The sequence below is a fragment of the Scyliorhinus canicula genome, chromosome 23, assembly GCF_902713615.1.
Source record: "Scyliorhinus canicula chromosome 23, sScyCan1.1, whole genome shotgun sequence".
NCBI classification, from domain to species: domain Eukaryota; kingdom Metazoa; phylum Chordata; class Chondrichthyes; order Carcharhiniformes; family Scyliorhinidae; genus Scyliorhinus; species Scyliorhinus canicula.
The window spans coordinates 7,735,621-7,879,799 of record NC_052168.1 but is presented as its reverse complement, the minus strand read 5'-3'; the positions used below and the strand labels follow the sequence as shown (position 1 = coordinate 7,879,799).

Genomic DNA, 144,179 nt, shown 5'->3' with positions numbered 1-144,179 from the left:
CCGGACCCCGAGCTGAGTGGTGAACTGATAGAGGTATCATCGATTTCATAGAATTTACAGTGCAGAAGGAGGCCATTCGGCTCATCGAGTCCGCACCGGCCCTTGGAAAGAGCATCCTAACTAAGCCCATACCTCTACCCAATCCCCACGCCTCCACCCGATCCCCCTAACCCCGTAACCCCACCTAACCTTTTTTTTTGGACACAAAGGGCAATTTAGCACGGCCAATCCACCTACCCTGTACGTCTTTGGACCGTGGGAGGAGACCGGAGCGCCCGGAGGAAACCCACGCGCACACGGGGAGTACGTGCAGACTCCGCACAGACAGTGACCCAAGCCGGGAATCGAACCTGGGGCCCTGGAGCTGTGAAGAAACTGTACTAACCACTGTGCTGCCGTGCTGCCCTAAAAGGTCTTTAAAACGATGCAAGGTTGCGATACAAGGGGGGTGGGGGTGAAGCTAACCAGAGGCCGTCATCGTAAGGCAGCCAACAAGAAATTCAATCGGGAATTCAGAGGGAACGTCTTTTCCCGGAGGGAGGGAAGAATGTGGAACTCCCTCCCACAGGGATTGGTTGAAGTGAATGGTAGAGGTGCATTGAAGAGAAGGTTAGTTATGCAGATGAGGAAGAAATAAATAGGGGTTAGACTAATTGAGTTAGATGAAAAAGTATGGGAGGGGAACATAAACCCCAGCAGGGGCAGGTTGGGCTGAATGGCCTGTTTCGCTGTCCTATATCCAGTGTAAACCACCATAATCAGGCAATTCGACTGTGGAGGACTCCCCTCCCTTCACCTGATGTCCCCATCTATCCTTCGGCAGCACAGGAAAAGCATAATAATAATAAAAATCTTTATTATTGTCACAAGTAGGCTTCCATTAACACTGCGATGAAGTTCTTGTGAAAAGCCCCGAGTCGCCACATTCCGGCGCCTGTTCGGGTACACGGAGGGAGAACTCAGAATGTCTAATTCACCCAACAAGGACGTCTTTCGGGACTTGTGGGAGGAAACCGGAGCACCCGGAGGAATCCCACGCAGACACGGGGAGAACGTGCAGACTCCGCACAGACAGTGACCCAAGCCGGGAATCGAACCCGGGACCCTGGAGATGTGAAGCAACAATGCCAACCACTGTGCTACCGAGCCGCCCTGGCTGATCTTTCCCTTCCTCAGGTTCTTACCCAGGGCCGGTGCAGACCCGATGGGCCGAATGGTCTCCTTCTGCACTGTAAATTCTCTGATCTATGATCAGGTATGTCATTAGCTTAGCTACGTTCCCTCAAATCATAAAATTGCTGGGCACTTTATCCAGTCCCTAACAACAGCCACTAGGGTGGAGGCTCGTGTCTGGCCAGAGTGTGAGTTGGCTCAGGGTTTTAGTCCCACCCTTGAGTCGGGAGGCTTCATTTTGGACTCCAGTCCATCGAACCCCAGAGCGTAGAGGCCAAACCACCAGGTCTGACAAAAGAGTTGACATTATCCAGGGGTATTACATAGAATTTACAGTGCAGAAGGAGGCCATTTGGCCCATCGAGTCTGCACTAGCTCCCGGAAAGAACACCGCACCCAAGGTTAACACCTCTACCCTATCCCCATAACCCAGTAACCCCACCCAACACTAAGGGCAATTTATCATGTCCAATCCACCTAACTTGCACATCTTTGGACTGTGGGAGGAAACCGGAACACCCGGAGGAAACCCACACACACACACGGGGAGGATGTGCAGACTCCGCACAGACAGTGACCCAAGCTGGAATCGAACCTGGGACCCTGGAGCTGTGAAGCGATTGTGCTATCCACAATGCTACCGTGCTGCCCGCATTGCTCGTGTCCAAATGAGATAAGTGGACACCTCCACTCCCATTTTCTCTACCTCCACACATGGTGGTCAACATTCAGTAGTGTACCATTTTGTCAACCGTTTCACATTGACGTTTCTCATGTCAACTGTCACATTGTCATTCCAGGCTCTGAGGAGAGGATTTCTCAAAGTGCCTCTCCAAATGTCTTGTGTGTAAATAAGTTACATTCATCACCCAAAAATGCTGAGTAAAATACAATAGGCCTGCTTTTCGAGCACATTTCAATGTTGCATTTGCTTCCTGTACCACTTACCCTGTTCCACTTTCCCTGTGATTTTATTAATATTCCTGTGGTTACGCAGCCACCATTTCATCCAAACTAAATGAGTAACGCCCCTGGAGACGGACTGCTGTTAATTAATAATTCACGGCCAGCCATAAATGGCTCCCAGTGACGTAACTGAAACTAATTTCGCCAAGGGTAACCTTTAACCGAATATGTCCTATCTCGATGTCCCATGGTGTTGTTCCTGGGTGGTCAGTGATAATGAGAAACAGAGTGTGTCAGCGACACTGGGCTGGTGTCGTTGAGTGACTTTGTTGCTGTGGCCTGTCACTTTAAGACTCTCATTCACTCAGCGGGGTCAGAGATAGACTATTTTCTAAATGGGGAAATGCTTCGGAAATCAGAAGCACAAAGGGACTTGGGAGTCCTTGTTCATGATTTTCTTAAGGATAATGTGCAGGTTCAGTCAGCAGTTAGGAAGGCAAATGCAATGTTAGCATTCATGTCGAGAGGGTTGGAATACAAGACCAGGGATGTACGTCTGAGGCTGTATAAAGCTCTGGTCAGACCCCATTTGGAGTATTGTGAGCAGTTTTGGGCCCCGTATCTAAGGAAGGATGTGCTGGCCTTGGAAAGGGTCCAGAGGAGGTTCACACGCATGATCCCTGGAATGAAGAGCTTGTCTTATGAGGAACGGTTGAGGACTCTGGGTCTGTACCCGTTGGAGTTTAGAAGGATGAGGGGAGATCTTATTGAAACGTACGGCATACTGCGGGGCCTGGATAGAGTGGATGTGGAGAGGATGTTTCCACTTGGAGGAAAAACTAGAACCAGAGGACACAATCTCAGACTAAAAGGACGATCCTTTAAACAGAGATGAGGAGGAATTTCTTCAGCCAGAGGGTGGTGAATCTGTGGAACTCTTTGCCGCAGAAGGCAGCAAACATCCACCTTGTCAAGTCCCCTCAAGGTTTTACATGTTTCAATAAGATCACTCTTTAGTCTTCCAAACTCCAAGAGGAATGGGTCCAAACCGTTCGCCATTTCCTCATTGGAAAACCCCTTCATCCCAGGAATAAGTTGTGTGAACTTTATTTGTGCTATTCTTTAAATTCATTCCTGGGATGTGGGCTTTGCTGGCCAGGTCGGCCTTTGATGCTCATCGCTAATTGCCCTCGAGCGGTTGCCTTCTTGAACCACTGCACTCTGTCATAATATTCACTCATGTATATAATGAGATGCAGCCAGGCAGTGATTGACACACAGGATGACCAGTAAGCATACAACATAGTGCAGCCAATCACCAGACAGGACATTACCACTATAAAGCCAGAGGGCTCCAGGTTTCCCGCTCTCTCGGGACCCAGCTACTGAGACAGTCAGGGTCCACGAGTTAGCAAGTGCAAACACCATGCGAAAGCTAGTAAGTCTGGTCAGGCTACTACTATGTCTCCAGTCAGATCAGTATAGTGTCGACCCACAGCTGAATATGTTTATCAGTTCTATCGTTGAATAAAACTGTGTTGGATCTTCTCCAGTGTTCTTCTCCATCTTCAAGCAAAAGTTCCTCTTGTACACCGAGGCCTCCGACCTCGAAGCAGCATCAGATTCCAGGGAGATCGCGCTATTTCCCTCCCCAGCGGGAGACCACGCTATCCACATCTACAACACCCTTACGTTCGCTGAAGGCAAAGACAAGCCAAAATTCTAAACAGTCCTGCTGTAGTTTCGACAGCCACTGCGATATTGAGGTGAATGAGAGCTTTGAACGGTACGTTTTCCAGCAGAGGCTTCAGGGTAAGGATGAACCTTTTCAGTCCTTCTTGACCCATCTGCGCATCCTCGCGCAGTCATGTAACTATGACTCGACAGCTGATTCCATAATCCGGGATCAGATCGTTTTCGGGGTCCACTCCGACTCCCTTCGGCAGCAGCTCCTGAAAGTCAAACAGTTGACCCTCCCTGTCGCTATGGAGACGTGCGTTGTCCATGAGCATGCCAAGAATCGTTCCTCCCACATCAGGGCGGCAGAGGCTGCAAAGCTGGCCTCCCACGAGGCGGAACGGGTGCAGGCCATCGAGGACAGTGGCCATTTCGCCCGCGCTTTTCCCGGATCCCTGCGCATGCGCGCCACGACCGAGTGGACGACGAGACCGACAACCCGGCTGCGCAGGTGCATACGTCGAACGACCGCACTGCGCATGCGCGATGGCGCACGGAGGCACTGACGCCGCGTCATGACGTGTCCGAATTGTGGCTCTGCCCACTTAAAGCGGCAATGCCCGGCAAAAGGACGCCGGTGTCTACAGTGGGGCAAGCTTGGCCACTACGCAGCCCTTTGCAGATCTGCTCCACCGCTCAGCAGCCAGCGATCCCAGCTGCGACGCAGAAGTGTCCGCTCAATTCAACGAGGCATGCAAGATTCTGATCTCGACAGCCCAACAGACCCTGATGCTGAGTGCCTCAAGTCCCCATATCGGGTGGGCATCATAACTACACATGCACTGCCTTCCACCACAATGGCGAAACGCCTCTCGATCCTCAGTGTGGATCCCGACGTTGAGTGGTGTGCTGTCCTCACAGTTAACAAGGCTCGCATCCGGTTTAAACTGGACACTGGCGCATCATCAAACCTCATCTCAAAATCCGACTCGACACCATCAGCGCCAGGCCAAGTATTCTTCCACCGGCCTGCCAGCTCCTTGACTACAATGGCAATGCCATAGCTGCCAGTGGCTCGTGTCACCTAGGGGTATCCAATAAGGCGATCAAGGCAACGCTGCGGTTTGAAATCGTCGGGCCTGACCCTGCTCGGTGCTCGAGCCTGCAAGCCCCTGAACCTGGTTCAGCGAGTCCACACCATGTCATCATCACCGGCGACGGCCTCGCCTGATGGAAACTTGCAAGCCGACATAGATGGCATTATCACGCAGTACCACAGCGTGTTCGACGGAATGGGCACGCTCCCATACCGATATAAAATCCTGCTCAAGCCGAATGCCACCCCTGTAATTCATGCACCACGCCGGGTGCCAGCACCCCTCAAGGATCGTCTGAACAAGCAATTACAGGACCTTCAAGACCAGGGCATCATATCGAAGGTCACAGAGCCAACAGACTGGGTCAGCTCCATGGTCTGCGTAAAGAAGCCATCAGGGGAGCTTCGCATTTGCATTGACCCTAAGGATCTAAACCGCAACATTATGCGGGAGCATTACCCGATACCAAAACGTGAAGAGTTGCCCAGTGAGACAGGACACTACCACTATAAAGCCAGAGGGCACCAGGTTTCCCGCTCTCTCGGGACCCAGCAACTGAGACAGTCAGAGTCCATGAGCTAGTAAGTGCAAACACCACGCGGTAGCTAGTAAGTCTGGTCAGGCTACTACTAGGTCTCCAGTCAGATCAGTATAGTGTCGACCCACAGCTGAATATGTTTATCAGTTCTATAGTTGAATAAAACTGTGTTGGATCTTCTCCAGTGTTAGACGTCTGTTTCTATCTTCCCTGCATCGAGTGCAGTCCACATCGAACCAACCTGCCGAATACATCATGGTACCAGAGTCATACTGATCTTGACGGACCTACCTCGAGTGAATCAGCATTGACCAGCAAGCAGCCGTCCGGTGAAATGGAAAACATCCAGCCTCCGCAGCTCCGCATCTCCGGCAACCTCGGCGCCAATTGGAAGATCTTCGAGCAAAAGTTCCTCTTATACATCGAGGCCTCCGACCTCTTTACTAAGCTGGACGCCTCCAAGGGTTTTTGGCAAATACAGCTGGACACGTTCAGTCGCAAGCTGTGCATGTTCAACGCCCTGTACGGTCGCTATTGCTACAACCGGATGCCTTTTGGTATCATATCTGCCTCTGAAATGTTTCACCGCATCATGGAGCAGATGATGGAGGGCATCGAGGGGGTGACGACGTAATTATCTGGTCCACAACGCCCCAGAAACACATCGCTCGCCTCAAGCAGGTACTCCAGAGAATTCATGAGCATGGTCTCCAGCTCAACAGGGCCAAGTGCTCATTTGGTCAATGGGATATTAAGTTTCTAGGTGACCACATCTCGCAGCAGGGCGTTCGGCCAGATGCCGACAAGGTCTAAGCGATCAACACCATGAAGACCCCGGAGGACAAGAAAGCGGTCCTCCGCTTCCTCGGGATGGTCAACTTCCTCGGGAAATTCATTCCCAATATGGCTTCCCACACCACGGCCCTCCGCCATCTCATCAAGAAGTCAACGGAATTCCAGCGGCTGCCCACGCATGAAGAGGAATGGCGTGAGCTGAGGGCAAAGCTTACCACAGCCCCGATTCTGGCGTTCTTCGACCCAACCAAGAAAACCAAGCTATCAACTGACGCAAGCCAGGACGGCATTGGGGCGGTGCTCCTCCAGCGATATGACTCCTCGTCCTGGGCTCCAGTGGCGTATGCCTCCAGGGCCATGACGCCCACTGAGCAACGGTATGCCCAGATCGAAAAGGAGTGTCTGGGTCTCCCGACAGGAATAGTCAAGTTTCATGACTACGTTTACGGCCTGCCGAAATTCACGGTGGAAACGGACCATAGGCCTCTAGTCCACATAATCCAGAAGGATTTAAATGACATGACACCTCAGTTACAGCGAATTCTTCTTAAGTTACACCGCTACGACTTCGAACTTGTCTACACGCCAGGCAAAGAGCTGATCGTTGCAGATGCCCTATCCAGGTCCATTACCACACCGTGTGAACAAAGTGACTCCATCTGCCACATAGAAACACAAGTGCAGTTGTGTGCCACCAACCTTCCGGCCTCTGACAAACTGGTGGTCCAAATTCATGAGGAGACGGCCAAGGATCCTTTGCTGCAGTACCTTACCAATGGCTGGCAGAAGGGACAACGTCCCCAGTTCTATAACGTAAAAGACGACCTGTCGGTGGTGGAGGGAATTCTTCTGAAACTCGACAGGATCGTAATTCCTCAGAGCATGCGGGCTATGGTGCTGAGCCAACTTCATGAGAGTCACCTTGGGGTCGAGAAATGCCGACGCAGAGCTCGGGAGGCGGTCTATTGGCCGGGCATCAGCCAGGACATTGCCGACACGGTCCTCAACTGCCCCACCTGTCAGAAGTTTCAACCAGCTCAACCCAAGGAAACGCTGCAACAGCACGAGATCGTGACCACTCCGTGGTCCAAAGTCAGTGTAGACCTTTTCCACGTCAAGGGGCGTGACTACGTACTCCTGGTCGACTACTTCGCCAGTTACCCAGAAGTGGTGAAACTGTCCGACCTCACGTCGAAGGCGGTAATCAAAGCCTGCAAAGAAACCTTCGCCAGGCATGGGATAGCGCTCATGGTAATGAGCGACAACGGTCCTCGCTTTTATAGCCAGGAATGGTCTGATTTTGGACAGTCCTACAACTTCTGTCACGTAACCTCCAGTCCCCACTACCCGCAGTCAAACGGGAAGGCCGGGAAAGGGGTCCATGTTGTCAAGCGGTTGCTGTGCAAAGCTGCAGACTCAGGCTCCGACTCCAACCTGGCAATGCTGGCATCCAGGGCAACCCCACTGTCCACTGGGTTGTCTCCAGCGCAGATGCCCATGAATCACAGTCTGAGGGCCACAGTTCCAGCCATCCATGTTCTAGACCTTGACCACCTCACAGTCTTACAGAAAATACAGCAGTTACGGGCCCAACAGAAAGCCACATACGATGCTCATGCCACGGATCTACCCGAGCTGGCTCCAGCCGATCATGTTCGTGTCCAGTTGCCTGAGGACGGCTGGTCAGCCACAGCTGTGGTGATCAAACAAGTGGCCCCAAGGTCGTTCCTTCTCCGCATGGCCGATGGCTCCCTGCTACGGCGCAACAGACGGGCACTGCGAAGAGTTCCACGCCCGCTACCTGAACGAAGTGCCCCGCCGCCTACGATGCTTCCTCCGGACGTGCCCTACCACGAGGCCACCGATCTACCAGCAATCCTGCCGGCCCCCGCGACCACCCCGATCCCACCTATCCACCTGCAGGCGGCTCCTGATCCACCTCTGCAGCGATCGACAAGAATTTGTCGCCCACCACAAAGACTGAATCTGTAGACTGAACTTTTGTACATTTTGTGACTTCATCCATTTAACCTCAGTAAATATTGTTTCGTTTGCCATGTATCTGCACTATCGACACCTTCCTATGTATATACGTTCATTTAGACACCTTTTGTTTATAATCAGGCATATGTATATATATACGCATGAACACCTTAGTATTTATTTATCTAAAAAAAAAGGGGGGAGATGTCATAATATCCACTCATGTATATAATAAGGTGCAGACAGGCAGTGATTGACACACAGGATGACCAGTAAGCACACAGCACAGAGCAGCCAATCACCAGACAGGACACTACCACTATAAAGCCAGAGGGCACTAGGTTTCCCGCTCTCTCTGGACCCAGCCACTGAGACAGTCAGAGTCCACGAGCTAGCAAGTGCAAACACCACGCGGTAGCTAGTAAGTCTGGTCAGGCTAGTACTAGGTCTCTAGTCAGTTCAGTATAGTGTCGACCCACAGCTGAATATGTTTATCAGTTCTATCGTTTAATAAATCAGTGTTGGATCTTCTCCAGTGTTCGACGTCTGTTTCTAGCTTCACTGCATCGAGTGCAGTCCACATCGAACCATCCTGCCTCACACATCACACTCCAGGCTCACGTCGGAGGAGCCTTGGTGAGTCGCTGCAGTGCGGCTTGTAGATGGTACACACGGCTGCCACTGTGCTTCGAGGGTGGAGGGAGAGGGTGTTTAAGGTGGTGGATGAGGTGGTGATCAAGCGGGGCTGCTTTGTCCTGGACGGCGTCGAGCTTCTTGAGTGTCGTTGGAAGCTGCACTCATCCAGGGGAATGGGGCGTGTTCATCACACTCCTAACCTGTACCTTGCAGGTGGACTGGCTTCGGGGATACAGGAGGGTGAGTTCCTCTCCGCAAGATTCCTAGCCTCTGACCTTCTCTTATAGCCACAATGCTTCCAAATGCAACCACTTCCTTTCTTAAACAGATACCAAAACTGCACACAGCACTCCAGGTGTGCCCCCCCCCCCCCCCCACCCCCCTCCCCCCTCTCCCCTCCCCTCCCTCCCTCAGGCTGGTTTAGCTCACTGGGCTAAATCGCTGGCTTTTAAAGCAGACCAAGCAAGCCAGCAGCACGGTTCGATTCCCGTACCAGCCTCCCCGGACAGGCGCCGGAATGTGGCGACTAGGGGCTTTTCACAGTAACTTCATTGAAGCCTACTCGTGACAATAAGCGATTTTCATTTTTTATTTTTTTTTCAACTGGACCAAAACCTCCCAACTTTTGTGTTCCATTTTCCCTTCAATAAATGCCAACGTCCTGCTGGCCTCCCTAATTGCTCGCTCTGCCTGCTGAATAACTGTCCATGGACCGGACAGGAAGTTAGTTTTGTACCAGGACTGCTGCCAGCTCAGCAGTGCCACCTGTAGGCTCCCCGCTGTACTGGCAGCCAGAACCACATTCCTGCTTTCCACGTGGTCTTTCCAGTGGGCGGGGTTAGGGGGCCGTAAGGCGAAGGAGCAGAAGTAGGCCATTCGGCCCATCGAGTCTGCTCCATCGTTCAATGAGATCATCACGGATCTGATAATGATAATCCTCAACTCCACTTTCCCGCCTTATCCTCATAACCCTTGATTCCTTTACAGATTCAATCTCAGCCTTGACATACTTAACGACCCGGCCTCTACAGCTCTCAGCAGTAAAGAATTCCACAGATTCACTCCCCTCCGAGAGAAGAAATTCCTCCCCATCTCTGTCTGAAATGGACGACCCCTTACTCTGAGATTCTGCCCTCTGGTCCTAGACTCTCCCACAAGGGGAAACAACCTCTCAGCATCGACCCTGTCAAACCCCTTGAGAATCCGGTACATCTCAATAAAGTCGCCTCTCATTCTTCAAAACTCCAGTGAGCACAGGCCCAACCTACTCAACCTCTACTCATCAGAAAATCCATCCATGTGTGTGTGAGAGATGAGATGAGAGTGTGTGTGAGAGAGTATGTATGTGTGTGTGAGAGTATGTGTGTGTGTGTGAGAGTATGTGTGTGTGTGTGAGAGTATGTGTGTGTGAAAGTATGTGTTTGTGTGAGATTGAGTGTGTGCGTGAGAGATGAGAGTGTGTGTGTGAGTATGTGTGTGTGTGAGAGTATGTGTGTGTGAGTATAATAATCACTTATTGTCACAAGTAGGCTTCAATGAAGTTACTGTGTGTATGTGTATGTGTGAAATTGAATGTGTGTGAGAGTATGGGTGTGTGTGAAATTGAGTGTGTGTGAGAAATGAGTGTGTGTGTGTGAGAGAGAGTATGTATGTGTGTGTGTAAAACTGAGTGTGTGTGTGAGATGAGAGTGTGTCTATGTGCGTGTGTGTGAGTATGTGTGTGTGTGAGGGTATGTATGTGTGTGTGAAATGGAGTGTTTGAGAGAGATGAGAGTGTGTGTATCTGCCTGTGAAATGGAGTGCGTGTCTGAGAGATGAGAGTGTGTGTGTGAGTATGTGTGTGTGAGTATGTGTGTGTGTGTCAGAGTATGTATGTGTGTGTGTGAAATGGAGTGTTTGAGAGAGATGAGAGTGTGTGTATGTGCGTGTGAAATGGAGTGCGTGTCTGAGAGATGAGTGTATGTGTGTGCGTGGGCGTGTGTGAGAGTGTGTGTGTGTGTGTGTGTGAAATTGAGTGCGTGTGTGACAGATGAGATTATGTGTGTGTGTGTGAAATTGAGTGCATGTGTGACAGATGAGAGTGTGTGTGTGTGAAATTGAGTGCGTGTGTGTGAGAGTATGTGTGTGTGAGTATGTGTGTGTGTGAGAGTATGTGTGTGTGTGTGTGAGAGTATGTGTGTGTGTGAGAGTATGTGTGTGTGTGTGTGTGAGAGAGTATGTGTGTGTGTGAGAGTATGTGTGTGTGTGAGAGTATGTGTGTGTGTGTGTGAGAGTATGAGTGTGTGAGAGTATGTGTGTGTGTGTGTGCGTGTGTGAGAGTATGTGTGTGTGAAATTGAGTGCGTGTGTGACAGATGAGAGTGTGTGTGTGTGTGAAATTGAGTGTGTGTGTGTGAGAGTATGTGTGTGTGTGAGAGTATGTGTGTGTGTGAGTGTGTGTGTGTGAGAGTATGTGTGTGTGTGAGAGTATGTGTGTGTGTGAGTGTGTGTGTGTGTGAGAGTATGAGTGTGTGAGAATATGTGTATGTGTGTGCGTGTGTGCGTGAGTATGTGAGTGCGTGTGTGTGTGTGTGCGTGTGTGTGAGAGTATGTGTGTGTGTGAGAGTATGTGTGTGTGTGTGTGAGAGAGTATGTGTGTGTGTGAGAGTATGTGTGTGTGTGCGTGTGTGTGAGAGTATGTGTGTGTGTGAGAGTATGTGTGTGTGTGCGTGTGTGTGAGAGTATGTGTGTGTGTGAGAGTATGTGTGTGTGTGAGAGTATGTGTGTGTGTGAGTGTGTGTGTGTGTGAGAGTATGAGTGTGTGAGAGTATGTGTGTGTGTGCGTGTGTGTGAGAGTATGTGTGTGTGTGTGTGTGTGCGAGAGTGTGTATGTCCCTAAAGGTCATAAATTGGTAGAATTCCGGAGAACCGGATAAAGAACCCCCAGAAAACAATAGTTGCAAATTCATTGATGGGATGTGGGTGTGGCTGGGCAAGGTTGGTATTTATTGCCCATTCCTATCGTCCTTGAATTGAGTGGTTTGTTCGGCCATTTCAGAGTCAACCACATCGCTGTGGTTCTGGAGTCATATGTAGGCCAGACCGGGTAAGGACGGCAGATTTCCCTCCCTGAAGGATCAGATGGGTTTTTATAACAATCTGGGGTTTTTTCATGATCACCATTATCGATGCTAACTTTTCATTCCGGATTTATTACTTATTTGAATTTGAATCCCTGGTGGGATTAGAAATCCGGTGGGAACTTGGAATATTTTATAATAAAAGCCGACAGAGCCTGGACAACGGCCATGAGGGGCAGTCACGTGGAGATTGCCGAGGTGGAACAATAATACAACAGTTACACTTTTGCTCCTGTCCCGCGTGTGTCAAACTTTAGATTGAATAAAATGTAATGACTGTCACCAATAAGGAACTCACATCGAATCATGAGGGTGAAAGGGTCAACTAGCCAAGAGCCCAAACCTCAAGGATGTGATTGCGCTGGAGGGGGTGCAGAGGAGATTCACCAAGATGTTGCCTGGGGTGGAACATTTAAATGATGAAGAGAGGTTGGATAGGCTGGGCTGTTTTCTCTGGAGCTAAGAAGACTGAGGGGTGACCTGATTGAGGTGGACAAGATTACGAGCGACATAGGCAGGGTGGATAGCGAGCAGCTGTTCCCCTTAGTTGAAGGGTCGGTTACGAGGGGACACAAGTTCAGGGTGAGGGAGCAGGAGGTTTAGGGTGAATTTGAAGGCAAACCTTTTGACCTAGAGGGTGGTGACGGTCTGGAACGCACTGCCTGGGAGGGTGGTAGAGGGGGTTGCCTCACATCCTTTAAAAAGTACCCGGATGAGCACTTGGCACATCAGAACAATCAAGGCAATGGGCCAAGTGCTGGCAAATGGGATTAGGTCGGTAGGTCAGGTGTTTTTCATGTGTTGGTGCAGAGTCGATGGGCCGAAGGGCTTCTTCTGCCCGTCTGGGATTCTGTAATTCTGTAAATTTGTCCTCAAATAAATATCCCATTGCTTTTCTAATGGCCCCGTGTCACAAGAGAAATGAGAGCAGGCGGACGTTCAAAAGGAGTGAGGCAATCACCTCAGGACTCGGGAACACCCTTGTGACACTTGACAACGTGTTCGCCTTGACTTAGAGCGCACTCACCTCTGGCTCATGAAGGTTATGGGTTCAAATCCATCCCAGATATCTGAGCACAATAGTTGGGCCGACACTTCAGGGCTGAAGTGCTGCTGCACCGTTGGAGGTGCTTGCTCCTCGAACGTCATTTTGAATCGAAACCCTGGCCTATCATTTCAGAGGGCCGAGTTCTCTCTGATTTTCTCACAAATGTCTAACCCTCAGCCAACCCTAGATAATCGCGACGCGATGGGTAAAGCTGTGAGGATCTGCCAGCGGCAGGCACGATGAGGACACCCAGATTCAAGGTAATTAGCAGAAGACCCCGAGTTGGAGAGAATGTTTCACACGGCGAGTCCTTGTGATTGGGAAGACGCAGCTTGGAAGGCCGATGGAAGCAGATTCAACGGGAACTTTCCAAAGGGGAGTTGGATAAATGTTTGGAGGAGACGGAATTGCGGGGATATGGGATAGAGGCAGAGGAAGGGGCTCCGACTAAAGGGCTGGCACAGGCAGAATGGCCAGAATGGCCTCTTGCCATGCTGTAAGATTCTATGATTCCAAGCTAATTGTGAAGGAAAGGTGTGTTGAAGGTTAACGACAATGTGCAGTTCCTATTAAAGCTGAGCCGGCTTTAGTGCGTTCTGCTTTCAGCACAGACAGCTTCAGCTACTGAGCTGCTGACTAACCAGAGTTAACAGAATGAAGATGTTAGAAATTGAGGTATGAGAGGCTCCCCACCTCGACACACACACGCACACATGAACGTACACATAGACACACACACATACACACACGCACACATAGACATACACACACACACACATACACACACACATAGACACACACACACACACGCGCGCACACACATGCACACATAGACACATACACACACACACGCAAACACACATGCGCACACATAGATACACACACACGCGCGCACACACGCGCGCACACATAGACACACACAAATACACACACACATGCAAACACACACATATAGACATACACACACAAACACACACATGCACATATAGACACACACAAACACACGCACACACACACATAGACACACACACATACACACACACATATAGATGCACACAAACACACAGACAGACATGTATATTACACACACACACAGACACACACATGCGCACACATAGACGCACCCAAACACACACACAGACAGACACACATGCACACACACACGCACATGTAGACACAGACAAACCCACACATTGACACACACACACATGCGCACACACAGACAAACATATACACTCAAACATATAGACGCACCCAAACACACACACATACACTCACACATACGCATGCACACACACAGACGGACACACACATATACACACACATATACACACACACATAAACGCATACACAGATACACATACACACACACACACAAATACACATACACACACATAGGCACACACACTGACATATAGACACACTCACACATAGGCGCACACAAACACACAGACACATGCATACTTGCATACACAAATACACACACAGACATACAGACACACATACTCACAGACAGACTCACACGCACGGACACACAGACTCACACATGCACAAATACACGTGCATTTACACACACACACATAAGCACACATACTTGCACACGTGCACACACTCGCTCGCACAACACACACAGACACACACATACACATACACTCACACACATACACATGCACACACACGCACTCACACACCCAGACACACAGACACAGACACATACGTGCATGCTACCATTTAACCTTTGAGCTGCCTTTCGTTATTGAAATGTTGGCTGGTGTAGACTTGAGAGATGAACAGACACTTCCAACACTGATGAAGGTTCAACTCAATTTTATTAACTACTCCTAACTAACTAACACACGATGACTGTGGGTCTAAACAATGCTAACTTAAACTAGAGACCTAAGCCTTGTCCGAACCCGTTGATTCTCTCAGCACGTGGTGTGAGTCCATGCTGGGCTGGATGAGTTCTTGTTACACTCAGAGGCAGCACCCAGAATGAACGGGAACCGTGGTGCCCTCTGCCTTTATAGTGTGTGTATTCTAACTAGTGATTGGCTGCGGTGTTTGTACATGTTGATTGGTCCCTGTGTGTGTCCATCGGTGTGTGTCTGCACCATGATATACTGGTTTATATTATGACAGTTATGACAGCTGTAGGCTGGTGGGCAACAGTCGCATCTATTGAGTCAGGAGACTGTGTGTTCAAATCCCACTTCAGAGACTCGGTACAAAATTCTCGGCTGGAGTTGTAGCTCCGTACTGGGTAGGAGCTGCTCTGCTGGAAGTTTCTCTCTACTGGGCAGGAGCTGCCCTGCTGGGGAGGTGTCTACTGCACAGTAGCACAAGCGGCTATCACTGTGGCTTCACAGCTCCAGAGTCCCAGGTTCGAATCCCCGCTGGGTCACTGTCTGTGCGGAGTCTGCACGTCCCCCCCCCCGTGTCTGCGTGGGTTTCCCCCGGGTGCTCCGGTTTCCTCCCACAGTCCAAAGACGTGCAGGTTAGATGGATTGGCCATGATAAATTGCCCTTAGTGACCAAAAGGTTAGGAAGTGTTATTGGGATAGGATGGAAGTGAGGGCTTAAGTGGGTCAGAGCAGACTCGATGGGCCAAATGGCCTCCTTCTGCACTGTATGTTTTATGTCCTATGAAATATTAAGTCGACCTTGCTTGTCCTATGAGCTGATTGCGAAAGATTTCATGGTGCTATTTTGGGGAAGAGCTGGGGGAGTTCCTCCCTGGTATCCTGGCCAATATTCCCTTCCCCCCCCCCCCCAATACCCCAAATCAACATCTCTGCAGCAGACCATTTGCACATGTGGGATCTTGCTGGGCACAAAACAACTGCTGTTATTTTTAATATTTCAACAACGACTGGCCCTGAGGAGCTCTTGCGGCGCAGTGGGTTTGAGTCCCTGCTTCCAGGTCAGAAGCCATGGGTTCGAGGCTTACCCCAAGGCCGTAACACGGTCGAAGCGGCTGGATGGCCGGTGTGCACCAGACTGGTGCCAATGGCATGGGGGTTCCATCCCCATTCCTGATTGGGTGGATTTGGGATCCACCTCCTTGACCGACCCATGGTTGTTGGCGCTGTGGGGTCGCATCGACAAAGGTCCTGTGGGGGTCTTGCCAGGGTGGGCGTGGAGAGGATGTTTCCTCTTGTGGGAGAATCTAGAACTGGGGGGGGGGGGGGGGGGGGGGGGGGGGGGGGGGGCGGCGGGGGTGTGGGGGGGGGGGGCATCACTGTTTAAAAATAAGAGGCCGCCCGTCAGGATGGAGATGGGTTGGAGTTTTTTCACTCAGAGGGTGAAGAATGTCCGGAACTCACTTTCTCAAAAGGCAGTGGAATCAGAGTCTTTGAATATTTTGGAGGCAGATGTGAAACGAAATGAAATGAAAATCGCTTATTGTCACAAGTCGGCTTCAAATGAAGTCACAGTGAAAAGCCCCTAGTTGCCACATTCCGGCGCCTGTTCGGGGAGGCTGGTACGGGAATTGAACCGTGCTGCTGGTCTGCCTTGGTCTGCTTTCAAAGCCAGTGATTTAGCCCAGTGTGCTAAACCAGCCCCAGGTGGATACATTCTTGATAAGCAAGGGGGGGTGAAAGGTTATCGGGGGTGAAAGGTTATCGGGGGTGAAAGGTTATCGGGGGTAAAAGGCTATCGGGGTGAAAGGTTATTGCTGGTGAGGCAGGATGCAAGTTGGAGGTTCGCTATATCAGAACAGCCATGATCTCATTCAATGTCGGACAGGCTCAAGGGGCTGAATGGCCTCCTCCTGCCACCTTTTTCATCAAGACTATAATTTAAAAGTACTTGATTGGCTGGAAAGCACTTTGAGTGCTGTACGAATGCAAATCTTTCTTTCTCATCCTTTAACCTCGGACCTTTGACCTTCCCGCTGACGGGTTTTTACGCCTGTCGAACCCTTTGAAAGAATTAATTTTCGTCTTTTGAGGAGCCAGCGTTTTTTGAGTCACCGAAGGGCAGGATCAGAAACCCAGGAATCGAGTGGCTACAGCGCTCTCCGTGATGGGTTTAGCTCAGCGGGCTGGATGGCTGGTTCGTGACGCAGAGCAAAGCCAGCAGCGAGGGTTCAATTCCTGCACCGGCTGAGGTTATTCATGATAATCTCAGCCTTGCCCCTCGCCTGAGGTGTGCTCAGTAAGGCACGGAGAGTCAACAGCGACTACGAGGCATTTTGGCTCCGGGGGGGGGGGGGGGCGCTGTTGAGCGGGTGAACAGCATCGGCCTGAGTATGTCGCGCTGGTGAACGGCGTTTATGTCAGGAATGCCTGGGCGGACGATTGGCCGAAAGTGGTGGTCAGAACCATGATGTCAGCGTCGGAGACCCCAGACATTTGTGTCTCCGTTTCGGAGGTCCGGCATCATGGGAAACTGGAGGAGCCGCAGCAGCCCCGGTTTAACCGTCTGCACGGCCGTCTCCACTGGACCATTCAACGGCGGGTAGCAGGGGGCAGTGCGAACACGGCGAATCACGTTGCGTTTTGTAAAAGTGGCAAACTCCTCGCTCGTAAACGAGGTTCCATTATCAGTGACGAGCACCTCAGGGAGTCCATAAACAGAAAAAGAAGCGCGCAGGCGTTCTATGGTCACCTGATGGGCGACATCTTGTGGACCTCCAGCCACTTCAAGTGGGCATCCACCAGGATCAGAAATATCGACCCCTAAAAGGACTGGCGAAGTCTGCCTGGATGTGAGCCCAGGGGCGCCCTGGCCACTCCCAGGGATGCACCGCCGCAGGGAACTTTTGGCACTCCTATCAGACGGGACAGCACTGGACCAACATCACGATATCTGCCTCCAACCCTGGCCTCCAAACGTGCCTTTGGCCAACATCTCCACCTCGGGCAGTCCAGGATGCCCCGTGTGACGGTCCTTCAAAACCAAGGCGTGCCTGATGCGACCATCAATTCACTCAGAGACAGGGCAGCACGGTGGCCTAGTGGTTAGCACAGCTGCCTCACGGCGCTGAGGTCCCAGGTTCGATCCCGGCTCTGGGTCACTGTCCGTGTGGAGTTTGCACATTCTCCCCGTGTCTGCGTGGGTTTCGCCCCCACAACCCAAAAATGTGCAGAGTAGGTGGATTGGCCACGCTAAATTGCCCCTTAATAGAAAAAATAATTGGGTAATCTAAATTTAAAAAAAAAATTCACTCAGAGACACGAGTTGAAGTAAACTGTGGCTTTAATCGGCTTACAACTGAGCCTGCCTGCGACTATGCTGAAGTGGAGGCGGACTCACAGGACCGCAGCACTTATACTTCCTGCTGGGGGCGGAGCCGAGGGCGGAGCCCTGTACATGCTCCTCATCTCCCCCTGTGGGCAGAGCCGCGCAACGGCTCACAGATGGAGCCCCCAGGGACACAGTGATGTACAGTGTGAATTATAGCGATTACACATCCATCACAGTGCCCATTGTCAGGCCCTTGTGCCCCACAGGAGGAATACCAACCTCCACGGTCAGTTCTGACAACTTGGAGGGGAACGCGTAAACTCCACTGGAAACAACACCAGATCCCACCTTCGTTGCCAGCTGAGTAAGGCACTGGGAGTCCACAGCAAGTGAAAGACATTCATCTTAATCAAACATTATTTACTTGAACCCTGGTTGAACCTCAGTGGGTATTCTCTCTCCCTGACGGTCGGTTCCATACAGGCCGACCTTTTACACAAGTGCGGGTGGAGAGTTGGTACTCAAGGAGCACGGGGAAATCAATCGCCCCCACACCGCATATCGCGCTCTGGCTATTGCAGTGTGAGTGACCCTCAGGTTAAATCACCACCAGTCAGCTCTCCCCCCCCCCTCAGAGGGCAAAGCAGCCGATGGAGCTCTGGGACTGTGCTTTATGAGTAGAGGAGTTGGCAGGAAGAATGCCCCCTGGCGGAGGGGGGATCTGGCAGCAGATGGGTGGGAGAATGGGTGGCATGCGACAGCTCATTCCCGGAATCCAGGTTGCTATGGCGACACGTATTTACCCGCATGTTGTCGTGACGCAGATGGTAAAGGCTGCTTCCCATCTCCCAGACATCTCTCCCGCTCTGACCGGCAGCCACTGGCGCGTCTGGAAGGATTTTGCAGGTTGACACTCAACTTGTCTTGGCCGCGTTATGAACGCACCTTCCTCGGCCACCAAGTCCTGGGGCGGGACTTGAACCGGGAGCTTCCCGCTCAAAGGCAGGGCCAATAACACGGCCACCGCAAGACCTCTTATAATAAGAGGGAGTCCACTCTTACTTAACCCCAGCTGTGCGATTGACACTGCCAACCACAACACCTTGTCCGAACACCGATCATCAGAAACATAGGACAGCACAGTTGCACCAGTAGACATTTGGGCAGCACGGTAGCATGGTGGTTAGCTTAAATGCTTCACAGCTCCAGGGTCCCAGGTTCGATTCCCGGCTTGGGTCACTGTCTGTGCGGAGTCTGCACGTTCTCCCCGTGTCTGCGTGGGTTTCCTCCGGGTGCTCCGGTTTCCTCCCACAGTCCAAAGATGTGCGGGTTAGGTGGATTGGCCATGCTAAATTGCCCGTAGTGTCCTAAAAAGTAAGGTTAAGGGGGGTGTTGTTGGGTTAAGGGTATAGGGTGGATACGTGGGTTTGAGTAGGGTGATCATTGCTCGGCACAACATCGAGGGCCGAAGGGCCTGTTCTGTGCTGTACTGTTCTATGTAACCCATCGATCTGACTGTGACAAATACCTTCGGTTCCTGGTCCAGTTGCACTTTCATTCCACGTCTTGCGAAGCGAGATTCTCTAATGAGCCCATTTCACATTGCAGAGGATCAGAGGCCCAATTTCAAACTTTTATATGGACAAGTGGAGGGTGTTCATAATTGCAGTGTTATTGCAAACAGCCAACTGACAAGCTGTAAGCCGCGATCAAATGACGGCCTTCTGGGAACATCCAGAAAGCAATCCGGCCTCCTTCTGAAAAATAAATTAAAAAATAATTGAGTTAAGTCTTGTTCACGGATCATTAGTTGTTTAATCTACAGGCATTGATCCACTGGGTACACACACAAGAATTACGTAGGTTCCACAACACAGGTTTGCATCTGTATAGCGCCCTTCACGTTGTTAAGTGCCCCAAGACGCTTCACGGAATCAAATAATTCCTACAGTGCAGAAGGAGGCCATCCTGCCCACCGAGTCTCCACCAACCCTCTGAAGGAGCAACCTCGGCCCAGCCCACCATCCTTTCCCCGTGAGCCCACCTTAACCCGCACATCTTTGGACTGTGGGAGGAAACCGGAGCTCCCGGAGGAACCCCACGCAGACACGGGGGAGAACGTGCAGCCTCCGCACAGACAGTGACCCAGCGGGGAATCGAACCTGGGAGCCTGTGAAGCAACGGCGCTAACCACTGTGCTACCGTGTTGCGCTTAAAGCGATATAGAGGACGGGAGAAGAATGGGTTGCAGCCATTCGAGGGGAATACATTGCGAGAGATCCAGGCCGTCTCCAGTTCCACTGTTCTGAATTACAACGCACAAAGAAAATTAAATACGTTTAAACCAAGATGAATTCCCAAGGATCGATGGCCTTTCTGCCAACCCTGACTGATCCAGGAGGGGAAATCATTTCTCAATGGCCTGCTGTTAAAGCAGAAAATCTCCATAAATTATTGACCCACTGTTGAGGGGCACCTGGATCAATTAGACAGCCAACCGTTTGACATCCATCTCGGACTATGGCGGCTCGTATTGATTCGCCGTTGTATCCCACACAAGAAAGAATAGCATTTGTATATCATCGAATTGAGCAGCGACGGAGGAGGACATCTGGCCCGTCATAGAGGCGCTGCCCAATCAGGTGAAACTCTCCTGAACTTTCCCCGTTGTCTTGCCGCTCTCTACCCTTCACACATTCATCCCATTCCCTTTTAAAGCACTTTCCGTGACCTCGCCCCCCCCCCCCCCCCCCCCCCCCCCACCCCCCACCCAAATGCATTAAACCCAATGAGGTCCTTTCATTTCAAAATGTTAGGAAAATAAGGGTCGCTTTAATTGGTAAGCTTTAGAAACAAGAGGGCAGCACGGCGGCGCAGTGGTTAGCACTGCTGCCTCACGGCGCCGAGGTCCCAGGTTCGATCCCGGCTCTGGGCCACTGTCCATGTGGAGTTTGCACATTCTCCCCGTGTCTGCGTGGGTTTTGCCCCCACAACTCAAAGATGTGCAGGGTGGGTGGATTGGCCATGCTAAATTGCCCCTTAATTGGGAAAAATGAATTGGGTGCGCTAAATTTATTTAAAAAAAGAAACAAGGAATAGTTTTAAGTGGGTTTAATCTAACGTTTCTGTGCCTGGAAGGTAAAACATACTGGAATGATATGTAGAATATCATTTGTTCATATAATATCATAGGGACTGGTTTAGCACAGGGCTCAATAGCTGGCTTATAAAGCAGGCCAAGGCAGGCCAGCAGCGCGGGTTCAATTCCCGTACCAGCCTCCCCGAACAGGAGCCGGAATGTGGCGACGAGGGGCTTTTCACAGTAACTTCATTTGAAGCCTATGTCACGTGAGAGTACCTTTAAGAAATGGGCGCTTAAGAAATGTACCTTTCAGAAATTGGGAGTTTATCAGTGATGTCAGAGTATGGGTGGAGCTGTGTGTGGGTGAATGTCAGCTTTTTACTTTCGTTTAATGCTGTTTGCTGCAGGATGTGTTTTCGTTTTGTTTTCAGTATTGGAGCTGAAGCCAGACAGAGCAGGTGTACTGTTGATCTCTCTGCCATGAAAAGACTATCTCTTGATCATTTGGCGAATTCAGAATTATAAATGTTCTCAGTAGTAAATGTAAACCTGATGTGCTTCTGTTAAAAGGTGTTTCTTTGGTCTTCTGGATGTTGTTTGGGAAGTTATTAAGGATTACTTAGTATTGTATTCTTTGGGGGTTGTATTTGAATTAATGGTTGCTAAGATGTTCACTGTATGTTTTAAAATGGTTAACTTGAGTTCATAGAATAAACATTGTTTTGCATTATAAAATGCTTTTCCATTTCTGCTCTACCACACCTGTAGAGTGGGCCGTGTGCTCCCCATACCACAATCTGTTAAAAGTTGTGGGTCAGGTGAACTCCATGATACACTTTGGGGTTCTCTAAACCCTGGCCCATAACACCTACTTGCGACAATAAGCGATTTTTATTTCATTTCATTTCATAACCAAACTGTACATAAGCATTAGGGGCTGCATGCATAGATTACAATTCCAGCATCCGACCACAGGTGGCGTGGCAACAAGTAGGTCACTGGAAGACACGCGCATGGGAGACAGGACGCATTCTAGCATCCGACCACAGGTGGCGTGGCGACAGAAGTAGGTCATTGGAAGATACGCTGCATGGGAGACAGGACGTATCCTGCTGGACAGCACACAGTGAGACACAAGCTGGACAGCAATACGATTGCACTCACTGATCGAACTGCACCTGAGTCAACAGAAATTTATAATAGTTAATCATCGTTTGTATTTAGCCGCCTTTATCCAAATGTAATCTTAGTAGACATCATAGGGACCCTTTATCATAGATTATCATAGAATTTACAGTGCAGAAGGAGGCCATTCGGCCCATCAAGTCTGCACTGGCTCTTGGAAAGAGCACCCTACCCAAGGTCAATACCTCCACCCTATCCCCATAACCCAGTAACCCCACCCAGCACTAAGGGCAATTTTGGACACTAAGGGCAATTTTGGACACTAAGGGCAATTTTGGACACTAAGGGCAATTTATCACGGCCAATACATCTAACCTGCACATCTTTGGACTGTGGGAGGGACCCGGAGGAAACCCATGCAGACACGGGGAGGACGTGCAGACTCCGCACAGACAGTGACCCAAGCCGGAATCGAACCTGGGACCCTGGAGCTGTGAAGCAATTGTGCTATCCACAATGCTACCGTGCTGCCCCCACTAGTGTTTTAGTTAATTAATAAACAGCTTTGATCATTTACAAACCCGTATGTTCTCTGATCACTTCAACTACAAAGACCTCACCATCCTTGCATACAGAAGACATTATACCCACCGTTCAAATCATGCTGGACAATGATGTTTGTATGTGTGGGGGGTGGTTTCAATTCGAACTGTGATTGCATTGTGCTCAGAGAGGGCTACTGCATGACAAGTAAATAAACCAGCTGTGGTTGCTTAGCTACCGAGGCCTTAATAATGATAATCTTTAATATTGTCACAAGTAGGCTTACGCAGCATGGTAGCACAGTTGTTAGCACTATGTTTTCACAGCTCCAGGGTCACAGGTTCGATTCCCGGCTTGGGTCACTGTCTGTGCGGAGTCTATACGCTCTCGCCGTGTCTGCGTGGGTTTCCTCCGGGTGCTCCGGTTTCCTCCCACAAGCCCCGAAAGACGTGCTTGTTGGGTGAATTGGACATTCTGAATTCTCCCTCTGTGAACCCGAACAGGCGCCGGAATGTGGCGACGAGGGGATTTTCGCAGTAACTTCATTGCCGTGTGGGAGGAAACCAGAAACACTCGGAGAGAACCCTCGTAGACAGGGGGAGAACGTGCAGACTCCGCAGACTGTGAAGCAACAGCGCTAACCACTATGCTACTGTGTAATCCCCTGGTAGTTCCTGCCCTTCAACATTGAAAAAACGTCACCTGCTGGCTTGACAGGGACTACAGGTAATGGCGAAATATGTACCACTTGAAAAGTCAGTTTTCCCACCCAGGTGACCTATGCCTTGACAAAGCATTTTCAAAAAGAGTTCAGTGACTCACCTGGTGCTTAATACGTAAATTTGGGTGTGGATTTCAGGCTGGAATCTATTTAAGGAATTTGGATTCTTTTTGTTTGTTCGTAGAAACTACAGACTCTTGGAACTAGATATTGAAGATTAAAGGAAATACCAGCCTTTGCATATTTTATAGGGGGTGTGGTATAGGGTGTCTAAAACCTCCAGAAGTGGATCCTACGTTTGTTGCCGTCTGCAGATAAGCCGCTGTGGATGGTTGCGGAGGGATCGGAATATTCAGCGTTGACAATTCAGCGGCAAATGCGCCAGATGTGATGATAGGCAGACTATCGCCTGTGTATAATATGATTGGTTCATCATCATCTGCATGTGTTTACAAGTTATATGTTTTACTGTTGTAGTTATAGCATCCGACCAGCAGGTGGGGCAAGTGCACAGTCCCAGGACCCGGATACACCGTGTGTTCCTTCCGATAGGGGTTAGGGGTTGATAGCAGTCGCATATAAGGATTTAACAACCTTATTGTCACGAGTAGGCTTATATTAACACTGCAATGAAGTTACTGTGAAAATCCCCTAGTCGCCACACTCCGGCGCCTGTTCGGGTACACAGAGGGAGAATTCAGAATGTCCAATTGACCTAACAGGCACGTCTTTCGGGACTTGTGGGAGGAAACCGGAGCACCCGGAGGAAACCCACGCAGACACGGGGAGATCGCGCAGACTCCGCACAGACAGTGACCCGAGCCGGGAATCGAACCTGGGAGCCTGGAGCTGTGAAGCAACTGTGCTAACCACTGTGCTACCATGCTGCCCATATTACAGCAGCTCGATCGTATCTTAGTGTAAGCTAATGTTAGACAATTATTTCCAACCGTATTCATCTCAGACATTTTTGTCATTCATTAGTGTAGTGTTAGTAATAAATAACTTTGTTTCTGAAACAAAATCTAATGTTCTTTGTCCACATGGAGATATTGAGATTCCACATCAGCCCAGTCAAAGAATATTACACCAGAGGGTTCCAAATACCAGGATGAAAATGTTTTAATCGAGGCGTCGCTGGAGCGGGACCCAACATTGGTCAGTGAGAACAAAGGGAGCGATGAGTGAACGGGAGTTGGAGTGAGTTAGGACACTCCAGGCAACAGGGTTTGGCATGAACCCAGTTTTATAGAAGTGGGGATTGGGAGGCTAGGAGATGCCTAACTCTCTGTGACTGGCTAATACATAACATCAACAGACTGAGACAGACCATTCAGCCCAGCTGTCTCCGCTGATGTTTCCGTTCTGTACAAGCCCTCTCACACCCTTTCCGCATCTAACTTCATCGGTACACCCCAGAATTCCTTCTTCTCTGACATGCTTATCAAGTTCCGAACTCTCCTCACTCTCGGAGTACAGGCATTTCTCCTCAATCCCTTCCTCGATTTATAATAATAGTCTTTATTAGTGTCACAAGTCGGCTTACATTAACACTGCAACGAAGCCACTGTGAAAATCCCCCAGTTGCCACACTCCGGCGCCTGTCCAATTCACTGAACGAGCACGTCTTTTGGGACTGTGGGAGGAAACCGGAGCGCCCGGAGGAAACCCACGCAGACACGGGAAGAACGTGCAGACTCCACACAGACAGTGACCCAAGCCAGGAATCGAACCTGGGACCCTGGCGCTGTGAAGCAACAGTGCTAACCACTGTGCTACCGTGCCGCCCCGTTTTAATGTATATTTATTACCCCGGGTTTTGCACTCCCCAGCAGGTGGAAACATTTCTAGATCTACTGTGTCAAACACTTTCGTCACCTTCAGGAAACATAGAAAAACATAGAAGCAGGCGGAGGCCATTCAGCCCTTCAAGCTCGTTCTGCCATTCATTATGATCATGGCTGATCATCCAACTCAATAGCCTAATGCAGGGGAGGGTGTCTCCCCTCCAGTCAACCCTTTTCAGCCTGTTCAATCTCTCTCTGGGGTTGTAATCTCCGTTCCGGCTGGAGGTTTGTGAATATTTTTTGCCTCAGTCTCTCCTCCATCTCCCTCCCTCTCTTTATCTCCACCTACCTCTCTATCTCAGATGGACTCTGTCCAGAATCTCTCCCCCCACCCCCCCGCTTTCTCGCAAGCCGACTTGTCGATCGGTTTTGGCACACAGCGTCTCGCATTCCTCAGCTTCCCGCCCTGCAGGTATGAACAGTAATTCCTCACATCCACTCTGTCTGACACATCAAGAATTTCACAGCCGGTTCCCTGACCAACACCCTTTGTAAACCTGCACAAACTCAAGTCTGTGTGGTCCGTAAACACTCGCCACATGCATCAATGTTAAATTGTTTTACGTCTGCAATTAGTGCGCAGGCTCTTTGTTCCCGCCCATTGCCACCTCATTGCCAAGTCCCTGGGCAGGTATCTCCATTGCCAGACGTCGATATCGTAATCGGCAATCGGGCAGAGAATCCCTTCCGACGGCCAAATCGGGGAGGGCGGTGCTGGTTTGACGCTGGTTCTGTATTTTCTGCCCCCTCCGAAATGGCGTCATCGCGTCGCGCGCAGTGGTGCGTCATCGGAAGGCCCTCCCCCCTGATGGGCCAAATACCCAACCACGCGGGAGATGTGTGGTTTCTGTCTTGTTATGCTCTTGGCATAGCATAAGCGGCTTCCTTGATGTGCACTCTGACAAAGGAAGGTTCAGACGTGGAGATAACTTCAACATGTTTATTAAACTATTTACAATTCTCCTACTCGGATTCGCCACGACTGTTAATCCTTCTATAGCTACTCAGGCTGACGAACCAGTCTGCTACAATCCACGTGGTGGGTGTGATGTTTAATCAATCCTGTGTCTACTCACTGAGTGTCTCCGCTGGAAAGAGGGAGACCATGTGTGCTGTGCCCTTTATATATGGGTTGGTGTAATGCCCTCCTGTGGTAGTGTCACCTCTGTGTGTATCGTGAATGCCCATTGGTCGTGTCCTATCTTGCTGACCTATTGGTTGAGTGTCTGTGTGTCATGTCTCTGGTGCTCCCTCTAGTGTCTAGCTAGTCTACGTGTACTTACATTAACCCCTTGTGTATCTATAATGATGCTTATCACCACAGTCTCCCCTTCCGGGAACCCGATGTGGCTGCTGCGGACTGTGCCCAGCGTCGCCACAGTCGCCAAGGAGCCATGCTGCTGCCTGGGGGTCTTCCGCGAAGGCTGAGGAGGGGGGGGGTGTCCAGTGGGGGGTGGCCATAGGGTCAGTATTTGGCAGGTCGGGACCATGCACGGCCTCGCCATGTTGTACAGCGCTACCGCTTAGGTCACGCATGTTTGCCAGTCCAGAGGAGCCACCTTGCGGGGTTTCCTGTGTAGTTTCTTGGATACTCAGAGGCTTTTTCCCAGGGTAGAAGGGTCAATTGCTAGGGGGCATAGGTTTAAGGTGCGAGGGGCCAGGTTTAGAGGAGATGTACGAGGCAAGTTTTTTACACAGAGGGTAAAGGGTGCCTGGAACTCGCTGCCGGAGGAGGGGGTGGAAGCAAGGATGATAGTGACATTTAAGGGGCATCTTGACAAATACATGACTAGGATGGGAATAGAGGGATACGGACCCCGGAAGTGTAGAAGATATTAGTTTAGACGGGTGATGCGACCATCAATTCACGCAAGACGATTAGTAGAAGTGAACAGTGGTTTTAATCAGCTAGATCTGTGCCTGCCTGCGACTGCTCTGTACTGAGTGCCGCCTACAGGCTGCAGGTTTATATACCACCCCTGAGGGGGCGGGGCCACAGGCGGAGCCCACAGGGGCATCAACATAATACTGTACAATACAATACAGTGGTGAATTGCAGTAGCAATACGGTCACCACAAGGGGCAGCATGGTCGGCACAGGCTCGGAAGGCAGAAGGGCCTGTTCCTGTGCTGTACTTTTTTTTGTTCTTTGTTCTTTGTGGAGAACCTTTCTACAGTGCATCACCTGGCCCAGCCTCTCCCCCCGCCCCCCCCCCCTCCTTTCAAACTAGCCCTCAACCAACATGTGAAACCTCCACGGTCTTCCCAATGTAGTGTGCAGGAGGGGGAACCCTGACTGATATTGCACCCCCCCCCCTCCCCCCACACACCGAACCCCCAAGAATTCTGAGGTCAATGGTCGCAGTTTTGAAGAGGAGACAGGTGGAAGTTGCCAGAATGGTACCTGGGGATTAAGGATGGGATGGGTTTAGAGGGATACGGCACTTGGAAGTGCTGACTGTTTTGGCCACGGTTGGTATCATGGCCAGTACAGGCTTGGAGGGCCGAAGGGCCTGTTCCTGTGCTGTATCATTCTTTATTCTTTGACTTCAGTTACTTGGAGACACTAGTCCGAGGAGGGTGGGGTTGGGGGTGGGGTTGGGGATGGGGTGGGTGGTGTCGGTGGAGCGGTGGGGCGGGGTGGGGGGGAAGGTTCGACGAACAGTCCCTTTAAAGAAAAGAAAATCACAAGGTCTAGTGCTTGCTGATGCCAGGGGAGATTTGAGACTGATGATTGGGGGGGGGGGGGTCACAGCTTGAGGCCAGGTTGGTTGGGGAGGGGGCTAATGAATCTGGAAAGTAGGGAGTGTGTGAGGTGGTGTTTAAACGTCAGCCAAGGATTACCCATGCCAACTTTTATGTTGGCTCAGGAATCTGTGAAAAAGGCGCGGTTACATTCCCCAGAAATTGCAAGATTGCCAGCATTGAGCTGAGGGCTGTGTTTATGAGTTTCTATGCGTGTTTATATATGTATGTGCGTGTTTCTATTCGTGTTTATATGTGTGTGTGTTTCTATGCGTGTTTCTATGCGTGTTTATATGTGTGTGTGCGTGTTTCTATGCGTATTTATATGTGTGTGTGCGTGTTTCTATGCGTGTTTGTATGTGTGTGTGCATGTTTCTGTGCGTGTTTATATGTGTGTGTGCATGTTTCTATGCGTGTTTATATATGTGTGTGCATGTTTCTATGTGTGTTTATATGTGTGTGTGCATGTTTCTATGCGTGTTTATATGTGTGTGTGCATGTTTCTATGCGTGTTTATATGTGTGTGTGAATGTTTCTATGCGTGTTTATATATGTGTGTGCATGTTTCTATGCGTGTTTATATGTGTGTGCTTGTTTCTATGCGTGTTTATATGTGTGTGTGCATGTTTCTATGCGTGTTTATATGTGTGTGCGTGTGCCAACAGCGCCGCGTTCAGTTCTTGAACCAGCTGAGGTTATCCGTGAAGGTCCCGCCTTCACAAGTCGGCCCCTCGCCTGAGGTGCGTTGACCCTCAGGTTAAATCACCACCAGTCAGCTCTCCCCCCCCCCACCCCCCCCCCCCCCCCCCCCCCACCCCCCCCCCCCCCCCCCCACCCCCCCCGCCCCTCAAAGGGGAAAGCAGCCTGTGGTCAACTGGGACTGTGGCAGTGGTTAGCACTGTTGCATCACAGCTCCAGGGTCCCAGGTTCGATTCCCAGATTGGGGGGATCACTGTCTGGGCGGAGTCTCCCCATGTCTGCGTGGGTTCCCTCTGGGTGCTCCGGTTTCCTCCCACCTTCCAAAGATGTGCAGGTTAGGCGGATTGGCCATGCTAAATGGACGATAAGGGAATAGAGTAGATGGGCTTTAGAGGGGTTTCACAGGTCGGCGCAACATCGAGGGCCGAAGGGCCTGTACTGCGCTGTAATGTTCTCTGTTCTATGTAAATTGCACTTAGAGTCCAAAAAGGTCAGGTGGGGTTACTGGGTTACGGAGAAAGGGTGGAAGTGTGGGCCTAGGTTGGATGCTCTTTCCGAGGGCCGGTGCAGACTCGATGGGCCGAATGGCCTCCTTCTGCACTGTAAATTCCATGATTCTATGGCAACTTTAATGTGTGCGTGCGTGCGTGGCTGTTTGAAGGCCAGGGACGCATACATACATTTGCCCAGCGCCCCTGGTTACTATAATTACATGCGAAGTGTTCAAGATAACTGAAGCTTTAACCCTTGTGCTGCCAGGCTGGATCATGATCAAATAAGATAACTCAGTCGATGGAACAGATCTTGCTGGCAGTGGTAAATATTGAAATCAGAACTCGGAAGACCGAAGTGGAGAAAGGGTTTTGTGTGAAAATGGGCCAAATGGTCCTGAGGGAGAGGCGAATACCTCTGGGCAGTTTGTGCCCAGCACACAGGAAGGGAGACAGGGAGATAGGATTGAGAACTGTGCTCGCTGGCCCATTGAAGGGGTGATCTTCTGAAGGGTCGTGTGACCTGCTCATCCAATCGGTCGCGCAGGAATCGTAGAGGGCGGGCTTTTGTTCAGTTCAATCCAGGGGGCAGACTGGTAGAATCATGGCTTCTCTACTTTGTACACATAAACGGCCATGGTGTGCACCTAACCAGTGGAGCCATGGAAGAATAGGATAGAGTAGAATTCCTACAGTGCAGAAGGAGGCCATTCAGCCCATCAAGTATGCACCGACCCTCTGAAAGAGCACCCTACCGAGGCCCACTCCCCCACCCCTATCCTCATAACCCCAGCGAACCGGCACATCTTTGGACTGTGGGAGGGAAACCCACCCACGCAGACACGGGGAGAGCGTGCAGACTCCACATGGACAGTCTCGCAAGGCTTGAATTGAACCCTGGCGCTGTGGGGCAATGGTGCTAACCATCGTGCCACCAAGTTACTACATTCGCCGACAAGATCAAAGAAAGCAGCAAGCGGAAGATCATCAGCTCCTAACCTGGTCCAGGCGAAGTCAAACGTGTGAGGTTGAAGGGGTGAAAATGAAAATCGCTTATTGTCACGAGTAGGCTTCAATGAAGTTACTGTGAAAAGCCCCTAGTCGCCACATTCCGGCACCTGTCCGGGAAGGCTGGTACGGGAATCGAACCGTGCTGTTGGTCTGCTTGGTCTGCTTTAAAAGCCAGCGATTTATCCCAGTGAGCTAAACCAGCCCATACAGTGGTTGGCACTGTTGTCTCACAGTGCCAGGGACCCGGGTTTGATTCCTGCCTTGATCACTGTCTGTACGGAGTCTGCACGTTCTCCCCGTGTCTGCGTGGGTTTCCTCCGGGTGCTCCGGTTTCCTCCCACAAGTCCAAAGATGTGCTGGTCAGGTGGATTGGCCGCGCTAAATGGCCCCTTCGTGTCCAGGGATGGGCAGCTTGGGTTATGGGATCGGACGGGATAGATGGGTGAGTGGACATGAGTGGAGTGCTCTTTCGAAGGGTTGATACTGACTCGATGGACCAAATAACCTCCTTCAGCACTGTGGGGATTCTATGATAGCTGCACCCATGCCAGCTCTCGGTAGAGTGGACCCGCGGCTGAAGATTGGTTGCGTTATGTTGAGTGGTTCGAGTTTTTCTTCATGGTAAATGGAGTTGAGGAGGAGTGGAAAATGAAGGCGATATTGTTCAGCACGTGCGGGAAGCAAACTTATCATTTGATTCATAGCCTTACATCCCAAAACACATCCGTGCGAGCTTATTTTTAGAGATGATTAATTTATTAAAAGAACACCACCACCCTAAGCCCGCGGCGATTTGGCAACAATTCAAATTAAATTCCCTGGGGAGAGCCCCGGGGGGGAGAACTGTTCAACCTACATCGCAAAGCTTAGGAAAACTGCAGCACGCTGTGACTTCAGGACAGCACTCAATGATATGCTGAGGGATCGATTGGTTTGTGGAGTTAATGAAGAGGCCACGCAGAGGACATTGCAGTCAGACACTGAGATTGATTTGAAAAGGTTTGGAAATAACGTTAGCGATGGAGGGCGCTGCGAATGATGGCCAGGAACATCAGAGAGCGCAGAATGGCGCAGTCCATCAGTAAGGGCAGGCGGAAGTGCTGGCAAGAACAAAGAGACCAGTTTAAACAGGGAAGCAAGTACAGAAGCTGGTAGAATTAGAAGATTCAGGAGAATGGATCAACATTCCAGGTTGTGGGGAAATCATTCCCCAGAGATTTGCAGATTCAAGGAAGGGGAGTACTTCACGTACCACTGGAAGAGCCATTTCAGTCACAGATGCAAGAGTAAGCAGAACCAGCCTAGTAACAATAGAATGAATAGTTCAGCATCAGTCCATAGTGATGAAGATTTCTCTGCGAGCGATCGGAACGTTCTTCAGATAAATAATGTGAAGACGGTCGAGACAGCCCCCATTACAGTGGTCAATGGCGGCCCATTTAGAATGGATGTAGACATGGGAGTGGCTGTTATCATGGCAGGGGAGCAGACCCACACGTATCTTTGAGAAACAGTTCAGCCTCTGAGGCTGTGGAACGCAGCAGTCAGATTGGCTACCTACATGGGTGGAGGGGCCAATAAGTTATTGAGCATCACCCAAACGCCTATGAGCATTCCCTCCAACTTCCATCAATTGCGATGTCTAGCCAAGGACCTAGTCTAATGGGCCATGACTGGCTCCAAGCTCCAAGGGGCTTGTATGATGCAACCCGGAAGTTTCAGGACGTTTTGCGGGGTGAACTCAGAAAAATCAAAAGTTTAAAGACAGAACATTTACGCAGACCCAGAAGCCACCCCAAAATGTTTCAGCTGTGTCTTAAGCATTGCTGGAGAAAATCGAGTCCAAGCTAGAAAGGCTTGAAGAACTGGGTATCATCCGACTAGTCCAGTTGGCCAAATGGGCAGCCCCCGTAGTGCCTGTTGTTAAACCAGATAAAACAGTCTGCACCTGCGGGGACTATCAAATAACAGTAAACCAACCAGCAAAGCAGGACAGATACCTTACCCCGAAGATAGAGAATATATTTGCAAGGTTGGAGGACATTAATATACAAAATTAGATATGAGGCATACATATCAACAGTTGGAGTTGAATGAGGCTATGTGACCATTAACCCTCGTAAAGGATTATGTCAGTATACACACTTGCCCTTCGCCGTTTCATCAACTTGCGCCATATTTCAAAGAACCATGGAAAGTTTATTACACAGCTTGCTGTGTTTTGTTGTGTATTTGGATGACGTGTTAATTACTGGTGCAATCCAAGAAGAACTTGGCTAATCTGGAAGAAGGACTGAGAGGATTTCAGGAAGCGGGTGTTCGTCGAAAAAGAGAAAAATGCAATTTCCAGGCAGCCAACAAGGTAACATCTCTCGACCACCGTGTGGATGCTCGAGGAATTAATACTACAAAGGATGAAGTTTCATAGAATCATAGAATCCCTACAGTGCAGAAGGTGTCCGTTTGGCCCATCAAGTCTACACCAGCTCTTGGTCTGATAGAGCCCCCTACCTAGGCCCAATCCGCCGCTCCTATCCCTGTAACCCCACCGAACGTTTTGGGCCATATTAGTGTGGCCAATTCACCTAACCTGCACGTCTTTGGACTGTGGGAGGAAACTCCGGAGCACCCGGAGAAAACGCACGCAGAGACGTAGGGAGAACGTGCAAACTCCACACAGTCACCCGAGGTGGGAATCTGGGCCCCTGGCTCTGTGAGGCAGCGCTGTTGCCACCGTGAGGGCAATAGATAGAGTCAGAGATGTTTACAGCATGGAAACAGGCCCTTCGGCCCAGCTCGTCCATGTTGTTCAGTTTCTATCATAGAACATAGAACATAGAACATAGAACAGTACAGCACAGAACAGGCCCTTCGGCCCTCGATGTTGTGCCGAGCAATGATCACCCTACTTAAACCCACGTAACCCGTATACCCGGTAACCCAACAATCCCCCCATTAACCTTACACTACGGGCAATTTAGCATGGCCAATCCACCTACCCCGCACATCTTTGGACTGTGGGAGGAAACCGGAGCACCCGGAGGAAACCCACGCACAAACGGGGAGGACGTGCAGACTCCACACAGACAGTGACCCAGCCGGGAATTGAACCTGGGACCACTGGAGCTGTGAAGCATTGATGCTAACCACCATGCTACCGTGAGGCCCCACTATGAATCACTATGAATAAAAGTGGCACCGGCCCCTCGAAACGTCTCGGAGTTTAAATCATTCCCGGGGGGTAGTTAATTAGGGCGTCCCCTATTAGTTTCTTTATACAGTGAGCTAAACAGCTGGCTTGTAATGCAGGACAAGGCCAGCAGCGCAGGTTCAAGTCCCGTACCAGCTTGCGCCATATTTCAAAGAACCATGGAAAGTTTATTTACAGTGCGGAAGGAGGCCACTTGGCCCATCGAGTCTGCACCGGCTCTTGGAAAGAGCACCCTACCTAAGGTCAACACCCCCACCCTATCCCCATAACCCAGTAACCCCACCCAACACTGAGGGCAATTTTGGACACCAAGGGCAATTTATCATGGCCCATCCACCTAACATGCACATCTTTGGATTGTGGGAGGAAACCGGAGCACCCGGAGGAAACCCACGCAGACACGGGGAGAACGTGCAGACTCCGCACAGACAGTGACCCAGCAGGGAATCAATCCTGGGACCCTGGAGCTGTGAAGCAATTGTGCTATCCACAATGCTACCGTGCTACCCAAATGGGGCGACTAGGGGCTTTTCACAGTAACTTCATTGAAGCCTACTTGTGACAATGCTTCAAGAAGACCACCATCATACCGGTACCAAAGAAGAACCAGGCAACGTGCTTCAATGACTACCGCCCGGTGGCCCTGATGTCAGTTGTAATGAAGTGCTTCGAGAGGCTGATCATGAAGCGCATCACCTCCATACTCCCGGAACGCCTTGACCCACTTCAATTCGCACACCGTTGCAACCGGTCCACATCAGACGCCATTTCCCTGGCCCTACACTCATCCCTAGAGCATCTCTAAAACAAGGACTCCTACATCAGACTCCTATTTATTGACTACAGCTCCCCCTTCAACACCATAATCCCAGCCAAGCTCATATCAAAGCTCCAAAACCTAGGACTTGGCTCTCCACTCTGCAACTGGATCCTTGACTTTCTAACCAACAGACCACAATCAGTAAGAATGAACACCAACACCCCCTCCACAATAGTCCTCAATACCGGTGCCCCGCAAGGCTGCGTACTTAGCCCCCTACTCTACTCCCTGTACATACACGACTGCGTGGCAAAACTTGGTTCCAACTCCATCTACAAGTTTGCTGACGATACGACCATAGTGGGCCGGATCTCGAATAACGACGAGTCAGAATACAGAAGGGAGATAGAGAACCTAGCGGAGTGGTGTAACGACAACAATCTCTCCCTCAATGCCAGCAAAACTAAAGAGCTGGTCATTGACTTCAGGAAGCAAAGTACTGTACACACCCCTGTCAGCATCAATGGGGCCGAGGTGGAGATGGTTAGCAGTTTCAAATCACTAGGGGTGCACATCACCAAAAATCTGTCCTGGTCCACCCACGTCGACGCTATCACCAAGATACTTCCGCCTATACTTCCTCAGGAAACTAAGGAAATTCGGCATGTCCACATTAACCCTTCCCAACTTTTACAGATGCACCATAGAAAGCATCCTATCGGGCTGCATCACAGCCTGGTATGGTAACTGAAAAATGAAATTTGCTTATTGTCACGAGTAGGCTTCAATGAAGTTACTGTGAAAAGCCCCTAGTTGCCACATTCCGGCGCCTGTCCGGGGAGGCTGATACGGGAATCAAACCGTCGCCGCTGGCCTACTTGGTCTGCTTTAAAAGCCAGCGATTTAGCCCAGTGAGCTAAATCAGCCCCTGCTCGGCCCAGGACCGCAAGGAACTTCAGAGAGTCGTGAATACTGCCCAGTCCATCACACGAACCTGCCTCCCATCCATTGACTCCATCTACACCTCCTGCTGCATGGGGAAAGCGGGCAGCATAATCAAAGACTCCTCCCACCCGGCTTACTCACTCTTCCAACTTCTTCCATCGGGCAGGAGATACAGAAGTCTGAGAACACGCACGAACAGACTCAAAAACAGCTTCTTCCCCACTGTCACCAGACTCCTAAATGACCCTCTTATTGACTGACCTCATTAACACTGCACCCTGTATGCTTCACCCGATGCCAATGCTTATGTAGTTCCATTGTATATCTTGTATTTTCTTGCATTTTCTTGAATTTTGTTTAATTCCCTTTTCTTCCCATGTACTGAATGATCTGTTGAGCTGCTCGTAGAAAAATACTTTTCACTGCACCTCGGTACACGTGACAATAAACAAATCCAATCCAATCCAATAAGCGATTATTATTATTATACCTGTTCTGAAGAAACATCAGAGATGGTTCTGGAAAGCATCACAGAGAGAGAAGCATTTAATGGGACCAAGAGACGATTGCATTTATCTTGTCTCCTTTTGACCCGACCAAGAAGTTAGTGCTCACGTGTGACGCCTCCTCATAATGAATTGAATTTGTTTATTGTCACGTGTACTGAGATACCAGTGAAAAGTATTTTTCTGAGAGCAGCTCAAATACATCATATAGTACATGAAAAGAAAATACATAATAGGGCAACACAAGGTACACAATGTAAATGCATAGACACCGGCATCGGGTGAAGCATACAGGGTGTAGTGTTAATCAGGTCAGTCCATAAGAGGGTCGTTTAGGAGACTGGGCCGGGATTCTCCCCTACCCGGCGGGGCGGGGGGTCCCGGCGGGATGGAGTGGCGTGAACCACTCCGGCGTCGGGCCGCCCCAAAGGTGCGGACGTCTCCACACCTTTAGGGGCCAGGCCCTCACATTGAGGGGCTAAGCCCGCGCCATGGTTGGCGCTCCGCCGGCTGGCGTGGACGGCCTTTGGCGCCATGCCAGCCGGGGCCGAAGGGACTTCTCCGGCCGGCGTAAGTCCGCGCATGCGCTGGAGCATCAGCGGCTGGGAAGGGAATCCCTTCCGCCTCCGCCATGGTGAAAACCATGGCGAAGGCGGAAGGAAAAGAGTGCCCCCACGGCACAGGCCCGCCCGCCGATCGGTGGGCCCCTATCCCGGGCCAGGCCACCGTGGGGGCACCCCCCGGGGTCAGATCGCCTCGCGCCCCCCCCCCCCCCCCCCCCAGGCCCACCCGCACCGCCAATCCCGCCGGTCAGGTAGCTGGTTTGATTCCCGCCGGCGGAAGTGGCTTGACAGTGGCGGGACTTCGGCCCATCGCGGGGCGGAGAATCGCCAGGGTCGGGGGGGGCCCGCCGACCGGCGCGGCCCGATTCCCCGCCCCCGCCGAACCTCTGGTGGCGGAGAATTCGGGACACGACGGGGGCGGGATTGACGCCGGCCCCCGGCGATTCTCCGACCAGGCTGGAGGTCAGAGAATCCCATCCCTGGTAACAGCGGGAAGAAGCTGCGTTTGAGTCTGTTCGTGCGTCTTCTCAGGCTTTTGTATCTTCTGGAATTGGCGCAGTATTATCTCATTGAATGGACCATGGTTCTGAGAGGCCTACCTACTGCGCACGTGTCAAGATCCCTTTCAGAAGCTGAGAAAGGTTATTTGTAGACGGAAGAAGAAGGACTATCTGTTGCGCGTAGAGTGAGAAAACTCCAGCAATGGAAGGTATGTTACTGCTGTAATGGACCACAACCCATTGTTGGCTCTTTTCACAGAGGACAAGTCTAGACCGCCGATTGTACCGGCCAGTATTCAGCGCTGGGCGCTGACCTTATCCATTTGTGAATACACATTTGAGCAACTCGGGGCAGCCACCGCTCCCCTGTCCCTTCCCCGGGCTCCTGCCAATTCATTCCTCTTCAGAAAATCCCTCTCGCAAACCACAATTTTCAGGATGGCAGCCAGTGACTGGCGTTGTGCCTCAGGGGTCCGTACTGGGACCACAATTTTCACATTAATGATCTGGAAGAAGGAACTGACGGCACTATTGCAAAGTTTGCAGATTTTACAAAGACCTGTACAGGGACAGGTAGTATTGAGGAAGCGTGGGGTGGGGGTGTTGGGGGGGGGGGGGGGGGGGGGGGGGGGGGGTCTGCAGAAGGATTTGGACAGGCTAAGAGAGCGGGCAAAGAAGTGACAGATGGAATACAATGTGGAAAAGCGTGAGGTTATGCACTTTGGAAGCAGGAAGGAGGCATAGACTGTTTTCTAAATGGGGAAATGCTTCGGAAATCAGAAGCACAAAGGGACTTGGGAGTCCTTGTTCAGGATTCTCTTAAGGATAATGTGCAGGTGAAAAAAAATGAAAATCACTTATTGTCACAAGTAGGCTTCAAATGAAGTTACTGTGAAAAGCCCCTAGTCGCCACATTCCGGCGCCTGTTCGGGGAGGCTGGTACGGTTCAGTCAGCAGTTAGGAAGGCGAATGCAATGTTAGCGTTCATGCCGAGAGGGTTAGAATACAAGACCAGGGATGTACTTCTGAGGCTGTATTAGACTCTGGTTAGACCCCCATTTGGAGTATTGTGAGCAGTTTTGGGCCCCGTATCTAAGGGAGGATGTGCTGGGCCTTGGAAAGGGTCCAGAGGAGGTTCACACGCATGATCCCTGGAATGAAGAGCTTGTTGTATGAGGAACGGCTGAGGACTCTGGGTATGTACTCGTTGGAGTTTAGAAGGATGAGGGGGGATCTTATTGAAACTTACAGGATACTGCGAGGCCTGGATGGAGTGGATGTGGAGAGGATGTTTCCACTTGTAGGAAAAACTAGAACCAGAGGACACCATCTCAGACTAATGGGACGATCCTTTAAAACAGAGATGAGGAGGAATTTCTTCAGCCAGAGGGTGGTGAATCTGTGGAACTCTTTGCCGCAGAAGGCTGCGGAGGCCAAATCACTGAGTGTCTTTAAGACAGAGATAGATAGGTTCTTGATTAATTTTTTGTTTATTTTTTTAATAATCTTTATTGTCACAAGTAGACTTACATTAACACTGCAATTAAGTTACTGTGAAAATCCCTCGTCGCCACATTCCGACGCCTGTTCGGGTACACGGAGGGAGAATTCAGAATGTCCAATTCACCTCACAGCACATCTTTCGGGAGGAAACCGGAGCACCCGGAGGAAACCCACGCAGACACAGGGAGAACGTGCAGACTCCGCACAGACAGTGACCCAAGCCGGGAATCGAACCTGGGACCCCCGGAGCTGTGAAGCCATTAGTGCCAATCACTGTGCTGCCCTGCTGCCCGTGATTAATAAGCGGATCAGAGGTTTGGGGAGAAGGCCGGCAAATGGGGATGAGAAACATATCAGCCATGATCGAGTGGTGGAGCAGACTCGATGGGCCGAGTGGCCTAATTCTGCTCCTATGTCTTATAATTGAAAGGGCCTCCACCGACCACGCTCTGGGGCACCGCATTCCAGACGCAGCCGCAGAGGAAGGGACGAGCAAACGCAGAACACAAACGTCAGGGGAGGAGGCACCCGATTCAAACTGGAATGTCTGGCGCGGCTGCATTATTTCCCCCCCCCCCCCCCCCCCCTCCCCCCACCACCCAGTGTCCCGGTACTTAGTGTTGCCCTGGAGTGTTGCGAGTTCAGATTCTACTGCTGGGCGTGGGCGCTGTGTGACAACGCACCTCGGCAAACAGGCGAATAGTTTGCAGCGACAGTGACGGAGTGGAATTCACATTTTAGACTGCCCAGAACGGGAGTCTCGCCAGAAGGCTGCCGCTGCATGTTTCGGCAGGAGGCCGGTTCCAGTGACTGTTTGCAGCTGAATAAGAAAAAGCCAAGGAGCACAAACGTGGTTAGCCCCTGAGCCCGCCGGTTAATATTAAACCTGTTCCTGAGCCGGGTCGCATTTACAACATTGGTTCCAGGGGACTGACAGCTATAAAGTGCCTTTTGTTCCCAAGAATTGCATCATTGGAATGTGGTGCTGTTAGATCTTTAAGGAGGAAGGAATGACAGGTATAATAACCCTGCAAGATTAGGGCGTGTACCTCTGCGTTGAGTCAAGAGGTCAGCACCGAGCACACACCCTCCTGCCCGAACAAAAAAAAAAGTGTACACACACACACCACTCAGTCACAACCACACACAGGACGAAACAGTCCCGACCTGCGAGCGGAGCGCTCAGGACCTTTTTTCTCTCTCTGAAGTTGCTGCTAACTGCGTTTGTGGATCTTATCGAAGTGGTGAAGGGGGGGCGGCCGGTGCGTTTACTGTAAGTTGATAGCTTCAGAAAGATTTCTCACCAATGTTAACTCCCCGAGCCGATCGCGTTTGTTCTTCGTACTAGCTCATATGTCTGGCAAGCAAATGTGTTCACCTCTCCAATGTGGGGTGGAGGGGGGGGGAGAAGGAGGGGGAGATGCGGGAGGGGGGGGGGGGGGGGAGATGCGGGGGGGGGTGCAATTTACCTCCGATATGCTGCTAAGGAGGGCCATTTGGTTCGAATCAACACACAAGGTGGCCATTTGGCCCGTTGTCTCAGTCCAGCCTCTCTCCAAGAGCAATTTGATTGAGTAAAGCTCCTCAACCCTTGCCCCGTAGCCTTGCAAATAGATATTTGTTTTTCTCCTTGCTTATCCAATTCCTCTTGGGCAACCTCGATCGTATCAGCCTCCTTGGCCGGCAGCGAGCTGTCCCCGATCCTCACCGCCCGCGGCGGATAAACAATTCGCCTTCGCGCCGCAGTCTCACCTTTCGCCAAATCGGTACGTAGCCCGCTTGACTTCGCCAGCAACGGGAATGATTTCTCCCCGGGATGCTCGTGCTTTTGAACAGCTCCCTCAAAAAAACCCTCGCGGCCCCCTCCTCTCCAAGGACGCTTCTCCAGACTGCCCACCTCATCGCCGGCACTGTCCTTGAGGATCGTTTCTGGGTGGTGAGATAGTCTGGTCCGTTTCCTGCCTGTGTGATGCCAGTGATGTGACCCCACCACCGTTCCCGAACGGTGCGTCCAGCGATTGAAAGGGCCCGTCATCCCCAGCCGAGCCGATCCCAACTCAACTTTGCCCATCGATGCGCGTGGATTTGGGCATTGCCGCCTCAGCCAGCGTTTACTGTCCATCACGGGCTGTCCCTCAAGAAGGTGGTGACGAGCTGCATTCAGTCCATGTGGTGTAGGGACACCCACCGTGCTGTTAGGAGTTACAGGATTTTCACCCAGCGACCATTCAGAAATGGTCGATATGCATCCAAAGGTGAGATGGTGTGTACGTGGGCGGCACGGTAGCACAGTGGTTAGCACTGTGGCTTCACAGCGCCAGGGTCCCGGGTTCGATTCCCGGCTTGGGTCACTGTCTGTGCGGAGTCTGCACGTTCTCCCCGTGTCTGCGTGGGCTTCCTCTGGGTGCTCCGGTTTCCTCCCACAGTCCAAAGATGTGCTGGTTAGGTGGACTGGCCGTGCTAAATTGCCCTTACTGACCAAAAAGATTAGGTGGGGTTACTGGGTTGTGGGGAGGGGGTGTGGGGCTTAGGTAGGGTGCTCGTTGCAAGGGGCGGTGCAAACTCAATGGGCCGAATGGTCTCCTTCTGCACTGTCTGTTCTATGATTCTATGTGTGTGCATGAGCGTGAGTGTGTGCGTGTGCTTGTGTGTGTGTGTGCATAGAATCATAGAATCATAGAATTTACAGTGCAGGAGGCCATTCGGCCCATCGAGTCTGCACCGGATCTTGGAAAGAGCACCCTACCCAAGGTCAACACCTCCACCCTATCCCCATAACCCAGTAACCCCACCCTGTATGTGTGTGTGTGTGTTCATGTGTGAGTATGCCTCTGTAAGTGAGTGTGTGTGTGTGTGAGCATTTGTGTATGTGTGCAAAGTGTGTATTAGTGTGTTTGTGTATGCTTGAGAGTGTGAGTATCTGAGTGAGTGTGTATTTGTGTGTGCACGAGTGTGTGTTTCAGTGTGCCAATGCATGTGGGTGCTAGTGTGTGAGTGAGTATGAATATGAGTGCTTATCTGAGTGTGTGTGGGTCTGTGTGTGAATGAGTGTGAGTGTGTGTGTGACAGTGTGTGCGAGTATGTATGTGTGAGTGTGTGCATGTATGTGAATGGATGTGTGTGAGTGTGTGTACATGTGTGTGTTGTGTTTGTGTTGTGTTTGTGTGTGCATGCGTGCGTGTGTGATTCAGTGTGTTGATGCATGTGGGTATTAGTGTGAGAAGATGAGTGTCTGTGAGTGTGTGTTTGTGTGAGTGTGTTAGTGTGTGAGTGAGAGTGTGTGTGTGTATGTTAGTATGTGAGTGTGAGTATATATGCATGTGAGTGTTTGTGTGAGTGTGTTTGTGTGTGAGTGTATGTGAGTGTGTATTTGTCTGAGTGATTGTGTATTTCTGTGAGTGTATGTGAGTGAATGTATTTGTGTGTGTGTGTATTTGTGTGAGTGAGTGTGTGTATGTATTTGTGTGAGTATGTGTGAGTGTCACTGTGTGAGTGTCTGTGAGTGTGTGAATGTGTGTGTATATATGTGAGTGTGGCTGAGTGTGAGTGCGTGAGTTTGTGTGTGAGTGTCAGCGAGAGTGTGTGTGAGTGTCAGTGTGTGTGTATATGTGAGTGTGTGTGAGTGTGTGAGTGTGTGTGTGAGTGTGCGTGTGAGTGTGTGTGTGTGAGTGTGTGTGTGAGTGTGTGTGTGTGAGTGTGTGTGAGTGTGTGTGTGTCAGTGTGTGAGAGTGTGTGTGAGTGTGTGTGTGTGTGTGAGAGTGTGTGTGTGAGTGTGTGTGTGTGTGTGAGTGTGTGTGTGAGTGTGTGTGTGTGTGTGAGAGTGTGTGTGTGTCAGTGTGTGAGTGTGTGTCAGTGTGTGTGTGAGAGTGTGTGTGTGAGTGTGTGTGAGTGTGTGTGTGTGTGAGAGAGTGTGTGTGTCAGTGTGTGAGTGTGTGTCAGTGTGTGTGTGAGTGTGTGTGTGTGAGTGTGTGTGAGTGTGTGTGTGTGTGAGAGAGTGTGTGTGTCAGTGTGTGAGTGTGTGTCAGTGTGTGTGTGAGTGTGTGTGAGTGTGTGACTTGCACGGGAACTTGGTAGTGATGTTGCTGGGCAGCAGTTGCCTTTTGTGAGATTCACAAAGAATCCAGCATGAATTTGTAGAGTCAAACGGAAAATAACTAACTTTATCTCGAACAATATGTGCACAGGGGCAGTAGTTCACTACAGGTTCATTCTCTGCCGGTACCACACTGGCCACACTATGTATGCAGCTGCACTGCCAATGATTGCCCCGCGCCCCCCACTGATTGGGGGAGCTCATATTCCCCAAAAGACCACATGGGGGTAACCAATTGCCCCCAGCCAATATGATCCGGCCAGTGCCCTTGTCTAACCAGTGTCGCTGGTTACGTCAGCATTTATTGTCCATCCCTATTTGACCTTCAGATGGTGCTGGAGGGCTGCCTTCTTGAACCGCTGCAGTCCCTGTGGCGTAGGCACACCCACTATGCTGTTAGGGAGGGAGTTCCCAGCGACAGTGTAGGTACTGTCAATATATTTCCAAGTCAGGGCAGTGAGTGAGTTGGAGGGGAACCTCCAGGTGGTGGGGCTCCCAGGTATCTGCTGCCCTTGTCCTTCTAGATGGTAGTGGCCATGGGTTTGGAAGGTGCTGTCGAAGGAACCTTGGTGAGTTGCTGCAGTGCATCTTGTAGATGGTACACACACGGCTGCCACTGTGTCTCAGTGGTGAACATGGCTTCCACTGCCTTTTGAGTACGAGAAATGAAATGAAAATGAAAATCGCTTATTGTCACGAGTAGGCTTCAATGAAGTTACTGTGAAAAGCCCCTAGTCGCCACATTCCGGCGCCTGTTCCGGGGAGGCTGGTACGGGAATCGAACCGTGCTGCTGGCCTGCTTGGTCTGCTTTAAAAGCCAGCGATTTAGCCCAGTGAGCTAAAGAGAAAACAATTCTCCTCATCTCCATTTTAAAGGGGCGACCCCTTATTATTAAACCGTGCCTCCCCCCCTCCCCGAGTTTTAGATTCTCCCACAAGAGGAAACATCCTCTCCCACCCTGTCAACACCCCTCAGGATCTTATACGATTGAATCAAGTTGGCCTCTTTGTCTCCTGAATTCCAGTGGGTACAAGCCTCGCCTGGCCAACCTTTCCTCATTGTGACATTATGATAAATGTACAGAACTGTAAGGGTCAATGTTACGTTCAAATCAACCACTAGAGGGACCTAGAACAAAGAACAAAGAACAACGAAAAGTACAGCACAGGAACAGGCCCTTCGGCCCTCAAAGCCTGTGCCGACCATGCTGCCCGTCCAAACTAAAATCTTCTACACTCCCTGGGTCCGTATCCCTCTATTCCCATCCTATTCATGTATTTGTCAAGATTCCCCTTAAATGCCACTATCGTCCCTGCTTCCACCACCTCCTCCGGCAGCGAGTTCCAGGCACCCACTACCCTCCGTGTAAAAGTACATCTCCTCTGAACCTTGCCCCTCGCACCTTAAACCTATGCCCCCTAGTAATTGACATCTCTACCCTGGGAAAAAGCCTCTGACTATCCACTCTGTCTATGCCCCTCATAATTTTGTCGACCTCTATCAGGTCGCCCCTCAACCTCCGTTGTTCCAGTGAGAACAAACCTAGATGCAGAACTATTTAAGGCATTGATGCTAAGCCTTGTGGTTGAAAAGGTTGAAGAGAAAGCTGGAAGTGACTGTAGGAAAGATAGTGTGAGTGAGAGCAGATCATTGTTATGGTATTAGTGTATAAATTAGTAGTAGATGAGTGTTGATTGTATGTTTATTATCAATTGTTTATTATCTAGGAGTAAGTGTCGAATCCAATTAAGTAGTGTTGATAAATTTATAGCTTTGTTCAACATAAAAGCTAATTGTGGTCTTTGTGAACACTACGCCAACTATCCTGGGATTAGAACCGCAAAGAACTCCACTCGTATAAAACAGTGCGTTGCCTGAAAGGGACGGGTGGAAGCAGTTCCAATCGTAACTTCCAAATGGGGAATTGGATAGACACTTGATGAGAACACATTTTCAGGGCAATCAGGGAGCAGGAACAAGAGAGCGGGATTAATTGGATCGCTCTTTAAAAGGGCTGGCAGAGGTGCAAGGGGCAGAATGGCCTCCTCCTGTGCCATGCCGTTCGATGATTTCTGTTGGAATATCTACATGCGGTTATCAGCTGAGGACGAGAGAGAGCTTTAACTTACGTGATAACCGCACCAAGTCCTGAGATTGCCCCAGGGGTGCTCGGAGCCAGTGATGTAGGTTAAAAAATGCAGTCACTGCTATTGTTTAGTCAACATTGCAAGCCAGCAACATTATACATGGCCGGCTGATCCAATCGCTTTTCCTGGTGCTGTAGGTTCTGGAAGGAATACCGCATTGAAACGTAGAGATTCTCAAGGGGCTTACCACAATTCTTACCCAAATTGCTCAATCTCAAATGAATGAATAAATAAAGAATCCTTATTAGTGCCACAAGACGGCTTACATTAGCACTGCAATGAAGTTACTGTGAAAATCCCTTCGCCACCACCCTCCGGCGCCAGTTCTCATAGAATTTACAGTGCAGAAGGAGGCCATTCGGCCCATCGAGTCTGCACTGGCTCTTGGAAAGAGCACCCTACCCAGGGTCAACACCTCCACCCTATCCCCATAACCTAGTAACACCACCCAACACGAAGGGCAATTTTGGACACTAAGGGCAATTTTTCATGGCCAATACACCTAACCTAATGAAAAATGAAATGAAAATCGCTTATTGTCACGAGTAGGCTTCAATTAAGTTACTGTGAAAAGCCCCTAGTCGCCACATTCCGGCGCCTGTCCGGGGAGGCTGGTACGGGAATCGAACCGTGCTGCTGGCCTGCTTGGTCTGCTTTAAAAGCCAGCAATTTAGCCCAGTGAGCTAAACCAGCTCCTGCCAAGTATTTGAATATCTCCACGCCAATAGCTTCATCTATTTCGTTGCCAGATCGGTTCGTTAATTAATGAATCTGACAAACTTTCACAAACTAATAACCCAATTTCACTTTCCACTCTGCAGTTTAGTTTAAAAACCCTCCCATCTTATCGCAGCGAATCTGGAACATGGAAGCCACAGTCTCAGCATAAAGGGGTCAAACATTAGGGACCGAGATGAGGAAAACTTTCTTCACTCGAAGGATTCCGAATCTCTGGGATTCACATCCCCCCTGAGTGTTGTGGATCCTGTTATGGACGAGGGAGACAGGTGGGACATTTGGAGGAGCATTTTAACACCTTGAGTAATGTGGCTTTAAAACAAAAAAACACACAAGATGTGAATGCGTTGGAGGCAGTTTAGAGGAGGTTTACTGGATTGATAACTGGAATGTGCAGGTTCTGAGGAAATGTTGGACAGACTGGGGTCGTTTTCATTGGAGTTTAGGAGAGTGAGGCGGTGACTTGATTGAAGTTTGCAAATTCCTGAAGATCTCGTCTAGGTGGACGTGGAAAGGATGTTCCCTCTGTGGTGATATGCATCACTGTAAATACACAAGGGGTTAATGTAAATACACTACAACTAAGTAAACACTAGGGGGAGCACCAGAGACATCATGACATGCAGACATACAGCTACTGAACACATAGAATAGGACACGACCAATGGGCAGCCAAGACACCCAGAGGTGACGCTACCACAAGGGGGCATTACACAACCCATATAAAAGGACAGGGCACACATGCTCTGTCTCTTCCCACAGGCGACACTCAGAGAGGACAGGGGCAGAGCAGAAGCATCACACCCACCACGTGGCTTAGAGCAGGCTGGTTAGTTAGACTGAGTTACTATAGCAAGATTAGCAGGAGAGTCGAACTCGTAGGGAACTGTGCTAATGGTTCAATAAATCACATTGAACTGACTTCAAAGTCTGCAGTATCTTTTGGTCAAAGCTGCATCGAGTTGCAGCCTGTTTTGTCCCAGAGTACATAACACAACTTGTGGGTGAATCCAGAACCGGGGGAACTGTTTTAAAAATTAGGGGTCGCCCTTTTGAAATGAAAGTTGCTTATTGTCACAAGTAGGCTTCAAATGAAGTTACTGTGAACAGCCCCTAGTCGCCACATTCTGGCGCCTGTTCAGGGAGGCCGGTACTGGAATTGAACCCGCGCTGCTGGCCTGTCTTGGTCTGCTTTAAAAGCCAGCTATTTAGCCCTGTGCTAAACCAAACTGTTTTCTGCCCTGTGGCCATTGGCCACATAATCAGTCAGCATCATAAGCCATCTTTTCGGGGCTTTTCACAGTAACTTCATTTGAAGCCTACTCGTGACAATAAGCGATTTTCATTTTCATTTTTCATCGTCATGCATCAACATTCCAGTTATGAATATAACAATAATGCTCCATCGTTGAATGTATCTTAGGCTTGTGCTCGACAGAAAATCAAGGCATATGGGGGATGGACAGGTAAGTGGAGTTGACGGAGGTGGCTAAACAAAATCGTACTGATTGGCGGGTCAGGCTTGAGGCCTACTGCTACTCCTAATCTGCATAACCTCTCTCCGTAACTCACCCCCTGTAATCCAGGTATCATTTTTGTAAACCTATCTCCCTTCAAGCCCAAAGGTGCGGTGCCCAGAACTGCTCACGGTGAATCCAAGTGAGGTCTAACCAGGGTTTTGTTTTTAGAAAATATTTTGTTGAAGCGTTTGTAATTTTCTCAGTTTAACGCGTTACCATTTCTTAAACAACCGCGTGGGCCGACGCACACAAAAAACCTAATAAACATTGTCCCCTACTCCCCACGCCCTATTCCCTAATTACCCGTATACTGAGTTCCTGGTCCTTATCTAACTCTGCCATGCCTCCTATTTTCTCCCCCCCCCTCCCCCCCGCCTTTCCCCACCGTTTACCGCTGACGTTCAATTTTCTTCGAAGGAGTCGATGAACGGTTGCCATCTCTGGGCGAAGCCCTGATTTAATCCTCTCAAGGCGAACTTGATTTTTTTCCAGGCTGAGAACCCCGCCATTTTGCTGACCCACACACCTGAATTCCGGGGCTCCGAGTCCCTCCACCCCAGCACAATCCGTCTCCGGGCCACCAGGGAGACTCCCTCCCCGCCTTCGCTCCTGGATCATCCGATACCCCAAATGTTGCCAGTACTGGGCTCGGGAGTTAACCTCCCTTCCAGTACCTCTGACATAACGTCCTCAAATCCCCGCCAGAATCCCCTCAGCTTCGGACATGCCCAGAACATATGTACATGGTTAGACGGGCTACCCCCACACCGCCCACATCTGTCCTCCACCTCATCAAAGAGCCTACTCATGCAGGCTACCATCATGTGGGCCCTGTGGACCACTTTGATCTGGATCAGGCTAATTCTGGCACAGGACGAGGATGAATCGACTCAGGGTTTTGTATAGCTGCAGCTTAACTCGTAAAATGGGTTAAATTTGTGTCAGCAATTCGGTTGGACGTAGTGGCCAGGATTCCCTGGAATTGCCAATTCTGTCGATCCAGGTGTCCCAGTAAACAGCTCAAAAGTATCCCGAGAATGGGAAGGGCGCCTTTCTCATTTTTAATCGGGCTCCAACAGGGCCGGAATGTCAGGGCCCGGACGTGAGAGGCAACTGGTCGCCATGGAAACGCAGTGGGCATTTGGAAACGGGCAACATAGGGGGATGACTCACTTCCCAAAATTAATCAGCATTATTTCGTAAGGCTGACCTTTGAGTGGAGTTGTGAGGACAAATAGAATCACAGGAACTGTTGCCCGGCCTGATGTACGTCACATCAGCAGCAACTGTTTGAATTTCATTAGTCAAAGAGGTTGATTCACATTTTTACAGAACACGATTGCAAAATTTTAGCCTTCATAGCTGTCATGAAACTGGAAAGTTTCATCCAATTTAATGTTCAGCACTGCACCTTCCAGTTCATCACTTATCACCTGTTAGACTGCACTGCCAGACACACCCTGGGCCCTGCGTTACCGCGATTTGGAAAATGACTGGAAATAATTCACTTGTATGTAGATCAGTGTCAGCTCCCTGAATGTGTACATGTAAACATCGGGTAACCGGTCACGCCCACCTGCTATTCTCTCGGAGCCACTGTTTGCATTTGTCCATTTATACCACAGGGTTGTATTGTGGAGAAGGGACAGATTGAGTTGGAGATCAGGCTGGAATGAGTTGGACCAGCCACATTTCACGGCTCCTGCAGTCGTGACAGACAACAACCTTTTCATCAGAATCTTTTGATTTGTGAACTTGGCCAACTTGGTCTATACAGTGACTTAAAACAATGGTGACCCCATTGTCTCTGTGTCCCTGTTACCCCATGTCATTGTCTCTGTGTCCCTGTTACCCCATGTCACTGTCTCTGTGTCCCTGTTACCCCATTATCTCTGTGTCCCTGTTACCCCATTGTCTCTGTGTCCCTGTTACCAAATGTCACTGTCTCTGTGTCCCTGTTACCCCATTGTCTCTGTGTCCCTGTTACCCCATTGTCTCTGTGTCCCTGTTACCCCATTGTCTCTGTGTCCCTGTTACCCCATTGTCTCTGTGTCCCTGTTACCCCATTGTCTCTGTATCCCTGTTACCCCATTGTCTCTGTGTCCCTGTTACCCCATTGTCTCTGTGTCCCTGTTACCCCATGTCATTGTCTCTGTGTCCCTGTTACCCCATGTCATTGTCTCTGTGTCCCTGTTACCCCATGTCATTGTCTCTGTGTCCCTGTTACCCCATGTCATTGTCTCTGTGTCCCTGTTACCCCATGTCATTGTCTCTGTGTCCCTGTTACCCCATGTCATTGTCTCTGTGTCCCTGTTACCCCATGTCAATGTCTCTGTGTCCCTGTTACCCCACGTCATTGTCTCTGTGTCCCTGTTACCCCATGTCATTGTCACTCTGTTCCCCCAGTTACCCCATGTCAATGTCACTCTGTGTCCCTGTTACCCCATGTCAATGTCTCTGTGTCCCTGTTACCCCATGTCAATGTCACTCTGTTCCCCCAGTTACCCCATGTCAATGTCACTCTGTGTCCCTGTTACCCCATGTCAATGTCACTGTGTCCTTGTTACCCCATGTCATTGTCACTGTGTGTCTGTTACCCCATGTCAATGTCACTCTGTCCCCCAGTTACCCCATGTCAATGTCACTCTGTGTCCCTGTTACCCCATGTCAATGTCACTGTGTCCTTGTTACCCCATGTCATTGTCACTGTGTGTCTGTTAACCCATGTCATTGTCACTCTGTGTCCCTGTTACCCCATGTCAATGTCACTCTGTCCCCCAGTTACCTCATGTCACTGTCACTCTGTGTCCCTGTTACCCCATGTCATTGTCACTGTCCCCCTGTTACCCCATGTCATTGTCACTCTGTGTCCCTGTTACCCCATGTCAATGTCACTCTGTCCCCCAGTTACCCCATGTCACTGTCACTCTGTGTCCCTGTTACCCCATGTCAATGTCACTGTGTGTCCCTGTTACCCCATGTCAATGTCACTCTGTGTCCCTGTTACCCCATGCCAATGTCACTCTGTGTCCCTGTTACCCCATGTCATTGTCTCTGTGTCCCTGTTACCCCATGTCAATGTCACTCTGTCCCCCAGTTACCCCATGTCAATGTCACTGTGTGTCTGTTACCCCATGTCAATGTCACTCTGTCCCCCAGTTACCCCATGTCATTGTCACTCTGTCCCCCAGTTACCCCATGTCAATGTCACTCTGTTCCCCCAGTTACCCCATGTCAATGCCTCTGTGTCCCTGTTACACCATGTCATTGTCACTCTGTGTCCCTGTTACCCCATGTCAATGTCTCTGTGTCCCTGTTGCCCCATGTCAATGTCACTGTGTCCCTGTTACCCCATGTCAATGTCTCTGTGTCCCTGTTACCCCATGTCAATGTCACTCTGTCCCCCAGTTACCCCATGTCATTGTCTCTGTGTCCCTGTTACCCCATGTCATTGTCACTCTGTGTGTCTGTTACCCCATGTAATTGTCACTCTGTGTCTCTGTTACCCCATGTCAATGTCACTCTGTTCCCCCAGTTACCCCATGTCATTGTCACTGTGTGTCTGTTACCCCATGTCAATGTCACTCTGTTCCCCCAGTTACCCCATGTCATTGTCACTGTGTGTCTGTTACCCCATGTCAATGTCACTCTGTCCCCCAGTTACCCCATGTCATTGTCACTGTGTGTCTGTTACTCCATGTCATTGTCACTCTGTCCCCCAGTTACCCCATGTCATTGTCACTCTGTCCCTCAGTTACCCCATGTCACTGTCACTCTGTGTCCCTGTTACCCCATGTCATTGTCACTCTGTGTCCCTGTTACCCCACGTCATTGTCACTCTGTCCCCCAGTTACCCCATGTCATTGTCACTCTGTTCCCCTGTTACCCCATGTCATTGTCACTCTGTGTCTCTGTTACCCCATGTCATTGTCACTGTGTGTCCCTGTTACCCATGTCACTGTCACTCTGTGTCTCTGTTACCCCATGTCATTGTCACTCTGTGTCCCTGTTACCCCATGTCATTGCCACTCTGTGTCTCTGTTACCCCATGTCATTGTCACTCTGTGTCTCTGTTACCCCATGTCATTGTCACTCTTCCCCCTGTTACCCCATGTCATTGTCACTCTTCCCTGTTACCCCATGTCATTGTCACTCTGTGTCTCTGTTACCCCATGTCATTGTCACACTGTGTCCTTGTTACCCCATGTCATTGTCACTGTGTGTCTGTTACCCCATGTCAATGTCACTCTGTCCCCCAGTTACCCCATGTCAATGTCACTCTGTTCCCCCAGTTACCCCATGTCACTGTCACTGTGTCCCTGTTACCCCATGTCAATGTCACTCTGTCCCTGTTACCCCATGTCATTGTCACTCTGTGTCCCTGTTACCCCATGTCAATGTCTCTGTGTCCCTGTTACCCCATGTCATTGTCTCTGTGTCCCTGTTACCCCATGTCATTGTCACTGTGTGTCCCTGTTACCCATGTCAATGTCACTCTGTGTCCCTGTTACCCCATGTCAATGTCACTGTGTCCCTGTTACCCCATGTCAATGTCACTCTGTGTCCCTGTTACCCCATGTCAATGTCACTCTGTGTCCCTGTTACCCCATGTCATTGTCTCTGTGTCCCTGTTACCCCATGTCAATGTCACTCTGTCCCCCAGTTACCCCATGTCAATGTCACTCTGTCCCCCAGTTACCCCATGTCAATGTCACTCTGTTCCCCCAGTTACCCAATGTCAATGCCTCTGTGTCCCTGTTACCCCATGTCATTGTCACTCTGTGTCCCTGTTACCCCATGTCAATGTCTCTGTGTCCCTGTTGCCCCATGTCAATGTCACTGTGTCCCTGTTACCCCATGTCATTGTCACTCTGTGTCCCTGTTACCCCATGTCAATGTCTCTGTGTCCCTGTTGCCCCATGTCAATGTCTCTGTGTCCCTGTTACCCCATGTCAATGTCACTCTGTCCCCCAGTTACCCCATGTCATTGTCTCTGTGTCATTGTTACCCCATGTCATTGTCACTCTGTGTGTCTGTTACCCCATGTAATTGTCACTCTGTGTCTCTGTTACCCCATGTCATTGTCACTCTGTGTCCCTGTTACCCCATGTCATTGTCACTGTGTGTCTGTTACCCCATGTCAATGTCACTCTGTTCCCCCAGTTACCCCATGTCATTGTCACTGTGTGTCTGTTACCCCATGTCAATGTCACTCTGTCCCCCAGTTACCCCATGTCATTGTCACTGTGTGTCTGTTACTCCATGTCATTGTCACTCTGTCCCCCAGTTACCCCATGTCATTGTCACTCTGTCCCCCAGTTACCCCATGTCACTGTCACTCTGTGTCCCTGTTACCCCATGTCATTGTCACTCTGTGTCCCTGTTACCCCACGTCATTGTCACTCTGTCCCCCAGTAACCCCATGTCAATGTCACTCTGTCCCCCTGTTACCCCATGTCATTGTCACTCTGTGTCTCTGTTACCCCATGTCATTGTCACTGTGTGTCCATGTTACCCATGTCACTGTCACTCTGTGTCTCTGTTACCCCATGTCATTGTCACTCTGTGTCCCTGTTACCCCATGTCATTGCCACTCTGTGTCTCTGTTACCCCATGTCATTGTCACTCTGTGTCTCTGTTACCCCATGTCATTGTCACTCTTCCCCCTGTTACCCCATGTCATTGTCACTCTGTGTCTCTGTTACCCCATGTCATTGTCACTGTGTGTCCCTGTTACCCATGTCACTGTCACTCTGTGTCTCTGTTACCCCATGTCATTGTCACTCTGTGTCCCTGTTACCCCATGTCATTGCCACTCTGTGTCTCTGTTACCCCATGTCATTGTCACTCTGTGTCTCTGTTACCCCATGTCATTGTCACTCTTCCCCCTGTTACCCCATGTCATTGTCACTCTGTGTGTCTGTTACCCCATGTCATTGTCACTCTGTGTCCCTGTTACCCCATGTCATTGTCACTCTGTCCCCCAGTTACCCCATGTCATTGTCACTCTTCCCCCTGTTACCCCATGTCATTGTCACTCTGTGTCTCTGTTACCACATGTCATTGTCACTCTGTGTCCCTGTTGCCCCATGTCATTGTCACTCTGTGTCCATGTTACCCCATGTCATTGTCACTCTGTCCCCCAGTTACCCCATGTCATTGTCACTCTGTCCCCCAGTTACCCCATGTCATTGTCACTCTGTCCCCCAGTTACCCCATGTCACTGTCACTCTGTCCCCTTGTTACCCCATGTCATTGTCACTCTGTCCCCCAGTTACCCCATGTCATTGTCACTCTTCCCCCTGTTACCCCATGTCATTGTCACTCTGTGTCTCTGTTACCACATGTCATTGTCACTCTGTGTCCCTGTTGCCCCATGTCATTGTCACTCTGTGTCCATGTTACCCCATGTCATTGTCACTCTGTCCCCCAGTTACCCCATGTCATTGTCACTCTGTCCCCCAGTTACCCCATGTCATTGTCACTCTGTCCCCCAGTTACCCCATGTCACTGTCACTCTGTCCCCTTGTTACCCCATGTCATTGTCACTCTGTGTCCCTGTTACCCTATGTCATTGTCACTCTGTCCCCCAGTTACCCCATGTCATTGTCACTCTGTGTCTCTGTTACCCCATGTCATTGTCACTCTGTGTCTCTGTTGCCCCATGTCATTGTCCCTCTGTGTCTGTTACCCCATGTCATTGTCACTCTGTGTCCCTGTTACCCCATGTCACTGTCACTCTGCCCCCCTGTTACCCCATGTCATTGTCACTCTGTGTCTCTGTTACCCCATGTCATTGTCACTCTGTGTCTCTGTTACCCCATGTCATTGTCACTCTGTGTCAATGTTACCCCATGTAATTGTCACTCTCTGTGTCTGTTACCCCATGTCATTGTCACTCTGTGTCCCTGTTACCCCACGTCATTGTCACTCTGTGTCCCTGTTACCCCATGTCATTGTCACTCTGTGTCCCTGTTACCCCATGTCATTGTCACTCTGTGTGTCTGTAACCCCATGTCATTGTCACTCTGTGTCCCTGTTACCCCATGTCATTGTCACTCTGTCCCCCAGTTACCCCATGTCACTGTCACTCTTCCCCCTGTTACCCCATGTAATTGTCTCTGTGTCCCTGTTACCCCATGTCATTGTCACTCTGTGTCCCTGTTACCCCATGTCATTGTCACTCTGTGTCCCTGTTACCCCATGTCATTGTCACTCTGTCCCCCAGTTACCCCATGTCATTGTCACTCTGTGTCTCTGTTACCCCATGTCACTGTCACTCTGTGTCCCTGTTACCCCATGTCATTGTCACTCTGTCCCCCAGTTACCCCATGTCATTGTCACTCTGTGTCTCTGTTACCACATGTCATTGTCACTCTGTGTCCCTGTTGCCCCATGTCATTGTCACTCTGTGTCTCTGTTACCCCATGTCATTGTCACTCTGTCCCCCAGTTACCCCATGTCATTGTCACTCTGTCCCCCAGTTACCCCATGTCATTGTCACTCTGTGTCTCTGTTACCCCATGTCATTGTCACTCTGTGTCTCTGTTACCACATGTCATTGTCACTCTGTGTCTCTGTTGCCCCATGTCATTGTCACTCTGTGTCTCTGTTACCCCATGTCATTGTCACTCTGTGTCTCTGTTACCCCATGTCATTGTCACTCTGTGTCCCTGTTACCCCATGTCATTGTCACTCTGTGTCTCTGTTACCCCATGTCATTGTCACTCTGTGTCTCTGTTACCCCATGTCATTGTCCCTCTGTGTCTCTGTTACCCCATGTCATTGTCACTCTGTGTCTCTGTTACCCCACGTCATTGTCACTCTGTGTCCCTGTTACCCCATGTCACTGTCACTCTGCCCCCCTGTTATCCCATGTCATTGTCACTCTGTGTCTCTGTTACCCCATGTCACTGTCACTCTGCCCCCCTGTTACCCCATGTCATTGTCACTCTGTCCCCCAGTTACCCCATGTCATTGTCACTCTGTCCCCCTGTTACCCCATGTCATTGTCACTCTGTGTCTCTGTTACCCCATGTCATTGTCACTCTGTGTCTCTGTTACCCCATGTCATTGTCACTCTGTGTCTCTGTTACCCCATGTCATTGTCACTCTGTGTCTCTGTTACCCCATGTCATTGTCACTCTGTGTCTCTGTTACCCCATGTCACTGTCACTCTGTGTCTCTGTTACCCCATGTCATTGTCACTCTGTGTCTCTGTTACCCCATGTCACTGTCACTCTGTGTCTCTGTTACCCCATGTCATTGTCACTCTGTCCCCCTGTTACCCCATGTCATTGTCACTCTGTGTCTCTGTTACCCCATGTCATTGTCACTCTGTGTCTCTGTTACCCCATGTCATTGTCACTCTGTGTCTCTGTTACCCCATGTCATTGTCACTCTGTCCCCCTGTTACCCCATGTCAATGTCACTCTGTCCCCCTGTTACCCCATGTCATTGTCACTCTGTGTCTCTGTTACCCCACGTCATTGTCACTCTGTCCCCCTCTTACCCCATGTCATTGTCACTCTGTGTCTCTGTTACCCCATGTCATTGTCACTGTGTCTCTGTTACCCCATGCACAGTATAATAGAATCTCTGCAGTGCAGAAAGAGGCTCTTCGGCCCATCGAGTCTGCACCGAAACTCCGAAAGATCACCCTAGCTAGGCCCACATTTCTGCCCGAACCCTGGAACCCCAGCTCAACGTTGGACACTAAGGGACAATTTAGTGTGGCCATTCCAGCTAACCTGCACGGCTTTGGACTGTGGGAGTGAACCAGAGCACCCGGAGGAAACCCACACAGACAGGGAGAACTTGCAAACTCCACACAGACAGTCACCCGAGATCGGAATTGAACCCGGACCCTTGGCGCTGGCATATTGTGCCCTGTTACCCCATGCCAGTGTCACTCCGCGTCTCTCTCACACAGAAACATGGTGGATATTTACGTCAAATTCTAGTTTGATGTTGTTTGTTAGGGTGTCGTTAGGGATTATAATGCACCAAGTTCGTTTTCTCGAAAATGCCTCCATCTGCTCCCCACCAAATAGTTGGAATCAATGCCCTCCCCTGTGGCCAGTTTGGTGGCATTCAATTAATCGGCCAGGGAGGGTGGGGGGGGGGGGGGGGGGCGCAAATCGGGATCCCATCACCTTCCAGTCCCTTCCTGATGAAGCTTGTGGCCAGAAGGTCCATGAACTGCCTTTCAGGGTCTTAAGTGGGTAACTAGTGGCCACAGAATGGGTGCATCCTGCCACCTGTGGTGTTGACCCAGGAGCTGGCCATACCATTGCTATTGGGATCTCCGAGTGGGATTGTTTGTGGGCTCCCCGGGGAGGGGGGGTTTCAGGGGCATCCGTTCAAGGTACTCAAAGACTGATTGAGGGACCCAACGTTGGGTAGTGAGGGAGTGGGGGCTTGGCCTCTGAGGGCTGGAAACCTCTACCAAGAAACACACCCCGTGGCACCCTCCCGCCATCACCCGTCCAGGGCCTGGATTCAGCGGCTTTCCTAGGTTTTGAGAGTGTCATACCGACAGTGGCCACCATTCCCTGGTGGCGCTGCCATTCAGTAGAGTCGCCAGCCTTTGGGTGGCCAACAGATCTCAATGGATGGGGCTTGGTCCTGGGAAAAGGCTACTTGCTGCTGTCCAGCTAAGTGCCTGAGTGGCATAGTCAGCATTCCCTAAAAGGGGCGACGAGGATTTTACGCCGGCTTTTGAGTTCCATTAGATACTGCCAGTGAGTAACGTTGAAGAGGCATAAAGCCGATTATTACACCGCCAGATAAGAATGGGGTGTAGGGCGGCTCGGCGGCGCAGCAGTTAGTGCTGCTGCTTCATGGCGCCGAGGACCCGGGTTCGATCCCGGCCCCACGTCACCGTCTGTGTGGCGTTTACACATTCTCCCAATGAAGTGTTGGCTAGTGTAGACTTGAGAGATGAACAGACACTTTCAACACTGATGAAGGTTCAACTCAATTTTATTAACTACTTCTAACTAACTAACACACGACGACTGTGGGTCTAAATGATGCTAACTTAAACTAGAGACCTAAGGCTTGTCCGAACCCGTTGAATCTCTCAGCACGTGGTGTGAGTCTGTGCTGGGCTGGATGAGTTCTTGTTACACTCAGAGGCAGCAGCCAGAATGAGCGGGAACCGTGGTGCCCTCTGCCTTTATAGTGTGTGTATTCTAACTGGTGATTGGCTGCGGTGTTTGTACATGTTGATTGGTCCCTGTGTGTGTCCATCAGTGTGTGTCTGCACCATGATATATTGGTATATATTATGACACCCAATATCTGCATGGGTCTCACCCCCACAACCCAAGGATGTGCAGGGTAGGTGGATTGGCCACGCTAAATTGCCCCTTAATTGGAAAAAAAAAGAATTGGGTGCTTTAAATTTAAAAAAACAAATCTGGTGACTCGAGTGTGAAATCTCGGCTGACATTGAGCAGACGTGTAGATCATTATATTCAGGCTAAAAACTGGTGGTCAGATCTATTTACAGTTAGGATAATTAGACAGAAGTAGAAAAACCTTAAAATACTAATACTGCAAATATTCACAAAATAATGAGGATAAAATCATACCGCAAGCCGACAGAATATCTGTAGGGGCTGGTTTAGCACAGGGGCTAAAGAGCTGGCTTTGAAAGCAGCCCAAGGCAGGCAGGCCAGCAGCACGGTTCAATTCCCGTACCAGCCTCCCCGAACAGGCGCCGGAATGTGGCGACTAGGGGCTTTTCACAGTAACTTCATATGAAGCCTACTCGTGACAATAAGCCATTTTCATTTCATCTTTAAAACATATTCCTTGGCCTGTTTGATAATCATAATACTTACATCTGGCCGACATCCTAGGACGTTCTGAGTTAATAGCTACATGTGGATAATGTGATATTTGCAGATTCAACTACAAATTAAGATGGATCAAATATTGTGATAAATAATTCAATCCTTCCCCAATTTGTTCAGTCTGAAAAACGGTTGCAATCCCCAAGGAATAAAAATATTATGCAAAACACTTGCACAGTACTCCAGCGAATAAGTTAACACTCATTTTCAGTCAAGTTTCTACCAAGCCTTGAACAGTGCACACTTGAACTGTGTGCACACTGATAGCTTAATCTATTTAATTACCAGATCTGTTAATTAATTAATTAATTCATCGGGTCAGCTTTCCTATAAATAGCTTGATTCCATTTTCCACTTCGAAATACAGTTTTAAAAAAACCCTTCCATCGTTGCTCTAATGGTTCTGCACCGCACACTGACAAGTCTTGTAACAAAATCAAAATGCTTCGGTGTCAATGTAAATTGAAAGTTTCTGCATTTGTCATGATTACGAAGCTGGGCCTTGCTGGCATTAATCTCTGCTGTGAAGCAGGCAATGCAACATGATGACAGTTTAATCAGCTCGTTCATCGAAATGAAGCTCGCATGCCGTTCTCGAATAACGGGACGTGACTCATTTTCTAGAATGTTCCGCAGTCTGCGGGAATGATGCGATGCTGGGGTTAGCCAGGTTCAGTATGATGTCTTCCTGGGCGATTACTCGCGAACAAGTTTGATTGTCCGCCTGCATGTCACTGGTCAGGGGTTCTGTGGGTCCTCTGTGGGTCCTCTCTAACCAACCCCCTCCCCCCTCCTCCACCCCCTTCATGCCCTCCATTAGTACCTCCATCAGGCCCCTCTTCACGGACCCCCCCCCAATTCCGTCCGCCGTCCGCCCGCCCCCCCCCCCTTCCCCAACCCCTATAGGGGCTGGTTTAGCACTGGGCTAAATCGCTGGCTTTGAAAGTAGACCAAGGCAGGCCAGCAGCGCGGGTCAATTCCCGCACCAGCCTCCCCGAACAGGCGCCGGAATGTGGCGACTAGGGGCTTTTCACAGTACCTTCATTTGAAGCCTACTTGTGACAATAAGCGATTTTCATTTCATTTTTCATTTCATTCTGACATCTGTGAATGAATTGGCTGCGTGCAAAAACATTGAGCAAAAAAAGTTAAGCCGCTACAGTCCCAGATGACCACAGTCCGCTTTCCCCTTTGAGGGAGGAGAGCTGACTGGCGCTGGTTTAACCTGAGGGTCACCACACCTCAGGCGAGGGGCAAGGTTGAGAAGGTTATTCATGAATAAGCTCAGCCGGTACAGGGATTGAACCCACGTTGTTGGCCTCGCTCCGCATCACAAACCAGCCATACAGCCCAGTGAGCTACAGAAACGTGAAGACCGACCGTCATTCTGCAGACACAAGGGCCGCGATTCTCCGCCCCCCACGCCGGGTGGGAGAATCGTGGGAACTCACGACACGCCGTCCTGACACCCCACACGATTCTCCCACCCCCCGCTCGGATGAATCGCCGCTAGCCGTTTTTCACGGCGACCGCCGATTCACCGGCCCGAACGGGCCGAACGGCCTGACGTTCCCGACCGGTTCACGACGGCGGCAACCACACCTGGGTCGGAATTCTCCGCTCCCGCGCGGCATCGGGAAGGCCGTCGTGAACTCGGCCGAGTTTCACGACGGCCTCGGAGGCCGCTCCTTGCACCCTAGTCACCCCCCCCCCCCCCCAGGGGGCTAGGATCGGCGCTCCATAAATCTCGGCAGCTGGGCCTTGACGCGAGCGGTGCTCCGTAAATCTCGGCGCGCCGAGAATGACGCGACGGCGGCGCCTAAGTGACGTCAGCCGCACATGCGCAGGGTGGCCGGCTCCAACCCGCGGCTGACGTCACCGATCGTGGGCCAGACCCCTTTCGAGCGCCCCCTCGGTGCTCAATCCTCCCCCCCCCCCCACAGGCTGCCCCCGCAGCGTTCGTGCGATGTTCACGCCGGCAGCGACCAGGTGTGGTTGGCGCCGACGTGAACACGTTGTATTGGGCAGGCCACTCGGCCCATCAGGGCCGGAGAATCGCCGCTCGCCTGTTACAAACGGCGAGCGGCAATTCTCCGAGCGGTCTGCCGTAAATCTCGGCGCGCCGTTTTGTTGGGGGGGGGTGGGAGAATCGCGTGCGGGTGCCGGGGCGGCGTGGCGGGACTCACCCGGCGTCCCAGCGATTCTCCCACCCGGTGTGGGGGGTGGGGGGGGGGGGGGGGGAGAATTGCGCCCAAGGTGCTGAATGTCTGATACCGAACTAACTCATTAAACTGCAAACTAAAATCGAGTAAGAATGCAGTTGATGCGCCAAATTGTAGTTTCCGCCAATGCCTCAAGTTGGAGTTCATTAAAAGTGGAATCAAAGTTTCTCCCGTACGTCAAGTTGCACAGTCATTGCTGATAAACAACCTTTGGCCTTGTGGCAGCAATTGTGAAATTGGAAAAATGATTTGGGCTGGATGAACCAGAATTGAAAGTGCGCACCAACTGGCACCAGCCACAAAACAGAGCACTGCCCACAACAAAACATCAAAGTTGAATTCAGGGATGGTTAAGCTGTGTTGAAATCATCGCCCTGCCTCCGTCTTTCACTTCTTCTTACTTCCAAACTCTTCCACACCTTTGACCATTTCCCCTTCTCCCAACCCCCCCCACCACCCCCCGTTCCGGCTGTTGAAACGCCCGTTCCGTGCCATTGTTACTTCTCCATTTGACTATTCCAAGTCAGCCCAGGCTGCCCTCCCTCAGTCCGCCCATCGTAACTTGGAGACCATTCAGAGCTTTGCCCGCGCCTGTGCCCTCGTTCGCCCCGAGTACACCTCGATTTTAAATTCTCGCCCGTGTTTACGAACCCCTCCGCGGCCTCACCCCCTCCATCCCTCCGTGATCTCCTGCGGCCCACAATTCTCCGAGGCCCTCTGCGTTCCTCCCATTCTGCCTTCTGGATTGTCCCTGATTGTAATCGCTCCACCACTGGCAGACTGGAAACTAAGTCCGGAGTTCTCTAAACCTCTCCGCCTCTCCATCGCTGTGTACCCACCCCACCCCCCGGGACTAGATTGCAAAAGAAGGTGTGCCAAGATTTTTTGAAGAATAAAGGGATTAAGGGTTATGGTGTTCGGGCCGGAAAGTGGAGCTGAGTCCATAAAAGATCAGCCATGATCGCATTGAATGGCGGAGCAGGCTCGAGGGGCCAGTTGGCCGACTCCTGCTCCAAGTTCTTACGTTCTTATGTTGCGATCAAACAGGTTGGGTAGCAACCTGTAAATGCTTCCAATACTATCCAATGGTGCCTCTGCCATCACTTAGCTCCAGACTACAACTCAGACTGCCTTGAGTGAACCATAACACACTATCCGAGGTGCTATATAAATGCAAGCCTTTTTTTTTTAAAGCCTCTCTCATTTCTCCATTTTTCTTTTTGATATTCCCAATATCTCGCGCTGGATTCTCCGCAGCCCGACGCCGGAATCACGGCTGGCGCCGGGGCGGAGAATCCCATTTGACGCCGTAATCGGGCCCGCCGCCAGTTCGAAAATCGGTGTCACCGCGGAGTACGCCGGGCCGCCGAGGGGCCGTTGCCAGAGGCCCGCTCGGCAATGCTCCGCTCCCGACCGGCCGAGTTCCCGACGGCGTGGAACTAACCACGTATTGCCGGTTGGGATGCTCGGGTGGCGGCTGCGGGCTCGGAGAGAAGCCTCTGATATGGTTCGAGAGGATTGAGGTCGGTTGTGTCGTGAATCTGGGCATGGTGTGGGTATCGTTGGTTCTCTGTGCGGTGATATGCATCACTGGAAATACACAAGGGGTTAATGTAAATACACTACAACTAAGTAAACACTAGAGGGAGCACCAGAGACATCATGACATGCAGACATACAACCAATAGGTCAGTAAGATAGGACACGACCAATGGGCAGTCAAGACACACCCAGAGGTGACACTACCATAAGGGGGCAACCCATATAAAAGGACAGGACACACATGCTCTGTCTCTTTCCACAGGTGACACTCAGAGAGACAGGGGCAGATCAGGAAGCATCACACCCACCACGTGGCTTAGAGCAGACTGGTTAGTTAGATTGAGTTACTATGGTAAGATTAGCAGGAGAGTCGAACTCAAGTCGGAGAATTGTTAACTGTTCAATAAATGTGTTAAAGCTATCTCCAAGTCTGAACCTTCCTTTGTCAGAGCATACATCAAGGGAGCAGCTTATGCGACATGAAGAAGCAGAACACAACACTCTGGCTCCTGTATGCAAGAATGCCAGGCCATGACTCGTACTGTGCTCGGTATCCTCTTGCTCCCCTTATGTTGGGGGGTTCCCATCTTTAACCGGGATGTCCTGGGAGTCTGAGTGAGGTTTTGAATGAGCAGCTTTTGTCTTGTGGTTGGGGGGGGGGGGGGGGGGGGGGGTGCGTGTGGCAGGGCATCAAGTCCTTATGGCTGGATCCTGGTCCCTGTTATACTGAAATCCTCAGCTCTTGGTGGAAAATGAAAATCGTTTATTGTCACAAGTAGGCTTGAAATGAAGTTAATGTGAAAGACCCCCTAGTCGCCACATTCCGGCGCCTGTTCGGGGAGGCTGCTACGGGAATCGAACCCGCGCTGCTGACCTTGGCCCGCTTTACAAGCCAGCGATTTTAGCCCACTGTGCTAAACCAGCCCCTCTTTTATTCCTGTTATTGTCAGGTTTGGTGGGAGACGTCAGCCGCAATGATTATATCCTGAACCAACAGGGGGCATACGGTGGCCCAGTGGTTAGCACTGCTGCCTCGCGGCGCCGGGGACCCGGGTTCAATCCCGGCTCTGGGTCACTGGAATTTGCACATTCTCCCCGTGTCCGCGTGGGCCTCCCCCCCCACAACCCAAAGATGCGCAGGGTCGGTGGATAGGCGGCGCTAAATTGCCCCTTAATTGGGAAAAGTTTGACTAAATAAATAAATAAAATAATCTGAACCATGAATATTTGCCGGCCTTTTCTATATAAATGTGCGGAATGATGATCGCTCTGTATTGTGCCGGAATTTGGGAATTTCTTGCCTGGCTATCTGTAAAATATCCTCTCGTGGACCCTTTCTGTAGTTTTTGTCTTTGTTATTTCGGGATTAAAGAATCATTGACTGGTTCCTGTAAGGGTCTTGCATCCGACATAGGGACGCCACAGTGTGCTATTGGTACGACTGGAGCTGGGGGGCAAAGGGGGGGGGGGAATGTGTTCTGCTGCGCGTTCGAACATAGCGCTAAGATCTAATCCGCGATTCTCCAGTTTATCCGTTGGTGCATGCCGAGGTACCAAGTTCAGTGATTCAGCTCAACCAACTGAAAATGAAAATTGCTTATTGTCACGAGTAGGCTTCAAATGAAGTTACTGTGAAAAGCCCCTAGTCACCACATTCCGGCGCCTGTTCGGGGAGGCCGGTGCGGGAATTGAACCGTGCTGCTGGCCTGCCTTCAAAACCAGCTCTTTAGCCCAGTGTGCTGAACCAGCCCCTTGTGTTGTTGCCCTCCTATCCTGCCCTGTATTCATGTGCGTTGAGGCATTTAAACTGTGCGGTACCACTCCTGAGGATTTATTGCTGTGGTGAATGTGATTCACACCGGATTATAATCTGTATATACTTGTGTCTATATTGTAAGTGCAGTTGAACTACCTGACCTCCAGGGGAGTAGCTCTGGGAATGCTCGAGAGTTGTACGGGACTTCCACCTTGGCTCCGCCCAGGACTCCTCCCCTGGGAGCTGCTGTATAAAGATCAGTGCCACAGGGTCAGCCGGCCAGTTCACCGAAAGTTCAACGGCTAACAGGCTGGCTCTGTTGTAATTGTATTAAAACCGCTATTCTAATCCTACAAGCACGTGTCAATAGAATTGTTGGTTTCAACAATTGCGTAATTTGTTAAAATGAAAGAAACTTTAATTAACAAAATATAAAATAGAACGACTGGGAGTCGAAGGGCAAAGGGAGGGGGAGATTTTGCAGATTGGAGTTGGGCGACATAGAGTTATGGTTTGGACAAGGTGGAGACTCCACAGGGAGAGAGAGACACACACACAGAGGGAGATGGTTCTGATGCTATCAATAGACTCGTTAGACACCTCCCACCAGTCCCAAAAGACGTGCTGTTAGGTGGATTGGACATTCTGAATTCTCCCTCTGTGCATCCGAACAGGTGCCGGAATGTGGCGACTAGGAGCTTTCACAGTAACTTCATTGCAGTGTTAATGCAAGCCTACTTGTGACAATAATAAAGATTATTATTATTATTATGAACTCACAATCTTCCTGATGAACACCATATTGATTCTAATTCATCCATTCCACCGCCAATTTTGACGATACTCCCCTTTTTGCCCGCTCTGCCATCGCTTCTGCAGTTTGACAGCATTGCAGGCGTTTTTCTTATAAACAGCTTGTGAATCTATCGCATCTTCCTCACTCTATCAATACATATTGAATGGTTCAACCATATAAAATCTCGACAGTTCCCACCATAAGTTAGATCCAGATATAATCTGCCTGAACACAGCCATACTAAGCGCAGGTTAACCATAATTTAAAGCTCTTTGACAATCAATAATAGAGTAAAGCTCCCTCCATACTGTCCTCATCAAACACTCCCAGGACAGGTACCGCACAGGGTTAGATACAGAGTAAAGCTCCCTCTACACTGTCCCCATCAAACACTCCCAGGGCTGTACAGCACGGGGTTAGATACAGAGTAAAGCTCCCTCTACACTGTCCCCATCAAACACTCCCAGGACAGGTACAGCACAGGGTTAGATACAGAGTAAAGCTCCCTCTACACTGTCTCCATCAAACACTCCCAGGACAGGTACAGCACAGGGTTAGATACAGAGTAAAGCTCCCTCTACACTGTCCCCATCAAACACTCCCAGGGCTGTACAGCACGGGGTTAGATACAGAGTAAAGCTCCCTCTACACTGTCCCCATCAAACACTCCCAGGACAGGTACAGCATGGGGTTAGATACAGAGTAAAGCTCCCTCTGCACTGTCCCCATCAAACACTCCAAGGCCACTTCTCCCTATATCCGGGTGTTTTCCCACCAACAATTTCTGAATATGATCACATTAGACCCATCACATTAAGGTCAAGAAATCCCAGAATAAACCAATGGTCGGTGGGTGTGTCTGTGTGTGAGGGAAGAAATGGAAAGGTGAGCGAGAGGCTGTTATTGGACTTCACATTCTTGTCTTTCCAATTGAATAAACCCTGTCCTTATTTTCCTTCAGAATTTTGCCAATCAACATATCAACGATGAGTTACGGGTCCAAAGATCTACCAGCAGGAATTCTCCAGCATGGGTAGGTGACTGGATCTTTTCCTTAGTGCAGCATCTGGTGTGTTAGTCATCAAGCCCCTTCCCGATGTACGAGAGAGGTGAAGAAAGAGTTTGTGACTGAGCATCAGAGTGTGTATTCAACCAAGGGCCGCCTGTCGTTTGCTGTGTGTGCGTTGATGTGGAATTGGGCAGATTTTGACGGTATATATGTGTTAGTGTGTGTGTGTGTGTGTAGGTGTGTGTATGTATGGGTGTATGTCGGGGTGTGTTTTTGTAGGTTTGTTTGTGTGTGTGGGGAGAGGCCTGTGTGTATCGGTATATTTGTGTGTTTGTGTGTAGGGGTGCTTGTTGGCATGTTTGTGCATGTAGAGCCATGTGTGTGGGCTGGTGTATGTGCAGGAGCCGTGTATGTAGGTGTGTGTTTGGTGACTGTGTGTAGCTGTGCAGATGTGAGTGTGTGTCGGTGTCAGTGTGTAAGTGTGTAGGTGTGAGTGTGTAAGTGTGTAGGTGTGAGTGTATAGGTGTGAGTGTGTAGTTGTGAGTGTGTAGGTGTGAGTGTGTAGGTATGAGTGTGTGCAGATGTGAGTGTGTAGGTGTGTGTATGTAGGTGTGAGTGTGTAAGTGTGTAGGTGGGAGTGTGTAGTTTTGACTGTGTGTAGATGTGAGTGTGTATGTGTGTAGGTGTGAGTGTGCGCGAGTGAGTGTGTAGATGTGAGTGTGTAGTTATGAGGGTGCGTAAATGTGTGTAGGTGTGAGTGAGTGTCGATGTGAGTGTGTGTGAGTGTATAGGTGTGAGTGTGTGTCGATGTGAGTGCGTAGGTGTAAGTGTGTGTAGATGTGAGTGTGTGCATGTGTGAGTTATGTGTAGGTGTGAGTGTGCAGGAGCGAGTGTGTAGGTATGAGTGTGTGTAGGTGTGAGTGTGTGTATGTGTGTGTGTTAGTAGGTGTGAGTGAGTAGGTATGAATGTACAGGTGCGAGCACGTGTAGGTGTGTGTGTGTAGGTGTGAGTGTGCTAGTGTGTCGGTGTGAGTGTGCAGGTGTGAGTGTGTAGGTATGAGTGTGTGCAGATATGAGTGAGTAGGTATGAGTGTGTGTAGGTGTGAATGTGTGTAGGTGTGAGTGCGTAGGTATGAGTATGTGAGTGTGTCAGTGTGTGTGTAGATGTGAGTGTGTGTAGGTGTGCGTGTGTAGGTATGAGTATTTGAGTGAGTAGATGTGAGTGTGTGTAGGTGTGAGTGTGTGTAGATGTGAGTGTGTATGTATGAGTGTGTAGGTGTGAGTGTGTGTAGGTGTGAGTGTGTAAGTGTGAGTGTGTGGGTTTGGGTGTGTGAGCGTGTAGGTATGAATATGTGAGTATGTCGGTGTGAGTGTGTGTAGGTGTGAGTTAAGGTATGAGTATGTGAGTGTGTAGATGTGAGTGTGTGTAGGTGTGAGTGTGTGTAGATGTGAGTGTGTACGTATGAGTATGTGAGTGTTTAGATGTGAGTGTGTGTAGGTGTGAGTGTGTAGGTGTGAGTGTGTGTGTCAGTGTGTCAGTGTGAATGTGCAGGTGTGAGTGTGTGTAGGTGTGAGTGTGTGTAGGTGTAAGTGTGTGTAGGTGTGAGTGTGTACGTATGAGTGTGTGTGTGTGTAGGTGTAGGTGAGTGTATAGGTGTGAGTGTCTGTGAGTGTGTGGAGGTGTGATTGTGTGGGTGTGAATGTGTGTAGGTGTGAGTGTGTAGGTGTAAGTGTGTGCAGGTGTGAGTGTGTATGTATGAGTGTGTGTGTAGATATGAGTGTGTAGGTGTGAGTGTGTGTAGGTGTGAGTGTGTGTAGGTGTGAGTGTGTATGTATGATGTGTGTGTGTAGGTGTGAGTGTGTAGGTGAGTGTGTGAGTGTGTAGGTGTGAGTGTGTACGCGTGAGTGTGTACGTATGAGTGTGTGGGTGTGAGTGTGTACGTGTGAGTGTGTACGTGTGAGTGTGTGAGTGTGTGTGTGTAGGTGTGAGTGTGTAGGTGTGAGTGTGTACGTATGAGTGTGTAGGTGTGAGTGTGTGTGTGTAGGTGTGAGTGTGTAGGTGTGAATGTGTACGTATGAGTGTGTGAGTGTGTAGGTGTGAGTGTGTGTAGGTGTGAGTGTGTATGTATGATGTGTGTGTGTAGGTGTGAGTGTGTAGGTGAGTGTGTGAGTGTGTAGGTGTGAGTGTGTACGTGTGAGTGTGTACGTGTGAGTGTGTGAGTGTGTGTGTAGGTGTGAGTGTGTAGGTGTGAGTGTGTGTGTGTAGGTGTGAGTGTGTAGGTGTGAATGTGTATGTATGAGTGTGTACGTATGAGTGTGTGAGTGTGTAGGTGTGAGTGTGTGTGTGTAGGTGTGAGTGTGTAGGTGTGAGTGTGTAGGTGTGAGTGTGTACGTATGAGTGTGTAGGTGTGTGTGTGTAGGTGTGTGTGTAGGTGTGAGTGTGTAGGTGTGAGTGTGTAGGTGTGAGTGTGTAGGTGTGAGTGTGTGTGTAGGTGTGAGTGTGTAGGTGTGAGTGTGTAGGTGTGAGTGTGTACGTATGAGTGTGTAGGTGTGAGTGTGTAGGTGTGAGTGTGTAGGTGTGAGTGTGTACGTATGAGTGTGTAGGTGTGAGTGTGTAGGTGTGAGTGTGTAGGTGTGAGTGTGTACGTATGAGTGTGTAGGTGTGAGTGTGTAGGTGTGAGTGTGTACGTATGAGTGTGTAGGTGTGTGTGTGTAGGTGTGTGTGTAGGTGTGAGTGTGTAGGTGTGAGTGTGTAGGTGTGAGTGTGTACGTATGAGTGTGTAGGTGTGAGTGTGTAGGTGTGAGTGTGTACGTATGAGTGTGTAGGTGTGAGTGTGTAGGTGTGAGTGTGTAGGTGTGAGTGTGTACGTATGAGTGTGTAGGTGTGAGTGTGTAGGTGTGAGTGTGTAGGTGTGAGTGTGTACGTATGAGTGTGTAGGTGTGAGTGTGTGTGTGTAGGTGTGAGTGTGTAGGTGTGAATGTGTACGTATGAGTGTGTGAGTGTGTAGGTGTGAGTGTGTGTAGGTGTGAGTGTGTATGTATGATGTGTGTGTGTAGGTGTGAGTGTGTAGGTGAGTGTGTGAGTGTGTAGGTGTGAGTGTGTAGGTGTGAGTGTGTACGTATGAGTGTGTAGGTGTGAGTGTGTAGGTGTGAGTGTGTAGGTGTGAGTGTGTACGTATGAGTGTGTACGTGTGAGTGTGTAGGTGTGTGTGTAGGTGTGAGTGTGTAGGTGTGAGTGTGTAGGTGTGAGTGTGTAGGTGTGAGTGTGTAGGTGTGAGTGTGTGTAGTTATGTGTATCTCCGTGAATTGAAGGTGGTTAATCAATGAGAACATTGTGGCTTTGCCTAGATGATCAAATAGAGTAAAATAGTTTCTGAAATGTCTATTTCTGCCTGAGCTGAAAGTTATATTTTTGGGGTCTGTTTAACGGGTCACTTTAGGACATTTCCTGCAGCCTGTAATTCAGATGGTCCCATAGCTGGACCCCCAGCTCCTGGTACAGAATCTCACAGCACGGAAAGAGACCATTCGGCCCATTGTGTCTGCTAGCTCTCTGAAGCAGCTATCCAATCAGTCTCCCTCCTCCCTGCTCTGCCCCCTATATTCCACTTTAAGCAAATATCCAATTCCCTTTTGAAAGTTCCCGTTGCATCTCCCCCTGCCTCCCAGATCAGAGCGACTCGCTGTGCACACCAAACATTCTCCTCTCTCCGTCCTCCACTGCCTCTTTCGCTAATTATCTTAAATCAGCTCACGGAAGCTCTCTGATTTACTCCATCGAAACGCCTCGTGAATTTGAACTGCTGTTAAATCTCCTCACGGCCTTCCCTCGTCGAAGGAGAACAATCCCAACCCCTCCATCTGCCCCATGCGCCCACCACTGGGATCATTCAAGCTCCACCTCCACCGCCGCCATTCATCTAACCATTTGCGGGATCATTCTATGCACAATGTCCCCGTCAAATTTACAGCTCTCTCCAAGAGCACCTTCCAAGCCTGGGACCCCCTCCCACTCTGAAGGGCAAGAGGGCAACAGACACAGGGGGAACACCACCACCTGGAGGTTCCCCTCCAAGGCACTCACTGTCCCGACTGGGAAATATGTCGGTCGTTCCTTCACTGTCGAAATAGAACATAGAACAGTACAGCACAGAACAGGCCCTTCAGCCCTCGATGCTGTGCCGAGCATTGTCCGAAATCAAGATCAAGCTATCCCACTCACTGTCATTCTGGTGTGCTCCACGTGCCTATCCAATAACCGCTTGAAATTTCCTAAAGTGTCCGACTCCACTATCACAGCAGGCAGTCCATTCCACACCCTAACCACTCTCTGAGTAAAGAACCTACCTCGGACATCCCTCCAAATCTCCCACTCCGAATCTTATAGTTATGCCCCCTTGTAACAGCTACATCAACCCGAGGAAATAGTCTCTGAACGTCCACTCTATCCAACCCCCTCATCATCTTATAAACCTCTATTAAGTCACCTCTCATCCTCCTCCGCTCCAAAGAGAAAAGCCCTAGCTCCCTCAACCTTTCCTCATAAGGCCTATCCTGCAATCCAGGCAGCATCCTGGTAAATCTCCTTTGCACCCTTTCCAATGCGTCCACATCCTTCCTATAGTGAGGTGACCAGAACTGCACACAATACTCCAAATGTGGTCTCACCAGGGTCCTGTACAGTTGCAGCATAACCCCGCGGCTCTTAAACTCAAGCCCCCGGTTCATAAACGCTAACACACTATAGGCCTTCTTCATGGCTCTATCCACTTGAGTGGCAACCTTCAGAGTTCTGTGGACATGAACCCCAAGATCTCTCTGTTCCTCTACATTCCTCAGAACCCTGCCGTTGACCCTGTAATCCGCATTCAAATTTGTCCTCCCAAAATGAAGTGCTGGAACCCCCTCCCTAACAGCACTGTGGGTGCGCCTACACCACAGGGACTCCAGCGGCTGAACACCGCCTTCTCAGAATGAACAATAAATGATGGCCTTGCGATGTCCACACCCTGAGCATTAAATTGAGATAAAAGGCACTGCGCCGTGAGGCGATTCGTGGAGAATGAAGTCCTTCTAGATGTTTCTGACAAAACGTGATAACAAGTCGTGGGAGTGAGCCTTTCTGTCATTTGATTTGATATATTTTATTTGATTTGATTTGTTGTCGCACGTACAGTGAATAGTATTTTTCTGTGGCCGAGGGAACGTACACAGTACGTACATAGTAGACAAAAAGAATAACCGACAGAGTACATTGACAAATGGTACATTACCAATAGTGATTGGTTACAGTGCGGAACAAGGGGCCAAACAAAGCAAATACATGAGCAAGAGCAGCATAGGGTGTCGTGGATAGTGTCTTACAGGGAACAGATCAGTCCGAGGGGGAGTCGTTGAGGAGTTTGGTAGCTGTGGGGAAGAAGCTGTTCATGTCTGGATGTGCGGGTCTTCAGACTTCTGTACCTTCTGCCTGATGGAAGGGTCTGGAAGAAGGCAAAGCCTGGGTGGGAGGGGTCTCTGATAATGCTGTCTGCCTTCCTGAGGCAGCGGGAGGTGTAGACAGAATCAATGTGGGGGTGGCGGGCTTGTGTGATGCGTTGGGCTGAGTTCACCACACTCTGCAGTTTCTTGCGATCTTGGGCCGAGCAGTTGCCATACCAGGCTGTGATGCAGCTGGATAGGATGCTCTCTATCGCTTATCTGTAGAAGTTTGTGAAAGTCGATGCAGACGTGCTGAATTTTTTTAGCTTCCGTAGGAAGTAGAGACGTTGTTGGGCTTTCTTGACTGTTGCATCAATGTGAGTGGACCAGGACAGACTGCTGGTGATGGTGACACCCCCAGGAACTTAAAGCTATCTACCATCTCCCCTTCGGGGCATTTAAGTCGCTTGAGGTGTGTTTCTGCACAGCTCCACCACGCTGCAAACATTGCGTCAAAGAGATCAGTCAGGAACGACACGACCAAACACCCATCCCGCCTTCTTATTATTCCTGAGAACCTGTCAATCCACATAACCGGGCCTTATCCTCCACTCCCAACCGCTGCTGAATCAAATGCCTGAACTGTGCCGTCAGCTGTGTTTGGCATGCGGCCTGGTTTCAAGCCTGGAGGCACCTTGCAGGATGAAAACTGTTTCGATCTGAGTGGCCCATTGTCATTGTCAGATAACAGTCTGCGCACAATGGCGCAGATGTTTGCAAAGTTCTCCTCAATCCGCGCGCTGTGAAGCGCCGGCTTTAAATGGAGAAGGTGGAGGGGGGAGGGGGGGGGGGAGCGGGTTGGCACCTGTCTTGAGAATAAACATTAGGGTTGCCGATTCTTCTGAGGTCTGCAGCTACACAGCCCCCCCCCCCCCCCCCCCCCCCGCCGATCAGCACAGCCGTCCTCGCAGCCCACCCACCCTCTCGGTGCAGCCAATTGCATAACAAGGTTTTTTTTTTATTGGGACGTGGGCGTCGCTGGTTGGGCAAGGCCACCATTTGTTGCCCGTCCCTAATCACCCCGCCACCTGAGAGACTCTCTCGGCCTTCTCAGAGAGGGGGGCACTTAAGGGTCGAGCACATTTGCTGTGGGTCTGGAGTCACATGTCGGTCAGACCGGGTAAGGGCGGCGGATTTCCTTCCCTGAAGGGGGCGCCATTGTCCTGGAGCTGTCAATTTCACTGGCTGCGGTGTCGCAATTTAAACCCCCCCCCCCCCCAGACCATTAGTCAGGTCCCCATGTACTCAAGACCACTGATGTTCCGACTACATCACCTTCACTTCCATGGGAACAGGTGTATGCCATTCAGCCCCTCAAGGCCTGCACACCTTCCATTCAGTAGGATCGTGGCTGATGGGTTAACACTGTTGCTTCAGGGGCAGCACGGTGGCACAGTGGGTTAGCATTGCTGCCTCACGGCGCTGAGGACCCGGGTTCGAATCCCGGCCTCGGGTCGCTGTCCGTGTGGAGTTTGCACGTTCTTCCCGTGCCTGCGTGGGTTTCGCCCCCACAACCCAAAGATGTGCAGGGTAGGTGGATTGGCCGCGCTAAATTGCCCCTTAATTGAAAAAAAAAAATAATTGGGCACTCTAAATTAAAAAAAACACTGTTGCTTCACAGCTCCAGGGACCCGGTTTCGATTCCCGGCTTGGGTCACTGTCTGTGCGGAGTCTGCACGTTCTCCCCCGTGTCTGCGTGGGTTTCCTCCGGGTGCTCCGGTTTCCTCCCACAAGCCCCGAAAGACGTGCTTGTTAGGTGAATTGGACATTCTGAATTCTCCCTCGGTGTACCTGAACAGGTGCCGGAGTGTGGCGACTAGGGGCTTTTGACAGTAACTTCATTGCAGTGTTAATGTAATGTGACAATAATAAAGATCATTATTATGATTCCTGAATGTCAATCAAACCTCCATTTTGCTCCCACTTCCAGAATTTTTACGACTCTCCAAACGTCTCCAATAATTAAAAAAAAATAAAACTTTGGGCGCAATCTAATGGAATGTTTTCCACGTGTCTGCTGGAAGTTTCTCCCTGACTCTGTCAGCGATTTCCCCGCCACTATCTCACCCCCACTCAGGGCACCACTAACCAACCCCGCCGTCGTCGTCAACGGGATCTCCCGCAAAGCAACAGTGCTAACCACTGCGCTTCCCTGCCGCCCAAAATTGGTGACACTGTTAATAATTGACCACTTTCGGGCCTCAGTTGGGATGAGGGCTGACTGAGGCCTGGCGCACTCCTTCCTAAAATTGGTCAGGGTGGGCAGGAATCCAGCGGGAAGTCTGTCTGAGGAATTGTGCTCTCAGCCGACAACCCCCCCCCCCCCCCCCCCCCCCGCACACACCTGCCTGCGGGGGAGTGTTAAATTCTGCCAACGGACGTAATAAAATGGCGTTCAGGAAACGTCCCAGTGGGCCCTGTCAATGAGTCTTCTCCCCCCCCCCCCCCCCCCCCCCCCCCCCAGCGTTCCCTTCAAACGAGCGGGTCTCAAAATGTCGTCTGTACAAGACAAAGTTCCAAAACCCTCACCCCCCACCACCCGCGGGGCATCACACAGCCAGACCGGCTCCCGCGCGTGCGGCGCGGGTTGACATGAGCGTCAGCAACAGCCGTGTCGTTGAGACTGATGTCCCAGTCGGTTTTGTCCGATTAATCAGAACGTAAGATAAATATTAGTTTCTTCGGAAGGTTATTGTGGGCTATTTATTTCAGGGGGAGAGGCCGGAGTAGTTACGTCACTGGACTGGTAATCCGGAGGCCCCAGGTTAATTATCCGGGGGCGTGGGTTCAAATCCCATCACGGCAGCTGGTGGAATTCAATAAAATCTGATCATTGAGAATCCAACCTCCTTATTGGTGACCATGAAACCATTGTCGATTGTGGTAAAACCCCATCTGGTTCACTCATGGCCCTTTAGGGAGGGAAATCTGCCGTCCTTTCCCTGGTCTGGCCTACACGTGACTCCAGACCCACAGCCACGTGGTTGACTTATAACTGCCCCTCTCTGAAATGGCCGAGCGAGACACTCAGTTCAAGGGGCAATTAGGGCTGGGCAACTAATGCCGACCTTGCCCAGCGACGCCCAGGAAATAATTAATTTTAAAAATGTATCCCACATGTTAGACTGTTTCAGATACACATGTGTTATTACTGTTTATAAAATGAAACGTCCTTTGGGTCATAATGTGCTTATGAAATATAAAGTGAATGCATTTAAGTCTAGCAGCGTAAAGCGGCTAAAATATTTATCGCCTCCGCATTCGTTAAGTGAAGCTCCCGTTTAATTCGGATGAGTTTTTTAATTTTTCGGCGGGTGAGCACAGGTGGGGTAGGAAGGGTAGGTGGTCCATGGGGGTCCTGGGCCCCACATGTGAGGGCCCAGGGATGAAGTACTGGAGGGCCACCGTCCAAGGTGGGGCATGGGCCTGACCGCGCGGCATTCCGGAACATCCCGGGTTTCCTCCGGGTACTCCGGTTTCCTCCCACAGTCCAAAGATGTGCGGGTTGGGTGGATTGGCCGTGATAAATTGCCCTTAGAATTGAGAACAGTACAGCACAGAACAGGCCCTTCGGCCCTCGATGTTGTGCCGAGCAATGATCACCCTACTCAAACCCACGTATCCACCCTATACCCGTAACCCAACAACCCCCCCCTTAACCTTACTTTTTTGGACACTACGGGCAATTTAGCATGGCCAATCCACCTAACCCGCACATCTTTGGACTGTGGGAGGAAACCGGAGCACCCAGAGGAAACCCACGCAGACACGGGGAGGACGTGCAGACTCCGCACAGACAGTGACCCAGCCGGGAACCGAACCTGGGACCCTGGAGCTGTGAAGCATTGATGCTAACCACCATGCTACCGTGCTGTCCAAAATTCTATGATTAACCTAGGATAATAGTTCGGCACAACATCGTGGGCCGAAGGGCCTGTTCTGTGGTGTATTTCTCTATTCTACACTGAGCATCGAATAGGCTGCCCGCGAGCAAGAGAAGCGAAAGAGAATCATGCTCGCGGTGGGTGAGGGAGGGGTGAAGGGGGGGGGGGGGGGGGGGGGGGGGGGTGGGAGTTGGGTTGGGGGGGGGTTAAGGATTTCCTCTTCTCCTTATTGAGTTTATTCGCACCATAGAGCCACACTCAGGACTGTTTGAGCCACACAGATTGGATGCTCCCCTGGGAGTACTTGGTGTTCTGTTAGTTTGACAATGGGTCAAATTGTCAGACAGCAGGGGAGGGAAAAAACACTATGAGGTTATCGTCAAATTTTTAAACTTGACCCGAGGTCACGGAGTGAAAAAAAAAACAACTAGTCAAGCTGTGTTCACGTATGTGTGTGCACATGTGTTGGTGTGTGTGTGTGTGCACACATATGTTGGGGTGAGTCCACATGTGGTGGTGTGTGTATCCCCACTATAGGAGAGACCATCCCACAAGAACCCCCCACCACAGAGCCCCCCCACCAGAGACCACCCCCATTACAGAGCCCCCCCCACCAGAGACCACCCCATCACAGAGACCCTGCCCCGACTGAGCACTCCAAACGGAGACAGTGACAAAAACTTACCTGTACCCTAAACCTGCTGCCTCAGACAGAGGAAGCAGCACCTGAAAATTCCTAGAAATGGGAAACCCCGTCAGCTGGATTCAAACCCCCTCAGATCTTTAATTCACGTCAAGGAGGAGAAACTGAGATGAGGAGTGACTACTTCACTGTTGAATCTTTGGGATTTTCCACCCCAGAGTGTAATGGGCGCTCCACCCATCAACATATTTAAGTCTTGGGGAGAGGCAGCTTTCTGGCCGCCCGGGGAATCATGGGAAACGGGGAAGCAGGCGGGAGAGTGGGGTTGAAGCCCAACGCCGTCCATGATCGAACTGAACGGCGGGGCCGGCTCGATGGGCCGAATGACCCACTCCGGCTGGTTCTCTTGTGGTCTCCAGACGGAAATTCCCGTTGGAAAAACCCTTAGCAGCGCAGCGAGCGCCGAGTACGGCAGGAAAATAGGTGACCAGATCGGAGGTAATTTTTAAAAAATATTTTTCTTTTATGTTGCAGTGAGAAGTCATCCAAGACCAGCGGCAAGTCCTTATACGGTAAGTTGCATCAGGAGCCTACCTCGCTCGGCTGCGATGGGAATCGTTTGAGGATGAGGTGGTTGGGGCCTATAGTCCAGGCTTCCAGTAAGCCTGAGGGAGTGAGAAAGGGGACCATGCGAATCCATGGCCAGAGGAAGCAGGCTAAACTCAACAACATTGAGGGGCTGTGTTATGGGCCCAGGGTTTAGAGAACCCCAAAGTGTATCATGGAGTTCACCTAACCCACAAATTTCACTAGATTGTGGTATGGGGAGCACACGGCCCACTCTACAGATGTGGTACAGCAGAAATGGAAAAGTATTTTTTTAAAAGCAAAACAATGTTTATTCTATGAACGCAATTTAACCTTTTTAAAACATACAGTGAACATCTTAGCAACCAATAATTAAAATACAACCCCCAAAGACTACAACACTAAGTAATCCTTTAAGCTTTCATTTTAACATCCATATGACTTAAAACACCTTTCAGCCCTGACCATATCCACACCTGAGGGCTTTCTCGACCCCCCCCCCCTTCTATAGACACAGTGCAGAAATGGCCCTTCAGCCCATCGAGTCTGCATCGCCATGTGAAGAAAAACACCTGACCTGCCTCCCTAATCCCATTTGCCAGCACTTGGCCCATCGCCTTGAATGTTACGATGTGCAAAGTGCTCCCTCGCTCAATGCTGTCCACTCCCCCCTCGATCATATTGACTCTGATTTATTCCCCCCCCCCCCTTCCCAACCCGACCACTAGAGGTTGTTCTTCATGTGTGAACCCGGCCAACCCAACAACAGCCTCTCGTTCACAAGGCTGCCCACCTCTGTGAGGGTAGCCTCCGGGGGGGACACCCTCCCTCCACAGCCCAAGACTTCAGAGATCACGCTTCATTCAATCTGCTGATGCATCAGCGATGTCTGCCCCAAGGACACAAGAATTGGGAGCAGGAGTAGGAAATCCGGCCCCTCGAGCCTGTTCCGCCCGCCATTCACGAAGATCATGCCCACTCTGACTGCGCTCTCAACTCCTGAGGCACTCCCAATTACGACGCGAGAGCGAGGCCGGTAATCAAAGGCTTCACTATACAGAGAACAGGACAGCATTCGAGAGAAGTGTGCTCGCCACATGGAGCCTTATCCTATATACTGTTTCCTGGGGGCGTAGCCAGAGGCGGAGTCCCCCAGGGTTCCAAGCCTCTTAAAGGGGCAAGGTATTAAAGGTCAGGTACCGTTTACGGCAGTTATTAATACCGTTCATCACAACTCCACTCTCCCGCCTGAACCACCCCCCCCACCCCACTCCCCCCCGCCCATGACCCTTGACTCCCTCCCATTCATCGAAAATCTGTCCAATTCAACATTGAATATTCATTTATTGTCACAAGTCGGCTCACATTAACACTGCAATGAAGTTACTGTGAAAAGCCCCTCGTCGCCACACTCCGGCGCCTGTTTGGGTACACAGAGGGAGAATTCAGAATGTCCAATTCACCCAACGAGCACGTCTTTCGGGACTTGTGGGAGGAATCCGGAGCACCCGGAGGAAACCCACGCAGACACGGGGAGAACGCGCAGTCTCCGCACAGACAGTGACCCAAGCCGGGAATCGAACCCGGGTCCCTGGTGCTGTTGATTCCCAGTTTAGCAAAGCCTCAGCCTTAACATTCCCGTCCATTTTTTTTCACCAAACCTCTCACTGCACTCAAAACCCTCCAGTGCAATTATATATTCAGCCAGAGACATTTCGAATGCATGAGCCGTCAGACATGAATGCTTTATCTTCTCTCCCAAGCAAACTCCCTCTGCTGGTGTATACATGTATGGTAGCCTCAAGTGGACAAAATGCAGAATGCATTTCTGATACACTGCCCCTTACCATACCCTCTGTAACCTCCTCCGATCCTTAACCCCACCCATCTACCTTCGATCCATACCCTTTTATACTTTGGGTTCACGAGAATCGGCCCGTCTCAAATTTAGCAGAATTACCTGAGCCAGTGACTACTGTTTTTTTTTAATAAATTTAGATTACCCAATTATTTTTTCCAATTAAGGGGCAATTTAGCACGGCCAATCCACCTACTCTGCACATTTTTGGGTTGTGGGGGCGAAACCCACGCAGACACGGGGAGAATGTGCAAACTCCACACGGACAGTGACCCAGAGCCAGGATCGAACCTGGGACCTCAGCACCGTGAGGCGGTTGTGCTAACCACTAGGCCACCATGCTGCCCTGTGACTATTGTTTTTTGTGTGCGAGGCATCAACACATCGACCACTCTTTCCTAATTCCTGGAGCCATAGAGTTTTACAGCACTGAAAGAGGCCCTTCGGCCCATCGTTTCCGTGACGACCATCGGGCTCCCTATCTATTCTAATCCCACTTTCCAGCACTTGCTCCATCGCCGTGTATGCAATGGTGTATCAAATGCTCATCTAAATGCTCCTTAAAAGCTGTGAGGGTCCCCCCCCCCCCCCCCCCCCCCCCCCCCCCCCACCCGTTCAGGCAGCGAGTTCCAGCTTCCCACCACGCTCTGGGCGAAAAGGATTTTCCTCGGGCACCCCCACCCCCTCACATTTCCCCGTCCACCGTGGTAGAGGGGTCAATCGGGCTAACCACTAGGCCACCGTGCTGCCCGATTGACCCCTCTTCTAAGGGGAAAAATTTCTTCCTATGCACCTCTTCTCTCATGAATGATCTCATACAATCTACAGTGCAGAAGGAGGCCATTCAGCCCATCGAGTCTACACCGGCTCTTGGAAAGAGCACCCGACCCAAGGTCAACACCTCCACCCTATCCCCATAACCCAGTAACCCCACCCAACACTAAGGGCAATTTTGGACACTAAGGGCAATTTATCATGTCCAATCCACCTAACCTGCACATCTTTGGACTGTGGGAGGAAACCGGAGCACCTGGAGGAAACCCACGCAGACATGGGGAGGATGTGACCCAGATAGTGACCCAAGCCGGAATTGAACCTGGGACCCTGGAGCTGTGAAGCAATTGTGCTATTCACAATGCTACCGTGCTGCCCATCGAAATGAAAATCGCTTATTGTCACGAGTAGCCTTCAATGAAGTTACTGTGAAAAGCCCCTAGTCGCCACAGTCCGGCGCCTGTCCGGGGAGGCTGGTACAGGAATCGAACCGTGCTGCTGGCCTGCTTGGTCTGCTTTAAAAGCCAGCGATTTAGCCCAGTGAGCTAAACCAGCCCCTGGTCTTACGGTTATGTCCCATTGTCCAAGATTATAAGCCCCCACCCCCTCACATTTCCCCGTCCACCGTGGTAGAGAATAAACTGACAGAGCCGGTTGGGGGAAAAGGGGGGGTTTGCTGGAGGGTTGTGGAACCTGGGTCTTGTCAGTAATAGCTCTGCAGCTCCCTACATACACATGCCAGGCGCAAGAACGGCGCTGGCAGAGTTAATTCCTGCCTCGCCTTTTTTTCTTCCCCCCCGAATGAAAATTATTGTGTGTGCAATAAAAAGAAAAACCCAGAGAGGTGACGAAACCGTTCGCCTGCTATCTCCTGAGGAACCTCCTATCTGAGGGAGCACGGAGCCTCCCTGTGAGGAGACCGGTTTGACCGGTTCCTCCCGGGGCCACACCAGAGCAAACAGCTCCAAAAGAAAAAAGTCTTTGAGCGTGGTGACGAACTCTGCCGAGCCTGGGAGCAGGTAAAGAATGGAACTTTGTCACACGCTCCGTGTTTGAATTTCAGATGAGAGGGGGGAGAGGGGGGAGTGGGGGGTGGGGGGGGGGGGGGGGGGGGGGGGGGGGGCAATTTGGAAGTTTCTGGAAGTGTGAGAAAACCGCACACAGTCAGGGGGACTGCAATCCTTGGCCAATGTTGCGTTACTTACCCTCCCGGACGTTTTTATTTTGGGCGGGGTAGAGGGCGCTTGAGGGCGACTGCTCCGAGATTTATTTTTGTTTGCCTTTTTTTAAATTCCTTTCCAACCCCGAACGCGGGCTTCAATCAAAGGGGGCTCTGCCCACCCGGCGGGTTGAGGAACAGGAAATGAAATGAAAATCACTTATTGTCACGAGTAGGCTTCAGTGAAGTTACTGTGAAAAGCCCCTAGTCGCCACATTCCGGTACCTGTCCCCGCGGGGGAGGCTGGTACGGGAATCGAACCGTGCTGCTGGCCTGCTTGGTCTGCTTTAAAAGCCGGCGATTTAGCCCAGTGAGCTAAACCAGCCCCTGAGAGAGAGGGAGAGAGAGGGAGAGAGAGAGGGAGAGAGTTAAATTAGCTACACCCTGGGTTTCCTGATGGGAAAGGCGAATGTGCAGAGCCAGGGTTTATGTTCTGTTGTGTGCCCCCTCTTCGACCCACCCCACCCCACCAAACCTCCTCCTCCACTGCCCAAATGGTCTCCACCCACTCTCCCCCGACGCAAACCTATGCGTGAAGAATGAAGTGAGGTGCCCAAGGGGGCAGTTAGGCGCTGGCAAAGTTAGCTTCGCTTCATTGGCGATCAATGCTTTTGGAGATGGAGGTGGTGGTGGGGGGCGGGGGGGGGGGGGGGGGGGGGGGGGGCGGCGGAGGGTGGGGGGGGGGCGGGCGCTCGGAGGGGGGGGGGGAGATGATTTGAGCGGGACAGCATAAAAACAGAGCACCCCCCCACAGACCATTGATCAACTCCAAGGCGGCAGAATAACGTGGGCACAAACACTTCAGCCTAAATCTACATGCCGCACAGATTGAAAAAGTCAGGATCTCCCGTGGAAGACGGAAATGAGGAGGAATTTCTTCTCCCAGAGGGTCATCAGTCTGTGGGAATCTCTCCCCCCCCCAGCGAGCAGTGGAGGCTGCGGATCATTGAAGATACTCCAGGCCGGGTTAGACAGGTTATTCATTGACGATGGAGTCATGGGTTGTTTGCTGGCTGGAAAGTGGTGTTCAGGCCTCAGCCACATCAGCCCCACGATCTTCTTGGAAAAAGCGGGAGCAGGGGCCTCATTCTTGTGTATGTACGTGTCCCCAAATTATTGTATACTCTGCAGTTTTTTGTCAATGGGCAATCAATCGTGACGGCAGGGTGGTGCAGCGGCTAGCACAGTTGCTTCACAGCTCCAGGGTCCCAGGTTCGATTCCCCGCTGGGTCACTGTCTGTGCGGAGTCTGCACGTTCTCCCCATGTCTGCATAGGGGGTGCTCCGGTTTCCTCCCACAGTCCAAAGGTGTGCCAGGTTAGGTGGATTGGCCGCGCTAAAAGATGTGCAGGTGAGGTGGGGTCATTACTGGGGGCAGGGCGGGGAGTGGGCCTGGGCGGGATGCTCTTTCGGAAGGTCGGCGTAGACCCGATGGGCTGAATGGCCCTCCTCCTGCTCTGGAGGAGTTCTATGATTCCAATCGGTGGGTATTGAATTACATTCAGAAAGGAAAGATTTGCATTTGTGTAGCGCCTTTCACAATCTCAGGGCCGCCCAAAGTGACTTTTAGCCAATGAAGTGCTTTTGAAATGCAGGAAACGGGGACAGTTGATTCAGGCACGGCACGAACGGCAATGTGGTCTTGACCAGATCAAGCATCTTTATTTAGTTGGAGAATAAATTTGCCCAGGGCCCTGAGGAAAATTCCCCTGTTCTTCTTCCAATAGCGGCCTGTGGGATCTTTGATAGCCACCTGAGAGGGCAAACAGGGCCTGTTTGAAGTCGCCGCGCTCCCACCAGTACAGCGCCGGAGCGTTAGCCTTCATCGTGTGCTCAAGCCTCTGAAGTAGGAGTTGAACCCACAACCTTCTGGCTCAGAGGAATCTATCGATACACGCCCCGCCCCCCCCTTTGAAAAAGCGGATCTGCGCTCAATCCGGGTTTTCCCTTTAAGGCCCAGGCTCTGGTATCCCAGCGAGGGAGATGGTCGAAGTCGGGTCAGTCAGAGACTAATTGCTGCAATGACGGGATTGTGACCCATCGTGATCACCTGTGGGAGCTTGCTGTGCACCAGCTCACTGCCACCTTTCCGGGACTGTAAAAACATGCTGGGTCATCCATGTGGTCACGCGGAGCGTGACGTTAGCTCAATTCCTTCTGCTCCTGCCCCTGGATTATCTGTGGTGGGCCTCGCCTGCTGCTTAAAGGGGCGCTGTCTCTCGGGTAAAGGGCGTCCTGCCCCAGGAACGAGGAACAGAAGCTGGCATGCCGTGTTATTTCTGTCACGGGTGACGCCAGGCGTGCCCGGATTTGCAATTCAACTTCCCTCTCAGATCAAACTGCAATCAGCAAGATTGTTCGACGTTTGAGCTTTGAAAGTCACATCCAGCGGAGTGAGAAGCAGTTTGAGGGACCGGATTCGCCCCCCCCACCCCCTCCTCCTCCTGCTGCTGCTGCCAGCCGAACCTCTGTTCACTACGGAGAATCGTGCCCCAGGTGTCCGGCACAGGTTGAGCAAAAGGCGGAGGAGCGACTGTCTGCGATTGGAGGGCGTTTGACTCTCAGGTGTTGTGTTTGAGACTTGCATTTATATAGCACCTTTCATAACCTTTCGGCATTCCAAAGGTTACTATTCTAACGTTGGAGATGCAGCCGCCATTGTGCGCTCCCAGATACCCCTATACGATGATGGACAACCAATCCCAAGGGTGGGTCAGTAAATTTACCAACGATACGAAGATTGGTGGAGTTGTGGATAGTGAGGAGGGCTGTTGTCGGCTGCAAAGAGACATAGATAGGATGCAGAGCTGGGCTGAGAAGTGGCAGATGGAGTTTAACCCTGACAAGTGTGAGGTTGTCCATTTTGGAAGGACAAATATGAATGCGGGATACAGGGTTAACGGTAGGGTTCTTGGCCATGTGGAGGAGCAGAGAGATCTTGGGGTCCATGTTCATAGATCTTTGAAAGTTGCCACTCAAGTGGATAGAGCTGTGAAGAAGGCCTATGGTGTGCGAGGGTTCATTAGCAGAGGGATTGAATTTAAGAGCCGTGAGGTGATGATGCAGCTCTACAAAACCTTGGTAAGGCCACATTTGGAGTACTGTGTGCAGTTCTGGTCGCCTCATTTTAGGAAGGATGTGGAAGCTTTGGAAAAGGTGCAAAGGAGATTTACCAGGATGTTGCCTGGAATGGAGAGTAGGTCTTACGAGGAAAGGTTGAGGGTGCTAGGCCTTTTCTATTAGAACGGAGAAGGATGAGGGGCGACTTGATAAAGGTTTATAAGATGATCAGGGGAATCGATAGAGTAGACAGTCAGAGACTTTTTCCCCGGGTGGAACAAACCATTACAAGGGGACATAAATTTAAGGTGAATGGTGGAAGATTATAGGGGGGATGTCAGAGGTAGGTTCTTTACCCAGAGAGTAGTGAATGAAATTAAATGAAAATGAAAAACAAAAATCGCTTATTGTCACGAGTAGGCTTCAATGAAGTTACTGTGAAAAGCCCCTAGTCGCCACATTCCGGCGCCTGTTCGGGGAGGCTGGTACGGGAATCGAACCGTGCTGCTGGCCTGCTTGGTCTGCTTTAAAAGCCAGTGATTTAGCCCAGTGAGCTAAACCAACATGGAATGGTGCATGGGGGCATGGAATGCACTGCCTGTGGAAGTAGTTGAGTTGGAAACATTAGGGACCTTCAAGCGGCTATTGGATAGGTACATGGATTACAGTAGAATGATGGGGTGTAGATTAATTTGTTCTTAATCCAGGACAAATGTTTGACACAACATTGTGGGCCGAAGGGCCTGTTCTGTGCTGTATTTTCTATGTTCTATGTCCACTCTGTGGCCAGTTGTTGGTTGAGGGGTAAATGCTGACCCAGGTCACCAGGGAGAGTCTTGCTTGTCCTCTTCCTCAGAATTGAAGGGGGGTCTTCCGCGCCCACCTGAGAGGGCAGAGGGGGGGGGGGGGATCCTGTTTCACATCCCGTCCGAAAGACGGCACCTCCGACAGCGCAGCGATCCCTCAGCACCGCGCTGGAGGGGGGGATCTGACTGGTCTCCGTGCCCACCTCTCCCGAGAGGTTTATTGTCAGGGAGTAGGCCCATCCTCAGTCGACGCCCAGCTCTCCCCACTAATCTGAGGTTGCCAACCGAGCTGGAGTGAGCTTTCCGGAAAGTTCCAAGTTGCAAACTGGGTGCCGGACGTCTCATTTTCCCTCACTGCATCTGTCACTCGAGATAGGTTATAATTCCAGTCGAGGAGATCACAGAATTTGGGGTTTATATTCTCCATTAACCGCAGCCTACACGTTTCCCGCTTGTCCAGGTTTTAGACAATCGAGCGGCAATTGGCCCTCGGCCTCACAGAGCTCTTGACAAATGCCCTCTGGGGGAGAATGATCAATCTAGAGGTAAACCCGACGAGCTTCGCACTGCGAGCAGAGACACGTCTCTTAAGATTCGCCGTCTCTGCCCCCAAGTCGATGCTGGAAGGAAAAAAGTAGGAGGGGTTGAAAAGAGCCTCCATTTACATAGCGCCTATCGAGGCCTCAAGACGGCCTACACAGCCAGCAAGTTAATTTTGCAGTGGGGTCGCCGGAAGAAAACACGGCGGACGATTCGCCCGTAGCCAGCTGCCAGACAGCCAAACCATTTTCCAGGTAGGCATGAGCCACCATTCAGGAAGACCATGGGACAGTTGACTTGGGAAGTGGAATAATCTCCCAGTAGGGACAATTTTTCCACGGGGTTTCGGGGTTGGGATCTCAAACGGCCATTGGTGAAGTGGGAGGCCAGATTCCAATTTATTCATAGAATAAAACATTGCAAACATGTGACTCCGAACTCCACCCCAGCATCGGTAACTGTCTCTTTGTATGTTTGGTGGTCCGTTTCGTTCAGTTGGTTCGTGTTTCACAGCGAGGCCAGCAGCGTGGGTTCAGTTCCCCGTACCAGCTGTGGCCCTGTCTTCTCAACCTTGCCCCTGGCCTGAGGTGTGGCGATCCTCGGGTTAAATCACCACCAGTCAGCTCTCCCCCCTCAAAGGGGAAAGCAGCCGAGGGTCACCTGGGAGAATGGCAACTTCTACTTTGCATCTTATACGCTTGGATTGGATTTGTTTATTGTCACGTGCACTGAGGTACAGTGAAAAGTATTTTTCTGCGAGCAGCTCAACGGATCATGTAGTTCATGAAAAGAAAAGAAAATAAAAGAAAATACATAATAGGGCAACACAAGGTACACGTTGGGCGGGTTTTGCCGTAATCGGTAGGGCGGGCCACTCCGGCGAGAAGGAGTGGCGTGAACCACTCCGGCGTCGGGCCACCCCAAAGGTGCGGAATCCGCCGCACTTTCAGGGGCTAGGCTGGCCGCAGGATGGTTTGCGCCGTGCCGGCCGGCAGGGAAGGGGCTTGGCACCACGCCAACCGGCACCGAAGGGCCCCCGCCGGCCAGCGCGAGTTGGCGTGTGCTGGCGTCACCCCAGCGCATGCGCAGAGGGCTTAGTCTCCGCACCGGCCATGGCAGACCGCTCCAGCCACCGGTGCGGAAGAATAGAGTGCCCCCCACGGCACAGTCCCGCCCGCGGATCGGTGGGCCCCGACCGCGGGCCAGGCCACCGTGGGGGCACCCCCCCCCCGGGGTTCAGATCCCCCCGCGCCCCCCTCCCCCCCCCCTCGAGAACCCCGGAGGCCGCCCGTGCCAACAGGTCCCGCCGGTCAGGACCTACTCTAATTTACGCCGGCAGGACCGGGAAAAAAACGGGCGGCCGATGGGCCCATCGCGGGCCGGAGAATCACCGGGGGGACCGCTGCCAACGGCCCCCGACCGGTGCGGCGCGATTCCCACCACCCCGCCAAATCTCCGGCGCCAGAGAATTCGGCAGCTGGTGGGGGTGCGATTCACGCCGCTCCCCCCCCCCCCCCCCCCCCCCGGCGATTCTCCGACCCGGCGGGAGGGGGGGGTTGGAGAATCCCGTCCAATGTAACTACCTAACACCGGCATCGGTTGAAGCATACAGGGGTGTAGTGTTAATGAGGTCAGTACATAAGAGGGTCGTTTAGGAGTCTGGTAACAGCGGGGAAGACGCTGTTTTTGAGTCTGTTGGTGCATGTTCTCAGACTTCTGTATCTCCTGCTCGATGGAAGGGATTGGAAGAGTGAGTTAGCCGGGTGGGAGGGGTCTTTGATTATGCTGTCCGCGATCCCCAGGCAGCGGGAGGTATAGACGGAGTCAATGGATGGTGTTGTGTTCTGCTGCTTCGGTTAACACAGGCTGCTACTTGATGCAGTCTTAACTAAAGGATGCTCCAGACTCTGAAATAAGTTCATCGTGTTTATTGAACACAGTTCTCAAATGAGTTTGACTCTTTGCTAATCTAACTGTAGTAACTCAGTCTAACTGTACCAGCTTGCTCTAAGCCACGTGCTGGGGTGTGATGCTGCTGATCAACTCTGACTTACTCTCTAGATGTCTGTCTGCGGATAGAGGCAGGGTGTGAGTGCCTCATCCCTTCTCTGGCGTTTATGTCATGCCCCCTTGTGGTGATGCCACCTCTGAGTGTCCTGACTGCCCATTGGTTGTGTCCTATTCTGAGTGTTCATTGGTTGCATGTTTGCATATCATGACAGATGGGGGAGGCAGGTTCGTGTGATGGACTGGGCGGTGCTCACGACTCTCTGAAGTTTCTTGCAGTCTTGGGCCAAGCAGTTGCCGCACCAGGCTGTGATGCAGCTGGATAGGATGCTCTCTATCCACTGAAGCAGTCACCCAATTGAAGGCTTCCAGCTGTATGTACAAAACCTGAACTTATATAACTAACAGGGACGGGTTAATCTTTAGCATTCTGCTGGAACGATTGAAACAGCCTTTGTTGGGGCAGGGTAGTAGGACCACAGATCTTCATTGCCCTCTCCTACACCTGACTTGCGGGTCAGTCCAGTGATACCAATACCAGCCTACAGCTGAGCAGTGTTGCCAGGAGCAGGTAGCAGTAGTTGACAGGAAATCGCAGCACCAGCATTCCGCAAGGGTCTCAACAGGCGATTGATTGATACAATCAAATGGGGTTTTGAGTTACACACACACACACAAGCTGTCTATTGAAATCAGACACTATCTCCTCTGCCAACGATAGACATTGACTGTGTCGCCAAATTGGTTCCTTTCATTTACCCGTGGCTTTGCTGGTATCTGTTTCGAGGATGAATAATCGTTCCTGGAATGAAAGTAAACGAGGCAAAGCGATAACTTTGACTGGCCGAGGAATGACAGGCAGGCATGGATTGTTTTTGGATGTTTTTTGTTTCCTATCCCCCCCCCCCCCCCCCCCCCCCTCTCAGGGTTGGCTCCATGGGTGGTCTACGGGTCCCGTAGGCTCTTGCCCCCTTTGGGCAGGCCAGCCTCGAGGGGCAGCACCGACAGGCCACTCGGCCAGGGCAGGGCAGGCATCAGAATCACCGAATTGGCACAGCTCAGAAGGAGGCCATTCGGAATGCCTTCTCCAGCTCTCCAAGTGCGCATTTCACCTCGATCCGTTCTCCTGCCTCTCCCCATAACCGTGCAGATTGTCTATTTCCAAAACAAGCGCCCCATTCCCTCGAGTTCTCGTGTAAATACTTCTTTAATGTTGTGGGGGTTTCCCGCCTGTCTCACCCTTTCAGACAGCGAGTTCCAGATTCGCACCACCCACTGGGTGAAGAGCTCAAATCATCTCCAAATCTATAATATCCTCTCTGGACCCATCATGGTTTTGCATACTTCCATCAAATCTCCCCTCGGCCTCCTTTTCTCCAAGGAAGTGAGTCCCAACTTCTTCAATCTATCTACGAAACGGAAGTTCCTCATCCCTGGGATCGTCCACTCCTGCACTCCCTCCAAAGCCTTTATTTTGTCTGGCCCCTCGCTGCTGCCCAGACCAAAGTGAATCATTTCACATTTCTCTGCATTTAACTTCATCTGCCACCTCTCTGCCCCTCCCAGCAACCAGCCTGTGTTCTTTCAAAGTTCTACATCGTCCTCCTCACATTTCAACGCTTCCCAAGTTTTGCATCACCTGCAATTTATGAAATTTTCCCCATACCACCAAGTTCGAGGGCGTCACTGTATCAGGAAAAACAGATGTCCCAATGCTGACCCCAGTTCTGCTCAGATACAACACATCTGTCTTGCACAGGTGCCACCTCCCCCACCCTTTCACGGGGCACAGTGGTTAGCGCTGCTGCCTCACGGCGCGAGGGACCCGTGTTCGATTCCGGGCGTGGGTAACTGACTGTGTGTACATTGCACGTTCTCCCCGTGTCTGCGTGGGTTTTCCTCCAGATGCTCCAGTTTCCTCTCACAGTCCAAAGATGTGCGGTTGGGTGGATTGGCCGTGCTAAATTGCCCCTTGGTGTCCAAAGATTAGGTGGACTGCGGTTTGGGGCGGGGGTGTGGACCAAGGTTAGGATGCTCTTTGGAGGATCTGTGCAGACTCGATGGGCCGAATGGCCTCCTTCCGTACTGCAGGGATTCTATGATTCAGAGGAATAATATAATAATCTTAAAATAATCTTTATTGTCACAAGTAGGCTTACATTAACACTGCAATAATGTTACTGTGAAAAGCCCTAAGTCACCACACTCCGGCGCCTGTTCGGGTACACGGAGGGAGAATTCAGAATGTCCAAATTACCTAACAAGCACGTCTTTTGGGGCTAGTGGGAGGAAACCGGAGCATCCGGAGGAAACCCACGCAGACACGGGGAGAACGCGCAGACTCCGCACAGACAGTGACCCAGGGGAATTGAACCTGGGTCCCTGGCGCTGTGAAGCAACACTGCTAACCACTGTGCTACCGTGCCACCCCTGTAAATGTAAAGGCCTCCCTCCTGCACCATCTTTACAGCCACGCATTCCTCCGCCTTATCCTTCTAAAAGTAATCATCCAGGGATTATTACTTTCGAGCTCCTGCTTATTAATTTTCTATTTGGCCCCCTAAATCCTGACTACAGAAGCACATGTCCCCTTTCCACTTATGTTGTTGGTAGCAATGTGGACCATGAGTGCTGATTGTTCACCCTCCCCACTCAGGGTGCTCCGTGATATATTTTTTCCGATTAATTCAGGGGATGTGGGCGCTGCTGGATGCTCCATCATTTATTGCCCATCCCCAATTGTCCTGAATCTGAGGCCATTCGGGAGTCAACCACATTGCGTGAGTCTGGAGTCACATTTCGTGAACCAGATAGGCCCTTACGACAACCGACAATGGTCTCACGGTCCTCCTTTAGACTCCCCATCCACCCTGGCAGGATTCGAACCTGGGACCCCGGAGCATTACCCTGGATCTCTGGATTCCTAGTCCGGTGATGATGCCACGACACCGCTGCCTCCCTGGCCCTGGAACCCAGGAGGCAACACCCTATCCTGGACCGCCCTGGTGGTCAATCATTCCCTTTCTCCCCAGCCTCCTGTTAAACTGTGGGGGTGACCACATCGATAAAATGTGGGAACCCACACACGGCTCCCAGCCTCATCGACGTGACTCCAGCTGCTGCTCAGGCTCTGCAAACCAGAGTTCAAGCTGTTGCAACTGCTGACACATCCTGCACACCTGGTTATCCAGAACACGGGAAGCGCCCTGGAGTTCCCACGTTGCACAGGATGTGCACTGTCGAGGGTGGAACAGCCGTGCCATTCCATTACTTATGATTTAAACTTGCTATTACCAAAAAATATATATTAAAACACTCTACTAGTACTGATAAATGCTACTAATAATTAACAGAAGTTATTAGTTGCAATAATTCTTGTTTAAAAGTAAAAGATGAAAGGCAATAGTCACATGCTGGTCACTTGTTCCTTATTATTCGTACCTAATATTTTTAATCTACCCCTGTTGTTGACAATCGGGCCCTAAGCGGCAGGCAACACTCACCTTAGCCAATCAATTTAGGATTTTTCTGCAATGTTCTACACCTTGGTCTCGATTTCCTAAGTTGGCCCTGGGGGGGGGGGGGGGGGGGGGGGGGGGGCAGTCCCTTGGAATTCCACCCCCATCACCACCCTTCCCCCCTCACCCCACCACGACCCCCGGCTCCTGGAACTCCCCATCCCCTTCCCCGAAACCTGGGGTTCACTCGGGTAAGTGGTCCAGCCAACCAACCCCCTGAACGGGATCAGGGGTGGCCGCAAACAGGGCGACCTTGCATTCATATAGCGCCGTTCGCAACCTCGGGATGCTCCAGAGCTGCCTTACACACCAAGGGTGCGCTTTGGAAGTGCAGCTACTGCTGCGGTGTAGGAGGGGGTGGCAACCAATTTATGCACAGCAAGCTCTCTCAAGCAAACACTGTGATAGTGACCAGTTAGTCCAACTTATTGATGTCGATTGAGAGGTAAATATTTGCCAGCACACCAGATGGACTTCCCGTCTTCCCCTCCCCCTCCCTCCCCTCACCATGTCCAATATATATGTGTCTACAGCTGTCAGTACAACATGGTCCAATAAATGGACTCACGGTGTCTGAATTATCATAGAATTTACAGTGCAGAAGGAGGCCATTTGGCCCATCGGGTCTGCACCGGCCCTTGGAAAGTGCACCCCCATTTAAGCCCACACTTCCACCCTTTCCCCGTAACCCAGCAACCCTACCTAACTAAGGGGCAATTTGTGCTTGGTCAATCCCACCTAACCTGCGCGTCTTTGGACCGTGGGAGGAAACCGGAGCACCCGGGGGAAACCCACGCGGACACGGGGGAGAACGTGCAGACTCCGCCACAGACAGTGACCCAAGCCGGGAATCGAACCTCCGGACTCCGGATGCTGTGAAGCGACTGTGCTACAGCGCCGCCCACTGGGGCATGAAGAGCGATCGGTTGGGTGTGGCGGCGGACAACCCGGTGCCCGTCACGCGAGATGCGGAGAGAGGGAGGGGGGGGGGAAACAGCCATCTGTCAGAGAGGTCACTCCCCCCCCCCCACCCCGCCCCCCCCCACCCCCCCTCCCCACCACTCACCACCCACCACCCTCGCCCCCAGTCGTGAACCATTTCTGAGCGAATGGAGAAGCAAATAATTGATCTGGACATATCCCAGGCCCTGCCCTTCCTGGTAAACAGGAACCAGACAGTCTGGTTCGACAAGTAATGTGAGGCTGGCTCGCATTCCCTTTGAGATCTTGCAAAAGGTCACTCTCTGCGACTGAGCGGTTGCTGAAGGCAATTGCCTTCAGCCAGAGAGGGAGGTGGGTGGGGGGGGGGAGGGGAGAGACAGAGAGGGGGAGAGAGAGAGAGAGAGAGAGAGAGAGAGAGAGAGAGAGAGAAAACAGGCCGCAAAAGAAAGAGCAAACATAAATGAATGCGGGGCTGAGCGTTGTTTCGAGGATCAGAAAGTTGCGATAATGAATGTTCCACATTTAGCCAGCCACGCCTGTACCTGCTGAATCTTAGAACCACCAGGGCGTCACTAAGCCAGTCTGTTCCTGTTGCTGTTGTCACCTCTGGCCCTCAATGTTCCCTTATTTTGTATTGCAGAACAGAGGAAGAAATATTCGAATTCCAACTTTATAATGGACGATCATTCTCAGTACAACGTGAACGTAAGTTGCCTCATTCGCCTCGACAGGTTTTTACTGGCATTGCCAGAATTGAAAGGCCCTTTTATTTTTAGATCCAGGATTTTTTTTTTCTTCCTCATTCCAATGCTTCCTCGGAGCCACCTCACAGTGCTGAAGGAGGCCATTCGGCCCATCGGGTCTCTGCCCACCCTCTGAAAGAGCATCCCAATCGAGGCCCACTCCCCCCCCCCCCCCCCCCCCCCCCCCCCCCCGCCCTCGTCCTCGTAACCCAGAAACCCCACCTATTGTTTTTGGACACTAAGGGCAATTTATCGTGGCCAATCCACCTAACCTGGTTTAGCACAGGGCTAAATCACTGGCTTTGAAAGCAGGCCAGCAGCACGGTTCGATTCCCGTACCGGCCTCCCCGAACAGGCGCCGGAATGTGGCGACTAGGGGCTTTTCACAGTAACTTCATTGAAGCATACTCGTGACGATAAGCAATTTTCATTTCATTTCATTTGAACCTGCACATCTTTGGACTGTGGGAGGAAACCGGAACACCCGGAGGAAACCCGCGCGGACACGGGGAGAACGTGCCAACTCCGCACTGACAGTGACCCAGCCGGGAATCGAACCTGGCACCCCGGCACTGTGCCACCGTTCCACCTTCTCCTGCCTTTTTCTCGACACCAGCCTGAAGCATCCAACCCCTCCAGATTCTCACACCTGTAATTAAAGGCTGCCTCTGACCTGCCCCTTGGTATTATGGTGGGATCAAGTTCCGCCATCATTAAGGGTATCTATATCTCCATCTCCGCCATTGAGCTTCGCCCCATGTTGTTATAAAACCGTCCCTCCTGGCCTTCGTTACCTCGAGGTTTGACCATTCCACCGGCAGATACCTAAAACAAGGATCAGGCCCTTTAAACATGTCGGTGGAGGGGGTAGGGCCTTGAATGAGGGAGTCCTGAACAAAATCTGGAGCCTGGGCAATACCGGGTCTACCCCCCCCCCCCCCCCCCCCCCCCACTCAGGATCATTCAGTTACTGATTGTTAGCTCAAAGAGATGAACATTTCCAGACGTTTTCCCGCGGAGGCCGGAGAAGTAGGATTGCTCCCTCAACCCCTGACAGCCGCCGTGTTTCCCTCCCCGCTGCCTGATCTAATCCCCTCGTCCCCCGATCACTGGGTCATGCCGCTGTGACGCCACGGGAAGTACGATCGGTGTCGCCAACACGACCTGACGGTGTAGGCCCCGGGAACAATATGAGGCCTGGCTCAGGCCGCTCTGACTGGGTGCCTGGTTCCCCAAAGAGGACCAGACTAATGGCTGACCCCCCCCCCCCCAGCAAAACAAAATTCAGACCGTCACCCACATGTTGATGACGCAGTACGTTGGCGCAATTATATCAATCCCCAAACGGTTGGTGAAGTCTGAAACCGGACAGTAAAACATTTCTTCACAACAGGTTCATTTACAGAACGCAGCATTACGTATGACTGCTTCGTACCTACCCGTTTAGTGCCCCGGCAGTCTCCATTTATACTCCCTTGAGAGAACAGTTAAACGATTGGCAAATGAACACATTAAATTAGAGTGGTAGTCCCTTAAAGGGGCACTGTAACAGAAGTCGCACATTTTTCAAGAAAACGTAACTAATTAAACAAAAACGTTGCCCTCCAGCTACTGTGATGCCCACCAGTCACGGCAGGCAGTCTTTCTCTATATACTTTTGAGATTATAATTAAACACGGGGGCTAGTTAATAAATTAACAAAGTGAATTGAAGTGCTAGCTCATAAGGAGCACTGTAACCAAGGAATAAATTGAAAGGGACCACACCAAATTAAGTTAAAATGTCATGTTGGATGACGATGAAGCACTGCATTCCCCTGTGGTGTCTGTTTTGTTACCTGTGAGGCAGGTAACCTGTGCTACTCAACTCAATTACAGTAGAGGCTTTGGAAGAAGGCTCAAAGCCGTCCAGAAGTTTTACAGAAGGTTTATTGAGCAACACAACTTAAATAACCGCGTGAGCTCTTACTTTAAGAACTCTACTGGCAGAAAAGTTACAACTTTCTTATGCTCGACAACGAGGCCTGACCACACGAGCAGCCCTGAGCTGAATTTCTGCCTCTGTTCTCCTCACGGTCTAATCAGCCAAGGAGAGCAGAGGGCCGCTTGCTTCCCCTTTAATACACGCCAGTGCTGCCCCCTAGGGGTCTTTCCATTACCCATCAGCCCCTTCTGTACATACCCATGTAAAGATCACTACAGTGTCCACTGGACACGGAAGGCAGACTCTCTTTATAAGTGCTCTAGGTACTTAATTAAACAATACCATTTATCTTTGTATCTAAACAACATAATTAACTTACCATTAACACCTCTAATTTTACATTTGCAATATTGCAGTACTCCCAATTTTTCTCCTGTTGCTCCTTTCTCTTCCGTTTCAGTTTCCTCTTCTCTCTTTTTATTCTCTGCCTCTGGTCCCTGCAGCACCTGACCACCTTCCCGCTAGGTCCTGGGGAGGAGACGCAGACAGTCGAGGAGTCCATTCAGAAGCTGAAGGGCATGGACAGTAAAGGGAGGATCTGGACCCAGCAGATGCTGCTGCAGGTTAACAACTCGGCCGTCAGTCTGGTGGACATCGAATCCAAGGTACGTCACGGGGCCCTTTCCTCGCAGGATGAGGGTGTCGCTAACAAGGCCGGCGCTGGGCTGGTTTAGCACAGGGCTAAAGAGCTGGCTTTGAAAGCAGACCAAGGCAGGCCAGCAGCGTGGTTCAATTCCCGTACCAGCCTCCCCGAACAGGCGCCGGAATGTGGCGACTAGGGGCTTTCCACAGAACTTCATTTGAAGCCTACTCGCGACAATAAGCGATTTTCATTTTCATTTCATTTTCCCTTATTGCCCTCGGGGAGGCGCTAGCGAGCCACTTCCTTGACCGAGTGCCCATTTCGGAGCGCCGTGAAAGAGTGGAGCTGCTGTTAGGCCAGGCCGGGTAAGGACGGCAGATTTCCTTCCCCAAAGAACATGAGTTGAACCAGATGGGTCGATCGATGATCGTCGTCACGACCACCATCACTGAAACCTGCTTTTCAAACCAGATGTGATTTAATTAAAAACAAAAATCATAGAATTTTACAGCGCAGAAGGAGGCCATTCGGCCCATCGAGTCTGCACCGGCTCTTGGAAAGAGCACCCTACCCAAGCCCACACCTCCATCCTATCCCCATAACCCAGCAACCCCACCCAACACAATGGGCAATTTTGGACACTAATGGCAATTTAGCAATGGCCAATCCACCTAACCTGCACATCTTTGGACTGTGGGAGGAAACCGGAGCACCCGGAGGAAACCCACGCAGACATGAGGGGGGGACGTGCAGACTCCGCACAGACAGTGACCCAAGTCGGGAATCAAACCTGGGACCCTGGAGCTGCGAAGCAACTGTGCTAACCACTGTGCTACCGTGCTGGCCATTGCTGGCCATCGGAAAAATGCTGTAAATACTCTGGTGAAATGACATCTTGATCCGGAATATTGGCCGGAACTCTCTGTCCGTTTTCGCCAACGGGATACTCCAGACAAGCTGCAGTGAATCGAGTTCTCGCTGACAGAGGTGGCGGAGTGAGCTGGGGTCGGACAATCCCGGCCATTAACTATATTTCCCTCCGCCAATGTTGCCCGGCCTGCTGAGTATTTCCAGCAATCTTTGGTTCCATCTCAGCTTTCCAACATCGCCAGTATTTTGCTTTTGATTTAATTAATTGGATTTAAATTCCCCAGTTGCCGAGGTGAGATTGGAACCCATGTGCCTGGATCATTAGGCCAGGCCCTCTGGATTACTGGTACATTAGTCAAACCATTAATTTAATTACAGAATCCCTACTGTGCGGAGTCTGCATGTTCTCCCCGTGTCTCCGTGGGTTTCCTCCGGGTGCTCCGGTTTCCTCCCACTAGTCCTGAAAGACGCGCTTGTTAGGTGAATTGGACATTCTGAATTCTCCCTCGGTGTACCCGAACAGGCGCCGGAATGTGGCGGCTAGGGGCTTTTGACAGTAACTTCATTGTAGTGTTAATGTGAGCCTACTGGTGATGATAAAGATTATTATTATTATTCCAGTGCAGGGACTGGTTTAGCACCCTGGGCTAAATCGCTGGCTTTTAAAGCAGACCGAGGCAGGCCAGCAGCACGGTTCGATTCCCGTACCAGCCTCCCCGGACAGGCGCCGGAATGTGGCGACTAGGGGCTTTTCACAGTGACTTCATTGAAGCCTACTTGTGATAATAAGCGATTTTCATTTCCTTTCAGAAGAGGGCCATTCGGCCATTCGAGTCTGCACTGCCCCTTTGAATGAGCTCTCTACCCATGTCGACTATCACCATGTCCATGACCATGTCGCAGCACGGTAGCATTGTGGATAGCACAATTGCTTCATAGCTCCAGGGTCCCAGGTTCGATTCTGGCTTGGGTCACTGTCTGTGCGGAGTCTGCACATCCTCCCCGTGTCTGCGTGGGTTTCCTCCGGGTGCTCCGGTTTCCTCCCACAGTGCAAAGATGTGCAGGTTAGGTGGACTGGCCATGATAAATTGCCCTTAGTGTCCAAAATTGCCCTTAGTGTTGGGTGGGGTTACTGGGTTATGGGGATAGGGTGGAGGTGACCTTGGGTAGGGTGCTCTTTCCAAGAGCCGGTGCAGACTCGATGGGCCAAATGGCCTCCTTCTGCACTGTAAATTCTATGATAATCAATGACTCCACCGTCCACCCCGCCCTATCCCTGTAACCCCATAACCTAACCCACGTATCCCTGGACACTAATGAGCAATTTTTATCACGACCAAACCACCTAACCTGCGCGTCTTTGGACTGTGGGAGGAAATCGGAGCACCCGGAGGAAACCCACGCAGACACGGGGAGAACGTGCAGACTCCGCACGGACAGTCACCAAAGGCCAGAATTGAACCCGGGTCCCTGGCGTCGTGGGACCACAGTGCCAACCACTGTGCCACCGCGCTACCCTTCTATTGACCTTGCCCGCAGGTTGTCAGGGGGCTAGAGATGGTAATTCAGCTAAGGCCGGGAGCCTGAGCGGTTTGCCTGCTAGAAACAATCAACACGGATTTGGTAATCTCCTCAGAGACTGGTGACCCATAGAATCCCCACAGTGCAGAAGGAGGCCATTCGGCCCATCGGGTCTGCATTGACCCTCTGAAAGAGCACCCTACCTATGCCCACCCCCCTGCCCTAGCCCAGTAACCCCACCTAACCTGCGCATCTCTGGACTGTGGGAGGAAGCCGGAGCACCCGGAGGAAACCCAGGCAGACACGGGGAGCGCAAATTCCACACACAGCCCACCCAATGCCGGAATTGAACCTGGGTCCCTGGCGCTGCGAGGCAGCAGTGCTAATCACTATGCCAACGTGCCGCCCGTCACTTAACCTTATTCTAATTGGATGATCTTCTCCACTCAGGATGAGCTGGAGACCTACCCACTGGCTGCAATCGAGCAGTGCGACTCGCTGCTGGACAACTGGAGATTCAACTCGATCCTCATCCTCATATGCCGTGAGGCTGACCAGGCTAATCCTGAGATCCACTTCTTCCAGTGCTCCGAGGTTGGGGTGAGTGCAAGAACCAAGGCGGGGGAGACGGCCAGCCTCCTTTCTCTCTTACCCTCACGGGTTTTCGAAGGGCGGGGTGGCGGGGGGGGGGGCGGACTTCTGAAACGATGACCCTTTGGCTCGTCGGCCTGCCCGGGATTCGCGCCCATCGTCCTAGCCGTGGAAGGGGAAGCGGCGATCGTTAACAGATCGAATGTTCTGTGTTCGATTGTGTGAGTCTGTTGACCGCTCCGTGCTCGATTGGTTAAGCCCGGGCGTGGATCCTCAGGGAAGTAAACAAACTGCAGAAAGAGCTGGAAGCCAGAGCTGAAGCGTGGAGCAGACATTTCAAAGCCCTGTCAATAAAACTGTCACACCCATTAATACTCGTGTCACCTTTGCATATCACTGAGAATAAAATATGCAATACCTACAGGGCACAGAAAGGGGGACTGGAGTGAGTGCCAACTTCAATGCTCTTGCCTGCCTTCTGGGACTGGTTATCGAGGCAGGATTGGTATAGTTGGGGGTGGGGGGGGGGGGGGGGGGGGCAGGGGGAGGGGAGGATTTGGGATGGGAAGGAGGTGATGTTACCCACCTGGCAGATAGATATTCCCCAAGGATGGATTTTCCCTGAATCATTTCCCATGGTCCCGCCGTTAGTGAAGTAATGAGTTGGCCTAAAAGGCCATTTTCCTGGTCTCGTGCGATTTTCCGCAGAGATGGTAGAATGATGCAAGGCACGAGGACATCAGGCCATCATACCTCTGCCGAGTCTTTCCTCACTTCCCCCTGCCCTTTCCCCATTGTGACGCTCTTTTGCTTTCTGGGTGAGCATGGCTTTGATGCGGCGTGCCTCACAAAGAACAGCAAGCTATATTTTTAACAAAGCTAATTTATTAACACTGCAATTAAATAGATTTGAATTGCTAACCAAGATTTGCAAGATTACAGCTGGACTAAACTAGGATTCTGCCGACAGAGCTTCTGAAAACACGACTACCCTCTAACCCGCCTAATCGCCTACTCCCCGAATCAAGGGTATCACGTGATCCAGGCGTATGCTCTTGATCACCCTCTGGTGGTTGGATGCATTCACAGTAAATCGTTGACCCTTCATTTACCATACAATATACATAGTGTCACACCCACAGCCCCTGCACATTTTGGGTGTTCCCTCAATTCCCTTTTGTAAGCTGAAGTTGCTTCCACTGGGGTTTCTCATCTCCTCCCTGGTTCTTTTGCCAATTATCGTAAATCCCCTTCCGCTGGGTTAGCAACCCTCCCGCCAGTGGAAACAGTTCCCCCTTACTTACCCCATTGTAAACCTCTCCGAATGTGAGGTGATGTATGTTGGTCGATCAAATCAGAGCAGGACCTACTCAGTTAATGGTAGGGAGTTAGGGAGAGTTACAGAACAAAGAGATCTGGGGGGTACAGGTTCATAGCTCCTTGAAGGTGGAGTGGCAGGTGGACAGGGTGGTGAAGAAGGTATTCAGCATGCTGGGTTCTATTGGTCAGAGTATTGAATACAGGAGTTGGGACGTCTTGTTGACATTGTACAAGACATTGGTAAGACCACACATGGAATACTGTGTTCAGTTCTGATCACCCTATTCTGGGAAGGATATCATTCAGCTAAAGAGAGATTTACGAGGATGCTACCAAGACATGATGGTCTGAGCTATAAGGAGAGGCTGGATAGGCTGGGACTTTTTTCCCTGGAGCGTAGGAGGCTTAGGGGGCGATCTTATAGAGGTCTATAAAATAATGAAGAGCATCGATAAGGTAGATAGTCAACATCTTTTCCCAAAGGTCGAGGAGTCTAGAACTAGAGGGCATAGGTTTAAGGTGAGAGGGGAGAGATACAAAAGAGACCAGAGGGGAAATTTCTTCACACAGAAGGTGGTGAGCATCTGGCACGGGCTGCAGAGGCAGTGGGAGAGGCGGGTATGATTTTGTCCTTTAAAAAACAGACAGTTCCATGGGCAGGGTGGGTATAGAGGGATATGGGCCAAATGCGGGCAACTGGGACTAGCTTAGTGATAGAAACTGGGCGGCATGGACCAGCTGGGCCGAAGGGCCTGTTTCCATGCTGTAAACATCTAAGACTCTATGACTATGACCAGTCCCGATGCAAAACGTGCATTTCAGCAACTAAATGCAGGCACTGGTAGCCACACAGAGGTCACAGAAGGACAGCCTATAGTGTTCTGTTGCAGGAGAGGGTACCTGCCAAGCACTTGGCCCCAGAGAGGGGGAATTGTTGCCCTGTGTACCCTGGGGGTACCAGCTCTGGCACTGAGGCCAACTACGGGCACACAGCACTGAAAAGCAAACAACTTACAATCAAGAATACACTCTGCATGTTTGAAAACTGACAGGCAAGCTGTACAGTACCAGAGGGGAACAAATTGTTCCCTTTTCACTCGTATAACATTGAGGCAGCAATTACTGCAAAATTATGTCAGAGATTAAATGACTAATGTTTATGACTATTGAAAATACAAGGAGTGCAAACCCGAGGCTCCGCAGGCGGGTTGCATGCCAACTAAATATTGACGAGGCGTTCTATTTTTTGCAGGCTGACCTGATTAAGTCCGATATCAACAGCGCAATCACAGATTTGAAGAGTGGAGGAAGGACAGAGAGACCAAACGCTCTCCGGTGAGTTTCTGGGACAGAGGGAAGGGGTGAGAGAGTCAAAGGCAGAATCGGGCCTGGTGGCAACGACCCAGTGATTAAATGCACTGCCTAGTATGGTACTGATGACTAAACTTTTTTAAATAATTTTTTTTAAACATTCAGAGTATCCAATTTTTTTTTTCCCAATTAAGAGGCAATTTAGCGTGGCCAATCCACCTAACCAGCACAAATTTGGATTGTGGGGGTGAGACCCACACTGACACGGGGAAAAGGTACAAACCACACAGACAGTGACCCAGGGCCGGGATTCGAACTCGGGATCTCTGGGCACTGCCGGAACTCACCAAAGCTTCTTAGACATCTCCTTCAAAACCCAGGACCACTACCATCTGGAAGGACAAGGGGCATCAGAGATATGGGATCCCCAGCTCCTGGAGGTTCCCCTCCAAGTCACTCACCACCCCGACTCGGAAATATATTGGCCGCTCCTTCACTGTCGCTCGGTCAAAATCCTGTAAATCCCTCCCAAACAGGGTGTACCGACAACACATGGACTGCAGCGATTCAAGAAGGGAGCTCACCACCACCTGACTACGGATGGGCAATAAGAACATAAGAACTAGGAGCAAGAGTCGGCCATCTGGCCCCTCGAGCCTGCTCCACCTTTCAATAAGATCATGGCTGATCTTTTTGAGTCAAGAAGTTCCTCCTCAACTCAGTCCTAAATCTGCTCCCCCTTATTTTGAGGCTATGCACCCTCGTTCTAGTTTCACCTGCCAGTGGAAACAATCTCCCTGCTTCTACCTTATCTGTTCCCTTCAGAATTTAAATGTTTCTACAAGATCCCTCCCTCATTCTTCTCAATTCCAATGAGTATAGTCCCAGTCTACTCAGTCTCTCCTCATAAGCCAATCCTCTCAACTCCGGAATCAACCTAGTGAATCTCCTCTGCACCCCCTCCAGCGCCAGTACATCCTTTCTCCAGTAAGGAGACCAGAATTGTGCTCAGTACTCCAGGTGTGGCCTCACCAACACCCTTTACAGCTGCAACATAACCTCCCTGCTTTTAAACTCCATCCCTCTAGCAATGAAGGACAAAATTCCATTTGCCTTCTTAACTACCTGCTGCACCTGCAAACCAACTCTTTGCAATTCATGCACAAGGACACCCAGGTCCCTCTGCACAGCAGCATGCTGTAATTTGTTACCCTTTAAATATTAGTCCATTTTGCTGTTATTCCTACCAAAATGGATGACCTCACATTTATAAACATTGTACTCCATCTGCCAGAACCTTGCCCACTCACTTAAACTATCTATATCCCTCTGTAGACTTTCAGTGTCCTCTGCACACTTGGCTCTACCACTCATCTGATTGTTGTCTGCGAACTTTGACACATTACACTTTTATGTAAATTGTAGACAATTGCAGTCCTAACACTGATCCCTGAGGGACACCACTAGCCACTGATCGCCAACCAGAAAAACACCCATTTATCCCCACTCTTTGCTGTCTGTCAGTTAACCAATCCTCTATCCATGCTAATACATTACCCACAATGCCGTGCACCCTTATCTCATGCAGCAGCCTTTCGTGCGGCACCTCATCGAATGCTTTCTGAAAATCCAGATACACTACATCCACTGGTTCCCTGTTATCCACCATGCTTGCAATGTCCTCAAACAATTCCACTAAATTAGTCAAACATGACCTACCTTTCACAAACCCATGTTGCGTCTGCCCAATGGGACAATTCTGATTGCAGATGTCTCGCTATTTCTTCCTCAATAATAGATTCAAGCATTTTCCCCACTACAGAAGTTAAGCTAACTGGCCTATAGTTACCAGCTTTTTGTCTCTCTCGGCTTTTAAACAGTGGCGTCACATTTGCTGTTTACCTATCTACCGGAACCGCCCCAGAATTTTGGTAAATTACCACGAGAGCATTTGCTATTTCCCCCGCCACCTCATTTAGTATCCTGAGATGCAATCTGTCAGGACCAGGAGACTTGTCTATCTTTATCATCGTTAGCTTGCCCAACACTACCTCCTTAGTGATAATGATTGTTTCTAGGTCCTCACCTGCCATAGCCTCCTTGCCAACACTGTGAAAACCGACACAAAATACCTGTCGAATGCCTCAGCCATTTCCTCATTTCCCATTATTAAATCCCCTTCTCATCCTCTAAAGGACCAATATTTACCTTAGTCACTCTTTTTTGTTTTGTATATTTGGAGAAACTTTTGCTTTCTGTTTTTATATTCTGAGCTAGTTTACTCTCCTAATCTACCTTACTTTTCTTTTTAGCTTTTTTCGTGACTTTCAGTTGACCTTTAAAGATTTTCTCATCCTCGCGTCTCCCACTAACCTTTACCACTTTGTATGCATTTTCTTTCAATTTGATACCCTCCTTTATTTCCTTCGATACCTATGGCCGATTATCCCTTTTCCAACAGTCCTTCCTTTTCACTGGTATATACTTTTGCTGAGCTCTGTGAAAAATCTCTTTGAAAATCCTCCACTGTTCCTCAGTTACCCCACCAGCAAGTCTTTGCTCCCAATCTACCTGAGCCAACTCCTCCCTCAGCCCATTGTAGTCTCCCTTGTTGAAGCACAATATACTGGTATTGGATTTTACCTTCGCACACTCCATCTGTATTTTAATTTCAACCATGCTGTGATCACTCCTTCCACGAGGATCCCGAACTATGAGATCATTAATTATTCCTGATCTAGGATAGCTTGCTCCCTTGTGGGTTCGATTACATACTGTTCCAGGAAACTATCCCGGATACATTCTATAAATGTTGGCCTATCCAGCGATGGCCACATTCCGTAAACAAATTTTCAAAATAAATCTCATTGACCATGATTCTGTGGCCTACCCTAATCCCTCTTTATGTGGTTTGGTGTCAAAACCTTGTTTGATAATGCTCCTGGCTGGGAATACTTCACTACATCACAGGTGCCGTGTAAATGCAAGTTGTTGTTGTTTCTGAAAGACCCGCATTCAATCAGCGACCCCCGTTCCAAGTCCGGGTTGGTGGGGGGGGAGGGGTGCGGGGAGTCTCAGCAGGGGTAAAAGAGTTTCCGAATGGTCTCGATACCCTTGGGGAGGAGGGATCATTATCAATCAAAGCATGGCCCGGCCACTGGGGGATGTGTATCGATCAGGCGCCGCTGTTGGAACTTTTCATCCGGGGTCATCTCCCCCCGCCCCCCCCACCATGCCCACCCCTGGTCAAGGTTGTGCCATCCAACGCGTCGCGTACCGACGGGTGTTGCTGCGGGCACTCGCAACATACCCCAGCGTGAGTCGCTACCTTGTGAAAGGTCCTCCACAGAGCAGAGACATTTGAGGGGGAATTTAGTCCCGAGGGAAGGAACTGTTTCCACTGATATGAGGATCAATAACCGGAATAAACAGATTGAAAGCAATTGGCAGAGTTGCGATGAGAATTTTTCTTTTTAACAACCTCCTCACCCCCCCACAACGCAAAAGCGGGTTTTCCCGCAACAGAGGCAGCTTGCCATGGGCGTGGCTCCTTTACCCCCGTTGCTGGGGAAACCACGGCAGAGGTTGACTTTCGGCGAGATTGGAAGATAACGGCAGCGGGAAGGGCTGGACAGCCTCCCCGCCCAGCGTGTTTTGGATAACCGGGAATGCGCGGTCCCGAAGTAACACCGGCTTCCAACAGCAAACTGGATAAATGCTTGAGCGGTAGTAAATCGCGAGGCCGTAGGGGAAAGGGTAGAGGTTAACCGGGCAGCTCCTTCCAGGAGCTGGGACAGGCATTATGGGCTGAATGGCCTCTTTTCCTCGCTGAATGCTTCTGGTAATCCGTTCTCGCTATTCTTCCGACCAGGTTTAATCAGGAGAAGATGAATGAGCAAGAGAGCTCCCCACCCTCCTCAAACCTAAAGGTGGCTCCCAAGGCACCAGCAGGGTACAATCCCACGAGCGTAACCAGAGGGGCTATGCCATTACCACCATCGTATATAACCGCCACCACACCAGGCAGCACAGGTGAGTTAAGAAGCTCATATTCCTTTCCATTACTTCCAACACTGCACCTGGTCCTCCGCCCATCCTCCATCTCCTGTACACCTGCTAATACCACAATGCCGCGCACCCTTATCTTATGCAGCAGCCTTTCGTGCGGCACCTTATCGAAAGCTTTCTGAAAATCTAGATACACTACTGTGGTGAATGTCATATGATAATTCACACTATGTCTTTGTAAGCGCAGTAGCGTTATCCGACCACTAGGGGGAGTAGCTCTGGGAATGCTCAGGAGATTGTACAGGGCTCCACCCTTGGCTCCGCCCACGACTCCGCCCCCTAGAGCTGCTGTGTAAGTACCCTTGTCCAGAGTCAGCCTGCAGTTCACTGAGAGTTCATCAAGGGGTAACAGGCTGGCTCTGTAGTAAGTCGATTAAAGCCTAGATTCACATCGGAAACACGTGTCTGGTGAATTGATGGTTCCATCAACTACATTCACTGGTTCCCTGTTATCCACCATGCTTGTAATGTCCTCAAACAATTCCACTAAATTAGTCAAACATGACGTACCTTTCACAAACCCATGTTGCGTCTGCCCAATGGGACAATTCTGATTGCAGATGTCTCGCTATTTCTTCCTTAATAATAGATTCAAGCATTTTCCCCACTACAGAAGTTAAGCTAACCGGCCTATAGTTACCCACTCCATTTTTAAAACCCTCAGACCTGTATTCAAATTCCTCCACTGCGTCGTGCAGCCTGACCCCCCCCCCCTCCCCCCCCCCCCCCCCCCAACCACCATCCCGCCCCATCCCTGTCACCTCCGCCAACTTCCAGCCTTCCCCAATCTCTGCGTTTGCCCCGCTGGCGTTTCTCCCTGACTTGAATGGCTGCAGCGTTGCCGGCCGTGGCTCCGGCTGGACAGGTCCTAAATCTCTGGGAATCCTTCCCTCAACCTCTCGGTCGGCCTCTCCTCCTTTTAGCCGCTCCTCGAAGCCCACATCTTTGGCCAAGCTTTTCGTTCTAACATGGCTCCATGTCTTGTTTGATAAAGCTTCTGTGGAGCCCGGAGGTAAAATATGAAACTGATACGTTCCTTAGAACATAGAACATAGAACAGTACAGCACAGAACAGGCCCTTTGGCCCTCGATGTTGTGCCGAGCAATGATCACCCTACTCAAAACCCACGTATCCGCCCTATACGCGTAACCCAACAACCCCCCCCCCCCAACCTTACTTTTTTTAGGACACTACGGGCAATTTAGCTTAGCCAATCCACCTAACCCACACATCTTTGGACTGTGGGAGGAAACCGGAGCACCCGGAGGAAACCCACGCACACACGGGGAGGACGTGCACACAGACAGTGACCCAGCCGGGAACTGAACCTGGGACCCTGGAACTGTGAAGCATTTATGCTAACCACCATGCTACCGTGCTGCCTTGATGCGGTGACTGTCCCTTTAAGGGCCACACGACAGAAGAGAGTCACCTGTCTCGAGGGACCAATTGTGGCTGAGAAGGGCGGCCGGCCTCTATACAGTTGTCCTTCAGACTTCGATTAAAACAGGATACTCACAGGTGTCGGGCCAGAGGCTGACATCATAATCTATCGCGTCCTCATCGCCAATTGTGATGAGGCATTCGTGGTTTAGCTCACTGGGCTAAATCGCTGGCTTTTAAAGCAGACCCAGGCAGGCCAGCAGCACGGTTCGATTCCCGGACCGGCCTCCCCGAACAGGCGCCGGAATGTGGCGACTAGGGGCTTTTCACAGTAACTTCATTGAAGCCTACTCGTGACAATAAGCGATTTTCATTTCATTTTCATATTAATAAGGAAAACTGTACGGGGGCCAGCAGTCACCGCCCCCCCTCCGCCCCCCCCCCCCCCCCCCCGCCCCCCACCCAGCCCCGCGCAAGTCTTCTTCCTAACGGAGGACTTCATCCCCTGGGGTGTTTACCCCTCTCAGTCCCAATGTGTCCCCCTTCTGCTGCGTTACCCTTAACAGGGCAATCACCACACTTGATAATAGGTATATTTACCGGGAGACGGTGCTGCAGTGGTAACGTCACTAGCTTAATAATCCAGAGGCCCTTCCTACTTCTCTCGGGCCGCGGGTTCAAATCCCACCACGGCAGCTGGTGGAATTTAAAGTGGGCGGCACGGTGGCACAGGGGTTAGCACTGATTCCGCACGGTGCCAGGGACCCAGGTTCATAGAACATAGAACATAGAACAGTACAGCACAGAACAGGCCCTTCGGCCCTCGATGTTGTGCCGAGCAATGATCACCCTACTCAAACCCACGTATCCACCCTATACCCGTAACCCAACAACCCCCCCTTAACCTTACTTTTTAGGACACTACGGGCAATTTAGCATGGCCAATCGGTTCAATTCCGACCTTGGGTGACTGTCTGTGTGGGACTTTCAGTTTCACCCCGTGACTGCGTGGGTTTCCTCCAGGTGCTCCGGTTTCTTCCCACAGACCAAAGATGTGCAGGCAAGGTGGTTTGGCCACGTTAAATTGCCCCTTAGTGTCCAAAGATGTGCAGGTTAGGTGGGGATAGGGTGGGGGACTGGGCCTAGGTAGGGTGCTCTTTCAGAGGGTCATTGCAGACTCGATGGGCCGAATGGCCTCCTTCTGCATGGCAGGGATTCACAAAATGCAGCATCACAGGTGTCTGCTTCCTACCTACCAAACCTCCCCCCCCCACCCCGCAGTGACCCAGCAATCTCTCTTTGTAAGTGCTCCAAGTACCAAAGTAAGCAATGCCCTTGATCATAGAATCTACAGTGCAGAAGGAGGCCATTCAGCCCATAGAGTCTGCACCGGCCCTTGGAAAGAGCACCCTACCCAAGCCCACACCTCCACCCTATCCCCCCTTTATCGCCGCAACCCGTCAACCCCACCCAACCTTTTTTGGACACTAAGGGGCAATTTAGAATGACCAATCCACCTAACCTGCACATCTTTGGACTGTGGGAGGAAACCGGAGCACCCGGAGGAACGTGCAGACTCCGCAGACAGTGACCCAAGCCGGGAATCAAACCTGGGACCCTGGAGCTGTGAAGCAACTGTGCTAACCACTATGCCCACCATGATGCCCACTGTGTGTCTCAACACTAGAAGTCACATGCCATCAACAATTGGGATGCTTAGCTATGCTAAAGGTGCTACCACGGTTCAAGTTGTTGGATATCTAGATTTCTTTTGTAAAAATCAGTCCAACGGAGAACTAAATTCAACAACAACAATAATAATAAAATGAGCAAAATGCTCTGGATGCATCAATCAGAGGAGAAACAGACGTTTTGAGTCCATCGGCTCTTTATCAGAATTAAATTGCCTGGGCTCGCCTCGCCGTTCTTTTTTTTTTAAATATAATTTTTATTGGAATTTTTTACAGAAAATATAAAACATAACGACAAACAATGAAATGCAACAAAATAACCCATAATAACCGTACCACCCCCAGACCGTATCGACGCATGTACCCCATCCCCCCACCCCCCCCAACCCCAATGAACAACAAAAGAACTTCAAAATAAATTTTAATTAAATAAACAAACATAGTCATCGTCCGCCCCCCCCCACCTTTTCCCTCCCCCTTCCCCCCCCCCCCCCCCCCCCCCCCCCCGGGTTATAGAACATAGAACTGTACAGCACAGAACAGGCCCTTCGGCCCTCGATGTTGTGCCGAGCAATGATCACCCTACTCAAACCCACGTTTGCTGCTGCTACTGTCCCCGTACCCTATCGTTGAGCCAGAAAGTCGAGAAAAGGTTGCCACCGCCTAAAGAACCCTTGTACCGACCCTCTCAGGGCGAATTTGACCTTCTCTAGCTTAATGAAACCCGCCATGTCATTGATCCAGGTCTCCACGCTTGGGGGCCTCGCATCCTTCCATTGTAGCAAGATCCTTCGCCGGGCTACTAGGGACGCAAAGGCCAGCACACCGGCCTCTTTCGCCTCCTGCACTCCCGGCTCCACCCCAACCCCAAAAATCGCGAGTCCCCAGCCTGGCTTGACCCTGGATCCTACCACCCTCGACACCGTCCTCGCCATCCCTAGTCTCGCCGTTCTTAAACTCAAATCTCCAGTATTCCTGAGTCAAATTTCCCCTGAAATCTTTCCTTAATGTCGAGCAAGTGAATGATTCTCACTCAGTTTGATTATCGTTGTTCATTCTCCCTGCCTGACTATCAGGGAAACAATTGAGGGAGGGTGTGCAGCTGACTTATCTTCACATTCTCATCTGGGCGGTCATTTCTGATGTGGCCGTCCTTTGAGCGTGTGTAACGCTGTCACTGCGGGCAACTGGCTTAATGCCATATGTTTTAAATGGGTTCGCAATCTGTGCCATTCGAACCTACCGCTGTGGGGGCAGTCCGAACGTCGAGAGGTCTCAGAGCAGTCAACTTAGAGAGCACAGCAGGGAACAGGGGAAGGGGATGAGTGGGATGGAAGGTAACTCAGAGACAGAATGAAACAACAAGTGAGGGAATGAGAGAAACAACTGGAGAGGCAGGAAGGAGGGAGAGGATTGCAAATGTGCGCAGAAGAGAGAGAGAATGAGAGATTAAGAGGAAAAGGATTTGTGATGAAGAAAGGGCGATTAGTGATAGGACAAAAAGGATGAAAGGATTATTAGTGAGTGAGTGAATGAGTGAGTGAGTGAGTGAATCACTGAGTGAATCAGTGAGCGAGTGAGTGAATCACTGAGTGAGTGAGTGAGTGAATCACTGAGTGAATCAGTGAGCGAGTGAGTGAATCACTGAGTGAGTGAGTGAGTGAGTGAATCACTGAGTGAGTGAGTGAGCGAGTGAGTGAGTGAGTGAGAGGGTGAGTGAGTGAATCACTGAGTGAATCAGTGAGCGAGTGAGTGAATCACTGAGTGAATCAGTGAGCGAGTGAGTGAGTGAGCGAGTGAGTGAGTGAGTGAGTGAATCACTGAGTGAGTGAGTGAGTGAGCGAGTGAGTGAGTGAGTGGGTGAGTGAGTGAATCACTGAGTGAGTGAGTGAGTGAGTGAGTGAGTGAGTGAGTGAGTGAGTGAGTGAGTGAGTGGGTGAGTGAGTGAGTGAGTGAGTGAGTGAGTGAGTGAGTATTCTGGGTCTGTACTCATTGAAGTTTAGAACAATGAGGGGGGGATCTTATTGAAACTTCCAGGATACTGTGAGGCCTGGATAGAGTGGACGTGGAGAGGATGTTTCCACTTGTAGGAAAAATTAGAAGCAGAGGACACAATCTCAGACTGAAGGGACGATCCTTTAAAACAGAGATGAGGAGGAATTTCTTCAGCCAGAGGGTGGTGAATCTGTGGAACTCTTTGCCGCAGAAGGCTGTGGAGACCAAATCACTGAGTGTCTTTAAGACAGAGATAGATAGGGTCTTGATCAATAAGGGGATCAGGGGTTATGGGGTGAAGGCAGGAGAATGGGGATGAGAAAATATCAGCCATGATTGAATGGCGGAGCAGACTCGATGGGCCGAGTGGCCTAATTCTGCTCCTATGTCTTATGGAGTGAGTGAGTGAGCGAGTGAAAGGAGGATGAGAGAGCAACAGAGAGCGATAGCAAGACTGGGAATAATAAAAAGAGTGACAGTGCCAATGAATTGAATAAAAACTCTACTTATCCCATCCCAATAATCCAATCCCGATCCAAGGCCACTCTCCTCCAGTCCGATACAATCTAATCCCATTCCAGTCCGATCCAATCTAATCCGGTTCCATCCCAATGACTTTCAGGGCTGCCTCCTGTCTGAAATCTCTCCCACGTCCGAACCTCAATCCCAACTCCCGTCCTGATTCAAACCCACGCCGTATGGTTAGACTTGGCAGATAGTGACTCTGCCACCATCAGGTGGCGAGGCGGGCACCTCTGTGCCCGCCATCCGTGCCTCACCATCCAGCCGTGGCTCAACCCTGGTACCCGGTGCCCTGAGGGGCATTGGTTCCCATGAGAACCTTCCTGGACATTCCGACTATAAGCTAGGATACCGACGGCCCGTCCCCCTTTGAGGTTGCTGTGGTTAATATTGAATGAAGTTAACTTACTTTTGCTCAATCGAACTTTGAACCATCAGTGGTGCTCCAGTTTCAGTCAACCATTAACACTTGCGGACAATATTTCACCCTCATTGTAGAGACCGATGGGATGAGTGAAGCCTTTCAGGATACGACAGAACAGAGGGCATCTCGTGATGTGGTGAGTTGCGTCTTTGTTAAATAAGGGGCTGTTTGACCAGTGTCTTTACCCAGACTCCCATTCCCAATGGTCCGACTCAATTGGACTATTGTCGAAGGAACAGGGGGTGGCCATTCAGCCCCTCGAACCTGTTCCACCATTCAATTTGGTCAATCTGTCAGTCTCAGGTTGGGCATTTTCAATTGCCCCCGAGCCCCTACAGCTTTTTGAAAGAGAAAGTTCCACTGCCCTTTAGCGTGATGAGATGTTTCCTGACGTCACCCCTGAGTGCCTTGGTTCTAATTTTAAGCAAGAAGTCCGAAATCTAGTGATTCGAAACAAACCTGTTGAACTTTAACCTGGTGATGTAAGACTTCTTACTGTGCCCACCCCCCCCAATCCAACGCCGGCATCTCCACATCACGGCGACCATCTAATTTTAAAGTTATGCCCCCTTGTTCTGAGCTCCTCCAGAGGAAATATTTTTTAATCTACCCACCCCCCGCCCACCCCCAATCAAATCCTTTAATTATTAGAGATGACAAAGAGGCCCAGCCGGATTCTCCGTCTCAGAGACTAAGTGCTGACGCCGGGACTGAACCGCGTGAATTCTACGGCCCCGAAAGTGGTGGCGCTCCTGGAGATCCCATTGGACGAGCACAGTTGCCACGTGGAGCTAGCGCAATTCCAATGGGCGCTGGGGCGTGACCTGCCGGGGACGGGGTAGGCACTGGGGAACCTGATCAGCAGGAGCCGCAAGTAGGCACTCCACTCCCCACACACCCTCACCCCAGCCAAGAGCTGGAGAGCGCCCATCCCGTCGACGGGTTGGGCTGGAGCCAGAGGGCAGCTTGGGCGGGGTGGCCTGGGGAAGGCACCCATATGACCCATGGCGCTAAGTGGGCAGTCAGCGGCGGGCGCAGCCACACGGCTGCCATGCCGGCTGCGGCAATAGCGTTCCATGCCCGCCCACCCCGACCCTGGGGCCCACCTCCTGGCCGTCCTCCCAGCTACTCCCCCCCCCCCCCCCCGGCCCTGCCAGAAGCCCCCCCCCCCCCCCCCCCCCCCCGACCTGCGACACAACTGTCAGCACGCTCTAGCTGCGTTGGACACTTTCCGTACCCCCTCTCTCTCCCTCAGCAGCCACAGCGCCTGTTTCCCGATTTTAAATACCAGACGTGAACCTCGCCGTCGGTAATTCCTCCTGGCGGAGGCGGAGCATCGCGGAGCATCGCGGAATGCCCGGAAATTGCCGGGTGGGGCCAGGTAATGAAAAGCGGACGGTGTTTACTGTACAATTTGCCTGCCCGTGCCAGCGTGGAACACTTTCACACTGCTGTCGAGGCACCGGAATGTGGCATTCCGTCAGGCACCCAGCATCGTCCTCGGTTTTCGGCGGGCGTGTGATTCTCCGCCCGATCGCGTTTTCCCGATCCCGGTGTCACTGGATGGAGATTCCCGCCCGTTGTCTTTCAGACTTGAAAAAAATGTTCATTTCCGGGATGTGGGCGTCGCTGGTCATGCCCAACATTTATTGCCCACCCCTAGATGCCCTTCAGAAGGTGGTGGTGAGCCGCCTTCTTGAACCCACTGCAGTCCTTCAGGTGTAGGTACATCCACAGCGCAGTTAGAGAGAGAGTTCCAGGATTCTGATCTGGTGACAATGAAGGAACGTCCGATATATTTCCAAGTCAGGCTGCTGTGTGACTTGGAGGGGAACCTCCAGGTGGTGGGGTTCCCAGGTAGCTGCTGCCCTTGTCCTTCTAGATGGTAGTGGTCGTGGGTTTGGAAGTTATTGTGGAAGGAACCTTGGTGAGTTGCTGCAGCGCATCTTGTAGATGGTGCACACGGCTGGTATTGTGCGTCGGTGGTGGAGGGAGTGAATGTTTGTGGAAGGAGGAGCAATCAAGTGGTGTTGAGCTTCTTGAGTGTTGTTGGAGCTGCGCTCATCCAGGCAAGTGGAGAGTATTCCATCTCACTCCTGACTTGGGCCTTGTAGATGATGGACAAGCTCTTGGGAGGGTCAGGAGGTGAGTTACTCGCCTTAGACTTCCCCAGCCTGTGAACTGACGAGGTGTTCAATCCAGACCCCTGCCTGCCCTCTGAGGTGTACATTTAAAAACCCCAGCGCACCCATTTCAAGACGGAGCTGGAGATTTCTCCCCCTGTGTCCCGGCCAATATTTACCCCTCAACCAAAATCAGGGACATTACACTTTTTCTGGCCGTTTCTGTGTGCGGGATCTCACTGTGCACAAACTGGCTGCCATGGCCCATGGGCACTTCATTGGCTGTAAAGCGATTAGGACGTCTTGAGGATGTGAAAGACGCTATATAAATGCAGGAACCTTTTCCTGTTATGGAGAAGTGGGAATGAGGTGTAGAAGTGATGGGGGGGGGGGGGTGTGAGGGGGGGATGGAGGGGGTGAGGGGGGGGGGGGGATGGAGGGTGCAGACATGAGCACGTTTGGAGTTGAGGGAATAGGGAAGTCTTGGGCAGACAGATGGAAAAGGGGTTGTGGAGGGAAGAGAAAGGGGACAATGATCTTCAAAGACGTGGAGGTGACGGGGCAGGGTGACATACGGGGGGGGGGGAGGCGGGGAGGGTTTATTGAGTGGTGGGGGGGGGGCACAGTTGCCAGGATGTTGTGTGCGCCCAAGTTGTCTTCATTTCTTGATGTTTACTGAGCCCCTTTTCTTGCACCCCCCCTTGCAGGCCATTCTCAATCACACGTTTGACGATATTGAGGGCTTCATGATAAGGCTCCAGAAAGCGGCTGAAGCTTTCAAGATACTGGACCAAAGGAAGAAGAGCAGGATGGGGAAGAAGAGGAGCATAAAGGACACTGGCGGTAGGTAGAACTGAGGCAGGTTCTATTGGGCCCCCGAGGCTGGAGTCGCCAATAAGGAGCTGCTGGCTTGCCTTGGTCTGCTTTCAAAGCCAGCGATTTAGCCCTGTGAGCTAAACAGCCCCTATATATATATAAATATAGATTGCTGAAAAACGAGACATATTGTCAAAGTTTTTGCAGTTGAGTCTACATATTTTCAAACACAGGGAAATGTCCTCTGCAGGTAAAAGGAACATGACCTGGCATTACGCTTTTTCTTGAATTAAACATATGCAAGGGGTCCTTTTGCATTCTCAATCCCAACCAATCAACATCCTTTTCTCACGCGGTATAAATTGTTGCTCCATTTGAATTATGGTCGGCTTTGTCTGTCCTAGTGAGTCCAATATAAAAAGCTTTGACAGCATGTCTCTTTGCTCAGCAATACTCCAGCTCTGTACTTCCAAGTGGCTAATACATATGTGTGTGTGGTTGTAGGCGTGTGTGTGAAAGTGTAGGTGTGTGTTTGTGTGTGTAGGTTTGTGTTTGTGTGTGTAGGTTTGTGTTTGTGTGTGTAGGTGTGAGTGGTTGTGTGTGTGGATAGCTGGGTGTGTATGGGTGTGTGTGAGTGTGAATGAGTGTGTGTGTACGGGTGTGAGTGAGTGGGTGTGTGTATGAGTGTGTGAATATGGGTGTGTATATGGGTGTGAGTATGTGTATGTATGGATGAGTGTGTATGTGTGTGCGGGTGTGTATGTAGATAGGTGTGAGTGAGTGTGTGTGTGGGTGTGTGTGTATGAGTGTGTGAATATGGGTGTGTACATAGGTGTGAGTATGTGTATGTATGGATGAGTGTGTATGTGTGTGTGGGTGTGTGTATGAGTGTGTGTATGGGTGAGACGGTGTGTATGGGTATGTATGTGTAGGTATGTGGGTGTGTGTGTGTGTGTGAGTGTGTATATGGGTAAGACAGTGTGTATGGGTAGGTATGTGTAGGTATGTGTGTGTAGGTGTGTGTGTGTAAGTATGGGTGAGTTTATGTGTGGGTGTGTATATGGGTGAGACGGTGTGTATGGGTAGGTATGTGGGTGTGTGTGTGTATGGGTATGTGTGTGTGTATATAAGTGAGACGGTGTGTATGGGTAGGTATGTGTAGGTATGTGGGTGTGTGTGTGTGTGAGTGTGTATATGGGTGAGACGGTGTGTATGGGTAGGTATGTGTAGGTATGTAGGTGTGTGTGTGTGAGTGGGCCTCACGGTAGCATGGTGGTTAGCATCAATGCTTCACAGCTCCAGGGTCCCAGGTTCGATTCCCGGCTGGGTCACTGTCTGTGTGGAGTCTGCACATCCTCCCCGTGTGTGCGTGGGTTTCCTCCGGGTACTCCGGTTTCCTCCCACAGTCCAAAGATGTGCGGGTTAGGTGGATTGGCATGCTAAATTGCCCGTAGTGTAAGGTTAATGGGGGGATTGTTGGGTTACGGGTATACGGGTTACGTGGGTTTAAGTAGGGTGATCATTGCTCGGCACAACATCGAGGGCCGAAGGGCCTGTTCTGTGCTGTACTGTTCTATGTTCTATGTTCTAGTGTGTATATGGGTGAGACAGTGTGTATGTGTAGGTATGTGTGTGTAGGTGTGTATGTGTAAGTATGGGTGGGTTTGTGTGTGGGTGTCTGTATATGGGTGAGAGTGTGTGTAGGTGTGTGTCTGGGTGTCAGTGAGTGTGTGTGTCTGTGTGTCCATGTGTGCGAGTGTGAATGTGTCTAAGGCCTATTATTGTAGGCCGAAAGGAATTTTCCAGTTGCCCTCCAAGCGCCCACAGTGCCTGGAGCTGGGGAACTGCATTGGGAGCTGCCTCCCAGCAGGCGGCCATGGACCAGAGCTCGAGGCAGGCTTAAGGCCTTCTCTGCCTGCATGATTCCCGCTGCAGATTCAGGCTCCCTTGTGGAGGAGTTCTCCCCGATTGCTGAAGGTGTTTTCAATTTTAAGAGAATAGAAAATCGGGAAAGAACATCTGAAGGTGCACAGGATGTGCCCCCCTCCCCTTCCCTCCCCCACGATGCCAGCCCATCCCTAACTGTCCCTGAACTGGGGCCAGGTCAGAATCAACAATGGGTTTGGAGTCACATGTAGGCCAGACCTGGAAAGGGCGGCAGATTTCCTTCCCTGAAGGACATGAGTGAACCAGGGGCTTAAACCTCTTGACTTGACCACACATTAGGCCAGTCTTAAGTTGGACTCACTGTGGAATCCCAGATAGCTTGATCTCGCCTCAGCCGTTCCTTGATTTGCATCGAAAGGCACTTTGCATCTTATTGGCTGTGAGGTGTGTGGTCCTGTGAAAGAATAAATCCATTTTTAAATTTCGATGGGAAGTCAGACTTCTTTTCCAGCTGAACTTTTGCACACACTGCCTCGCTTTTAAAAAAAATGTATATCACTGTGACGTCCGGCCTTCGCAACCCTGTCCCTTCACACCTTGAATCAACTTTTGTCTCCATTTCAGAGGGTTTCCTGACATTGAGGGCTCGGCCCCCGACCCAGGAGGAGTTTGTCGATGTCTTTCAGAAGTACAAATACTCCTTCAGTCTGCTGGTAAGCAAGACATCGAGTAGAGTGGCCCACGAGAGTCTTTTCAAAAGGGTTTGACCGTGTCGCCCGTCAAGTGTTCCTGCGCCGTTTGTTACCGATGCACAGAGTGAGGGCAAAGGTGCACAGGGAGGGTTAAAGGTCAGGACAGGTTGCCAAACTAGGGTATGGGCAGTTAGCCCTGCTGAATACACAATGACCCAGTAGATTTACACAGTGAGTGATCCTTACCCTGCTGAATCTCAGAACCATGATGATTTACAGACCAAATCTTGTTTCTAAAACTCTGGTGCGGCCGCATTTGGAGTATTGCGTGCAGTTCTGGTCGCCACATTATAGGAAGGATGCGGAAGCATTGGAAAGGGTGCAGAGGAGATTTACCAGGATGTTGCCTGGTATGGAGGGAAGATCTTATGAGGAAAGGCTGAGGGACGTGAGGCTGTTTTCGTTAGAGAGAAGAAGGTTAAGAGGTGACTTAATTGAGGCATACAAGATGAGCAGAGGATTAGATAGGGTAGACAGTGAGAGCCTTTTTCCTCGGATGGTGATGTCTAGCACATGGGACATAGCCTTAAATTGAGGTGAGATAGATATAGGACAGATGTCAGAGGTAGGTTCTTTACTCAGAGAGTAGTAAGGGCGTGGAATGCCCTGCCTGCAACAGTTGAGGACTCGCCAACACTAAACGCATTCAAATGGTCATTGGATAGGCATATGGATGATGAGGGAATAGTGTAGAGGGACTTTAGAGGGGTTTCGCAGGACGGCGCAACATCGAGGGCCGAAGGGCCTGTACTGCGCTGTAATGTTCTATGTTCTAAACTGTTTGTGGAACACCTCTGCCAGTTATCGAGGGAACGATTGGTAATGTAATCAAACCAGACTTGTTGAATTGAATAATGGAATGGGTGGAACACCTTTCCTGTATGGGATATGGATTCAAATCCATCCTAGACTGATGGATAATTACCTTCAACTCCCCTTCTCTCTCAGCTGGAAGTAGCTGATGAGATTTATGTTGAAATTGGCCATGGATAAGCTCTCAGTAAAAACTCTTTCGGACAAAACTGTCTGTCCATAATTTATTTCCAGTTGGATTCAATTGTGTTTCTTACTCGGAGTGAATGCCAATGATTCAAGTAAATAACAGAAATCTCATCCAGGTGACAATGCAAATTCCTCTCAGGTTGTGCTCATGTTGTCTAGTTGTGGGAGAATAAAGCTTATCTTTAGTTCAACCCCTACTGCACCTGTCCTGGGAGTGTTTGATGGTGACAGTGTAGAGGGAGCTTTACTCTGTATCTAACCCTGTGCTGTACCTGTCAGGGAGTGTTTGATGGGGACAGTGTAGAGGGAGCTTTACTCTGTATCTAACCCTGTGCTGTACCTGTCAGGGAGTGTTTGATGGGGACAGTGTAGAGGGAGCATTACTCTGTATCTAACCCCGTGCTGTACCTGTCCTGGGAGTGTTTGATGGGGACAGTGTAGAGGGAGCTTTACTCTGTATCTAACCCTGTGCTGTACCTGTCCTGGGAGTGTTTGATGGGGACAGTGTAGAGTGAGCTTTACTCCGTATCTAACCCCATGCTGTACCTGTCCTGGGAGTGTTTGTTGGGGACAGTGTTTCCAGAGCTTTACCAGCATTAACACTTTAAGCACAGTTGCTGGGAAGCAAAGATGTTAAAAGCCTGAAGAACATTCACTGTATGATTTTAAAGATGCGGCAAATTTGTAATCGGATGGATCTGACCTTGGGCCTGTATTGAAGGGGTGGTCAGGGAGTGCTCAATCCGAGATGTACAATCCGACTAAAACTCTTGTTATTTCCAGGCACGAGTGAAGAATCACATTGTTAACCCCAGCGCCACTGAACTAATCCACTTCCTGTTCGGACCCCTCGACACGGTGAGCTTGTGGCTTTCGACAATTTTCCGCACTGTGGCGAGTTCCCCCTCCCCACCGACCCCCCCACTCCCTCGCACCCACCTCCCAACTCCAGCGAGCCAATTTGGGGCTGCAGTTCATTGGCACGTGTGGTGAATGTGATTCACACCGGATTATAATCTGTATACATGTGCCTATATTGTATGTGCAGTTGCACTACCTGACCACCAGGGGGAGTGGCTCTGGGAATGCTTGAGAATTGTACTGGGCTACTCCCTTGGTTCCGCCCAGGACTCCTCCCCCCTGGAGCTGCTGTATAAAGATCAGTGCCACACGGCCAGCCGGCCAGCTCACCGAAAGTTCAACGGCTAACCGGCTGGCTCTGTTGTGAGTATATTAAAACCGCTATTCTAATGCTACAGGCACGTGTCGCCCGGCCTACATTTTGTGCTTGGCCTAGAGGCTGTTGCGAGCTTTCCCATAATGACAGCTCGGCAGAGCGCAGCAGCTATCTGCCTGAGCAATGACGCGGGGAGACGATGGTGTGGGGGGGGGGGGGGGGGGGGGGTCACGTGTCTGGACCACTAACTCAGAGTCTCGGGCCCGTGCTCCAGGGACACAGCAGGCTGGTGGAATATAAATTCAGTCAACAAAATCTGGATTTGAGTTCTCGCCTCGGGATTAGCAAAAGCCTCAACGGCTGTCACGAGCATCCATCCGGGTCACCCATGTCCCTTTCAGGAAGGGAATCTGCCCTCCTGAGAACGGTCTGGCCTACAGGCGACTTCCCGACCCACAGCAAGGTGGTTGGGCTCTTGATTAACCCTCTGAAATGGCCCAGCGAGACACTCAATCGAAGGGCAATTAGGGACGGTTGACACATACTGGCGTTGCCGGTGATGACCCCCCCCCCCCCCCCCCCCCCCCCGGGCCCCCCAGCCCCGGGATGCAGGAACCGTAGCAGGAAGGATTAAGCAGAAACCCGACTGTTGGAGCTTGGGTAATAATCTGGCTATTCGACTGCAACAGGCATCACAGACATGAATGAACCGATTAAGTTTTCACGATAATTCGTGGCGAGACACGTCCATTTTCTTTTTTTTTAAAAATAAATTTAGTGCACCCAATTCATTATTTCCAATGCAGGGACAATTTAGCGTGGCCAATCCACCCACCCTGCCCATCTTTGGGTTGTGGGGGCGAAACCCACGCAGACACGGGGAGAATGGGCAAACTCCACACGGACAGTGACCCAGAGCCCGGGGTCAAACCTGGGACCTCGGCGCCTGTGAGGCAGCAGTGCTAACCACTGCGCCACCCTGCTGCCCCACATGTCCATTCTCTGATGCCATTCCCCGATTCGGTCTGCCCTCACCGGGAACCATTCAACCGATGCCAGGGCTCCAAGCTCAGGGCCTATTCAGAGTACTGCACGGCTCAGGACCACCACAGAGCGACCCAGGAGGACTTGCGGCAATAGCGGGTAGCTCTGGATTGGAAGTTCTGGGTTCAAACCCGCCCCCCACCGGGGGGTCTACCGTCTGTTTCGGAAATGTTGGGAGAGCCTTGGTGTAGATGGTTACAGGGAGGCACCCTGACACCCCCTCCCCCCCCCCCCGCCCTCGCGCCCCCTCCCCCCCACCTTGACCTATCTGTCCAGGCACATTGTTGGTCAAGATGAAGCCATTTTGACGGTTGGGTTGTTCTCCCTTTGCTCCCGCGCAGATGGTACAGACGGCGGGCGTGGACGTTGCCAGGTCGGTTTCCACCCCACTCTTGACCAACGATGCCATCCACCTTCTGAGCAACACCCTGGATGAGACACAGATGAAACAGTGGCACTCACTGGGAGACTACTGGACCAAAGCCAGGTAGGAATCGGTTTTCCTGACGTTGGATTGGAGCAAATCTCCGGTCTGTAGATCACAGCCGGGATAGAGACAAACTGGGGGATGTGCCAAACAGATGTGCCAGGCAAGAACTGAGAGGTTAGAACAATCAGGACAGGTCAAACAATCTAGGATTGGCTTCCCAAGGCTGGTGGATGACTAAATAGAGGTATTGAGAATTATGAAAGGGCGTGATAGGTGGATTGGCCATGATAAATTGACCTCAGTGACCAGAAAGGTGATGAGGGGGTAATTGGGTTACGGGGATAGGGTGGAAGTGAGGGCTTAAGTGGGTCGGTGCAGACTCGATGGGCTGAATGGCCTCCTTCTGCACTGTACGTTCTATGTATCTGCAGCCTCAAGGAGCGCCTCTTCCATGTTTATATCGGATGAGATTGAACTGCATTGTGCTTTTTGTAACCTGTCATGTGAGAGTACCTTTAAGAACTGGGTATTTAAGAAATGTACCTTTAAGAAATGGGTGTTTAAGAAATGTGCCTTTAAGAAATGGGTGTTTAAGAAATGTGCCTTTAAGAAATGGGTGTTTAAGAAATGTGTCTTTAAGAAAGGGTGTTTAAGAAATGTACCTTTAAGAAATGGGTGTTTACTACTGCAGTGATGTCAGAGACATGGAGAAAATGTTCCCACAGGAGCTTGGTGGCCGGCATAGACACATTAGATAAGTGTTTAAATCTGAGGTTTGTTGTGGGCCAGGGTTTAGAGAACCCCAAAGTGTATCATTGAGTTCACCTGACCCACAACTTTTAACAGATTGTGGTATGGGGAGCACACGGCCCACTCTACAGGTGCAGTACAACAGAAATGGAAAAGTATTTTTTTAAAGCAAAACAATGTTTATTCTATGAACTCACGTTAACCTTTTAAAAACATACAGTGAACATCTTAGCAACCATCAATTCAAATACAACCCTCAAAGAATACAACACTAAGTAATGCGTACGCTGTCCTTTTAACATCCAGAAGACTTACAAAAAAATAACCTTTAACAAAAAGCACATTAGGTTAAAGTCACTACTCAGAACATTTATATTTCTGAATTCATCAAATGATCAAGAGATAGTCTTTTCATGGCAGAGAGATCAACAGTACCCCTGCTCTGTCTGGCTTCAGCTCCAACACTGAAAACAAAACTAAAACACACCCTGCAGCAAACAGCCTAAAATAAAAGTAAAAAGCTGATGACAGCCCAGCTCCACCCACTCTCTGACATCACTGCAGTAGTAAACACTCATTTCTTAAAGGTACATTTCTTTTTTCTTTTTATTTTAGAGTACCCAATTATTTTTTCCAATTAAGGGGCAATTTAACGTGGCCAATCCACCTACCCTACACATTGTTGGTTGTGGGGGTGAAACCCACACAGACACGGGGAGAACGTGCAAACTCCACACGGACAGTGACCCAGGGCCTTAAAGGTACATTTCTTAAACACCCATTTCTTAAAGGTACATTTCTTAAACACCCAGTTCTTAAAGGTACATTTCTTAAAAACCCAGCACAATGCAGTTCAATATCTTCCGATATAAACATGGAAGAGGTGCTCCTTGAGGCTGCAGAAGATACAGTGCAGAAGGAGGCCATTCAGCCCATCGAGTCTGCACCGACCCACTTAAGCCTCACTTCCACCCTATCCCCGTAACCCAATTACCCCCTCCTCACCTTTTTGGTCACTAAGGTCAATTTATCATGGCCAATCCACCTAACCTGCACATCTTTGGACTGTGGGAGGAAACTCACGCAGACACGGGGAGAACGTGCAGACTCCGCACAGACAGTGACCCAGCGGGGAATCGATCCTGGGACCCTGGCGCTGTGATGCCACAGAGCTATCCATTTATGCTACCGTGCTGCCCATGAATTGCGCCGATCTTTTGTTCCATGGGACTGCTCCACGTGACACTCGCCACACCAGTCCCTCTTCTTGCGCCTTTTCCAAAGAACCGTAAGTCAGTAAAAAAACTCAATAAAAATAAACTAAAATGAGGGTGACAGCCCCTGATAAGACCACAAAACATAGGAGCAGGAGGAGGCCATTCAGCCCTTCGAGCCTGCTCCGCCATTTAATAAGATCTTGGTCAATCAAACACTCACTAAGTCCACTTTCCTGCCTTAGAATTAGAATTAGAACAGTACAGCACAGAACAGGCCCTTCGGCCCTCGATGTTGTGCCGAGCAATGATCACCCTACTCAAGCCCACGTATCCACCCTATAACAGTAACCCAACAACCCCCATTAACCTTATTTTTTAGGACACTAAGGGCAATTTAGCCTGGCCAATCCACATAACCCGCACATCTTTGGACTGTGGGAGGAAACCGGAGCACCCGGAGGAAACCCACGCACACACGGGGAGGACGTGCAGACTCCGCACACACAGTGACCCAGCCAGGAATCGAACCTGGGACCCTGGAGCTGTGAAGCATTGATGCTAACCACCATGCTACCGTGCTGCCTTCTCTTCATATCTCTTAATTCCCCTGAAATCCTGTCAATATCAGGCTTGAAAATGTCCGAGGACTTGGCCTCCACAGCTTCCTGGGGTAAAGAATTCCAAAGATTCAACACGCTTTGGGAGAAGAAATTCTTCCTCAAATCCTTTTAAATGTGCAATTAAAGCGTCGTAAAAGTTTGGGCTAATGGACTTTTATTTATATTAAGAGGGTTCCCTGTGAAGTAGTTCATTAGAAGCACTGGGCCGAATTCTCCGGCCGTCGCGATTCACGTTTCCCGCCTGCAGCGTACCCCTACAAATGGGTTTCCCGGGCGGAGTGGGGTGGTTTCGATGGGGCATCCCATTGACCAGCGGCGGGAATATAGAAACGCGCGACTGAGGGACCGGAGAATCCGGCTCATTCTGTTCGGTTTTGTGCGACGCTGTCATTAATGGGAGAAGCCAGGAGCCGACACAGTCGGGTGTTGAGGTTTTCAGGGTTCGTTTTTGGCCGGGAAAGGAACTGAGTGGGTCAGGTCTCTTCTCTCGAGTAGTGTCAAAAGATCTCCCTTTCTCAAAGTGGAGTGCCCAAGACATCTTTGGACAGCAAGTATACCTGAGTGCTAACTGTATTTAAAAGTGGATTGAGAGCTGAGATGGTTTTGTTGTTTGAGGGGGAATAAAGATAGCAGTTAAGGGTCATTGTATCGATTAGCATTGTTTAGGGTAATTGTAAGTTATTTTCGGTGATGTTAAAGATATTTCAATACTGTGTTAGTAATAAAGTTTATTTTAATATACCCATATCCCTGTTTTGTGTGAAATGACTCCTGGAGTGAGATATCCTTGCCCCACAGTCTTACAAAATTAAAATAAAATATTGGGGTTTCTATCCGGTATCTTAGCAACTGTTGGGGTCAGGTCTGGAATCGTAATAATGGCCGCCTTGGCCAGGAACAGGCTAACGAGTGGGTCCTCCTACTTCCTTGTTAATGCCCTCTTACACTCTATTTATGACTGGACCAAAATCAATCCCTTCCACCGGTTAACCCTTAACAATCCAATGAACACAACACTGACACTGTGTGTAGCCCAGTACCATATCCTACCAATTGTATTATTGACAGAATTGCGTGGCATTCCTGACATAGGGTCATTCCAAACTGATTGGACCCTGTTCTTTCTCCTGTGCAGGTTAGATTGGCCTCCGGAATACTGGGGAGCTCCGTACAACGTACAGTTCCGATCCGGGTGGCAGCCGGACCACTTGGACCCCAACGGCATCCCGTGGGAGGACCCGGTGGAGCTGCAGCACAAGCACGAGTTACTCCGGATGCAGGTACGGGAAGGGGGTCAGCGGGACCGGCTCGGTGATCAAATGTCTGCGTTGGTCGTCAGGATACAGGCCACCTGGAGGCGGCATTGCTATCTGCTTACAATCTTATTTACAGGCATATCACCACATCCCTTTTCCTTAGGTCACCCGGTGTGACGGAGGAGCTGGGGAAAGGGAATGGGGTGGGGGTGGAGAGAGAGAAGGATATCCCAGTTGATTATCAGCCCGTTGAAACTCACTTTGAACGATCCGTGGCCAACATGTCCTAGCGTTGGACTCAAACCCTGGGCTTCTGGACCAGCGGCGGGCATGCTAGTGTACCCCCTGTTACCATGTTAAAGGTGCTATACAAATGCAAGCTGTCGGTGAGCATTATTGGCACCAATAGAAACCAACGTTACACTGACATCGCTGTGGGTGTTCCCACAAGAAGGCAGCTCACCGCCACCTTTCTCAAGGACAATTAGGAATGGCCAACAAATGCCGGCCTAGCTAACGATGTCCACATCCCATAAACGAGTTAAAAGAAAGGTGCGACAGCACAAGCAACTGTGTGCCAGATTAGCTTTTTGTGCCAGTTTTTCATGAAAATGTTGTGGGTTTATATCCTGGCCTTAAGGCTTGGGCACAGAATCTAATTGGACAGTTCCTCAGGGTCGTGTCCAACCATCTTCAGCTGCTCCATCAATGACCTCCCTTCCATCAGAAGGTCAGAAGTGGGGATGTTTGCTGATGACTGCACAATGTTCAGCACCATTCACGACTCCTCAGATAATGAAGCAGTCCATGTCCAAATGCAGCAAGACCCCGGCAATGCCCAGGCTTGGGCTGACAAGTGGCAAGTTATATTCGTGCCACACAAGTGCCAGGCAATGACCATCTCCGACAAGAGAGGATCTAGCCATCGCCCCTTGACATTCAATGGCATTACCATCACTGAACCCCCACAATCAACATTCTGGGGGTTACCATTGATCAGAAACTGAACTGGACGAGCCACATTAATACTGTGGCTACCAGGGCAGGTCAAAGGCTGGGAATCCTACGGAGAGTAACTCACTTCCTGACCCCCCAAAGCCTGTCCACCATCTACAAGACCTAAGTCAGGAGTGCGATGGAATACTCCCCACTTGCCTGGATGAGCGCAGCTCCAACAACACTCAAGAAGCTCGACATCATCCAGGGCAAAGCAGCCCCACTTGATTGCTCCTCCTTCCACAAACATTCACTCCCTCCACCACCGACGCACAGTGGCAGCCGTGCGCACCATCTACAAGATGCACTGCAGTAACTCACCAAGGCTCCTCAGGCAGCACCTTCCAAACCCACGACCACCACCATCTAGAAGGACAAGAGCAGCAGATACCTGGGAACCCCCACCACCTGGAGGTTCCCCTCCAAGTCACTCACCGCCCTGACTCACTGTCGCTGGGACGGAACTCCCTCCCTAACAGCACAGTGGGTATACCAACACCTCAAGGACTGCAGCGGCTCAAGATGGCAACTCACCACCACCTTCCGAAGGGCAACTCGGAATGGGCAATAAATCCTGGCCTAACCAACAACATCCACATCCCGTAAATGAATTTTAAAAACCTAACCAGGCTCCTCCTTTAGGACGCCCCTTAGAGCCCAGTTCTTTGACCAAGACTTTTTTGCCAGCTCCCCTGCCATCCCCTTTGGCTCATGTATCCGTATTGTTTAGTGAGGCCTCCGTGGTATAAATGGAAGCTGCTATTGCCGCCCACTCGAGGGCACAGTGATGATCTCACGGAAGAATTTGAAGAAGAATCCAGAATTCTCCCTGTATCCGGGACAACATTCCTCCCTCAAGCAACACTCTCAGAAAAATGTGCCAAACTGGACATGCACCTGACTGGTGGGCCCTTGCTGTCCACAAAATGGCTTTGACGTTAGTGCTGTGCTTTATAGCCAGCAATGAATTAATCATCTCAGATCTAAAGGAATGGGCTGGCTATCGGAAGCCATCTCAAACCTGCAGGTATCCCGCAGTAAACGCTGGATGTGTCCAGCATTTGGCAACATCCGTGGAGGGGGGGAAAACAGGCGTTACCCTTCCTCGGAGCTGCTGTGTGCTCCCGCCTCAAGACAGCCTGCGTTCTGAGCCATGCGGTGTTGGAGTTCAAGTCCCACGCACATGATACAAACTGAGGGTCAGCCCTGAGGGTGCGCAGCGCTGTCAGAGGCACTGCCCTCTGGGTGGTGAGTTAAAGTGAGGTCTCACATTCCCTCCTGAGGTGGCTGTAAATTATTGTGCCGCTCCATTAAAAGGAGATAGAACAAAGAAAAATACAGCACAGAACAGGCCCTTCGGCCCACGATGTTGTGCCGAACTTTTGTCCTAGATTAAGAACAAATTCATCTACACCCCATCGTTCTACCGTAATCCATGTACCTATCCAATAGCCGCTTGAAAGTCCCGAATGTTTCCGACTCAACTACTTCCACGGGGGACCCCTCTTTCGAAAACACTTCATTTATTTCATTGATGCCTGTGGGATCTTGCCATGCGCAAATTGGCAGCCAGGCTTTCCCCACAACGACAACCCTTCACCTATACTTCAGAATGTCCGATAGATGCAAAGTAAAGTCCTATTTCTGCGCGTTCCTGAGGGACGCAACAAGGCCCGGTGTAAATATGAGCCCCCTTCTTTTTCAAGGTGGACAGCAGCAGTTCCAGTCATCTCCTGCAGGCGGCGATCCTGAGAAACCTGAGGATTCCCCCCCACCCTGAAGCTCACCGCTGCCACCAGCTGGAGTTTAGTGGTAGTGTAACTCAAACGAGTGTCGGTCAAGCTGACAGATTAGCACAGCACAGGGTTTTGCAGCTACAGAGGTGGGATTGTAGAGATGGGACTATGGCAACCTGCATGTAATTTCGGATGGTGATGGTAGAGGCTCCAATTCCTCTCCGTCTCTTGGCTGCCCAGGAATCTCTCCCGCTCTCACCTCCCCCCATTAGGTGCGTGCCAGAAGGATTTACAAGTTGATAGGTGACCTGTCATGAACACACCTTCCTTCACCATCGAGGGGACTCTCATAGAATTTACAGTGCAGAAGGAGGCCATTCGGCCCATCGAGTCTGCACCGGCTCCTGGAAAGAGCACCCTACCCAAGGTCAACACCTCCACCCGATCCCCATAACCCAGTAACCCCACCCAACACTAAGGGACACTAAGGGCAATTTAGCATGGCCAATCCACCTAACCTGCACATCTTTGGACTGTGGGAGGAAACCGGAGCACCCGGAGGAAACCCACGCACACACGGAGAGGACGTGCAGACTCCGCACAGACAGTGACCCAAGCCGGAATCGAACCTGGGACCCTGGAGCTGTGAAGCGATTGTGCTGACCACGATGCTACCATGCTGCCCTACTCGAACCTGGTGCTTCTGGCTCGAAGACAGGGACACTAGCCCACTATGCCACAAGATCTCCTTGCGTCCTTGAAGTGGGCAACACGGTAGCACATTGGTTAGCACAGTTGCTTCACTGCTCCAGGGTCCCAGGTTCAATTCCCGGCTTGGGTCACTGTCTGTGCGGAGTCTACATGTCCTCCCCGTGTCTGCGTGGGTTTCCTCCGGGTGCTCCGGTTTCCTCCCACAGTCCAAAGATGTGCAGCATCGGGTTTTTCTCAGTCCTGTTTTTTTAAAACTATATTGTCTCTTTTCTTCCAGCAATCAGATCCACAGACTGTCCCCGTTAAACAAATCAACGGGTAAGTACCATTTTAGCTTCATACATCGGCTCGAAACAGTCCAGGAGCTCTCAGTTCCAAATGAAATGAAATGAAAATCGCTTATTGTCACAAGTAGGCTTCAATGAAGTTACTGTGAAAAGCCCCTAGTCACCACATTCCGGCGCCTGTTCGGGGAGGCTGGTTCGGGAATTGAACCCACACTGCTGGCCTGCCTTGGTCTGCTTTCAAAGCCAGCGATTTAGCCCTGTGCTAAACCACTCGGACGCAAGCTCCTCAACTCTTTACAGGAGGACTGAGGGGCTCCTGTCTCCGGGGTGAACAATTGTAGCCGCGATGATAGATTGGAGGGGTTGGGTTTGACTCCTTGAGGTAGCGCATCAAAGGCGACTTCAGATAAGCGCCCATGGTGTTGGGGGTAGTATATTAGCACAGGGAGAGGATTGGCTAATTGATGGAAGGCAGAGTTGGGATAGGAGGAGCATTTTCAGGGTGGCGACTTGTAGCGTGTGGAGTGCCACAGGGATCAGCGCCAGGGCCACAATTATTTACCGTATATATTCGTGACTCGCACGAGGGAAGTGAATGCACTATTGCCAAGTTTGCGGATGACACAAAAATAGGCGGGAAGGCGAATAGTGAGCACGACACAAAGACTTTGCAGAGGAATACAGACACATTAGGTGAGTGGGCAAAAACATGGAATATAATGTAGGAAAATATTGTGTTATTCACTTTGGTAGGAAAAATAAAGGAGCTGAATATTATTTAAATGGAGAAAGACTGTAGAAAGCTGGAGTATGGAAGGATTTGTGGGTCCTCATGCATGAATCCCAAAAATAAACAATCATGCAAGTTTATATGAGGCATTAGTTAGACCACACATAGAATACTGAGAACAGTTTTTGCCCCTTTATCTAAGGAAAGATATACCAGCGTCGGAGGCAAACCAAAGAAGATTCACCAGGATGATCCCGGGTGTGGAGAAGTTGAGTAGGTTGGGTCTGTACTCATTGAAGTTTAGAAGAATGAGTGGTGACCTTATAGAGACATATCGGATTCTCAGGGGGCTTGACTGGGTCGATGCTGAGGGTTTTTTATGGAGAGACTAGGACCAGAGGGAATAATCTCAGAGTAAGGGGTCACCCATTAGAGGTAAAGATGAGGAGGAATTTCTTCTATCAGAGAATGGTGAATCTGTGGAATTCTTTACCGCGGAGATCTGTAGAGCCTGGGTCATGACGCATGTTCAAGGCTGGGAGAGACAGATTTTTCTTTTAATTTAAAGTGCCCACTTCTTTTTTTTTTCAATTACGAGGCAATTTAGTGCGACCAATCCACCTAGCCTGCACAGCTTTGGGTTGTGGGGGTGAAACCCACAGACAGATTTTCAATCAGTAAAGGAATCGAAGGGTTGTGGGGATAAGGCGGGACAATGGATTATCACATCAGGTCGCTCAGGACCTCATTGAATGGCGGAGCACACCCGATGGGCCGAATGGCCTACTTCTGCTCGTACGTCTCATGGTCTTATGGAGAGGTGCATTGATAGAGGTATTCATGTTTCTGGGGGATGTGGACAGGGTAAATAGTGAGAATCTTAGAGTGCGTGGCACTGTACACAGAGGAACCAACAGCTCAGCCACTCGGGAATTAAGCCACCTAAATGGTTCCTTCTTGTCTCGTGTAGCCGTGCCGACATCCCTGCGAGTAACCGGGTCAATCTTCTTCCTTCAGGAATCACAACATGGGGGCGAGACAAATGAAGTGCAGCTACGACTTCGTGGCCAGGAACAGCAACGAGCTCTCCGTCTTGTCGACCGAAGTGGTGGAGGTCAGTTCACCGATTTGAGCCCCTTCCCCTTTGCTGGCAGGAGCAAGCCATTCGGCCCCTCGTGTCTGCACTGTGCACCCATAGCTGGTCAGCATCTCATCTCCAGTTTCCTGCCTTTGCTGGGCGTCTCTCAATAACCAATAAAAATCTATTGATCTCAATTGTGAAAACGTTTTTGAAGGGCGCGGTGGGGGTGGGTGGGGGAGGTCTCTAGGTTTCCACCACTGTTTGCTGCATGGTTTTTGGGACAGAAGCAGTTATATATTTGGCCAGAGACATTTATAATTAGAATTGCTCACACTGTTAAACATTTATTAATTATTCTCTTCTAGCAGACTCCCTCTGCTGGTACAAGTGTGTATGCAATTTCCAATACATTCCATTTTCCTGAAGATTCCTGATATCAACCCTAAATGTCCTGGTTCTAATATTATGGTCATGCCCTTCAGGTGCTGGACCAAGTAATATCTACCCCACTGAATCTTTTTATCATTCTAACCACTTTGGTTAGATTACCCGTCAACCTATACACTTGCAGGAATACAAACCAATTTTATGTGATCCACCTTCATAAGTTATGCTGTACAATTGCTTTGGAATAAATCAGTCAGGTGGCCACTGGGTGTTTGAAACGTAGCAAAACCCAAAACAAAACTGCTATTGGGCAAAACCTTCTGAACAATCCCGAATGCGCAAATAGCTAAACTAACAACATCATCAGTAACGTGACTCATTTACACTTGAAATGAAAATCACTTATTGTCACGAGTAGGCTTCAATTAAGTTACTGTGAAAAGCCCCCAGTCGCCACATTCCGGCGCCTGTCCGGGGAGGCTGGTACGGGAATCGAACCGTGCTGCTGGCCTGCTTTAGAAGCCAGCATTTTAGCCCAGTGAGCTAAACCCTTGCTCAAAGCAATACACATTAATACACAGGGCCACGTACTCTGCAAACAAGAGGAATATGTTCAAGACTTGGACTCTTTTTGAATTACCCAGGAATCTAGGCAGCCTCTAGTTCCTCATTACTTTCTCCATGGCAACACCTCAGCCAATCAGAGTGGACTTGCAAACCAATCAGCAGCCTTTCATCGTGGAGTATAATTTGTTGTGGTCGTTTGAGATTTGGCATTCTTGCGTTTGTCCTGACGAGTGAAGAATAAAAAAGCTCTGACAGCTAGTTTCTCTTTCGAGCGAAAGGGGGCAATTGTCCTTTGGGTTGGAGATCTTGACGTTCTGTGAAGGTGGGAGCCTCCAGTTAATGCACCATTGGAGGAATCATGCCTTGATGCCTTAATATGGCACGAGGGAGCAGGGGGATCTGTTGAGCATTGTGGATAGCACAAATGCTTCACAGCTCCAGGGTCCCAGGTTCGAATCCCGGCTTGGGTCACTGTCTGTGTGGAGTCTGCACGTTCTCCCCGTGTCTGCGTGGGTTCCCTCCGGGTGCTCCGGTTTCCTCCCACAGTCCAAAGATGTGCGGGTTAGGTGGATTGGCCATGATAAATTGCCCTTAGGGTCCAAATTGACCTTAGTGTTAGGTGGGGTTACTGGGTTATGGGGATAGGGTGGAGGGATGGGCTTGGGTAGGGTGCTCTTTCCAAGAGCTGGTGCAGACTCGATGGGCCGAATGGCCTCCTTCTGCACTGTAAATTCTATGAAAAGTGGGCTCGAGGGGGTGAATGGCCTCTTTCTGCGACCAACGATCATTGGAATCATGTTTGACCACCCTTTCAGCAATGAGGTTCAGTTTCCAGAGCCATTTTCTAAGTCTTCCCTCTCACCGTTGGCTTGAGTGATAGGTTTCGATGATGTTACACTGTTCTTGACTTTCAACTTTGTCTCCCCAGGTGCTGGATGATTCCAAACGGTGGTGGAAGGTGCAAAATCAGAGTGGACAGGTCGGCTACGTTCCTTTCAATATCTTGGAACCCATTCCTGTGCAGGAAGTGGACGGTAGCACGACAGTGTATGCACAGGTGCTCTCCAGGGTAACCTACATTGCAGTCAGCAATATCTTACTGGGGCCTATCAGAAAATTAATCCAATTAAAGATCGTTCTTTGACAACTCTTCTTCTTCCGCCATATTTGGTCTTCCCAAATTTTCCCTTTGCCGCTATTTTTTCTCCCACATCTGTCATAGAGACATAGAATTTACAGTGCAGAAGGCCATTCGGCCCATTGAGTCTGCACCAGCCCTTGGAAAGAGCATCCTAATTAAGCCCACACCTTTTTTGGACACCAGGGACAATTTATCATGGTCAATCCACCTATCCCACACATCTTTGGAGGGAAACCGGAGCACCCGGAGGAAACCCACGTACACACGGGGAGGACGTGCAAACTCCACGCGGTCATCTGAGGCCGGAATTGAACCTGGGTCCCTGGAGCTGTGAGGCAGCAGTGCTAACCACTGTGCCATCGTGCCGCTGCGCAAGTTATCTATTCAGCCAGAGGCTTTTACAAGCTGTTAAACATGGATCCTTCTTTATTATCACTTCCTAGCAGACTCCCTCTGCTGGTACAATGGTGCGTATGGTAGCCCCCAAGTGGACAAAATGCACAGTATCATTTTCAATTCGCTGTGGCCCCTAATTGATGTGCTTTTGTCACCATTGGCTGTGGCTCTGTGGGTAGCAATGTTTGTCAGTTCAAGTTTCGCTTCAGGATTATGAACCCCAAAATCTAGGCCAACACACCCATGAGCAGCGCTGAGGGAGAGCTGCACAGTTGGAGGTGCTGTCTTTGGGATAGGATGTTAACAGTCTGGGTTGGCAGTCAAAGTTTCCATGACATGGCAATAAGTTGCCGATACAGTTTAAGGTGGTGCACAGGGTGCGTATAACGCGGGCGAGAATGGGTGAGTTCTTTCAGGGGGGTAGGCAGATGAGTGAGAGGTGTGGGCGGGGGCCAACAAATCACGGGCACATGTTTTGGGGTTGCGAAAAATTGGGAAGATTCTGGGCGGGAATGTTCACGGTCTTAGCCAGAATGGTGGAGGAGGAGGTAGGGACCCGGACCCTTTGGTGGCGATATTTGGGGTTTCAGAGAAGCCGGAGCTCATGGAGAGGAGGAAGGCCGATGCCTTGGCCTTCGCCTCTCTGATTGCGCGGCGGCGAATTTTGCTGGAGTGGCGGTCGGCATCGCCACCGGGGGGGAACAGCCTGGTTGGGTGACCTGTAGCACTCCCTGCGGTTAGAGAAGATAAAGTATGAGTTAGGGTGCTCTTCAGGGGGGTTTGAGAAGAGGTAGGGATGTTTGTGACCGTGTTTGAGGGGCTGTTCGTCGCGGGGTGAGGGGGGGGGGTGAAAAAGGGGAAAAATCGGTTCAGACTGTATTGTGGGCAGCACAGTAGCACAAGTGGATAGCACTGTGGCTTCACAGCACCAGGTCCCAGGTTCGATTCCCGGCTTGGCTCACTGTCTGTGCGGAGTCTGCACGTTCTGCCCGTGTCTGTGTGGGTTTCCTCCGGGTGCTCCGGTTTCCTCCCACAGTCCAAAGACGTGCAGGTTAAGTGGATTGGCCATGGTAAATTGCCCTTAGTGTCCAAAAAAAGGTTAGGAGGGGTTATTGGGTTACGGGAACAGGGTGGAAGCGAGGGCTTAAGTGGGTCAGTGCAGACTCGATGGGCCGAATGGCCTCCTTCTGCACTGTATGTTCTACGTTGATTGTTGGGAAGTGTTTTTCCCAGGGTGTTTATTTGCTGCAACATGTTTTGATACATGATTGTAATAAAATACATTTAAAAAAAACAAAAAGGGTTAGGTGGGGTTGCTGGGTTATGGCGATATTTTGGAACTGTGGGCTGAAGTGGAGTGCTCTTTCCAAGGGCCGGTGCAGACTCGATGGGCCGAATGGCCTCCTTCTGCACTGTAAGTTCTTTGATTCTATGATATGTTCTGGGGTGAGACTTGAACCCAGAGCTTCTCGACGCTGAAGCACGGATGGCGACCCCCTGCACCGCCAGACCTCATCTCAAAATGTGTCCCATCAGCTGCGATGTGCTTCGGGAGGTCCTGAGGATGGTGCAAGGCCCCGTTCGAAGGCGATTCCTAACTTCCCTTCCCTTTCCCGGATGTGGAAGCTGGGAAGCAGGATATCAGGGTGGCCCTGGGCACTGGCAGTGCTGGAGCAGAGTTGGAGCTTTGATTATCTGGATGTTCGAACACTCAGCGTTCCCTCATGTTTTGCAGGAGAGTCGGCGGAATGGAAAAGGCACCCCGCCCCCCACCCTCCCGAAAAAAGTGATCCAACCCAACAATATGCAGCAAGCCTGGGACCCGAACACGGAGAACCTTGGCATGAGCCAAAAAGAGAAAGGTAGATAACATAACCTCCCCCCTTGGACTGACACACTGTCATCTCTATGTTGCTGGATATAACACTCTTGAGTATATTGTATAATAACACTGCGTGCTCCCAGGTATAGGAGTGTAAATGCTATATAACAACACACATTACTGTGGGCTTTTCAGAACTCCTACACGGGAGGTGGGCATGGCTAGCTAGGCCAGCATTGATTGCCCATCTCTAATTGCCCTTGAGAAGGTGGTGGTGAGCTGTCTTCTTGAACCGCTGCAGTCCCTAAGGTACAGCCAGCGGGAGTTCCAGGATTTGGACCCAGCGACAGCGAACGAACGGCCGATATATTTCCTCTTTTGTTCATTCCCTTCATTTTCGTCAAATACACGACACAAGATAACCGATAGTAACAAATACAGTATCAATCCCCCAGCATCCCCTTCAATATACACACCCAAACATTACCCCTACATCCCAATTACAACAATAGACCAAAAGAGAATCAACGGATCATCCCATAAACAATGTGCTCAATACCCCCCCCCCCCCCCCCCCCCCCCCCCCCGGCACAATAGCCACCCCTCGCCCTCTAATGGCATCCAATTCTAGAAAGTGCCAGGAATAACAACGCCCATGAATTGTAGAACGCTTCAATTCCCCCCCCCCCAGCAGCTCAAACTTCACCTTCTCGAGCGTCAAAAATTCCAGCAGGCCCCCCCCCGCCATGCCAAGGAACAGGGTGGAGAAGCTGACCACCCCAGCAGTACCCACCTCTGGGCAATCCGTGAGGCGAAGACTAAGACATCCGCCCTCGTACCCGCCTGTAGCCGGGGACAGGTCCAACACCCCGGGAATGACCTCCAGGGGCCCTGGTTCCAAACTCACATGTACCACCCCCGAGATGACCTCCTCCGATACCCCTCCAGTTTTGGGCAGGACCAAAACATGTGAACATGGTTGGTCGACGTGTTTCCAAGTCGGGGCGGTGAGTGACTCGGAGGGGAACTTGCGGTCGGGGGCGTTCCCCGTGTGTCTGCTTCCCTTCTAGATGGTAGAGGCCGCGGGTTTGGAAGGGGCTGTCGAAGGAGCCTTGGTGAGTTCCTGCAATGCATCTTGGTGGATGGGACACACGGCTGCCGCTGTGCGTCGGTGATGTGAGTGGATGGTTAGGGTGGCAATTAAGCGGAGCTGCCTTGCCCTCTTCCGCTGCCCCAGTTGAATTCAGTATCCAGTCCACGTTGATAATAAGGCTGGACCTTTCATTGGGAGAGGTCAGTACCTGCATCTAACCACCAGGCCAGCAGGAGGCGCACAGTCAATGCCGTACAATGTCCATGCAGTCTAGCCTAACAGTAATTTACGCTGTACCTTCTCCCCCAGAGCGCAGCACCCAGATTAATGTCATGAATGAAGAGCTCTTACTGAGGATAGCAAACGGGAGGACCACACATCAGAAGACCTTCCAGGTCCAGAAGACCCTCGATACCTCCGTCCCGCTGAACTACGATTCCTCTCCGAGTGAGGTCAAGGCTTGGCTCGAGGCCAAAGGCTTTTCTCAGATGTAAGTTGCCAGATAGAGGCCCGCCCCCCCCTACTGGATTGTGCTGGGAGCTACGGGAAATAAAGATTATTCTCCAGGCACTGATGTGAGAATCCAGAAATGTATCGTGAGAAACAGGGGCCGGGGACAAGGGCAATCCAGTTGGGGGAAAGGAGGTTGACTAAAAAGGTCAAGAAACGTCAAGTTTGGTCATGTGGAGTCTGATTGTTTGCCGTGGGGATGGTGGGTCGTGGTGAGGGTGAGCGAGCCAGGCGGCGAATGGGGGCCACGGGTGAGGTCACCGTAAGAACTAGAAGGAGGCCTCGACCCGTCCAATCTGCTCCACCGTTCAATAAGATCGTGGCTGATCTGATGTGGCCGTAACTCCATTTTCCTGCCGGCTCCCTCATCGATCAACAATCTGTCGAACTCGGCCTTGAATACACTCGATGACCCACAGCCCCCGTTAGTCTCGGGGGACGAGAGTTCCAAACATTAGGGGACCTCTGAGAGAAGAAATTCCGCCTCAACTCTGTCTGAAATGGGAAATTCTGTAACTGTACCAGCAGATTTATGGATATTCCCTCAGGGCACAACCGGAACATTTTGGGATGGTTTAATTTCAACTATGGCCCTTTGTTTCACATGAGGTAAAGGATGTAGTGTTCAGTCGGTCTGTGATTGACTCTGCGAGTCTGTTTGCAATTGGTTCCCACTGGGCCTGATTGGTTAAGCCTGGGCGTGGACTCAGAGGAAAGTCGTGAAATCTGCAGAGCGAGCTGGAAGCCAAGAACTGGGAACGTGGAGCAGACACTTTAACGCACTGTGATTAAACCTGCTACGCGCAAAGAAACTGGTGTCATCTCTACGTAGCTCTGAAAACTTTCTCTCTTTCTCTCTCTTGGTGTCCCTCAGGACGGTGAAGTCGCTGGGCATTCTGACCGGCGCCCAGCTCTTCTCTCTACAAAAGGAGGAACTGAAGTCAGTGAGCCCAGAGGAGGGCACGCGTGTCTACAGCCAGATAATGGTCCAGAAGTCATTGCTCGAGGTAAAAGGACATTTCTGTTGCTTTATGTATTATGGGAACCCCTTTGTCTACAATGGAAAATTCTGGGGAGACAGAATGAAATAATTTGCGTTAACCCAGAATCTGTAAGGAGAGATTTTACAATGGTAGGGGTGTGGGAGGGGGGGTGTTACGGAGTAGCAACTGGAGTACGATCCCCGACTATTTATTCCCTTGATCCTCCCACCCTTGCTACACTGTCCTGGGCTGGTGGGGAACGGAGAGGGAGGACAATATGGATGGGTTGGTGTTGTGGTGACGTGTCCCTCTCTTGAATACATAGAAGAATCCATAGAATCCCTACAGTGCAGAAGGAGGCCATTCAGCCCATCAAGTCAGCACTAAACCTCCAAAGGAGCAGCCTACCTAGACCCACTCCCCCCCTGCCATATTGGCGCAACCCCACCTGACCTACACCTCTTTGGACACTAAGGGGCAATTTATCATGGCCAATCCACCACAATGGCTTCACAGCTCCAGGGTCCCAGGTTCGATTCCCGGCTTGGGTCACTGTCTGTGCGGAGTCTGCACATCCTCCCCGTGTGTGCGTGGGTTTCCTCCGGGTGCTCCGGTTTCCTCCCACAGTCCAAAGATGTGCAGGTTAGGTGGATTGGCCGTGCTAAATTGGCCTTAGTGTCCAAAATTGCCCTTAGTGTTGGGTGGGGTTATTGGGATAGGGTGGAGGTGTTGAACTTGGGTAGGGTGTTCTTTCCAAGAGCTGGTGCAGACTCGATGGGTCGAATGGCCTCCTTCTGCACTGTAAATTCTATGATCTATGAAATTTGGGCTGTGGGAGGAAACCGGAGCACCCGGAGGAAACCCACGCAGACACGGGGAGGACGTGCAGACTCCGCACAGACAGTCAGCCGAGGCCGGAATTGACACCCAGGTCCCCAGCGCTGTGAGGCAGCAGTGCTAACCACTGTGCCACCGTGCCAGAGAGAAACATCCATTCAACATCTGTCCTTAGGGAAATTGGCACGTTTCAATCAGGTGACTTCTCATTCTTCCGAACTCACGCAAGCATTGCCTCAGGCTTAGTCAGTCTTTCAGTCATGTGGAGCTATCAAGAATGGGAGGCTCAGTTGGGGTCGAACAGACTTTTCCAGTTCCTAAGGAGTGTTCTGATTAACGAATTTCTTACAGGATGAACGGAACATAACTGAGTTGGAAGCCATAATGGAAAAGCAGAAGAAAAAAGTGGATTCCGAAATAAAGATGTCGACCTTGTGAGGAGAGGGGGAAAAATGCACTTACTCCAAATGCATGGACTTTGCTTGTTTTCAGGCACATCCTTGGACACCTCAGCTGCCAAGATGAGCTGCAGATGTGCAGCAATTAGTATTGTAAGAATTATAGCACCGAAAGTGACCCAAAAAAATGTACATAGGATATAAATTGTATCTCACTTCCACGCATATTTCCTTTTGATAAGAATTAGACATTTTCGGGGGTGAAGTTGTATTGATCTGTCATTGCATAACCTGGTTGGAAAATGGCCGCCTCTCTATTACCATTGGACGGTCGACGATTTGGTCGTTGCAGCGCTGCCTCCAGAGAGTAGTTTCGAACAAAGGAAGCAATTTTTTTTTTTTTACTTCCACAAACCTGCCTCCGGCAGTCTGACCCAATTGTCGCAGGGGGGGGCTGGACCCTCGGTGATGCCCTCCGGGATCCAACGGGCATGTATCCCGCCACCTTGGCATTTTGCGGAGGGAGGGCCACTCATTCTATCTCTGTGCCCGACGAGGCGGGAGGCCATGAGGATGAAACCTGCTGTCGGGCGGCTTTTCAAAGGTGAGGAGAGGTCAAATCAGAACTTTTTCATAAATAGAATTCTGGATTTTATGGGCCACTATAGAGGCTTTTGATATCATATTCAGAAGTGCATTTTAAAGAATGTACACATGGTAGCTGCACATCTAATTATTCAGTTAGAAATATATAATGAAGCCTGTGTAATGTGGGGTTGATTAAAATTTCTGTACATGGTGTTGAATGTTTACAACAGCAAGATCCTTCTTGCGTGTGAAAAAGTCCTTCGTCGGTCGGAGCTGCTGGTGGGAGGAATCAAGTCTAGCCTTCCTATAGCTGGTGGGCAGCACGGTAGCTCACGTGGCTAGCACTGTGGCTTCACAGCGCCAGGGTCCCAGGTTCGATTCCCCGCTGGGTCACTGTCTGTGCGGAGTCTGCATGTTCTCCCCGTGTCTGCGTGGGTCTCCTCCGGGTGCTCCGGTTTCCTCCCACAGTCCAAAGACGTGCGGGTTAGGTGGATTGGCCGTGATAAATTGCTCTTAGTGTCCAAAAGAATGTTAGGAGGGAGTTCTTGGGTTGTGGGGATAGGGTGGAAGGGAGGGCTTAAGTGGGTCGGTGCAGACTCGATGGGCCGAATGGCCTCCTTCTGCACTGTATGTTCTGTGTATAAACATAGTCTTCCACTTGCCTCTTCCTTCTTGACAAGGAATCTCATCACCTCTCCAAGGACTCCAACACGACGCCTTCAGTCGTCGGTATCATCAGCGCTCAGGGTGTGGAAAGATCACATTAATTACCCTGCTAGGCTAAGAGCGGGGGGTGTGGGGTGGTCTTTCTTCCCGTGGGACCCATGTTGTCATGGAAACGTCCGCCTTTAGGTGGGGAATTCTGAGCTTTCGTCCCGGCGACAATTGAGAAATGGCCATGTACGGCCGAGATCGCTCGTAACTTGATGCCCACCCGCTTGGCATTTGAAGCCACCAGCGCCAACCAAGGGGCTGGTTTAGCTCACAAGGCTAAATCGCTGGCTTTTAAAGCAGACCAAGCAGGCCAGCAGCACGGTTCGATTCCCGTACCAGCCTCCCCGGACAGGCGCCGGAATGTGGCGACTAGGGGCTTGTCACAGTAACTTCATTGAAGGCTACTCGTGACAATAAGCGATTTTCATTTTCATTTTTCATTTTCAGTGGCATGACCTCGTGCCAACAGCAGGCTTATGACTCACTCAGGCTTGCTAGAAACCACATATATTCCGACGGCAGGAACCGGTCATGGGCAGGTAAAAGGAACATGTCCAGGCGTTGTTTCCTTTATTTTTGTTGAATTGAAACAATAGTTTCCTGCTGAGTTCTTCCTCCGAGGCAATACCCCGCCTATTCAGCCAACCTGCTAACCAATCAGTACCCTTTCCCACAAGGAGGATAAATTGTTTCTCCCTTTTGAAATTTGGTGTTCTTGCTCCTGTCCTGATGAGTGCAGGGTGCAAAGCTTCAACAGCATGCTTCTTTTTTCAGCAATGCTCATGGTTTCTGGAAACTAAGGCCAGGATTTTCCGTTCCTTCCCTATCTTCCGGTGCCGTCGAAGGTGCTTTCCATAGACGGTACCGTAGAGGGGGGGGGGAGGGGGGGGGGGGGATGAGTCACAAGCTGACAGGCAAGGACCATTTTAAAGCGCGTACGGGGCCACTCCCATTCTAGAGAAGGTGAGGGTCGGGTCAGCTGGAAAATGTCGGGCGAGGGTGGGACGCGTCCAGCCAGGAATCACGGAGTGCCCCAGGGGGGTAGGCGGGGGGGGGGGGGGGGGGGGGGGGGGGGGGCTCCCAATGACCGACTCCTGCCCCAATTATGTGGCCGAGATTACTTCTGCATATTTATTATTATTAACCAATGACTCATAATCAGACGTAGAAATCAATAGCCGTGTAGGGTCGCGCCGGGAAATTCTGCAATGGAATTCAGCCGCGGCGGCCACGGGAAATGGATTGTTGCCGGTGAATTCGAATTCTGCTATTTATTTGTCAGTTCAGAAGCAGGATTGGTTTGCCTTGGTGTCTGCTTCCTCTTGTATAATATCAATAAAATGTACAGCGAAAATGTGCTGCCCGTGCTTTTGGCTCTCCAAATGTCTTCTTGTTTTGGGGAATGTATATTTCTCTTCGTGTCTCTCTCTCTCTCTCTGCTTTCCGATGAAAGACCAAAGCTGGGATGAGAATATTCCATCCAGCCCATCACACAGCAACGTTCATGCCACACGCGTGGAGCGATCGCTGACCAGAAACGCGTTGACGGGAGCGGCGACAGCGAGTCGCTCGTCTCCTAATTCCTCAAGGCTGCTTTCCCCTTTGAAGGGGGGAGGGCTGACTGGTGGTGATTAGGATCACCGCCCCTAAGGCGAGGGGCAAGGTTGAGAGGGCGGGGCCTTCATGAATAACCTCAGCCGGTACGGGGAATTGAACCCACGCTATTGGTCTCGCTCTGGGTCCGTGCATCTGGGTGTTATGATGGAATATTCTAGAAGGTCACTTTCATTGTTTTTCTAACTTCTACAAGCTGGAGACAGACTCAATAAAGTCTTCCTTATGTCGAACCTTCAAAGTTACACTCTGCAATATTACTGATGTAAAACCTTAAGACACCCCCCCCCCCCCCCCCGACTATCTTTGTGCACAAGTTAACCAGCTTGCTTCATCAGTTCACAGATGAAATAGCTTTACTTTCTCCAGGGGAATGTTGGGCATGAATACCCCTGGATCCCAGGGGCAATCATTGATACTTTCAAGAATTTATCTGCCAGGCTCTAAACTTTGGATTACCCTCCCAACACCTCTCTGTCTCTCTCGCTCGCTTTCCTCCTTCAATGCACTGGTTTAAAAGGCTTGACAAGGCCTTTGGTTGCCTGACCTGATATCTCCCTATGTGGGTCAGTGTAGTTGTTATTATAGTTTCCGCGAACATCATGAAATATTTTGTCAGATCAAAGGGGAAATATAAGTTACCGTGTTGTCACGGTTCCCGAAAAGTGGCAACACAGGAGGCCGAGGTGATTAAGAAGGCACATGGGGCTGGTTTGGCACAGTGGGCTAAACAGCTGGCTTGTAATGCAGAACAAGGCCAGCAGCGCGGGTTCGATTCCTGTACCGGCCTCCCCGAACAGGCACCGGAATGTGGCGACTAGGGGCTTTTCACAGTAACTTCATTGAAGACTACTTGTGACAATAAGTAATTATTATTATGATGTGGAGATGCCGGCGTTGGACTGGGGGGAGCACAGTAAGAAGTCTTACAACACCAGGTTAAAGTCCAACAGGTTTGTTTCAAATCACTAGCTTTCGGAGCACTGCTCCTTCCTCAGGTGAATGAAGAGGTAGGTTCTAGAAACATATATATAGACAAAGTCAAAGATGCAAAACAATGCTTTGACTGCGAGCATTTGCAGGTAATTAAGTCTTTACAGATCCAGAGGGAGGGGTAATCCCAGGTTAAAGAGGTGTGAATTGTCTCAAACCAGGACAGTTGGTAAGATTTTGCCAGCCCAGGCCAGATGGTGGGGGGTGAATGTAATGCGACATGAATCCAAGGTCCCGGTTGAGGCCGTACCCATCAGAGGCTGAATGCCCTTGACTGCCAGTGTTCCCTTCCCGTCGGGGAACACTTCAGCAGTCAAGGGTATTCAGCCACTGATCTCCGGGTAAGCGTTCTCCAAGGCGGCCTTCAGGACACGCGACAACGCAGAATCGCCAAGCAGAAACAGATAGCCAAGTTCCGCACACATGAGTACGGCCTCAACCGGGACCTGGGATTCATGTCGCATTACATTCACCCCCCCAGCATCTGGCCTGGGCTTGCGAAATCCTATCAACTGTCCTGGCTTGAGACAATTCACACCTCTTTAACCTGGGGTTACCCCTCTCCCTGGATCTGTAAAGTCTTAATTACCTGCAAATGCTCGCATTCCAAGCATTGTCTTGCATCTCTGACTTTGTCTATATAAATGTTTCTGGAACATACCTCTTCATTCACCTGAGGAAGGAGCTGCGCTCTGAAAGCTAGTGTTTGAAACCAAACCTGTTGGACTTTAACCTGGTGTTGTAAGACTTCTTAGTATTATTATTATGGCATGCTTGCCTTCACCAGCCAGAGCAGTGGGTACAGGAGTTGGGAAATCATGTTGCAGCTGTATAAAACCTTGGTTAGGCCGCATTTGGAGTACCGCACGCAGTTCTGGTCACCACATTATCAGAAGGACGTGGAAGTTTTATAGACTGTGCAAAGAAGGTTCACCAGGGTGTTGCCTGGTCTCGAGGGTGGGGCTGTGAGGAGCGGTTGAATAAACTAGGGCTGTTTTCACTGGAAATTATGAGAGGCAAGTTGGAGGCTTTTTCCAAGGGTGGAAGTTTCAATTACAAGGGGGCACAGGTTCAAGGTGAGAGGGGGAAAGTTTAAAGGAGATGCGCGGGGTACGTTTTTCACGCAGAGAGTGGTGGGTGCCTGGAACGCGCTGCCAGAGGATGTGGTGGAAGCAGGCACATTAGCAACATGAGGCATCTGGATGGGTACATGAATAGGGAGGGAATAGAGGGGATATGGACCGGGTAAGGACACCGTGATCGGCACAGGCTTGGAGGGCCGAAGGGCCTGTTCCTGTGCTGTATCTTTCTTTGTTCTCTGTTGCTCTTTCTCGTCTCCATTGTTCACCTCTGGCCTCTGCATTGCGTACCCCCCCCCCCCCCCCCCCCACCCCCCCGCCCATCCTCCACAACCCAGTCCTCCAATCTCTCAGCATCACTCTGACCATTGACCTCTGGGTCAGTTGAACAACATGGCGGGAACCCTTGTTGCAACAAGATGCTGCCTCTCTTCCCGGTGAGGGATGTTTGCCACCCGCTACTTGCCTGCTCCTGCTGGGATACCTTGCAGTGGATGGGCGTGCATCTGTGTGCATCACGGTTCCCCTCCTGCACCTTGGAGTACGCCGGGCCTGGTAGGTATTTCCAGTATTTTCAATTTTTATTCCAACGGATGTATCCCTCCTCAACGGAGAATCCCGTCGCTCCAGGAATGACACCTTCATCACACTCAGTACACCCTTGGTAAGGTAAGGGAATAAAAGCCCAACGGTGACCATGGTCATTTAGGGGCGCCACAGTGGTTAGCACTGCTGCCTCACGGCGCCGAGGTCCCAGGTTCGAATCCCAGCCCCGGGTCACCATCCGTGTGGAGTTTGCACATTCTCCCCGCGTCTGCGTGGGTTTCGCCCCCACAACCCAAAGATGTGCAGGGTAGGTGGATTGGCCAGGCTAAATTACCCCTTAATTGGAAAAAATGAATTGGGTACTTCAAATCTTTTTAAAAGTTGACCGTTGCCGTTAAACAAGGGCAGCACGGTAGCATAGTCGATAGCACAATCGCTTCACAGCTCCAGGGTCCCAGGTTCGATTCCGGCTTGGGTGACTGTCTGTGCGGAGTCTGCACGTCCTCCCTGTGTCTGCGTGGGTTTCCTCCGGGTGCTCTGGTTTCCTCCCACAGTCCAAAGATGTGCACGTTAGGTGGATTGGCCGTGATAAATTGCCCTTAGTGTCCAAAATTGCCCTTAGTGTCGGGTGGGGTTACTGGGTTATGGGGATAGGGTGGAGGTGTTGACTTTGGGTAGGGTGCTCTTTCCAAGAGCCAGTACAGACTCGATAGGCTGAATGGCCTCCTTCTGCACTGTAACTTCTATGATAAACAACCCATCTGATCCACTAATGTCCGTTATGCGAAGGAAATCTGCCGTCCTTCCTTCTGGGTCTCGCCCTACATCTGACGCCAGAACCACAGCAATGCGGTTTGACAGTTTAACTCTTAATTGCCCCCCCCAGCCAGCCACTCAGCCTTCGAGAAGGCAGCTCACCACCACCTTTACAAGGGTAATTAAGGATGGGCAATATGTGCTGGCCTACCTAGGGCACCCATCCACCCCCCCCACAAATGACTTAGAAACAACTATTGTTTTCCATGGCGTTGTATCTGGAATTCTACGAATTGATGACCTTGTGGGACACACAGAAGGAGCCCACTCCACCCGGTTGATGGGCAATAAATGCTGGCCCAGCCCTTATAATCTTTATTATTGTCACAAGTAAGCTTACATCAACACTGCAATGAAGTGACTGTGAAAATCCCCTCGTCGCCACATTCCGGCGCCTGTTCGGGTACAGGGAGGGAGAATTCAGAATGTCCAATTCACCTAACAAGCTCATCTTTCGGGACTTGTGGGAGGAAACCGGAGCGCCGGGAGGAAACCCGCGCAGACACGGGGAGGCCGTGCAGACTCCGCACAGACAGTGGCCCAAGCTGGGAATCGAACCCGGGGACCCTGGCGCTGCGAAGCACCGGTGCTAACCACTGTGCTACCGTGCCGCCCAATTAAAAATAAATGGTTGTGAAAAGTAACAAAAGAGCGGAAGAGCGTCCAGTGATGGGCCAGTGGCCACATGTTTATTAAAGCAGCACAATGTGAAAGCAAGTACTTCAGGAGCAGTGAACACAGGACGTGGCACAGGTTGAACACAATGGAATGGCCACTACCAGCTACAGAACTGTGACCGCAGCCCAATATTTGATAAAGCCACGCATACTGAGTGATGAGCGCCAGCTCCCTCCAATAGGCCATGTCTGTCCACTGAGAGAGGTGATGCTCCCCCCCCCCCCCTCCCAAAGCTAGATCCCAGCAGATCTGTAGATCAAAAACCGGATTTGGTGATTTGGGGAGATCATGAGATAATTTCCCTGGAGCTGGGGAGACGGATGTTAATTGTATCCTAACTGAGATTTTTAAGCATGCTTCATGTTTGTCATGATCTGGGGTTCTCTTCTGCTCCTCCGTAGAGATGATCGGGGGGTGTCACAAGGGCTGGGTGCATGGTTGACCCCCCCCAAAATCACATTTTAATCTGATTCTTGTACGTTTTCCATAGTTACCATGCCTCTTTAAGGGGGTTGTCCACTTTAACGGGCTCATTTGGCCTGCTGTTACCTTGTAAATCTGTTCCCCTTTCCTAATTTGGTTCATTAGTTTAGTTCAAGAAAGCATATAGGGGCAGATCGAAACTGCGGCAGCAGGGGTTTGGAGACACATGCTTGCAAGTGCGTCTCCGTAAACAAAAAAAGCTACGAGATGCGGGAAGACTTGCGTTCGGGTTCGACCGTTCGCAGCTTGGCTTTGTGGGCGAGGGTGGTGGTGCATAAAACACATACCATGGAAGCACAGAACAGACACAGCAGGCCAGCTCATCTTTTATATCCTTAACTCTCGTATGTTTGCGTGTCTCTTTGAGATTCTGCTCCGAAAGCTGGAACTATAAACGCTCTCCATGTCAAGGCTCAATAAGCGGATATCTGAGTGAAACACGATTGTGACACTCGCCTCTCTTTGTGATGGCCGACAAGATGTGGAAGGGTA

The 144,179-nt window shown here is 50.7% G+C and overlaps 1 protein-coding gene across 4 annotated transcripts; it reads left to right on the top strand.

Moving 5' to 3' along the window:
* Positions 1 to 39,504: 39,504 nt before the first annotated feature.
* On the top strand, positions 39,505 to 136,977 carry LOC119956448 (epidermal growth factor receptor kinase substrate 8-like protein 1). Of its 4 annotated transcripts, none has more exons than XM_038783698.1 (21): positions 39,505 to 39,689; positions 65,055 to 65,126; positions 75,645 to 75,682; positions 91,062 to 91,126; positions 93,591 to 93,752; positions 96,572 to 96,721; positions 99,285 to 99,367; positions 103,215 to 103,375; positions 109,502 to 109,563; positions 112,258 to 112,393; positions 114,878 to 114,966; positions 116,791 to 116,865; positions 118,570 to 118,715; positions 122,381 to 122,525; positions 126,222 to 126,262; positions 127,979 to 128,075; positions 129,925 to 130,053; positions 132,269 to 132,395; positions 133,758 to 133,938; positions 134,833 to 134,965; positions 136,130 to 136,977. In XM_038783698.1, the coding sequence occupies exons 2-21, from the start codon at positions 65,080 to 65,082 to the stop codon at positions 136,214 to 136,216; spliced, it is 2,154 nt and encodes a 717-aa protein (XP_038639626.1). In that variant the 5' UTR covers positions 39,505 to 39,689; positions 65,055 to 65,079; the 3' UTR covers positions 136,217 to 136,977. The 4 variants fall into 4 exon arrangements, with proteins under 4 accessions (XP_038639626.1, XP_038639625.1, XP_038639628.1 ...); XM_038783697.1 differs by having other exon boundaries at positions 129,925 to 130,065; XM_038783700.1 differs by lacking the exons at positions 39,505 to 39,689; positions 65,055 to 65,126; positions 75,645 to 75,682 and adding an exon at positions 79,182 to 79,349 and having other exon boundaries at positions 129,925 to 130,065.
* Positions 136,978 to 144,179: the final 7,202 nt, after the last annotated feature.

Excerpts from the sequence above, each read along its gene's own strand:
- LOC119956448 (XM_038783697.1), top strand. The coding sequence starts at position 65,080 with ATGAGTTACGGGTCCAAAGATCTACCAGCAGGAATTCTCCAGCATGG. Across the intron at positions 112,394-114,877 it reads GAGCATAAAGGACACTGGCG|AGGGTTTCCTGACATTGAGG; the intron begins GTAGGTAGAACT and ends TCTCCATTTCAG. Across the intron at positions 114,967-116,790 it reads AATACTCCTTCAGTCTGCTG|GCACGAGTGAAGAATCACAT; the intron begins GTAAGCAAGACA and ends TGTTATTTCCAG.